The sequence below is a fragment of the Hydra viridissima genome, unplaced genomic scaffold (assembly GCF_058129835.1).
Source record: "Hydra viridissima isolate aposymbiotic clone 2 unplaced genomic scaffold, HvirCarnegie_v1 scaffold_1, whole genome shotgun sequence".
Taxonomy (NCBI): Eukaryota; Metazoa; Cnidaria; class Hydrozoa; order Anthoathecata; family Hydridae; genus Hydra; species Hydra viridissima.
Window position 1 is genome coordinate 9,009,467 of NW_028324300.1, and position 144,179 is coordinate 9,153,645.

Below are 144,179 nucleotides of genomic sequence, written 5' to 3' on the forward strand. Positions count from 1 at the left end.
AAGCTAAAAGATGAATCAGCAACAGTGAAAGACTATGCACATGCTCAAAACGTTTATAGCGAATTTGGATGTATAAAGTTTAAAGACTATCACGAGCTGTACAACATCTCAGACGTGCTCATTTTAGCTGATGTCTTTGAAAATTTCAGAAACACATGTCTCAGTCATTACGGTCTTGATCCTGCTTGGTATTACACCTCTCCTGGTTTGGCTTGGGATGCTATGCTAAAGATAACTAAAATTAAATTGGAATTGTTAACCGATATTGATATGCTCAATATGATAAAAAAAGGTGTACGTGGTGGAATCAGCATGATCTCCAATAGATATGGAGCTGCTAATAACAAATACATTGGTAAAGAGTATAATCCTTCAGAACCATCTAAATTTCTTCAGTATTTAGACGCTAATAATCTTTATGGATGGGCTATGTGCAAACCTCTTCCTGTTAGAGGATTCAAATGGATGACTGAAGAGGAACTTTTAAATTGGAAATCTATACCTTGCATCCTCGAAGTAGATTTGGATTATCCTAAAAACCTACACGATACACATAACGATTACCCTTTAGCTCCTGAAAGACTAACCATTGGAAAAGTGGATAAGCTGGTACCCAATTTAAACAACAAAGAAAAATACGTCGTTCATCATGAAAACTTGAAACTCTATGAACGGGTTAGGGTTGGTTATTACTAAAATTCATCGTGGTGTCACCTTTGAAGAAGAACCCTTCATGAAAAAATACATTGGTCTCAACACCCAATTAAGAGCAGAAGCTAAAAACGAATTTGAAAAAGAATTTTTCAAGCTTATGAACAACTCCGTCTTTGGAAAAACAATGGAGAATATTCTAAAACGCGTTGATGTTAAACTCATTACCACGAGAAAAGAAGTTCTAAAATTATCCAAAAGTCCTCGATATAAACGACACACCATTTTTGATGAAAAACTCACCGCAATTCATATGGAGAAAACACAATGCTTTTACGACAAACCCGTTTACTTGGGAATGTGCATCCTCGACATCAGCAAAACTCTCATGTATGCACATCACTACGACTACATGAAACCTAAATACGGGGATAAGCTGAAATTACTCATGACTGATACTGACTCGCTCTTTTACGAAATTGAAACGGAAGATTTTTATCAGGACATTGCTGACGATGTAGAAAGCAAGTTTGACACGAGCGACTTTCCTAAAGATCACCCTGCCATTCAAAACTTTGCATTTGACGTTGGGTTTAAAAATAAAAAGGTTATCGGTAAGTTCAAGGACGAGACTGCTGGTAAGCAAATTAAAGAGTTTGTTGGGCTGAGACCGAAACTCTACTCCTATGAGGTCTTTAATGAAATAAAAGAACACAAAAAATGCAAAGGAATTCAGAAATGCGTAGTTGAAAAGAAAATCACTCATCAAGACTATAAAGAATGCTTAATGAACAAGACAGAAAAGCTCACATCCATGAACGTTATCCGATCCCATCTTCACGATATTAACACCGAAGAAATCAACAAAGTCGCACTCAGCGCTAACGATGACAAAAGAATTATATCAGATGACGGTATTCACACACTTGCCATCGGACACTACAAACTAAAACCTTGTTTTAAATTTATGGATTATGATTAAGTCTTTAGCCTAGAAAAGCTTACGACTAAATATATCAATGTCCTGGAATTATAGAAACGCGAAGAAACCTTTTTTTAATAATTACAACATATTATTAAAAACACACAACGCCATCTTGATTTCATTAAGTATAGAAAAGTATCAATGCGTCAGAATCCTTAAGTATAGGAAAAGTATCAATGCGTCAGAATCCTTAAGTATAGGAAAAGTATCAATGCGTCAGAACCGGCAATGTATAGTAGTAATATATATATATATATATATATATATATATATATATATATATATATATATATATATATATATATATATATATATATATATATATATACAGTAGCGTGCGAAAGCTTATAAATAGCTAAATTTTTTCAAGTTTTTTTGTAATAACTTTTTGACACTAAAAATCAATGAAATTTTCAATAATTGTTTTCAATAATTTTATCAAAAAAATGATACCTTGTAACAGAAAGAAGAAATTCAAAATTTATTGCAAACATAATCGTGCAAAAATTTATAAACAAATAAAAAATTTCAAAAAAGAGATTTGATTTCTAAATCTTCCACAATTTTTCATCACAGGACATATGTATTTTGTTGGATAGCCTTTAGATTTTAACATTGCTTAACAACAACCAGGTATGGATTCAACTAAGTTGATAAGAACATCTATAGGGATATTTGCCAAACAATCCGAAAACACCTGGAATAAATCATTTTTATTGGTCGGTTTTTCGTCTTTCAATTGACAATCAAAATGCTTCCATTGTTCCCAGATGTTCTATTGGATTTAAATCTGGGTTTTGAGAAAGCCAGTCCGAAAAAGGAACTTTTTTCAAATTAAAAAGATTTAATAAAATTTGCACGGTGCTTTAGATTGTTGTCTTGCTGGAAAATCCAATCACGGGGCATAATGTCTTTTCCATGAGGCAGCATAACGTACTTAATTATATCTAAATACACATTCTGATCTACAATGCCTTCAATGTGATGAAGTTGACCAATAGAATCACGGCTGAAAGATCCCTAAACCATTATATTGCCACCACCATGTTTAACTGTTGGCATTTGATACTTAGGAGCAAGTCTTTCATCTATCGGACATCTCTTGTACTTGATACCATTGCTACCATACATAGAAAACTTTGATTCGTCAATGAATAGACTTTTGACCATTGTTTTGAAATCCAATCCAAATGATCTATTGTAAATTTCATTTAGGCTATCCGCTTATTTGATAATATTAATGGTTTCTTAGCAGGACAATGATCAAGCCTATTATGCTGACGCAGGCGACGATTTGTAGTATCTTCACTTGACAACATAGTTATTGCTCAAAATGCTGTTAAATTCGACTGTACTTCTGCGAGGATCTTGTTTTGATTTTCTTATCAATGCTCTGTCTTGATGTTTTGTAGTTATCTTTGGCCTGCCTGAACGATACTTGTTTTCAAGTGTCTTTTGATCTCCATATCTCTTAACGAGTACGCTAACCTTCCCATTATTTTTTAAATTCAATTTAAGTTAAATATTATCTCCAGTAAATTAATTTTAACATAAATACATTTTTCTTAATGAAATTTTGATTTTCTTAATGGGGCATGGAATTGTTTATAAACTTTTGCACGGTTATATTTTCAATAAAATTTGAATTTTTTCCTTCCATTATAAGTTGTCAATTTTTTGAATGAATCATACTATATAATCATATTGTAGGAACAATTGTTAAAGACTTCATTAATTTTCATTGAAAAGTCAAAAAGTTAGAACAAAAAAAACTTGAAAAATTCGTTTGTTTATAAACATACATACATACATACATACATACATACATACATACATACATACATACATACATACATACATACATACATACATACATACATACATACATACATACATACATACATACATACATACATACATACATACATACATACATACATACATACATACATACATACATACATACATACATACATACATACATACATACATACATACATACATACATACATACATACATACATACATACATACATACATACATACATACATACATACATACATACATACATACATACATACATACATACATACATACATACATACATACATACATACATACATACATACATACATACATACATACATACATACATACATACATACATACATACATACATACATACATACATACATACATACATACATACATACATTAACGGTGATACTAATGGTTCGAATTTCAGAGCATAAACTGCTCTGAGACTACAGTGGCAGATGAATCTTTCTAGAAGTTTTTTTGCTTTTTTTATTTTAATATTAACACTTATTGCAACACAAAGTGAGTTAGGTATTCACTGCTATATTATAGGGTTTTCATCAAAGTCAAATTTGTTTATTTTCAGTCCTTTTTCAATGCAGTTTAATTCACTTTTGAGTTGAAAAGTTTTGCTTAATGTTACATCATTAAATTAAATTTACAATTTTGTTTTCCTAGTTTTTTCGCGCATATATTTAAATGCGATAAGTGAAAATTTCTTATGGTACATAAAAATTTCCAGTTGCAAAAAACTTTGACATCTTTACATTAAATTTCTTTAAAAAATATATATATGTTTTTTTTTTCAATCTTCACTTGCATGTTTAAAAATGCCGAATAGAGAAGAAAGAACAATAAAAAAAAGATTAAATATGATGCATTGTTAATTTTTTCTTTTTTAGCACAGGCTCACTCCAAATAACTTTTAGCGCTATTTTATAACTTAGTTGGCAATTTGTGAGAATTACGTAAACCTCCTTCATACAATTTTTTTAGTAGTTATAAAATTTTTAGTAATTGTTCGTACAATTCACATGGTTTTTTTTGCTTAAAGCTCGCTGAAAAGTATGAGCAAAAACCCATTGCGTCCAAAAATCAAACAACGTCAAGATCTTGGAGGTTTCTATAGTATCAAATGGCTTAAACCTCGAGACTGTATCCCATGATGCATCATGAGATATAGGCTTGAACTCTCAAGCATGTATCCCGTTCATGATGCATCATGAACAGCTCAGAAACTTTAAGAAGCTGTTGCAGCTGCTGCAGAAACTTTAAGAAGCTGTTGCAGCTGCTGCAGAAACTTTAAGAAGCTGTTGCAGTTGCTGCAGAAACTTTAAGAAGCTGTTGAAGCTGCTGCAGAAAAAAAAGCGGCGCAAAAAAACTGATAAGTATCACCAATAATTTATCTATTTACAAAATCGCAGGAAAAAAATCAGAAAGATTTGGCAAAAGAGATTGTACAGGAACTTAACATGGCTGTTAAAATTTATGTAACAAGACAGACTGTAGGTAAAGGTATATAACCGAAAGCTACGCTACTCATTTCTATTAGAAAAACCTGCAGGCTTGATTCATACGATAGCCGAATAGATCACCTAGATATATAAAAACGCTTAAAAACTATTGAATTCCGACTAAACATTTTTTCACCAAGATATATGCAACAAAGTAAAAACGACAAGCGGTTGGTTTAAAGAAAATAAAATTCGGATACTAATGTACTCAACTCAATCGCCTAATTTGACCCAAACCGAATATGCATGGACCAAAAACTGACCAAGTCTCCTGTAACCTCAGCCGCATCTCTCAATCTTTAATAAAAAAATAAACTCAAAAATATTTAAATTCTATGTGGGGTTCAGCTTCCTATCAAGAACAACGGCGGCCATATTTCTTATTGACTCGGACTTAAAATGAAATAAATTTTGCTAAATTTTGAGCAACCTTTTAAATTTTTTTTTTCTAATTACTTAGTTAAAAATTTTGGTGGTAGTGTAACCCTGCTAAATCGGTCACATTCTAAAATTTATATATATATATATATATATATATATATATATATATATATATATATATATATATATATATATATATATATATATATATATATATATATATATATATATGTATATATATATATATATATATACATATATATATATATATATATATGTATATATATATATATATATATATATATATATATATATATATATATATATATATATATATATATATATATATAATGAAGAAACTTTAAAACTGTACAATAGTATGAATTCTTTTTGATGATTTTGAGTAAAAAAAAACAATGGTGACAGAAAGTTAAATTGTGTCATTACTTATATGAAAAATAACAATGAAACCAATTTTGAAATTACAATTTATGTTTTTGTGCAGAAAAAGATTAATTGTCGATGACATATTTTTTGGAAGATATTTTTTTGGAAGACATATTTTTTTGCAGAGCTAGTGACCACACACAACGTTTTCACATTCTAACATATCTTCATGAAACGTTTTTTTTGCATTTCTTTCCATCTTGGGAGCCCAAAACAGGCTTCAAAAAATTTCCCGTATAAGGGAAATTTTTTGAAGCCTGTTTTGGGCTCCTAAGATGGCGGCGAAAGTAACGAACGGTCGCATAAAAATTAAGAAACTGATGATAATCAAGTTTTATATCTTATAAATATATAAGTTTCAAATAAAAAATCTATTTTTTTGTTTAGCATTTGATTGTTTTCATAAAAATAACGGAATATTACATATTTACATAAATTTCAAATGTACATATTTTTTTATTTAACGAAACATATTCTTACAAAACTTGTCGTATATGAATTTTCTGTTTTTCGTTTTTTAAAATAAATATAATAAAATACAAATTCTCAGTAAAACTAAGTACAAATTGTAACTTTAGTTTGTTTAAATTAAGTTTGCTTAATAGTAGTGAAGAAAAAGTATTTTTTTGGTTGTCCAGAAATCTAAAATTTCAAATAATTAGCATTTGTTAATTAATTTATGTACCTTTTAGTTCTTAACTACCCAATTCTGTGTACTAGAAGGTTAATAACACAACTGCATGGTAGGCAGTTGAGTTTCTTTTTAAGATTAATATTCTTTATACTTTAGTTTTTCAGATAGGTACTACAAAGTTATAAATGCTGTATGAACTAATAGGTGAGCGCTGTGAGTACACACAACTCAGAGGTTCTTTCTAGAGTTATTTGATTGTATAGAGTTTTTATGTATAAAAACTTGTTTTATATATATATATATATATATATATATATATATATATATATATATATATATATATATATATATATATATATATATATATCATATCATATCATATCATATTAACATTTTTCATTGGTTTTTGAATAGGATAAGTTTTGTTAATTGCTTCCTAAACTTTTTCAGTTAGCTTGGCAGTTTCTTCTTTTCCCAGGTAATAAAGACGTATTTTTGCATAGTTTTCTGAAATAAGTTTTGTCAGTGAAATTAATAGGTTATCAGCTGAGTCAAACATATGAGAAGTTTGTTCATTAAATATTTCTATATTTAAAAATTTATTAAAAGGTTATGAATTTTTTTTTAAGGTGTTTTTACATGCATTTTTTGTCTTAAACTAGGAGTGATTATCCCTAAACTTTAAGGGATAAATAACATTTAAAGATGTAAGTTTATATGTATTATACATTTTTTGATTAACATACATAATGTTGATAATGTTTGATAACATACATTATGTATGTTATCAAAAAATTCCCTTAATAATTTTTAAAGTTGTCTTGAATAGCAATAAAAAAAAAATTGACTCAATAATTGAGAGCTGGAATATTACAAAGAGTAATATATAAGTAAAATAATATTTAAAAAGTTACATTTTGTATTTAATATTCTTGTTAAATATCATATCCATTATTACATTCATGTATCAAACAATCCTAGAAGGAACCACTGAGTTGTGTGTACTCACAGCACTCAGCTAATAGTTCATGCAGCAATCTATATATCTGGTATCTTGCTACAAAAATTGAAAATATAAAACTTATCAAATTTGTAAGTAGACACTACTGCTGCTTACCATGCATTTATGCTATCAACCTTCTAGCACACTGCATTGGGGTAACTAAGAACTAAAAATTACATAAATTATACATAAATGTTAATTTAATTGTGAATTGCACTTTAAAAGTATATCGAATATTTTGAACTTTAATATTTAAATTAAAAGTTTCTTTAATTGTCTAATTTTTTTAAAAATCATTTAATATCTTTAAACTTTTTAAAAATTTATTTAATAGTCTAGTTTTTCTTTTAAAATTCTGTTTAACTATTTTCTTTCATATTTCTGTGAAAGCCTTATAAATGTACATTGGTCATCACTAAGAGTAAAAACCAGACTGGCAATATCTTTCTTTGAAAATCAAAATCAACCATGGAATTAGCTTATTCAAAATGTGTTATAAGCAATTTGTTGTATATTTTTCTACTTTCAACTTCAGCTTTACCCTAATTTAGTAAGAGCACTTTACCTAATTTTGAAACCAATGTTTTGTACAAGATTTTTTATCAGCATAAAATTCTCCTCCATAATCAAACACAAAAAAAAAGGGAAGGAGGGGGGGGGGGGAGAGAGAATTTAAGCATCGCCATATTGGTTACCGGGTTGTCATGATTTTCATAAATCGTCTTTCTGTTTACAGAATTTCTATGCATTTCAAAACTGATAGTGGTTATTTTAATCAAAATATGCTTTTAATTAAAGCGTATGTATTGAAATAAGCTATAATACTGGTCTCATATCATTTACAAGGACTTGTTGAAATATAATATTACTTTGCAACTTCTAAGGTACTTAAAATTAGGATGCTTATTCTAGCTAATAACAAGTTTGCAAAAAGGTTGCATAGTTACTGTGTATAGCAAGTTATTTATTTAAAATAAATAAACATTGAGAAGTATGTTTTTTGATAGCTTGGTTCAGTTAAAGAAGACTTTTAATAAGATAGATGTAAATTAAATATGGTGAGGTGATTAGCTGAGATGCAGAACAGTTAAATTAAACAAATCTACTAAAGTAATTAGAAATATGTTTTATACTGCCATTATATAAAAGTAGATTGCCACATTATTTACACACGCTATAATAAGTATCCATATATGTATTGTAAAGAATGTAGAATTTTATTACAGTAATAGACTATGTGTGTAATAAATTTTGACATTTAAACTGTTAAAAATTCTGTCAATGTGGCACTACAAAACTGGTGATGAAAGTTAGCCATTCATAATGGATGACTTAAGGGGTATTGAAAAAAATGATTCAGAAGCTTTGACAATTGATCAGCAAGCAAAATTAAACTCTTTCAAGGTAGATGTTTTTTTTATTGGTTTTGTATTACAAAAATGCTCAAAATTAAAACCTATGCTCATTCTAAATAATTTATTTTTCAAACTCATTGCTTTTTTTTTGCAGCTATCAAAAAATAAAACTTATTTTTTCCCCTATATTTAAAAAAAGTTTTTTTAAAATTTGTTTTATTCAAAGTTATACACAAGGCCATATAATTTATACAATAGTACATGTCTAAATCTTAAATTGGTAATTTGTAGCAACTATTTGCTGCCCCTAATAGGTGACTTGCAGTTCAGAAATAGAAATTATACCAATTTTTATGGTTAGTTAAACTGGAATGAGAAATAATGTTTTAGATTATTACTTATTGAAAACCCTTGAAGAAATTGTACAGCTGTTGCATCTAAAATATATAAGAAACGAACATAGTTATGAATTTCTTTTTATCTTGTTTTAGATATTTATATACTATCAAAATGTATTGACAATAATAGTTATTTAAAGAATGCTAAACTTCAACTAGTGTTGTGATTTTTGCAAAATCTGAGAAAAATGTTTTTGTAATGTATTTCTTAGTTGTCTATTTTTAAAAAAGTTTGCTATTATTTTCATTTGCATTCAGATTAAAACAAGGATATCAAATGAAAATTATTTGCGGAAACATCCAGAAATTGATCGCCTACTTCAAAGTTTTGTAAGGTATGATGATAGTGATGATGATGATGATGATGATGATCATGATCATGATCATGATGATCATGATCATGATGATCATGATGATCATGATGATGATCATGATGATCATGATGATCATGATCATGATGATGATCATGATGATCATGATGATCATGATCATGATGATGATGATCATGATGATGATGATCATGATGATGATGATGATCATGATGATGGTCATGATGATGATCATGATTATGATGATCATGATGATGATCATGATGATCTAAAAGTATTTTATACTGTAGTGATGTGTGCAAAGAAAAGCCTGATAATGTGAGAGAGTATGCTGCAGGTTTGTGCTATTACCTTAAGAGTTCTTATTCTTAAAAAATTACAAATGTATTTGAGGATGTTGGAGGTTTTTTTTATCCTCCATTACATTAAATCAGTAATAATCCTCATACTTTTATGTTTGCAATCAGAATACTTTGCGAATCCTGATTTACCTCTGAAGATTAATGTTGTCTTGCAAAAGAAATGAAGTCTTAGAAATTGATCGCTGTTTTTAGAAGTTTTAAGCATTTCCCTGATCATTTGGAGTTTCCTTTAGACGTTTTCAGTTTTATTCTTCCCGTTAAAATTTTAGGTCAATCTGGTTTTGGAAAAAATTTCGAAATTTTATTTTTTATTTTTTTGTTTTTATATTATATTAAGATAAATTTTTGTGAAACAAATTTTCGCTATCAATAAAAACACGCTGAACTTTTGATGTAGAGTAATTTTCAAAACTACTAAATTACTAAACGGATTAAGTTTACTGGTTTTTTCTTTTTAGAAATGAAGTACCACTTTATTTGTTTTTAAAAACGTTTAAATGCTGTGGTGTTTTTGCAAATAAAATTTTTAAAATGTAATTTTATTGAAAATTAAACTGCGAAATGTTTTTTCTTTTACAATAAAAATCTTCATCCTGCGTTATAAATTTATCTGCAAAATTTTCTTGTTTTGGTTGTGTGACCAAGAAATCTTAAAACGTTTTCTAAATGTTAGGATTGGGCTGTAGAATGGCTGGAATGTGCAGATTGTTTTAGCAGTTTTTTTTATGACTATGTTTACATAATCAAGGTATTCTTATATTCAATAAAATTAAATCATCCTGATTTGTTGCCATCGACTGGTTAAAAATTATCTCAATTCTTGGATTTTCAGCCTTAATATGACTTGCAACTGTCATGTTTAATCAACGTCGTCTTTTTATCCTTACTAATTCAATTACTTTGATTTCAAATATTTAAAGCGTGCTCAAAGTTCAACTGCGCTCAAAAAAAATAAAATGAAAACTTTTAGATGTAAAAAAAATTTTTTGTAATTGTAAAGTTCTTTAAGACCACCATCGCACGCTTGAAATGAATAAATAGATTAGTACCATTTTTCTTGGCCATTTCCTTCAAAATTTTAAAGTTTTCTTAAATTTACAGATTGTCTCACATTTCTGATTCCACTCTTTGTACTTTAATTGCTCAAAATCCAGAAAACTTCAGTATTAACTTTACCGATGCCATTTTATTACTGTTACTTGTTACCTGAGATAGATTAACTGAACAGAAAGTTTCATTGTCCATAATAGAGAACTTTTCGCCATAAAATGCAACAGAAGGTCAGTACAATCTTCTAAATGATCTTTCACATATTTTAGACCAGGGATTTTCTTCATAGATTTAATTCTCCGTTTTTTCTTCACCTCACTAGTAGTAAAATCACCTCACTAGTAGTTAAAGTTTTGAGTTTATAGGTGGTTAAACGTTCTTATGAGTGTTTGGCTTACAAATGTTTTTTAATTTTTTATTATCTTCAGCTCTCTACCAGTTAGGATCCAAATTCTTTGAGTTCACAACTTTACCAGTATCAGTATAATGCATCAATACTTGATGAATTTTTTTTTTTCACAACCATCTTCAAAGTGTTTGATTTGTGAGCTTCGATTTTGATTGTAATTCAAGAAGAAATGATTCTGGACTTCATTTTGGACTTCATTTTGATTGAAATTGCAAAATCAGTTATCATGCAACAAATTGAAGTTGAACTTGGTAATTTCAAAGATTCAAAGTTAAAATAATTTAGTGGTTTAAAATCAAGAACAATTTGAAAATTGCACAAATAAACCTTCAATCATTACGTATATACACAAAGCATAAAGGTTGTCTTATTATAACCGTGATCGTCAAGTTTAAAGTCTTTTTGCATATGTAAAGTTTTACAAAATTACTAAAGAGAAAACACAAAAAAGGATAAATTCCCTCATAATAATTTGTAAATTAACTTGATAAACTTCAAAATGTAAGAAAATTCAGAATTTAACTGGCACATTACTTTAACGGCCATATACAATTTTTTTTTTAAAAAGAATTAAAAATTTTTCAAAAAGGAAAATTCTTGAGTTAACATTTAGTTATCCCTCCTTTTCGTTGAAATACTTGGAAAACGCTGCTGAGCATGTTGTTTACTTAATTTATTAGAGATTTGCCATATTATTATCAATGGGTTTTAGTTCAGTTCTTTTGTTTGGCTACAAAAAAATATCTATATTTTTTTTATTTAAACCTTTCCATTGTTTAATTGGTTTTATGAATAATGGCTTGGCTTCATTTAACAGTTTTTCTAAATGCACCAACATTCAATTCAGATTATATTTGTTTCAATAATATTTTGAAATTAGACTCAGTGTGGAAGATTCTCTGCTATCTTCGACTCTTCCATTACTGTAATGTCATTTATTTTAACGATATTGGCTCAATATTACCCAATTGACGCAATTTTGGTATTATAATTTTAGTGGTTGCATTGGGATTACATTTTTGTAATGACAACATTTTAATGATATTTGCCGATATTACAAATGGTTATTGAGGTAATATTGGATTTGTAGTACAATTATCTACATTTTAAAATTAGCGCAAAATTACTTATAATGATATATTAACATTCAGGGTAGATCCTTTAAAAAACTACACCTTTTTTCATTTTACTACAGCAGGGGCGGATCCAGAGGGGTTCAAAGGGTGCTCCAGCACCCGTCAACTTTCAACAAGCAAAGTTTACTATTTTGTTGCATTTTTTTATATATAAAAATTAAATTGTTAAAATATTTTATTTAACTCAAAATTTGCGATTTCATTTTTTTGTGAAGGATGTCGAAAATAACTATCTTTGTTGTTGTGTTAGCGCTAGCGTATTTTATATATATTTATGTTTCGACTAGGAAACTCCAGTATAGTCGCTTTCTGATTGGCCTGCTCCCCTCAGAATTATTTCTGATTGGCCTGCACCCCTCAGAAGCTATTTTTGATTGGCTTGGTTTCTTAAGCTAATCAAAACTGGTTCTGAGGGGTGCTGACCCAATCAGAAAGATCTCTGAAGGGTGCAAGCCAATCACGCATAAATCAGAAAAAAGGGTTTTCACTAAGCTTTTGGTTAACTCGTAGGTTAAGTGTTCTAAACATGGCGGATTCAATGCTTCAAATTATTTTAAAATGTATTTTAGATGAAAATAGGATTCAATCAAAAAAGGTATCGTTTTTATCTAATGTTATTGTCAAAGCTCATAATACTATTAGAGAAAAATTTTTGTTTAATGGAAAATCTAAACAAAGTGTAATGCATAAAATATGCAAAGTTTCAAATATACAGTTTCCCATCTCAATGATTTAGAGCAGAAAGCGATTTTCAACCAGTGAGGTAATAATTTGTTTCTTAAATAATTATATTAATTTAAAAATAAAAAAACAAACGAAATATTTATGTGTGTGTGTGTGTATGTGTGTGTGTGTGTGTGTGTGTGTGTGTGTGTGTGTGTGTGTGTGTGTGTGTGTGTGTGTGTGTGTGTGTGTGTGTGTGTGTGTGTGTGTTGATTAATAGTTAAAATAATAGCAAATAAAGAAATCATATATAACTTGTTTTGCTTAAACATTTTACTACAAACTTATTTTTATTTTAAGCTGAAAGATGTGTAAAATTTTGTCCTAGGTGCTTAAAATTTAAAAATATATTTTTCTAGTAAAATTTTGTTCATGCTTAAGTATAATATATTTATATCATATTTCAAGGAGAAAATAATCAATTATGTTATAACTTATTTTATGTTTGAATAATACCAAAATTACATTTAGTAAATGATTTACCAGTAAGTTATTTTATGACTTAAAATTGTGTAATAATTATTTTGTAGCATAACATTATTAAATTATGTTACCTCGCTCATGTTAATTTTTTGTTTTTTTATTAGAACTTCTCCAAACGGAAACTGTTTATTTAATGCTTGTTCTATATCATTAATTGGAAACGAATCTTTGTCAGAATACTTTAGATATTTGACCAGTATCGAATTATATACAAATGCAGATTTTTATTCAAACCATCCAATTATTTTTTCTCAAACTGATGTTACCAAATTTCGAAGAACTGATGAAAACACAAATATATTATATCATAGTATTAATAATTATTTTTAATAGTGAGTTGTAATACAATTGTGTTATTTTGCATACAAAATACTATTATGGAAATAAAATAGATATGTTTATAAGAATTGTAACCTTTCTTATCTGATTATTTAATCAAAATACGGGCAGTTTAAAGGGTATAAAAAGATGGGCAGACAGGTAAAAGACCCAGAGGGATATAGCCTTTTCTTTTGTTAAAAAAGAGGTTGAAAATTTAAAAAGTTGATGAAAAATATAGTCAAACTACGTACGTATTCGTTGCCTTGAACACCTCTTAAACAAACTTGTACACTTTTGGGTGACTCTCTCCCCCGTACTTTACAAAAACCTTTTTTTATGACCCCCCCCCCCCCCCTTCGCAAAGCGTGCGGGGGGGGGAGTAATGAACATATCTTCGCAGTACATACTTGCTCAGCACCCCTCAAAAAAAAAGCTAGATCCGCCCCTGTACAGAGTATATACACTTAAACTTATACATTAAGTATTTATTTTATAAGAACGACGTTGATATTAAAAACAAATACAAAAGTATTTACGCGAACTTTCTCGAACTTTATGAAAAAATCAAAATCTTTACTGAAAATATTAAACAATTTTTTCGTTTAAAAATTAATGTGCAAAATTAGGAATTAGTGATTTTTTTTTTTTGTGATCACGATGTTTCGTAATATGAAAATTTTTTTCGTTTTCAAGAAATTCGTATTGCAATACGTTTTATAATTGCCGTAATATAATTGTTACTATAAATAGATACGATTAAAAATTAAATTTTCAAAAAACCGTAAAAATACTGGATTTAGGCAAGATTGTGAAAGATTACACAGTTTTGATCTGTTTCATCTATTTGACGAAGCTTCTTTGTAAGTGTATAAAAAACAGCGAAGGGCTTTTTCACTATTTTCTATACACTTACAAAGCAAACAAATTGGTTTTAGTTATTCTAAATATAGAAAAAACAGATTTTGAATATAAACCACAAAAATAAACCAAATAACAGATTTTGAATGTAAACCACATTCAATTCAAACACTTAATTCATCCCTATTACTTAAAACTTATTTTCATCTCAATAACGCTAAACCACAATGCGACTCGATCTTGAAATTCAAAATATAACCTGTTTTCCACATCGGATTTTAAGAAATGAAAATCGAAGGTTGGGTCTTGTACTATTTTCGCTGCAGTTTTTTACGTACTCAAAGAAAATATAAAACGAAATGTGAAAAAAAAGGGTGAAAATCGTATAAATTTATTTTATTATCAAGAATATGTATAGAAACACAAAGAAAAATAATTGTATTAATAATAAAAAATAATTGTAGTTAATAGTCTCAGATTTAGCACACCGTGGTGTGACCTTACAAAGTCCTATGCCTTAAAAAAATCCTAATTTGTGACGCATCTGACCAAAACCAGTCGGATGTCGCGTTATGTTATATTGAGAAAACCATCAAAACATCTCAAAAATTCAATTTTTATCATTATTTATTTTTTTGCATAATTGTTTACATAATTAACTTTTCTTTGCTATTCAAGCTTAACTTTTAATAAAAAATAATTTTTTGATGGTTAATTTGGTGATTTTTGTGAGTTTTACGTTTTTTTCCGTTTTAAAATTTTAATATAGATGATACATTTTTGCTCATAACTTTGGCTAAGGTCAAGCTAGAGCAATAATTTTTGCATCATTTTAAAGCAGAATATTATACCTTTTCAAATATGTATCACACTCAAAACTTAAAATTTTATACATGTGACTGGTTTTGGTCAGATGGGTCACATTTATGAAATGACAAATTTCGTATATATAAAATAAACGTTTAGAGGAAAAAAATTTAATTATTTTATATAACTAGATATCTTGTTAATATAACTTTATATTAACAAGATATCTAGTTATATAAAATAATTAAATAATTAATTAAGTTATATTCCCCCAATGCAAGAGCTTCCTCTACACTCATACATAAAGGAAAACCATCTCTAAAAAATTAGAATTTTTTAAAAAAAACTTAAGCTTTATTTTTTTCATCAGCAGCATTTGTTCTTCTTGCAGAGGCTAAAGATAGAGCTTTTTAGTGTTCATCAGCTAGTTTTTTATTTTTTCTCTTTTCCTTCGCTCTCTAAGGACCCCCCAACGTTTACTGGGCTTTCCAGAACCAAAATGGCTATTTTTATTGGTCATAAGATTTCCATGAAGCCATTGATATTCTTTTTCTGTAAATGCATTATAATTTCTACCACATTGTTTTAATTTTTTCTTTACCTTTGAAATAAATATAGCTCAAGTAAAATTTCTTTGCGAAATTCGTTAATTTTTTTCACTTCGTTAAGAAAACCCTTATTTAATCATAATTTATACATTCCTAACTCACGTAAATTCAGGATAAGATTCTTTAACACTTTACATAATTTTTTAATTTACACTGTTTAACATTTTATGTGATTATTGCTTTGAGAATTATAACATTAGGTCTCATATAATGCTATATAAGCATTTAAGTAAATAATGTTATAAGTATATTACAGAAAATACTGAAGTTGTTAAGTAAAGAGATTTCAAATATGTTGTTGTACATATCGAGTAATAAATCCTTATCCAAAACTTTTGAAAAATTTTTGGATAACGATTTAAAAATTGACAATAAATATTTTAACATCTAAGTAGTATATGTCGAAACTGTGTTTCCTAAAACTATATTTGATATGTTAAAACAAGTTATACAAGTAAAAAACTCAAACTCATGTTTCTGCCATTTTCATTTGTTTTGTTTTGCGGAAAACAAGGTTTTTATGGATCCATTGACATTTGTACTTCTTTAACACCTCTCTATACCGCAGGTGACCGTAGAAATCCCTTTAAAAAAGACCGTATTATCCCTTGAAAAAATATTTCCTTGGAACTCAGTGGAATATTTTTTGAAATATTTATTGATATTTTAAGCAAAAAATATCTATATGTTCTATTGAACAAAAAAAACAGATTTTTTTTTTGATATATTTGAAATAGAGTCAAAAAATTTTGGTAGTGGTAAAAACAGACTTAAAGTCTCCACTTTTTAAAACTTTTTTTAAAACAGAATTAAAGTCTCCACTTTCATTTAACAAAAATCTCTCATTTTAACTATGAAATATAAAAAATAAGTTTTCGGAAAAAAATAAGTATTACTTTTTAAGTAAATAATCATTGTAATTTAATATCATTAAAAAAAAAAACATTTTATTTAAAAAAAAAAACATTTTATTTAAAAAAAAAAACATTTTATTTAAAAAAAAAATGCGAGGGTTTTTTTTTTTGTTGTTGTTTTGAGTCATTGTGCAACGCTTCATTTAATCTAAGTTATATTCAGCGCTCAAGAAATGTGTTTACAGATGATAATTTTAAATGTCCAGAGGTAACAAATCATAACCTTAACCAAATGTCTACTTTGTGTACTTCTCTTAGATTTGAACAAACAAATTAAGATTTAAGTAAACGAACTTATGACAGCGACCAATGTTCAAATATCAATTATCAGTCTTCAAAAAAGACTTTTAAAATTACTGTTTGGAACAAAGAGTCACTTGTTTTAACTAACAACTACAACGAAGTATCGCAAAGTTTAACTGAAAGTTTACTTGACGTGTGTGTTCTTTACAATGGCGTGTGTGTTCTTCTGAAAAGAAAAGTTGGTAGAAAGTTCATGTGGTTAGTTTGTCGTCACTATATAATAGAACTGACTTTGGCTAAAATATTCACCTTGTACTACAGACCATCAAACTCTTCATACATTTTAACCTTCAAAATATTTAAAGCTACTTGATAAGTTATAACTGGTGAAAAAACTCACACTCAAGAGTCATAGATTACAACTCATCGAGTTGACAATGGTTGTTATTGGCAGTCTACCATCAAAAACTCACTGAAGGACTACTGGGCTAATCAATTATGCACACTGAATGGCCAAACCACTGTATACCATCAAGGTATACCTCTTTTATCATCAGCATAATGCGTTTAATCTCACAAAGAGGGAAGAAATTTAGACTCATCGGTATGTGCAGTTTGGTACTCTTCTTTATTGTGAGGCTTAGGCAAAAGTTCCATTTGTAACTGAGCCTCCAGTACAAGACCAGTTGTTGTCAAAAACCGACTCATTACAAAAAAAGAAGTAGAAAAACAGTTCTTCAAGTGTTTGAAGCAAATCAATAAGCTGTCCCCATTCAAAATGCAAAAAAGAATGTTACAAAAAAGCAAGAAACAAGCTGAACACTGGTCAAACTGGTCACGGGATATGTTTGCTTAGATGTTAAAAAAAGCGAAATCTTAGTGCAGTCTCACTTAATTCCAGCCTTTTCTGTTTTAGTGTATCAGTCAATTTGTCTAGTTGATCACAGTTCTCTGCAGAATTAATCGTGATATTGTCCGAAAAAAGCTCAAAAAAAAAAAAAGATCTCCTTGAAATCCAACCAAACAGATAACATAACCTATGTTTGGTAGATATCGGCCTTCGAAGTAATTTGAGCTGGTTCATCTTTCTTACTCCATGATCTCTTGCGCTTAACATTTTTGTAAACAACCCATTTCTTGTCGCCAGTAATCATTCGACTCAAAAATGGATCATTTTCTTAACGTTAGAGAAGCAAACTACAGTAGTTAATGCGACTAAGTAAATTTCAGTCTAAACTTTTCATATGTCAAGTTTTGAAAGTAAGCTAAGACATTTCACGTGGTCATGAACGGTCGAATTCGACAAATTTAACGTCTCAACAATCTTGCGACTTCCTATTAGATGGTTTGCATTTATCAATCCCTTTATTTTGTTTTCTTCAGTTTCAGTTGACTTTCCAGAACGTGGCACATCTTTAACATCAAAATAGCCGGAACAAACTTTTGCGAAAAAATTTGGCATTGTTGTTCGGTCAATACATCATAACTATACACATCACATAACTTTCGCCTTGCTTTAACTGTATTTTTACCTTCTGAATAATAAGAGAGTAAAATATGTCAATGCTGCTTTCGATTTTCAGTCTTTTGCTAGGACACCAAACAAAAACTATTGCAAAGAAACAAATTTTTTAACAAACAAATCTGCTGTCATTTTTTTTCTATATGTAAGTCAGGTGCCTTGAAAAGTAGTCAGATTGGTGAAGAACAAAACGTGTCAAAAAGACACAAAAAGGGCAAAAAGTGGCCGGACCATGATTCGCATCCCTTAACTATCAGACTGACTATTTATTAAATATAGTTTTAAAAAACGTTATTTATAACACATAACTATTAAATATTTAAATATGTTAAAAATTACTATCTTTATTCAACATAATAAGTAGCTGGAAAAAATGATATTTAAAAAAAAAGATCAGTGTGTTCTTTTTTTAGTAAAAAGAGACAGATTTTCTTTGGATCCAGGGTTACATTCGGCCATTTCTCGCATGACCGAATACAACCCTGGATCTAAATGACAGTTTGTCAATTACAGACCAATTCAAACATTAACTCGTTCAATTACATTTACCTTTTTGCTACTTAGTTATGTCATTTAAAATATTTTTTATTAGATATGGTAGATAAAAACAATATATATTTTTGTGCTTATATTTAAAGAAAAAACTAATGTTTTCTTATTAATAATACGAATTCTCATAATACAAATGATAATTTATTACAAGAAATTTCGCTGGTCTATGGTCACCAGCATCATCAGGTCCTAAAACTTATTTGGTTGTTAAAAGCAATTTAAAATGTTGAATGGCTTCTTTCTTTTTTTTTACTTAAAAATGTGAAAAATGGAGTCCAAAATTTAGTTTTAACAAACTTCCTACTATCAAGCTTAATTCTATCATTTTAAGGGGAATATTGGTACCTCTGTGTTTCAAGAGCTTTATGGACCTTTAGATCAAATTTTTTTGTCTCTACTTTAAGAGTTTTAGTCCTCTTCCAATTATACTCTTCGATGCAAAACTTACTATAGGAGGCTATTGCAACTGATAATTTTTGCCCGCGTTTAAACTTTTTAGATGTTACTAAGTTCGAGTTCTATTTGTAACTTCGTTTCGCCTACGTTTCTCTTTTTGCAGTTGCATTCAATTAAATAAGTTCTAGGTTGGCTATTGCGTGGCAATTTCGATTTTTTTCTACATATTAGCAATGATTTTAAATTAGAATTTGATTTGAAAACCACTCTATAAATCCAACTTCTCTAAATAATTTTCTTAATTTTGGGGATAGTGATAATATCCACGGTAATGGCACTATATGGAGGGCAACATACTCGGATTGAATTTTATTGTTCTTTATGGACCGTTTTTTCTAATTTCGCTTTGCAATACTTACCAGTTGGCTTTCGTCGTAACCATCTTCATTGAATACTTGAATTAGAGAACTTCATTTTATAAACACGAATCACTGCATATGGAGTGAAACAATAGGTGATAATTGCGAAACCGGGGAGTATTTTTATTTTTTTCGACGTCGGAAAAACATGGTCTTGACTATCCAATAAAAATATTTTGAAAAGTATTTTTTTGAGCAGCGACACATAAAATGAGTATGACAGAAAACTTTGCTATTAATCAAGAAGATTATTCTTTTTTGCTTGAAAATATTGATAACGATATTGAAATAGTTGTGGATGATTTTATTGAGATAGATCTTGAAGAGTAAACGGACTTGTTATCAGAGGATTTTGAATTAGAGCTCATACCACCAGCGATTCCTACAGAGAAGCTGATTGCAGAAGAAGAAACCAAAATGCTGAAAAAAACAGAAAAACGCTTAATAGCTAAATTTCCCTGTCCGAAATGTCACAATAAATATCTTAGAGAATTGAATTTTAAAAAGCATGAAATGTTATATTGGCACTAAAAGGGTGCTTATACTCACATGTTGTGGAACTTAACGTCTAAACGGGTGTTAATTTATATTTGCAAATACTCCCAGATTATGAAAATATTGTAATAATTCTTAATTTTGATTTTAGAAACTATTCAAAACTGTAAATTTTTGTAATGCATTTGTTGTATTGAACTTCATATAGAAGAATGCAAGTTGCCTTTATTACATTTATTACATATACTGGTGTAAGAATATCTGCACAGTTAAAAAATGGCTATTTAAGGGTAATAGATGATTAACTTTTGTTACTCTTTAACCTGGATTCTATTACAGGCAAGTTAGTATGGTAGATGGTACTAAAATCACAACAGACAATCTAAACATTAATAAACAATCTTTATGTCTAATAACTTTAAAGTTTTCAACTGTATTGCCTTCTTTTGTTTCAATTATTTTAACATCCTCATTTGATGTGCTTCGGAAATTTTTAAAATCAGAAAATTTATTTCAGATTAAAAAAAAGATGAAGTCATTGTTACATTTACAGATGTTTATGCATGAAATGTAGGAGAATATGGTATTAGCAGATTGAAGATTTATTAGATCTGGAAGAGATTTATTATTAACATTATTGGATAATGGTACTTCACAATTTAAAACAATTAGTCCCCACATGCCATTTGATTGGCGATAACTATTGATTTTAACTATTACAAAATAATTTTTGTTATTTTCATTGTAACAGTCAAAATCATGTTTTAATGCAAATGCTTTTAACTCTTAATGAATACTTATCACATGTACTTTTTTACTTCTTCCAACTTGTGAGTGTGTCACATACATAATAGGTTTCTGTGTGTTCAGAAAAAGTGAAAAATTTATCATTCCTCTCAGCTTCAAAGCCTTTTTTTGATTTTAAATCTAACCTGCATAAGACCATGTAACATGATTTGCATAAATATTCAGGATGAACTTTTTGATTGTCTGAGGTTATATTAGTAACAGTAATAATAAAAATAATAAGATCATTATAAGTTAAAGTAGCTTTACATGACTGACTGTTTAAAAATGCTTCATCAAAAATGTTCATTTAAAATACATAATTAATATTTTTTTCCAACTTCTGAAAACAATAGTTTTTTATGAACTTTAAGATACTTTTAGTTATAATACCTTTAGATAAAATGCGATTTAGGTATCGAAAATAAGAAAATTTATAACTAGGACGTTCGCGAAAAAAAAAAACTAAACAAATTCAAGAGAAAAAAAAGCGAGGCAAATAAGTTCGACATTTCCGACAAATATAAGAAATACTCAAGGTGGGAAGCATAATCTGAGAGTGGGGTGAAAAGAACACTAAAAATATCTTATTCGACCTTTAAACTATATCATAGCAGCTTCAATTTAATAAGGAAAATTTGTTTCACTTTACTCTATCCATTCTAGTAAACCAAACATAGCCTTTTTGCAAAAGCCTAGTTTTAGACGTCAAAGTTTAAACACAGTTAAATTTTTAATAAGCAAAGTTCATCACTCAAATCAATCTTTTTCAGATTTGTGAGCTATTCTTAATTAATTTTTTTGTCTTTTATAACCATAAGCATTAGTAAATGCACAATTATAAATTGACGGGTGGAAGTTGGAATATCTGCTTCATGAATTTTGAAAATTGACGGTGACACGCATAGTTTTGGGCTAATTGGCGGCACCTTTGATCTATAACAATCCGTTGAATGTCCATCTATTAATACGTCCTTGGTGTACGTAAACTTTAAAAATTGCACTTGAAACTTTTTGATCGTGATTTGAGTGAGGGTTAATTTGAATACTTGTAATGGTTCTTTTCAGTAAACCTTAAACTCTTATTTACCTTTGGTGTTATTTATTATCTTAATATCGAGGAAGTTTATTTTACTTTCGATTTCGATTGAAAATAAGTTAAAGATAAGTTTAATGTGTAATTTGAAGATTTCTTGTAACTTTGAGAGCTCCAATATTACTGAAGCTCTGATTGCAAACACATACAGCTAAACCTGTTTTAGGCAGATGAATGATTATATTACTGAGTATCTGAACTAAATTGGTTGTACACAAAGTAGCATAAAATAATTGTAACACTATCTGGAAAAAATAAAGTTATGATCTTAATGAAACCTGATATCAAAATCCTATAAATGCAAATATGTGGGTTTTTTGACAAATTGACAGTCTTTGATATGACTGTATTTATTAATTTTATAAAATAAATTCTTTGCAGGATGGGTTCTGTCAAGCAAGACATAGAATGGTGGAAAAGTGATCGACTATGTGAAGCAATAGAAAAATTTCATAAAGAATATGCCTCAGTTCCAAAGAATATGAGGAATGCCACTGAAGATTTGAAAGAAATAATAAATTTACTTCAAATTTATCTAAAATATAACTATAATTTATGTGATGAAATAGCCTACACAGGTTTTTATTATGCTTCATGCTGTGTTTTACATTATATGATTTCTTCAACTTGATTTAAGAATATTTAATGTAGGATGTGTATAATGAGTTGTGTTGAAATAATTTGTTTGCTGATTCAATTATTGTAAAAAGCAAACATTAATTCATCTTATTTTTAAGAGCATATATTAAGAAGAGCAAATGCTATTTTTAATTTCAGGAAGTTCATTTGAAGAGCTCAATATTTGCGGAGAAAATATTCTTGAATTCGATGTTATGTTGATAGCAGATCGAAAAGAGGTTCTAGAAATTGAAAATGATGGTTCACAAGGTCTTTGTAAACTCAAATGCACTACTGCTATGGTAGTTTATCCATGTGATGATGATCAATTTATAAGTGCCAAAAATTACCGTGAATTCTTTTTTGGACTTATTCAAAAATGGGCAAACGTAGTGAATAAAAAGATAAAGTTGATTTTTCATGGAGTTGCCACTCAAATTAATGTTCTCCATAGCAATGGTACTATTTGGTATCAAGTTGACTTAGTACCTTGTTTCAAAATCTATGATAGAACTTGTTCGAGGAATGTTTGTAAGTCTTATATGAAAATTCAATAGTATTAGAACTTTATTAAATTTTATAAAATATCACTAAATTTTATAGAATTTTATAAAAGAGTAAATCAATTAATGAATCCAAAACAAATATTTTTGTATTTGTTGATTATATGTGTACAAACATTAATAACAATTACATAAAATAGATTTTAGTTTACCAAGTTTGTTAGTTAAAAGGATATCTCTAATTCTTAAAGAAGGTATGTTATTGATTTTTTTTTAAGCCAATCGTTCTGCTTACCTATCTCTGAAAAGTAGAATTGCAGAATTTAAGTTATCTTAAGATTTTTAAAGAATTTAAGTTTTAATAGGCTTGTAAGTTTATTCTTTACTTTAGCATACAACAGACATTTAGTTTTCACCAGAAGTATTATAAATTCAGCAGTACTTTCCTGTAAAACAGTAGATTAAAGAAAAGATAGGCAGTTATCACCTTGGCTATGTACTGTCAAATGTAAAGATCAATCTTTTCTGAGCAACTATAATTTTGAATCAATGGTCCTTTACATCTTAGTTTTACATAATAGACTGGACACTGCTGGATCAAGTTATTTAGAGCTTTAGTTCTAATGTTTTCTTTCCTGGAAACAATTTTTTTTTCACATCTCGAAAAAATAGCTATAATGTTTATTTGTCTATATATGTGTTTTGTGCAACTTAGATTCAATTAACTAATTAATAGATACACATTATTCAGTCTAAACTATTGAGACGTACTGTATTTTCCTCATAAGTAGTATACAATAAAAGTATTCCATTTTAAATGGTTAATATACATATTATGTATACATATTCATTTCAACTCTTTTTTTTTTTTTTTTTTTGATTCAGAAAATGGTATTAGATTTGCAAAAGCACATGTTCTATATAGGTGAAAAGTTATGTCTTTGTGTCCCTAAACCGGTTGAAGGAAAACTTGATGTTTGGAGGTTGTCATATTCTCTCAAAGAAGTTGAGGCAACAAATAAGCTAAATTCTATAGCAAAAAAGTGTATTCGATTTGTTAAAGCTGCGTTTAAGCTACGCACAGTGGAGTATTTGTATGACAAAACCGCTCAAAAATATTTTATGAATTTTTTTTCGCTTTATTAGTTTAAAACACAGAGTTTTATTAAAATTAAATGTTTAATTAAAAAAATAAAATTTTTTAAAGAGTAATTTATTATTAACAAAAAGACATATTCGCTTATCAAAGCTTCATGCTGAGATCATCATATTGACTGCTTCTTTGGAAAAAGGCAACGTTTTTTTATGCCGTTTTGATCTAGAACTACTTATGTATGGGTCTGAACTCAATAGCAGCCTATTTAATACGTCTGTATTGCAGTCGATACGAGAAAACTTTCGACTAAAATTTTGTCTGTACTGCCGAAAGTGTTTGTTTCGGGCTTCAGCTGCCTCCTCGGATAACTGGCCGATAGGGAGGATTGCATGAGTTATTACTTCGGCACCATGCATCAAAACTTTATGCATGGTTGGAGACATGGGATACCAACCATACAGATTGATATACAGTTTAGCAGTTTCATGAGCAAAAGCGTCGAATTTAACAGCATCAATTTTATATCCACTTGAAATGACTTCAAGAATAACGTGTAAGCCTTTTATCAAATCCAAGTTAACACCAGTTATTTGTGAAGATAATTCCGGGTTTGAAAAAAATCTTCTTGACGTATTGCCGTCATTCGTATTTCCAAACCCTGCTTTAGGTATATCTACTTGAAGCCCTAATTCTTCTTTGAAGGATGTTTGTATTTTCTTCTTTGCTTCTTTGACAATTTTTTTTTCCTCGTCTGATCGAGCTTGCCACTTTTGTAAAGGTATTTTATAAGCTAAATGAAGAAGCAATTCAAAAAAGCGGATCCTTGCATGAAGAATCGAGAGTCCAAATGAGATGGTTTCCGTATTGATTGGCTCTTTTTTAATCAATTTATTAAAATCTTTCGATGTTTGTCCACAAATGTAGCACCTCATAGTTGATGTAGTATCAGTTGCAGCGTTGCACACTTTACCATCTACCATTGTAAAAAGCAAGGTATGCTTTATTTTTCCAATTTCATTGGGCAACCTTGTTTCCCTGAGATTCCTTATTTGGTTTTTTACGTGCTCTATCTCGTCCATTGTTATGTCTTTAGATTCACTAATGAAACGTATTCGCATGGGCCTGCAGAACCTTGGAGATGAGGTGACTGAGTTTTGCCATATAATTTTTTCCTGTTGGCCATCAATTTTAACAATCATTCTCAGAGGTACTAAAGAACTTTGAAAAATATTTGCATCACTGTCGGTGTTGTTTTGAAATTTTTGCTTAAATTTTGCTTGTTGCGATCCATCACAGTCCCATTTTGATATTAAAACCATATTTTTCTTTTCTTCAATTGAACACTTTTCTACAACCTCTGAGACATATTTATATAAGCGTAATGTAGTGTGGTCAAGTAATGCTTGTAGTTGAATTTCAGCTGTTGTTTCGGTTACTTGTATCGATTCCTTATTAGGGTAACATTCTTTTTTGGCTTGTTGTATTATTGAGTAGCAGGGGTAGACACTTTTGTTTCTACTTTGAATAAGTTCCCACTGTTTTCTGGTAAAATCGCCTTCTACAAACAGTGCCAGTGCCTCTTGAGGTGTTAATTTATTGACAGTTACTTTTTTAAAAGCAGAGTTAAATGCTTTTCGGTATTTCTTTGCTCTGGTAGGCGTGGCCGTAATTTCTTTAATAAATTTTGAAACATCAGTATTTCCTGAAGTGTGCTGGCTCATTCTGGCTGCATACGTCAACTCATCAACAGAGACCTGTTTGCGCAAATCCATAGTTTTTCGACGCTTGCTGCAATCACTTAGTTCTATAAATGATTTTGATGGTCGTCCAGGTTTCTGTCGAATGTTTATTGACCAATAAGGTAGCTCGATGTTTGATTTGAGCCATTGTTTATTGTTTTTTATAAAACTTTCTTGTTTATAACTTGCAGCTATCCATCTTTTCTTGAAATCACTCTTAAAGAATTTTAAAATTCTTGTTATGGTACTTTTTTGATCTATTGGATATTTCATGACTGTTATAAGGTGTTCTTCTAACAACGAAAACTTTTCATCAAATTTTTTACCTTTACAATCTTTCATTATTTCATACAACTCTCTTCTAGTGAACAACTTTTTGACTTCTGTCGAATCTACATGATAAATAATAAAATCAGTAAATACATAGTGGTGTGACCTTAATGAAAGACAAATAAGATATATATATATTTTTTGAGATTTTATAGTTTGATAGTCTAATATATTAGATACAATTTAAGATTTACGTAGTTTGGTTAAGTTTGTACAAAAATATTCAAAAATTAGACAACAAGAATTTATTTTATAGCTATTTCAAGACGTTTTACGAGATTGTGTATATTACGAAATGGTCTACACACTATTTTTGAAGCGTTAATATAAAAAGTGGCGGACGTTGGCGGATAATTTTACAAAAGTATCTGATTGTTTACAGCCTATAGTTATTGCTCGTAAAAAAATTATAACTCGACAAGACCATACTTGTTAACAAAAACATTATTACATTATAATTTTATATGAAAATTAAAACTCAAATAGTCCATCATAAAAACGCTTTATATTATGCACAATAACTACAGAAATTTAATGTAATTTTATTTTAAAATATAGGTCATACCTTCCTCTGCCATAATTAGCCGTTTATTTTTTCAAAACTGAACAATATTATAATAATAGCTGCAATAGCAAATGTCACAAATTTTTGAATTTTTTTTTCCCACGAAATTTCAAATAACAACGCCACGTTCTGAACAAAAATACGACAAAAGGAAAAATCGAGAAGAATTTTCTGTTACATAATCTAATGAAGCAATTATCTAGCTTGAAAATAATAAAGTTAATAAGACTTTTATGCGAACTTGATTTTTTGACTTTTGAGCGGTTTTGTCATACAAATACTCCACTGTGCTACGCTTAGATGGCGTATTCAAAGATAAGTTTACATCATATCACATTAAAACTGCAGCTCTTCATTTGGCAGATACTGGATGGCCAGACAATTGCAAGGAAAATATTGGCGCAAGTGTTTACACATTCTTGATTTTTATAAAACAGTGTTTGGAAAAACGCGAACTTAGGCATCGATTTAATTCTAATGTTAACTTGTTGGAGTTTAAATATAGTTATTGTATAGATCAAATGATAAGTAATATCGCACATTGGCTCACAAATGAGAAAAATTTTATAAAGCGCTTGGGGCAAAAGTAAGGACACAATTTGAATTAAGTCTTCTTAAGCCGTATTTTCTATTTTTTCATTAAATCTTTATTACGAAATCAAAAACCGGGGGTATACTATTGCATTACTTACGCTTTTAGCTTAAACTTTTTTTGTCTAAAATTCAGTTTTAAGATTTTTTTCAGAGTGTTTTTGAAAGTGTAAACTTTATGAAGACATGCATAAAACACATGAGTATTTTTTACTTTTTAACTTTCAAAACTGTATTTTGTAGATTTTTTTTTTTAAAGAGTTATATCGGTTTCAAATTTTTATAAATGAAATCTAGTCTATAAAGTATCGACAAATATCGGCTAGTAATTTGCCTTGGTCCTTACACTGAGTGGAAACTCATCAGTTTAAGTGATAAAAAGTTCTTTTTGAAGCTTTTTTTACTGTATTTTTATAAATTAATAAATTTGCATAATATTTTTTTAAACTGAACAACTTTTTTAACCTTTTTCTTAGCCATTCAAAAACCAAAAGAAAGAAAAAATCTCTGAGGAGTGGTGACCCGAAAGCTACCCCACTCCATTTGCAGCAGTCCCTAGGCTCCGGGGGCCCATCAGAGTAAGAAGGCCCGGGCCACTATATATTGTATAAAAAGCATGTGAAATTTTATTAATTCGACAATTGTGCGTAAAAACTGCTTTTTGAGATATTTTACAAATTACTAAAATCAACGAGGAATGTGTCATTAAAAAAGTACTGAAATGTAATCAGCTAAAGTTTATTTATATTAGAAGTAGTAAGGACCCAAAATAGACATTAACAAAACTACTTTAGATGCCATGTGTTCATATAATTGACATATAATGTTGCTTATCAAGACAAAGTAATTGACATTCACAGCTACATGGAGTAAGAATAAGAAAATGAAAACCAAAATTGATCTTAGAAAAAGAAAAACATCAAATTTATTTTAAAAGGCGTAAATCGTTTGGGATGTTCATAGTATATCCACACCCAGCTAGCACACATACATTGGGCCAACGTTGGCACAACGTCGGAAGCGTTGCTTTATTTTATCACTTAAGTGATAAAACGTCGAACCAAAGTCGGGCCAACGTCAGAATATGACTGAATTTTTGCTTTTTTGAATTCGTTCAGTGTGTTACAGGTTTTAGTGTTAAATAAGTTTTCCGCCATTCTTAAAAAAATCCCGTTTTTAGTAAGCTGTTGGTGAGTAGGTACAATCGGCGGGGTGGAGCGGATCAGCGGGGCGGATCATTTAAACGGTACAAACGGCGGGGCGGATCATTTAAACGTTACTAAAGCGAGTTATATTTCATTAAAAAAAAACGATTCAGATATAGTTTAAATTCACTAACGATAAAATATTTCGAAGGAACTTGCATATTACAATTTTATTAAACGACAAAAAAAAGTATATAAGTTTATAATATTTTATAAATTTTATGAACTCAAAAAACAACGTGATCCGCCAATTTGTATCAAGTGATCCGCCAACTTATATCAAGTGATCCGCCTAATATTTTGATTATTTGAATCAAACTCCTTTAATTTTAATGATTGTTTAACAAAAAAACAAGGTGATCCGCCAATTTATATCAAGTGATCCGCCTAATATTATAATTGTTTGAATCGAACTCCTTTAATTTTAATGATAGTTTTACAAAAAAACAAGGCGATCCGCCAACTTATATCAAGTGATCCGCCTAATATTATGATTGTTTGAATCGAACTCCTTCAATTTTAACGATTGTTTTACAAAAAAACAAGGTGATCCGCCAACTTATATCAAGTGATCCGCCAAATATTTTGATTATTTGAATCGAACTCCTTTAATTTTAACGATTGTTTTACAAAAAAACAAGGTGATCCGCCAACTTATATCAAGTGATCCGCCTAATATTATGATTGTTTGAATCGAACTCCTTCAATTTTAATGATTGTTTTACAAAAAAACAAGGTGATCCGCCAACTTATATCAAGTGATCCGCCTAATATTTTGATTATTTGAATCAAACTCCTTTAATTTTAATGATTGTTTAACAAAAAAACAAGGTGATCCGCCAATTTATATCAAGTGATCCGCCTAATATTATAATTGTTTGAATCGAACTCCTTTAATTTTAATGATAGTTTTACAAAAAAACAAGGTGATCCGCCAACTTATATCAAGTGATCCGCCTAATATTATGATTGTTTGAATCGAACTCCTTCAATTTTAACGATTGTTTTACAAAAAAACAAGGTGATCCGCCAACTTATATCAAGTGATCCGCCAAATATTTTGATTATTTGAATCGAACTCCTTTAATTTTAACGATTGTTTTACAAAAAAACAAGGTGATCCGCCAACTTATATCAAGTGATCCGCCTAATATTATGATTGTTTGAATCGAACTCCTTCAATTTTAATGATTGTTTTACAAAAAAACAAGGTGATCCGCCAACTTATATCAAGTGATCCGCCTAATATTTTGATTATTTGAATCGAACTCCTTCAATTTTAATGATTGTTTTACAAAAAAACAAGGTGATCCGCCAACTTATATCAAGTGATCCGCCTAATATTTTGATTATTTGAATCAAACTCCTTTAATTTTAATGGTAGTTCTACCAAAAAACGAAGTGATCCGCCAATTTATATTAAGTGATTCGCCTAATATTTTTATTGTTTAAATGAAATTCTGTAAAGTTAAATGATTGTTCTACAAAAAAAAAACGTGATCCGCCGATTTATATCAGGTGATCCGCCTACTGTTGTCATCGGCCAGAGTGAATGTTTATTGCTTAAAAACAAAATCTTACTTGAAATTCTTTTATTCAACTGCTTATTAAACTGCTTATTCATCAAAATACTCTTCTTATCACAAAATTCTTTTTTTCTTTTTAAAAATCCTCTTTAAATCTCTTAAAAATTCTTTTCTCTTAAAATCCTCTTTAAATCTCTTCTTCTAACAAAAACTCCAACTTCCTAGATTCTTTCTTTTTTTTGAGCTTTTATAGTTTTTGCTTGTTTTCCTGTTGCGATATCTTTTCATTTATTTATATGGCAGGTTGATGAGTCTTCATGTTTACGTCTTTTCTCGGTTGTTGTTTTTAACTTAATTCTTTTTGCTTTATCATTTATTGATGTGAAGAGTGGACGAGTCATCTTGTGGGTATCTTTTCTGATCGTTGTTTTTAACTTTTCTTATTATCGCTTTATCATTTACGAGTCTTCGCGTTTACATCTTTTCTCAGTTGTATTTAACTTTTCTTCTAACGCTTTATCACTTATTTATGTGAAGAGTTGGTGAAACTCTGTAAAGTTTAATGATTGTTCTACAAAAAAAAAACGTGATCCGCCGATTTATATCAGGTAATCCGTCTACTGTTGTCATCGGCCAGAGTGAATGTTTATTGCTTAAAAACAAAATGTTACTTGACAGTGTAAAAAAAACTCAAAGCAATGTTTGGAATGAAAAAGAGAGGGGGCTACACAACATGAATTTTAATTAAATATATTATTAAAAGATTTTATTTAAAGTAGGTTTTATTTAGTAGTAAACTTACGTAAAACTTTTAAAAGAAAAACAAAAACCATTATCAAAATGCAAGATATATTTACCATGAGGAACTAAAACTGCAAGGTTGTGGTTACTGATGTAATGGATAACAACAAGATCTGTCCGACTCAGGTCACAGTACACAAACTTCTGGAAATCATTTGAAATTCCTGTTGGTATAACTGTGGCAAAATGGATCTTTGTGTAAAGTGGCAAAGCCCGAGGAATTTTACTGGAACCATTTTGCTTCCACCTATACCCATCTGCCCGCCAATCGTCTAAAAAAAAAAAAATAATAATAATAATATATATTTATATATACACACACATATACATTGCATATACAATAAACAACCACAATATTTACATGCAACATCACTTGGTAACAAATAAGGAGAATTTAAACTTTTTTGTGAACTAAAAAGAGCATGATTTAACAACTCATCAATTGTATAGTTAGTAGGTTCCACAGTATAAAATAAAAATAGATATGGCAGGCAAAAAGGTGGAAATTGCTGGAATTATTGAAATTGCTTTATACATGGAGAACAACTTCACATCATATAAATTAAGTGACAGTAATCAGGACAACCAAAATTGTTGAGTAAAAAGAGCAAAAATATAAGCAAACAAACAAAGTTCAAAATATGCAGAGGTAATAATAAAAAATACAGCTGAGAACAAACCAAGTTTATACCAAGGTACAAATTCCTTACAAACAAAACAGAAAATTTATGGAACATATTCAGGGTGTTAGCTAGCTTAATCATTAGCCAAATGGCACCGAGTATACTGTAGAATTCCCAATGGGTTTAAAGTTTCCAAAATTCAATACCTCTTTTTTTTTTTTAGTAGTAGTAGTGGTAGTGGTAGTGGTAGTGGTAGTGGTAGTAGTAGTAGTAGTATAGTAGTAGTAGAAATCTTAGTTGGCCTCATTTTACGATTTGCCTAGCTCTGGCGCTACAAATTTTGCCCTCATGTTACAATATTTTGCCTGCGTAACAATATTAAGTTACACAGAATGTTCTCATCTTACGAATCTGCCCTTATGTCACAAAATGTGCATAGCATGAGGGCAAAAACTGCACTCATGTTAAGCTACATAGTAACATCAGGGGATTTGTCATAAAAGTTATTTATTTTAAGATAAACGATTAAGCAAGCAAATAGTCAATTTAAACATGGCAAAATTTGATGCTTTAGTGGAATGATTAAGATTGATATAGTAATAAATTTAGATTGATAATATAGTTAGAACGATAACATATTAATAAATAATATTTATGTTGAACATATATGTAATAATATCTAAAATAAATTGAATAATGATATTGACAATATATTAATTAAGATTGATAATAAAGTTAACTAATACCTTAATCTAACTTTATTATCAGCAATAAACATAAATTTATTGCTACCTAGGTAGTAATTAATCTGCGTTTATTGATAAACCAACAATGTTATTGAACTTTTTGTTGACTACTCATACTAATTAATAATACCTTTGAGGTCCTCATTGATGTAAGTTCTATGTTTTTTTGGTACTATAACTAATAGAGATTTACAGAGATAAAGAATAGAATCAGGAGTAATAAAGTAGCAAGCATGGTAAAGAGATACAACCTTAGCAGATGGTTAAGATCAGAAGTAAGATTTGATCCTAGAAGTCAAAGGGTAGATGACTCATTCAGTACATTACTGTTCATAAATATAGGAAGATCTAGATTTTTGCGATAAGGATTCCCCGAAAAAAATTTAGTCTTATCTGAGTTAAAGATAATTCTCTATCAAAAAAAGAAAAAATATTATAATTTCATTTTCATTGCAAAATTATAAGTTTAATTTTATAAAAAAGTTTTGAAAAGTTATAACTTTGAAAATATGTCTCACCCATTTTAGGGCTAGAAGTTTGGGTTACATGAGGGCTTCGAACTGGGACTATAGATATATTTCTGTTTATCATAAAATATATTCCTGGCTAACACCCCAACATTGCCAACAAATGTAAACAGTTTCAAGAACAAATTAGACAAATATTTAGCATTAAAAAAATTAACTTAATGAGTTTTAATAGTAATAAAATTTTTTAATACTAATAAAAAGTATAAAAAATTTAAACAAAAATTACTTTTGGTCTTAAGTCTTCTAAGTAGTTTTTGTTTAAATTTTTTATTCTTTTTATTAATATATACCTATATTATCAAAAGTGAGTTGTCAAAGTGAGTTTCTAATTCACTCGCTGTTAACACATAGCTATGTGTTAACAGCGAGTGAATTAGAAACTCACTTTATATACTACTACTAAATCATATTTTATATACTACTACTAAATTATATATACTACTAATAAATTATAATTATAATAATAATACACATTTTATATACTACTACTAAATTATAATAATATTTTTAATAATATAGCAGCTACTATATTGTTTTAATTTTTGATTGTTTTTAGGCAAGTACAATCAAAGCACATTGGTGCTCACATTTTAAAATCATAACACAGATACTTTTAAACAGCATGTATAAAAAAGGTCATTTAAAAACCTGCAGATTATTTTCTATAGCATGTCTTACACTGACATAATATAAAATAGACACAAGCATGTAAGTTTGTTATGGAGCCATTTTACAATAATAAATAAATCTTCAAATAAATTATAATAGGAAAGACAATTTTAGCTTCAAAAATATGTTGCATATTAAATGACATCTTGAAAATATTCAATATAATATTAAATGACATTTAGAAGTCCTTACATATTTATTAATAAGATATCTTGCTTTACTATAGCATAGCCTTAAGTAAAGGATAAACTATGCCTAAGTAATGTTAGATTTTACTTTAAACATATTAAAAGAAACAAAGCTATATACAGTCTTGTAGACTACATGTAGGCTACAGTCTACATTGTAGATTACAGGTATAACTTCTTTAAAGTCTAACTTTACTTTAGGCATCGTAATTGATTTTTACTAGTATAATCCAAAAACTATGCTATTTACTACATTATACTATTTTAGTATACAAATATATTTTAAAAATACAAATACTATACAAGTGCACTGAAATATTGCTGCCTAACCTTTTTCATGATTCACTTGTATGACATAAACTTCGCCTGCCTTAGGATTGTTGAGTGTAGTTGTTCTATCTTCATTATTGCTCTTGGCGATAAGATTTGCAATAACCTCTATTTTAAGGTGCTTTATGCTACCTATCAAAACAGGCACAGCCATTTACTAAAAAGTCATCATAAAAAAATTTAGCAATATGTTTGTTCAGGTTGAATTCGTTAGCAGAAATTTAACTATTAAAAGTGCCGTGTCACTTGAATGATCCGCTCCGCTGATCCGCCCCGCCCCGCCATTTGTACCTACTCCTGTTGGTTATGCAAAGAAGTTGTAAAGAAATTATTCTAAAACAAAGAGATTGAATCACGAGAAGAAGTGGTCGTTATAGAACTCGGAAAGGTTGAATCATGAGAAAATGTAGTCGTTAAAGAACTCAGAAAGGTTGAACCACGAGAAGAAGTGGTATTAAAAGAATCAAAAAAGATTGAATCACGCGAAGAAGTGGTTGTGAAAAGAAATCCCCTTTGTTAGAATCCAGTTTGTTAGAGAGATACAGGTACTTTATTTCCATTTTTGTGTTTATTTAACTTTAAACTAGTAGTTTACTAATTATGTAGCTACATAATTTGTAAATAAACTTTTCTATATTACATTAGAGATAGTAGAATTTTTTAATTTTGTATCAAGAACTTGAGTACCCTGTTTATTATCATGGCCTGAAGCAAGTTTGTGCTGCTTCACCAAATTCTCCTCAGAGCAGCACTGATTGCAGGAGAATCTACAAAATTGTGCTACAAAGCTTCTATTAGGCTACCATATCATGCATTAAGACTACATTTTATGCTCTTATACTTGTATTTTATTCAAAAGATATATGTTTCTTAATAAAAATTGAATTGACGAATCAATATTTGGACTAATCAATATTGATAGTAAATTTCTTAATGTTCTAAAAAAACTTTAAGTAATTTACTGTTTATATATTTATGATAGGATGTAAAATTTGTAAAAGATATAAAATGCTAGAATGTAATAATAGTAATAATAATAAATTTTTTGCTCTACACATACAATGTGGTGAGTCTAACATCTGTAGATGTTAAACTTTGACAGCTTTGGAAAAGTGTTCATTTTATTTTTCATTTTTTCATTATTTTTATTTTCTTTTGTTTGTTTTTGAAACAACCAAACTTGTTTTTGAAGACATTCACATTATCAGAGTTGATTATCTCTCCTGTTTAATTATTCCAATTGTTAACTGTTAGGTTTGTGAAGAAATTAAATCTTGTGGTAGAATGTGTGAACTGCTTTTGCATTTTCTGAATATGACCTCTTTTTATTGCATATTTAATTATTTTAGGAGGATGATTCCATTTAACTTTATCCATATTTTTAGTTATTTTATAAAATAAAATTGAATTAAATCACCTCTTGCTCTTCTTATTTTTAAAGTAGTCAAGTTAAATCTTTTTAAAATTTTGTTTTTTTGTATTAATAATGGTTTATAATATTAGGCTACTAATATTATACAATATAATTTAACTGATACTAATAGTTTAGATGGCTGCTTCATATGCAACAAACAGAAGAAGAGTGAGAGAGCAAGTTGATAAGATATGGAAGAAATTTATGGTGAAAGTTATCAGAAAAGTAATGTGTCTACCTGCAGTATTTCTAATGATTGTGAAAATGTTTGTTATGATGACAATTCATATGAGATTGATATTGACAATGATGAAGATAATTTTCCTTTTCAAATTCTTAATAATCACTATGACGATGATCAGGATGAACGCTATTTCACATCAGACTCAGAAAATTAAAGTGATCTGGATAGCAATCCTGGTGAAAAAGGTATTATCGCATCTTTAGCTGAGTGGTGTGTTAATTTAAAATTTCTTTGTTTGATTATTTACTGAATGAAACTTTTGTTAAAAATTTTTTTTTCAGTTATGTCTAGTGAAGCATTTGTTTTGTAATTTGTCATTTGTTACCATATCCCTCTTTAACAGCTGTTAAAGAGGGATACGGTAATGTATTTTATATGCATTTGCAGCATTTTAATGGTGATTGGAATTCATATATTATTTGTATAAGAGAATTTTGAAGCATTTTACTTCTAGTTTTTGCAGTAAAATACTGATACTATTTTTCAATAATTTTCTGTTTAGATGTGGCATTAAAAAATGAAAGTGAAATATCAACAAATGTACTAATTATTTTAAAAAAAATATTTTGTCGCCATGTTTATGCAGGTAACATATCAAAAAAATTTTATGTTTTTATTTATAGAAATTTTATTTGTATACAGTGCTTATATCTTACATATGTTTGTTATTAGCTATTTTATTATTTAAATATAGATTTTGTATTTGATGTGTGTGTGTGTGTATGTGTGTATATATATATATGTTTATATATATATATATATATATATATACATACATACATACATACATACATACATACATACATACATACATACATACATACATACATACATACATACATATATATATGCAGTGGCATAGGAAGATCATAAAAGTTGTGGGGGGGGGGGGGACTAAAACAAAAGTTAAGGGGGGAAAATCAAAATTTAAACGAAAAAAAAAAAGGATATTTTAATAATTTGAAGAGGTTACACCCCCTCTATTATTACAAAAACAAAGCAATAATAAATTATTAGAAATCACTTTTAAAGACTTTTCAAAAATCCAATTAGCGATTAGTCCTCCCCTCTCCCTCCAGATTTCTGAAAAGTCTTTATTGACGAAACTTTGTGTAAAAAAATTGAAACTGATAAGTGTTTGCTAATAATATATATAAACACAAAAATATATGAACACCTATAATTTTAGCAGTAGCTATGGCAATGCCTAAAGCTCATAAAACGAATGATGCAAGTTCAAAGATTTCTATCAAATTGTATAACGAGGAACATTCGAACGTTGTTGGTCTCAAGTGAAGTAAAGATGCAAGATTCGTAAAGAAGAAGAACGTTATTTTGTTTGAACATTTGTGCAAATATTTTAACATAATTAAAATGTTTATTACAACAAATATTGATTTTCTCTTAGTAATTGTTTAATTTAAGTTGGTTCATTAATCAATGTTTTATTTTCGTTCATCAGCGTCAAATTTTATTCAAACTTATTTGGACATTACATTTTATTCAACATTACAAAGAAGTAGTTACGCTTTACCTAAAGAAACAGTTACCCTTTAGTTGAAAAAAGTTACCCTTTAGTCAAATAAATAGTTTTAATTTGATTGCAAAAACTTTGTTTTTGATTGAAAAGATAAGCACACCTTTTGAATCAAAATCAAAGTTTTTGCAAACAAGTAAAACTAATAATATTTGAATTATACGTTGGACCAACGTCAGAATGCGACGCTCGCCCAACGTCGATATCCGACGTTGGGCCAACGTTAACCCAACGGTTGGTTGCGACGTCGCGCCGACTATCAAATCCACGTTGGCTCGATGTCGGTTGCCGACCATCGGCCAACGAATTTTTCGACGTTGATCCAACGTTGGGCCAACGTTTATGTGCTATCTGGGCATGTGCTCAAGTGTGTATGTAAATAATCAATATTTAATATCTTTTTATTTTTATATTTTTATGAGTATTTTTTTAAAAGTGTGTTTTCACACCACTTCTAGTAATCTTGTAGATTTATTTATTTTTGTGTTTAAAAGATAAAAAAAAAAAAAAAAAAAAAGGATTTCGTTTCAGACTAGTAAAATTGCTGTTAAGTTTCAGAAAATCCTCAGTTACGGTGCCGAAAACCAAAGTGTACCAGGGAACAAGGTTGGATGCATGCATGCATGCATACATACATACATACATACATACATACATACATACATACATACATACATACATACATACATACATTCATACATACATACATACATACATACATACATACATACATACATACATACATACATACATACATACATACATACATACATACATATATATATATATATATATATATATATATATATATATATATATATATAAAATATTTACGCTTTTTAAATGGCTTGAAGTAAACTTTATAAAAGAAAAGAATTTTTTTTACACAAACATTTTTTGAAGTTTTTTTAAAATGTGACATTTTTTTCAAAATAAATTAAGCAAATCCGTTAACAAGTTGTCTGCGTCTTTGCATTACCTAATGCCAAACCATTTTCAAAGGCCACTGTATACTGCCTCAATATCTTTAAAAAGTATTTACTAGTATTTCATAATATTTTTTCCCCAGATGCTCTAAAACAAATAAAAGAGCTTCATTATTCTCACTCGTTCTTAATTTCACTCTTTTGTTCAAATCTATTGTGGATTTCAGGAAAATTAACTCTAAAATAAAAGTTGGAAGTTTATTGACTTGATAATTTGTTAAAATTTCCTAAGCTTGCAGGATACAGTAACATTTGGAATATGCAGCAACAGGATGCATCTTAAGCTTAACTGATAGTAAAACAACCCATTATAGCTTGACAGTTGTCTCTTACCGTGTAAGTTTAATATCAGCAGCTCATAATTCAGCAATCAAAGTAGATATGTATTATGAATTGTGTATATGCTAACTGCTCACTTCATAGTAAAACGTAGACAAGTGATTTCTTTATTTTTGAAAGTTTTAAAATTACGTGAAATAGATTTTCCTGATTAATGTAAAATTATTTACACACAGACAGATTTATATACATACATACATACATACATACATACATACATACATACATACATGCATGCATGCATGCATGCATGCATACATACATACATACATACATGCATGCATGCATGCATGCATGCATGCATGCATACTTACATACATACATACATACATACATACATACATACATACATACATACATACATACATACATACATACATACATACATACATACATACATACATACATACATACATACATACATACATACATACATACATACATACATACATACATACATACATACATACATACATACATACATACATACATACATACATACATACATACATACATACATACATACATACATACATACATACATACATACATACATACATACATACATACATACATACATACATACATACATACATACATACATACATACATACATATATATATATATATATATATATATATATATATATATATAAAATATTTACGCTTTTTAAATGGCTTGAAGTAAACTTTATAAAAGAAAAGAATTTTTTTTACACAAACACTTTTTGAAGTTTTTTTAAAATGTGACATTTTTTTCAAAATAAATTAAGCAAATCCGTTAACAAAGTAAGTTATTAATTAAAAAAATTAATTGCGTACGTGTAAATTTAAAAAAGGGGGGAAAAACAGTATTGTGGAGCAGCTAGTAGTAATCAGTCTCGGTTGGTCATTAGGCATTGTGATTTACACTTAGAGTTGATTTTACTTCTATTTTCAAGTGAACCATTTTCTTAAAATACAAAAGTAAATTTTTAGCAAAAACATTATTTTGCTTTGGAAAAATTCTTTCAAATTGTCGTTAAAATTACTTGCGGACCTTTTCATACAAAAGCAACGGCCATTATTATTATTTTTTGTTTCGTGTTCGCGAAGGTTATTACCTTCATTTGTACCTTGATAATTTCTTTGAGTTACCCAATCGACAGTTCTATTAGCGATGACTTTATTTCAAAATAGAAAATTGTCGATTAAAAAGTAATTATAAAAAATTAAACTTTTCAAAGAAAGTTTAACAGTAAATAAACAGAAAATTGCTATAATAGTTACATAGATAAATTCTTTACTTTTAACTTTCGTTTATAAAACTGAAAGTGTTGCCTGTGATGTATGTATCTTTTTCGGCAGTTTCATCATTTAAGGAGTTATTGGCAAGTACTTACATCGTGTAGTTTAAATAATATTTTAAACTCTAAACTGTGAAAATAGACTTTGAGCAAGTCTTCTAGAGTGACATCTGGAAGAAATTGCCAACAACTAGAAGTAAAACAAAGGCTTTTAATCGTTCTTTTGTTGAGTTGAAAAAGGTTCCAATCAGAAAGCGCTTTTTAAAACATAATTTCCCTGGTTAACTCTAGGGGGTAGTACCTTTCAAAAAAGATGGCGGTTTAAAAGTCGAAAAGTGAGCTTTATATTTTTCTTTACTCATTTAAAAAGAAATTGTTCTATAAAATACGTTTTCCTTATTGCTTGCTATTTTTATGTCAGCAAGAAACGAGTTTAAGTTTGCTTATATAACGATTTTTTCTTTTTCATTCTCACAGTCAGTAAAAGACGTGTGCTAACCCCCTCGAGAGCTTAAAGTTTTCTTGAAGCCGTTTTATATGAAATTTAGGAAGCAGGTTGTGCAGTGCCGAAAGATTTTTACTATTTCCTTTATTAGCCGATGTATCGTAATTTACAGATATCATAGCCTTTTATTGAAATATTTAAGGGATCTTTTAAACTTACGTGAACATAAAAATTCTCTATCTACTATCTCAGAGCTAATATGGCTCAAGATCTTTAGTAAATTTTTAGTTTAAAATGTAATACTGAAGAAGAGTAAACATAGTCGTGTTTATGTTAGAAATAAACACATAAGAGTTTATGTCATGCTGAAGTGGAAATATGATCCAATGTGTGATTGATTGGCGATCCAAACGGTGATAGATCATATTTTGTTAGCAAGAAAGAATCCATAAAGATACATTGAAAATACATACATATACATACATGTATATGTTCATACATACATACATACATACATACATACATACATACATACATACATACATACATACATACATACATACATACATACATACATACATACATACATACATACATACATACATACATACATACATACATACATACATAGAAATATAAAAATTATTTCTGAGATACCTCAATAAATAGACAATAAAAAAAGTAAATAAAACTTATACTTTAGTTTTAAGAAGATGGAAATTATGCAATTTTCTATAGATGCATATAATTTGTACAGAAGGTAAAATCTAATGTTTGTGTATGGGTATAAATCCATATATAATTATGAATGAATGTAGTATGTATGTATGTATGTATGTATGTATGTATGTATGTATGTATGTATGTATGTATGTATGTATGTATGTATGTATGTATGTATGCATGCATGCATGCATGCATGCATACATTCATACATACATATATACACAGATATATATATATATATATATATATATATATATATATATATATATATATATATATATATATATATATATATATATATATATACACACACACATCTATGCAATAAATGATAATGTTATGTTAAGTATATTAATACTAATTTTTATTTAAGTGTGCTCCTTATAAATAAATTTAATCAATGTTTGTCCTAAATGGGCTGTGCACCTAGCATCCACGTCTCACAGAGTACTGGAATTGCTAATGGTGACTCCATTTCAACTAGTTCAGCAGAAGGGCAGCCATTTTCTCACTCTGATGCAAAAACTTCATCATTACTTCCACGCATACCCAAATATAAAAAAGTTCACCAAAAGTCACTTACTGCTGAAGCAGCTCTTTTCCGATCAGATAATTTGAGTGGAATACAAGATACAATAGTTGCTTCAAAATTAGAGACTCTCTCAGCTCCTAGCATTGAAGCTAAACATACCCAAACTGTAATCATGCCACAGATTATAGAAAAGGTACAATTTGCTTTTAATGTTTTAATGATGTTCTGTGTTTTATATATATGAATAAGAAGCACTTAACCATACTTATTGTACTCTCAAGTAAAATAATTGCCCTAAAGCAGCACATGATGTCACAAACTGTTTATAAAATGGACTTCTTTTAATAATAGCTGCTTGATTATTGTTAAATTGCCAGGAGTATGGTAACCACTGATTGGTATGGTTTAAATGTTCTTATTCATAAAATTTCAGCTAAAAGTTTATTAAATTCTTCTCTTGTGAAAAAAAGATAGTATTTAGAAAAGGATTTCACCACTCAGACATAAACCACATTTCAAACCATATTTCTGTTAAAGAAATTTTTGTGTTATTTGTTGTTTCTGTTAAAGAAAATATTTGTTGTTGTTTTATTCTTCTGATCATACTCAAATAATAGACATCGTGTTAATAATAAAACTTCCACTAGCACAAGATTATATATTTATATTATTGTTCTAAAAATTTTGAATCTATGAAATAAATTTAGTTGTTTTCAGCCTGATTAGTTCAGAAGAACTATATATGTTCTTTTATTATTATTATTTAGACAGTATTATTTTAAATTTACTTATTTACATTGAATTTTCCTACACAAATCATAGTTTTTTCGTTATTTTCATGTATGACTATATACAAGGACACATGCACAGATATACGATCATGGCAATTTATGAATTAAGTAAAATCTGCATTTTTAAGTAGTTAAAATCTATATTTAAGAATAAGTATATAGTTTCAATTTATGAAAAATCATCTTTTTTGTGTGAGTTGTATATGGAGCTACCCAAACACCTAAAATAAAATAAAGTTGCCATATTTTTATTATCTATCACTAAATGTTTAACATTTTTTAATACATTAATTTACTATTCAGTTTCTAGAAATTATTTTTGTGAGACCTTTGGTTTTTTAACAGTATTGGCAAAAATAAATTATCAAGTTTTTGTCACTAATGCAAAAGGAGAGACTTTCTTCTCAAAATAATTCCTTTAAATATTTTTCAAAGATATTTTAGAATTCTTCAAGTGTTGGTATATCAAGAATATTGTTTTTATTAGAGATCTCTTTAAAGCTAGAGAAATGAAAAATATTAGTTTCCTATAAAGAACTTGTTTATTTTTAGTTTCTTTTTTAAGACTCTTTTCAAGTTTATAAAAATGTGTTTTATTACCTCTCAAAAAATTATTTTTGTCTAAAATGATAACAAACCTTTATGATTTTGAATTTTATACTGCATTTGACATTTAGGTCGTTTAGTGTTTAGAGTGTTTGAAACACTTATTTTATAAAGAAACATTAACTTGCTGAATTTATTGTTAGGAAAGTGTTTTTAACATAAATTTAAGTTGTTTGTGTTTTTATTATAATTTATTATCAATTATAATTTCATTTTTGATCAAATCCTAAAAACATATTTTTTTAAAACTTCAATTTAATATCATAGCAATTGTCACTTGCTTTTGTTATTGTTGATTATATTAACTGTTCAAGCATCACAACATGGCCAGAAGATAATTTAAAATATTTTTAATTTATGTATAATTGGAGGTTAACCTTTTTATTAAAATGTTTTTTGTTTTTTTTTTAAAAAAAAAGTTTGAAGATTTTTATTGCAATATAGGAATAAAATAAATTAAATAATATAGGAATGAAATAAGCAAAGAATGTTTTTTAGCAATTATTTGTCTATGAATATTTAAGTTTATGAATGAATTTATGTAATATAAAAATATGTAAAACTATGTATTTGTATGTAATTCGTGTTTAGAAATTTCTTTTCAAAAATTGATCTTATTTGCAACTAATAGAAAAAACTATTACAATGTCAATATAAAAACTGACAACTATTACATTCAATAGGTATTATTAGTTGCCACTAATGTAATAATAAGTTAGCTCTTTCGGCTTTCTTCATTTTATAAGAAACACAGTTGTAATGAAAAGACTTTTATTTCTTTTGAAATTCTGATGGAATCAAAAGTATAATTCTGTAAAAAAATCAGTTTATTAATAGAGCATTGCTTTTGTAAAGAGATTTATTGAGTTTTAACAAAGGGTGCCATATATGGGTGAGAGTTGTGGGTGCTAAATAAACATTTTTTAATCCTTACTAAACTACAATTTTAGATAAGAAACTAATTTATTTAACCATTAATTAACATTGTTAAGTCATTTTTACCTACTTACATATGTAAAAATAACTTAATATGTTCTTAAGGGTTACTATCTTAGAAAAGATCTGAGTTATGTAGAAAGAATTATGGCTTATAAAATGTTAAACTCATAATATTTGATAATGCTCTTCTGTCAAGAAAAACTGATTACATGAAAATCCTGTTAAGGTTAATTCCACTAATAGAATTTCTATTACAACAAATGTTTAACCTTCAAGAATTTTAGGATTTAATGTTTGTTGATGTTCTAAAAAAAAAAAAAAAAAAAAAAAAGTATTTTTAATTGTAATAAAATATGTTTTAGTTATCTAAATGTATGTGTAATGTTTTAGTTGTAATTATTTATCTAGGAGTAGATGGAAACATGTTCTGTTTATCTATTTTGTATATTATTATTGTTTCTATGGATAAACTGTGAAATGAAAAGGTATTTTAAAGAGCAATGTAAACTCTAACATTTATATTGCAAACAGTTGCTATGCTACTTTGTTTGTTGGGATCTACTTAATGATTTAATTACATTATTACGGAATAAGTTTTGAATAATAGAGACACTATTATGAGTAAATAAACAGCAAGTCATTATATTGAGTTATTCTAATTAATATTTTTGAAATTTATTCTTTTTTATTTTTTATTTTTTTTATTTTTTTATTTTTTTCATGTTTTAAAATAAAGTTTAGTATTTGATTGTATTATTACTTGCTTTCTTTTGTAGAATATCAGTGCTATTTTAAACTTTAAATGTTGATTTTAATGTTTAAATTTATATTATTTTTTACCTTTCTGTCATTTTTTACCATAAAAAAATATAAGCATATTATTCTATCAAAAATCTTGAGTTAAATTTTTTTTAAAAAAAAAAAAAGCAAAACTTTACAATTCACAGAGATTCAAATGCTAACTTTTTTCCCCAAAACTCAAGTCATTTAAAATTGGCCTCAAAAACATCCATGTCTAATCTTATCAAATGTCTAATATATTTTTATTCCTATTGTCTTTTTTTGTTAGTTTGTTTTTGAAGCTATCATTTCAATCTTTAATTGTTTATGCCTAGATGGGGTTGTCATGTTTTTTTCATTGCCACTGTTTATGAATTTTTTTAAAAAAGATTTATTCCTTGCTATAATCAAAAATAGCAGCAATTCCAAAGGAATTGCTGCTGTTTTTTGACTTATTTTTTTAAGGTTTTATATTTTTGCTTTTGCTCAGTGAAAAGTTTCTAAATTTTCAGTTTTCCTAAAGATTTATACACATTTATACATTTCACAAATACTTATGCTTGTTACCTTAAGTACTTGTGAAATGTTATGTTTTTCTTTGCTTTTCGATAAGAGATTTCTAACAGAACATTATTTACTGATAAAAGTACATGTTTTACTATTACTTTGCATAAGAAAATTAGTTCTGATTTTAATCTTTACATAGCAATACTTTTTTTTAAACATTGATGTTAGTACAGCAACAATTGTGATTGGACATATGAAATTTGTTTTGAATTTATGACCAATTAAAAAGTGGACATTTAGATTTAAATGTATAGGAGAAAGTTTTTGTAAATTAAGTGCATAGGAGAAAATGTTTTGAATTTTATGTTCATAATAAGTATTTAAAAAAATGAGTACAGTGTTTAAATATCAGAAATGTTATTTTTGTTTCTCTTCGACATTTTGTCACAAGTTTCGAAGAAAAGGGATTTATGATGAGAATCAACTACTGATCAATAATTTACACTCTGTATTTGTCTTTGATAAGATGGTAATTATGAGTTTTTGCTAAATGTCATATATTTGCAGCTTTTTAGCTTTTCATAAAAGTACAAAAAATGAATTGTTTAATTGATCAATTTAATTCATAAGGACTGTTTTCAAAATTTTTAAATTTTTCTTCTTTTACTCAATTAAGTTTTGTTATTATTCTTTCAACTTAAGAAATTCAAAAGTTTTGTTCTATGTTTTTTTTTTTTATTTAAATTCTCTAATGTGTACTTTTTTGTGTGTGTAAATAAATATAGATAACCTATTTAATTTTTATTTTACCTTATTGTGTCAATCAAAAATGATGCATTTTTAAAAAATTATTAATTTAGAGTGCAAAATGTGAGCTTCAGTTAGGACCGATGAAAGTCTACAAGCAACCGATGGAGGCAAGTGATGGGTCATTAGTTTTTGCAGAACTGACCTAATAATGTTTTGAAGTTGAAAATGTTTGTATTACACAATTTTTACTTAGTGTTTTTAAACTCTAGGTTTTAATTGTGTTTGGTGCAGATGATGCTCAGTCTGATGCTTTTGTAGCTGGGGCTAAGCGAGGCTGTTATAAGTATAAGCTGCAATATACCTCAGAGAGTGCAATGGAATATTACCTTACAATAATGCCAGAGGTAATACTGTTTTACAGAGTTGGTGACTTATGCATAAATATAGTTAAAATTTTTTCTTTTATTTTCTTTATCTTCAATCAGCTTGTTGTTATTGATACTCGTTCAAGTTCAAGTTCTTTTGATGGGGAAGCCTTATGTCGGTAAGTTTAAAAAAAAAAAAAATTTTTTAATGCTTTAAGTATTGAAAAAATTAGGCATTGTGACTTTTTTGTGTTTGAAATTTTAATTATTTTGAAAATTTTATTTTATCACCAACGTTGGTTAAAAAAGTCAAATAAAGTAAATAGAAGTTAGCACTTTTATAGGTGAAACAACCTTTTAGAGTTCATTACATTAATGCTTTGAAAAAAAAGGTTATTTAAAATGGGGGGCAACACTGATGTGCAGAATGACATCAGAAAATGGTTGACTAAATACTGGTGTATATATTTGTACATAAAGAAACAAATTGCAAAATTCTGCTATGTAATGACACAGAAGTGAGTCATTATATAGCAGAATTTTGATAGATATGAATTAGAAAGATAGTGATATTTTATGTTATAACAAGAGTTGATAAAGAATTTTGTTGTTTTAAATAATAATTTAATTTGTTAAAAACAAATATTATAAATTACTTTTTACTTTTAAACTTGTTTAAATTCATTTTATTTAGCTTATATTTAGTATTTAGAATTATTAATAAGAAAGCATTTTTAAAGTAGTTAAAATAACAAAAAGAACACAATTTGGTTTGTATGAATATTTTGTTGTTCCCTAAAATTTCTAAAAGAGCAGTCTAATTTTTAAAATGAATGATGTGTTTGTGTAAATATTTATCATATACTAGAATGTTTCAAAATACATGTCTACTTACTTGCATCATTAAAATTGAGAAAATGTTACTCTTTCTCTGCATTAGTATAATATGGTTTAATGACTGATTGTTTTTCTCTTTACTAATTACTTAAATATTTTTTTTTTAAAACAAAGTTTAAGTTATGTTTAAAGCATATTTTCTGCACATAAATCTCATCTTTGACTGATTGGTCAACTTAAATTTTATCTAGTTATAGCTTTTTACTAATCTTAGACTCATTTCCCTTCTCGTTTGATATCAGATGGTTCAGAGTGATCTATAAGATTGACAGCTTTCTCAAAATTAACAAAATCATATGTAAATCATAAAGGTTTTTTTGTTCCTTTATGAATATGTAAACAGGCATGGTTCATTAAAAAAAAATTTTTTGATGCTATAAACAATGTTCAGTTCTAGAAGAATCATGTGTTAGCACAAAACATGAAGTCTGCAAAAATATCGCGTTTAATACCACTTTAAAAAATATAGTGTTAAAAATATAGTAATACCACTTTAAGATAACAACTTGTAATGTTGGTTGTATCACAAATATTGCTACATCTTAAATAATTGCAGTTGGTTTTCCACTTCCAAAAAAAAATATTTCATGAAGTGAACTTGGTAGTTTGTTCTCTGAACTTTTTTCTTTACATAAATCACAAATCACTGACACAAATCACTGACACAAATCACTGACACTCAGTTTCAGTTGTAAGTTAAAGAGCTACATGTGCACAGTGACTGTTATTAAAGAGATTTATTTTGTTTCTGTATTTAAACTAGCTTTTCATCATAACTTGTGGACAGGAATGTGGTCTCTTCAATCTTTTATTCTTCTTGTAAGATAGACAAGTTTTCATCATATATTGTAAGTTATCAGCATAAGTTTAACAAATTGTCAACATTCTCAAACTAATGAATATTGCAAGTTTGCATTCAAACACATTCCCTCTTAATTTGTTGCATAAAATGAACTAATTGAACAAGATGTACTGTTAAATTGAGTATTATATACAATATTACACAGAACAACATTACACAGAACAATCTTGCACATGCTAAGCAATGTTAAAAAAGTTTAACATTGTTTAGCATGAGCAAGATTGTTGTCTCAATCAGGTAATTAAATTTTCAATTACCTCTTTTAAAGAGTTTCATATTTTTCAGGTTTCATCTTATTAAATTGTGGATATCTTATTAAAAAGGAGAATGTATAGCCCCTATTTCATTCCAGAAGCACATGCTATTTTTTTCTCACCATCTTGTTTTATATTTACATAAAAAACCTTTTTAACATTTTACGAAAATTAAGTAAGCATCCAGAGTTTTAGTGATTGTTTGAATGTTTATTTCTCATTTTTCTGTGTGACAGCAAGCATACTTAAGTTTATCAAATTATTTCTTATGAAAAGTTTAAAGGGTTGTTAAAGCTTATTTCTGCTATAGAAATAATTTCTTCTAGATACATTACAAAGTTATTAAACTTTTTCTACTTTCTACTTTATAAATTAAGCTTTTTTTAAATGTTTTGATTAAAAGTTTTTGCTGGCATCAAAAGGATGTTAGATAACATATACTTTTTTTTTTCTACAGCAACATGCGTGCTACCAGACCCAATTTTAATACAGTTATAATTGCTGTTACAAAAAAGTAGGTGATATTTTTATGAGTTTTTGTGATTTTCTGACTTTTGCATCATTATGAAGTTCTAACTATTTTACAACTAATCATGATATCTGCTTTTGTGGCAGTAATTTTCTTCATTAAATCACATTTAACGCATTATGATTTCCAGTACAAACTTTAGTTCATATGCATATTTAATTAATAACTTTATTGTTATAAAGTGTGAAAATTTTAAAAGTAAGTAAATTGGTATTCCTATTAGATTATATAGTGGCCATTAAATGAAATTTAATTTTGATATTTAAATTTTGATATTGTTCAATATTGTTATAAAATTTTTGTTATATTTTACTACCATAATCTAATCAAGTTTTTATATACTTTTCAAGATCAGAGCAAGATGATGTATCTGTAGCTCCACTTCTCAAGGCTGGCTTTAGTAAGGTAAATGCTAATATATTATTTTTGCAACTTTGTGTTTTTTAACATTTTTGTTTGTTTTGATTGTTTTTTTTTGTTTTTTTCTTGTGACATTATTTAGAGGTTTGTTGAAGATCACAGTAGTACAGCATGTTATAATGAACTCCTTTCACTTGACCATGGTGAAGTTTCCTTGCAATGCAAACTTAGGTGATTGTTTAATAACAGATAAGTCTTACATGCATTTTTTGTTTTTGTTTTTTAAAAAATGTTGCCCTTATTGAATAATTATTCTTATAATGACTTTTTTGTACTTAACATATTTATAATTTTAGGCATTTTATAATATATTTAAAGTTAATCTAACATCAAAATAACATTTTTTAATGAAATGTGTTTTGGATTTAGGGCTACATCATGTTTATTCAGTGCTGTAGAGCATGCATATGACTCTATTGAAATTCAATGCATAGATACTGACAAAGCAGAATTTCAGGTTAAAAGTAAAATTAAAATTTCAGCTTAAAGTACAATAAATTACAAAAAAGTATTTTTTCTTAATTTTAATTTTTTACTTTATAAATAATTTCTTTTAAAATACTTAAAATAATTTTGTTTAGGTATTACTGATTTTGCGATAATTAAATTTTTTGTTTTCAATAAATTTTTCTAGTTACGAATTTTTCAAACTTCTAAGAATAGTTTTTTGTTTTTTTTTATCTTAGTATGTAAATCCTGCTTATGAAAAAGTTACTGGCTATTGGAGGTCAGAAGTTGTGGGAAACATGAAAAATCATATTTTAATGAATTGTGATGTTCCAAAACCAGTAAAAACTTTTTTTTTTTTTTTTTGTAAATTTCATTAACAGGGTTGCCACACATTCTTAAATTCCCAAGAACTCATTGGAAAAATACACTCTTTAAAAAATTTTCCTCAGATTTCCTCAATTTCACTTTTAGCTATTGAAATTGACTGTTGAAACTGCTGGATTTTACTTTTAGCTATTGAAATTAACTGTTGAAACTGCTGAATTTTCTAGTAAAACCAAAGAGCTGTTGTCCCAAACACTTGTTCAAATTATTTTCAAAACAGTATTTGGAATAACTAAAAAAAGAAAAGCCAATACATATATCATCCAGTTCTCCAAATATCAGTTTTTTCTTCTTTTTTTTTTTTTTTTTGAAAATTACAAAAGTATTTTAAGTTTCAAATTTATCTTGGTAAATGTAGTCTTTGTATTGCTCACAATCAAAGACAATACAAAAACAACATTTACCTTTAAACTCAAGGAAACAGCAACTGGTTGGAAATTTAAAAAAAATGATGTCTTTGCATAAAATTTTTGGTGAACTAGGACTGACATAAAATTATAGAAATGTCAGATATTTTATGATGCAGTTTTTAAACAACAGATGGGCTGAAAATAAGTTGGTTGCAAAAAAAAAAAAAAGCCAGGAAATAAGGTTTCAAATTATCGTAATTGAAAAATTCTGGGAACTAAAAGTATATGATTTAAACAATAATAGTTGATTGATAATACCAGTCATGATCATGTTTACATGGCTTGTCAGTGTATACTAAAGAATGTTCTAAAACCTGCAAAGAGTTGTTTTATACAGATCTAATCAAGTTATTCAGCTATTACTTCTATTTTTTGTTGATTGTGGGCATTCCACTAATTTGTCACCACTGTTGTAAAAGAGAGAAATTCAGGTTTATCAATAAAAAAGTCTCAACTAATTTTTCATGTAGTTCTAAAATGGGTTGGGTACTAAAATGGGTTGGGTACTAAAAGGAAGAAAGTTTGACATGCAGGAAATTACACATTAACATGACTTACAAGGAAACTTAACCTTATACTTTTTCAATCACCAGCAAGCTTCATATCCATGTTAAGAAAGCTTGATCAAGTTATTTTAAAACCTAGAAAGACAAAAAGTTAAAAACAGCTAAAAGTAATACAATCGCAAGAAATGATAAGTTCAAAGAAAACACTTACTGTTAAGTATGGGTTTTAAGCTGAAGAAAAAGTAATACTGAGATAATGAAGTTAATTTCCAAGTAAAGTACATTAAAATGAGGTTCACTGAAGAAAAAAATCATTGATGGTTGCTCAAAAAAAAAAAATTTTTTTTATTGGCCTCTTTTTTTTCATAAAATGGATTTTTGTCATTTCATTTCTTATAAATTTAAAATACCTTATGCTAAATTTAATTCCTTTTAGTTCTTACTATTTTTAAGAGCCTAATGAGTAGTGGTCTGTTATTTATTGAACTAATATTCCAAAGTTTATCACCATCATGGCTTTTTGTTCCTAATACTTTTAAAAAACCAGTTTGAAAAATGTTTAAAAATTGAGTTTCTTTAAACTGTTTTGTGCTGCTTTTTTCCTAGTTTTATTATCTTGGCTTTGTATCTTAAAAAGATTTCAAGATATTGTCATTAATGGAACCTCTTTAAATTTGATTTGAAAAGTTGCTAAACTCTTCTCAAAAAAACTCTGAGCTCCTCAATTTCTTTTTAATTTTCATGTTTAAGTAAGAGTGGCGACCCTGAAAAAATTTACATGCAAATTTAGTTTTTTCTTATTCTTAAATCTTTTAACATTCTTTTAATGGTTTTTTCCTTTGTTTTAGAATTCTAACAAATCATGTTATAAACTTATTGGGTTGCTTTTTTTATTTGATTATAGGATTCCCATGAGAGTATATCAAAATTACTTAATAATGGGAAGGTATATTTGAACCACTTCTTGAAAATAATTTTCTGAGGAAATATATATAGTTTAGGTGACAATGTGAGATTAAATTTATTACTGTATATTTCCTATAGTATAGGAATATATGATATATAGTATAGGAAACATAATGATAAGTTAAATCTCAGATTGGTTAATCTTTTTTATAGTTAAAGTATCTATTAATTTTAGTCATGGGAAGGAGTTTGTATTGCACGAAAAAAAAGTGGAGAACAGTTTGTTCAGAGTCTCAAGATTGTTCCTATGATTGGACATGCAGGGTAAAAACTTGTGAAGTTAAGCAAGTGAAGAATATTCAACAACCTTTTAGGTGTTGATAAAAAAAACTGTGTTTAAATAAAAGTTAACAATGATGGATAATCATAAGAGAATTTTTATTTCAATATTTCAAGTTTATGAAAGAAGAATTAAAGAAATAATATTATTTTTAATTAAAGAGTTAATATTTTTCTACTACATGCTCTCACTCCTTTTTTTAATCCTCTCTCCTCTTTTCCCTCTCTCCTCTTTATCCTGTCTCTTTTCTCTCTTGTATGTGTGTTTTTTTTCTTTTTTCATGTAAATGTATATAATTTGTTGGAACCTTTTAATGACTGTTTTTTAGTTCCATTACTCACTATGTAATTGTTAAGCGAGACCTGACGGCAGTTCAGCATGACTCTCAAATTCAACAATTGCACCAAGAGCTCAGCAAAGTAATTTTAAAATAATCTTTACATTTAAAATTAGTGGTAAATTTTTTTCTCCAATCTGCAAATACTTTATTTCTTTGTGTCTAAGCCGATCAAATGTTAAAAATGCCAAACATTATGAACTTGTAATGTAAATATATACATAGGTTTTCTATTATATTTAAAAGGTCCATTATTCAAATGAAACTTTGTTTAGTCAGTATATTTATTTTTGGTTTTATTTAACCATTATATTATTTGTGTAGTATATTCTTAAGATCTAAAGTGTTGTAATGAAATTTTTTAGGAAAGAGCTTTTTGGAGTTAACATATTTTGATTGAATATTTTTTTTATTTCAAATTTTTTTGTTTATCAGTACAGATTTATTGAGTTGTTAGTATATGAAACATTTTCTGTTCAACAATTTACAAGCTTTTCCAATAAGCTTACAAACTTTTGCTTACAAACTTTTTACAATAGCTTAATTGATAATGATAACTTAATTTTTACATAGGTTAATAATGAAAGGATTCCTGAGAAAAGAGCCATCAGTCAGTATAATTCACTCCAAACACGTATCGATGTTATTTTTTTTTCTATTTGTCTCTATTTTGTTTGAATTTATTAATGCTTTATAAATAGTTGTAAATTGTACTTAATTGTTAAAAACTTCAGTTAAACTTTTTATTAAAAATATATTTGGAAAAAAAAATTTTTTAATAAAAAGTCAGAATGCTGTTATTATTACATGATGGTTGTGAGAATGATGATAGTGATGAAGAAGTTGATGATGGTGATGATCTATCTTTAATCAAAAGTGAATTAGCAAGCCTGTGGTAATTTTTTCACAACCAAATTTAATAGGTCTTAACAAATAACTTCACATTTTGCTAGAATAATGCAGTATGTTATTTGTTAAAATAACACAGTTAAAATTGAGAAATCCTGAAAAAATGCTGAAATAATCTTGAAAAATGAAAAAAAGTCTGAAAAAAAAGGCTCAATAAGTCTTTTTTTTTTACTACAAACCTGATGAAACTCTTGTTATGAATTGAGTAAATTCATTACCTTTTATTAAACTGCTATGTTTAATATGTTATTTATTGGAATAAGATGAATGAGAAAATATGAATGATTATTTAGTAATTTATTACATTTGCCAAAAAATCTGTAGATCTCTGTATTTACTACTTAGCTCAGAGGAATAATTTATTAAAAATTAAAATTAGCAAATGTTTTTTAAAAGTCTCAGTTGGTCAGTGACTGCAGCAGTCAACATGGTTTCTATAGTTATTGTTTATTTTCTTCTCTAGGAAAATTTTTCTCTTTAAACTTTTTTTGTCTCTGTAACTATTTATTATTATTCTTAGTAGCTTTACTTGTTCACAATCTACTTGTGGTCTCTATGGTGTTCTCTTAAATTTATTATCTTAACAATCTTTGTTATCTCTAAGTTTTTATCTGGAAACTTTTTCTTTTTAAACTTTATCTATTTAAACTTTCTATATACTTTCTGTTTTACTTCTATTAACATGGGCTGTTTTCACCATTGTTGGTCTACATTATAAAGATTTTTTAAAAAGTATTCTCATCATCAGTCATAGTTCTTACTATCTTGTCACTATTATTTGAAAATATTAGAGTTGTGTACCAACTTTACTTTATTAATCATAATTGTGACTTATGCTTTTGGTTTACGCTTGTGGCTCACAAATTTCAGTTTGACTACTGATTACTACTAATGATTGCACCCAAATTATATCTCTTCTTGATTTTGTCTTTGAAAATTCTTCACTTGATTGCACAAAGTTTCTTATGAGTTTTTGCTTGCAAACAAACCTTAATTGGTAAGGGACAGCTTTATAGCATTTTTCACTATAAAAACTGTGAGCCAGAATAGCTTTAAACTTCTTGTTTAGGTTTTATCATTTGTTTCAACAGAAAATTCCATGTTATCAACAAGATGTTGATTTTCCTGCCACTGGAATGATTTATTTGACATTTTTTCAAATTTACTAACATTAGAAGAACTCTTAAGAGATGTTTATGTCTGTGACCAATTCAAATATGCCAACCATATGTTGTTTGGGATTTAAAGAATGCATTTTGCCTTTTCCCACTGCAAAGAATTTTTGATCAAAAGTTCTTAAGATTATAAATTATTTAAAAGAACTTTGAATCAGAAAAATTGTACACAAAAAAAATGGTTTCATTTTTTCATTCATAAAATCTTTTTATAGGTTTAAGACTGATTGTGATAACTTAAAAAGTAACCAATATCTATATTTGCTTTAAAGCTACAATAGATCCTTTATTTGATCTACAAAGGCATCTTAACATCAAAAAGGTTATCTTCAGTACTAAATGATTAAAAATGGCAGAATGATGACTTAAAAAGTATGATGGTGTCATGATAAGTATTAAATGATGACAGTATTATGATTTTATATAAGGACATTTGATTGAACAATATAAGTAATATATAGTTATGTAAAGAGGAAACATTTAAGTTGTAATACATAATTGTTAGTTTCAATTTTTTTGACTAGCTCTTCAAACACCAATCATAAACTCTGTATCTGTAAAGGCAGAAGCTCCTATCACTAAGGTAACTGTTCTTTCTAAATTTATTTGGAAATTTTATTCCAAAATTTCAATCAAAATAAAACTGGTATTTCTAATAAAAGTAGAAATAAAATAATACTTGAGCAATAATTGAATAATACATCACAATGTTTTTTTTTATTGGAGTATTCATTCAAAGTAGTTTTATGCTTGATAGAATTCAAACAGCAGCTTCTTCTTTTTTTTATAGCTATAGAGAGATATAAAAAAAAGAAGAAGCTGCTGTTTGAATTCTATCAAAATAGAAAAATTTAGAAAAATTTAGAGCTATAGAAAAATTTACTGAGTTCTTAATTTTATTAGGTAATCAACATGCTAAATGCTGTTCAAGAAAGTAGTCCATCAAATGTTGTCCAAGTGTTAGAACGTGTTATTGTAAGTAATATTAAACCAATTAAGAAAGGGAGGATATAAAAAAAAAAGGAAATAATTAGCTCGAAATTTATGAACCATTTCTACAGAAATTACTTATGTTTTAGGAAATTTTAAGAACTACTGAACTTTATACACCAACAACAATAGACCAAGTAGAAGGCAAAACAGGATTTGGAACAGATTTAGTAGAAGGCCTTATGTGGAATGTATGTCTTTTTAAAAGTTTTATTGCTCAAATTCTTAAACACTATAATAAATTCAGCTGAGAATATTCTGATTTTTATGTAGTTTCGAGAAAGAAGGCATTCTGCAGAGAATCAAGTCAAAGGTATTGATTTGTATAAAATGATAAAGTCCTCTCTTTTTTTAGCTCTTTTTTTTAATAAGACAATCAAATTTTATTGAGCACTTTATTTTCATGAATGAGACATTGTCAGCACAGTGATAATTAAACCAAATATTATTTGTTAAAATCTTTTGCTGTTTTGTTTTAGAAATCAGTTAAAATTACTAGTGTTAATTTCTAATTTTAGGCAGTAATCTGATGCATAGCCATAAAGTTTTGCAGGTCATGCAAGCTTCACCAGATATACAAGCTGCTCTACTGGGTGAGGATCGGTGGGACTATGATGTAATAAAACTAGAAAGAGTCACCAATAATCGGTAGGAGCGTTTTCAAATGAAGTGTTTTATTTATTTTTCAATGTGTTTTTTGAAATACAAAATAAATTTTTTTCTTGTAACTCTTTTATTTTTTGTATAAAAAATTGGCATTTACTTTTAAAAAACTTGATTTTTTATGTTACATTTTTATCTTTTTTTTTTTTTTTTTTTTTTTTTGTTTAGGCCTCTATATTACTTAGGACAAGCTATTTTTTATGTTACATTTTTATCTTTTTTTTTTTTTTTTTTTGTTTAGGCCTCTATATTACTTAGGACAAGCTATTTTTAATCGTTTTGATGTTGGAGAATATCTGTCTGTTTCAGATTCAATAGTTAGAAATTGGCTTCAAGTAAATACGTTCTAAATAATATTGAAAATGTTTTTACATTAATAGGATTTGTTTGCAAATTTAGAAAAACCTGATTGATATACCTATGATTAATGCTTAAGTATGTTTATGTACATGAAATTTTTTTTATTTAGCTAGTAGAAGCTAACTATCATATTCATAATACTTACCATAATTCTACTCATGCTGCAGATGTCCTGCATGCGACATCAATATTCTTGTTAAAAGAAGAAGTTAAGGTTATTGTTCTTTTATTTGTTTAAAAAGTTTGTGTAAAATTTATTTAATGGAGAGTAAATTGCAATATACAATATAAGATTTACACAAAAATCCCCTTTAAGAAAATACAGGGATGACAATATTAGATTCTTTCTTAATTGTTTTATTAAAATTAAATCTAAAAAAAGTGAACCCAAGACTTTAGGTTTTTTCCCCAAACAACATTTAATATCTCCTGGACACTTTCATAACAGGAGCAGAACACAGAATCCTTAAAAAACTGTTTTTAAACACATTTTAAGATGTGGACTCTGATATAAATGGTAAAATACGGTGAAAATCCTATGGAAAAAAACTACTTTCTGTCATTTAAACTTTAAATTTGTTTATTTAAATTTGTTAGAAATCAATATTTAAATCTTTAAAGAATTCTACTAGTTAAATATGTGTAACTTTATGAAGCTGATTTTACTAAAATATGTGTAGTTACACGTTTTGTAGCTTAAACCTAAATGATTTTTTTTTTTTTATCAAAGCTAGATGTTTAGACATTGTATTTGTTATAATAATGGATAAAAAGAGTTTAATGTTTTCTCATGTAGAATACACTTGATCGATCTGACCAAGTTGCAGCTCTGATTGCTGCAGTTGTACATGATGTTGATCACCCTGGGTTCACAAATTCATTCTTGTGCAATGCTGGAAGTGAGCTTGCAATTCTCTACAATGATATGTAAGTCAAATACTTGTTATTTTGTAAAGTTTTCTTTGAAATATTCTTTGGACATGCATGAACAAGTTATCCTCAATATTTCCAAATAAGCCATTCCCTCAATAAATTGGAAAAAATCAGATATCAATTTTTTCTCAGTTTTAGGTTTTCATTTTAAAAAACTCTTTTAGTGCTGTTTTGGAAAGTCATCATGCAGCTATGGCTTTCAAACTTACTTCAAGAGATGCTAAATCAAATATTTTCCAAAATCTTAGTCAGTATGTAAACTTATATTACTTTTAAAAAAGGAGTTATATGAATTGGTTTCAATATATGTTACTGCATTTAGTTTTATCTTCTAATATAATCTGGTTTGTTATATCTGTGATATTGTTTATTGAATTTTCCTTTTACTGTAGAGATGAATTTAAACTTTTACGCCAGTCAATAATAGATATGGTTATGGCCACTGAGATGAAGCAACATTTTGAGCATCTTGCAAAGTTTGATAATAGTTTCAATAAACGTCATGCAACTCCTGTTTATGATCATGATAACTTGTCAACAGTATGCATTGCCTTATTTTTCTTAAGTACTTTTTACTTGTCAGTGATTGACTCTAGAAATTTTTATGTTCTTGCAAAAAATAAATGATTTTTTAAAAAATTTAGAATGGTAGAGGTACTCCAGAATCAGTATCATCAATAAATCTGCAATCCCCAGAAAATCGGGGAGTTGTTCGTAGGATGATAATCAAATGTGCAGATATTGCTAATCCAGCACGTCCTTTAGAACTATGTCGTGAGTGGGCATATAGGATAGCTGAAGAATATTTTAGACAGGTATTGTTTTTGCCTTTTTTCTGTGTAAATATATCATTTTTGTGTGCTCATGTGTGCATACACTCATATACAAACATGTATGCATCCATCCATACATACATACATACATACATACATACATACATACATACATACATACATACACACACACACACACACACACACACACACACACACACACACACACACACACACACACACACATACATACATACATACATACATACATACATACATACATACATACATACATACATCTGTACATGTTGTTTAGACTGAAGAAGAAAAAAAGCGCAATTTACCTATTGTGATGCCAGTTTTTGACAGAAATACTTGTAATGTTCCTAAATCACAGGTAATTTCTTGATATGTACGTTTTTATCTGTGTTTTTATTTAAACAGATACTCAATCATATGTTTCTTGTTATTTACCTTACGAATTACTTTTCAGGTTTTCTTTATTGATTACTTTGTTATGAACTTGTATGTAGCATGGGACAGTAAGTATTGAAGTTGTTGTTTTTCTTTTATATATATATATATATATATATATATATATATATATATATATATATATATGTGTGTGTGTGTGTGTGTGTGTGTGTGTGTGTGTGTGTGTGTGTGTGTGTGTGTGTGTGTGTGTGTGTGTGTGTGTGTGTGTGTGTGTGTGTGTGTGTGTATACACACACACACACACACACACACACATATATATATATATATATATATATATATATATATATATATATATATATATATATATATATATATATATATATATATATATATATATATATATGTATATAATTAATATATTTTATGTATAATTTTGAAATATATGTATAGTTATCATCCAATAAACATACATACATACATACATACACACACACACACACACACACACACAAACACACGTACATATATACATACATACATACAGCTATTAAAATAAATGCAGTTTTCTTATTAAATAATTAATTTGGTATATGATTTGTTTTAAATTTTATGTTGCTAAACCACTTGATAAATGTTTAAGGTTTTATTTATTGTCTTATTTTCATTTGTTCAATAGGTATGATATATAAAGTAATAATGCGATTATGATTCCTATCTGACTTTTTTTTTTAGAATTCGCTCAAGTTAGTGATGCTATGGATTTTCTTCGACAAAACCTTGCTTACTGGCATGATGAAGCTGAGAGACTTGTATGTTTTAACACAGTTTTGTGTGATAATAAAGCTTGTTCTATAATTCCTTGTTAAGCATAACTTAATGACTTGATGAAACAGTTGTGTCACTAGAAGTTACTCAATTGTTCAATTTTTTTGTTGATTTTGGAAATTGGTTTTTTTTTTTAACTAGGAATTAGAAAAAGAAAATGCGACCAAGATTTTACCTTAGCCCGTGTATTCTTTACAAGAACGCAGTTTGTTGAAACGCGGGTACATATTTGGCTGAGCATATTCTAGTGACTTAATTCGTCAAAGTCTTTGCAGCCATTAAAACGTGAGGTTTAACAGAACCAAAATTAATTATCAACCGTTCATCAGTAGTTTGTTGGTAAAAAATAAAAAAGGCAACATCAACCGTGACTGTTAGCCGTGTAGGTTTTGGAACCCATAATATAAATGTACGATGAGTTGTACGTGAATCATCTAATGCGTTATTTTTATGAAATTGTTTTAAAGAGACAACTATTTATGACTTACAATGGACAAGTGTTTCACCTTCTTTCTTTTCTTTTTTTTTTTTTTTTTTTTTTTTTTTCTTTTTTTTTTCTTTTTTTTTTCTTTTTTTTTTTCAACAAAATTGTCTGCGCACATTTCCTCGGGCATCTGCTTATGTAATGAAATCTGTTTTAATGAATTTCAATGATTTTTCCGGAGAATTTTTTTAATTTTTGTATTTTATTTTGATAACTATACATATTCAGTCTACCTGTTATTCCGAGAATTCCTATGTTTCTCTGCATGTATTCGTTTTCTAATTATGAACGCAAGAACTTAATGCTTTAAAATGCATGCTGTGATGGTAATAAAAAGTGGAGGGGCAATTGTTTTTGGTTTTTTTTCAAGTTATTGCAATATTTGAGTTTTTTTTAAGTTTCCAACTTAATACTTCTTTTAGTCGTTTTTTCCAAATTGAAATGTGACAGATTTTTTGAAATATTTTGTTGTCTATAATTTTTGTATAATTTCAAATTTCATTGCTTTTATTACGGCGAAATGTTATTTTTTTACATCTTGTAGTATGTATGTGTGTATGTATGTATGTATGTATGTATGTATGTATGTATGTATGTATGTATGTATGTATGTATGTATGTATGTGTGTATGTGTGTGTATGTATGAATTCATCTATCCATGATGCCTATATGAATTTGTGTGTACGTGTGTGGTTGTGTGTGTGTGTACATACGTATATATGCATATACCAACATGCATACATACATATATATCCATTTACATATACACTCATAAAAACACACACATACGTTTCAATATGTATGTATGCTAATGAAAAATTAATAACGCAGGTTTAAAAAAAAGATATAACTATGTGTACTCACACTTATTTGAATATTTTAATTTTCTAATGAACATAAAGCATACGCATTTGATGTGTTTTATTCATTTATATGCAAATGCTTATAGTTGTGTGTATCTGTAAGTATATATATATATATGCTTCGTCGAAATCCATTATATTTATGTATGTACATATCTTTTCACATCTGTATTTGAGTGTAAATTGAACGAGGCTTTACAATTAAGAGATTAGCCGCCATATTGTAAATTTTAAATTCACTTTCCGAATCTTAAAAATCTTCTAAATATTTATTTTTACGATATTTAAATTTGTTTGTCTGATTTCCTATCCTCACTGAAATGTTTTTTATACCTATGCTCACATTTTTTTAAACGATGTTAACTGCCAAACCTAGTTTTACCTATATGTCCCACTATCACAGTATTGATTTTACAAATTTTAAAAAACACTCTCGAAACACTTAAGTTTTATTAAGTTAGGGATTTAAGCTGAAGTGTTTATTTAAAAGAAACCACTCCAAAGAATTTTTTTTGGCTCTGATTAATCTGCTTTTGTAAATAGTGATTCTCAAATAATTACCAAAAGTGGAGGGGTGAAAAATCAATCCTAATTCTCCAATCGGTAAAATGTTGAGATTCTTGTGAGAGTTTTCTTGCAAATTTTATGAGAGTATTCTAAAATCCCACAACCAGATAAACAGCACAATGGTTTGCTGATATTTTATCAATACTTTTTTTGAATTTTTTTTTTTTTTTGTATACTTTTTTAAGTTAACTGTTACTTAAGATAAGAGAAGTGTAGCAAAGAAGGACTATTCTTCATAAACCGATCGATATTTCTGTTGTTTAATCTCTTAAATGACTTCAAAAGTTATGGGAAAATCTACAATTTTGAAATTATTGATATCATGCACGACGAAATCAGACAAAATAATTGTTTTAGATAAACACATAATGCTGTTTCTTATCTAACACACACTTTTTGATTGTAAAGTGTTTCTTTTTTCTTTTTCAAACAGACATTTATCACTTCGTTTTTTAAGTGGAATTGGATAAATGCTAAACAGTGCCAACCCATATGGCTGAACAAACCACACGTCAAAAAGTACTTTTTTGTCTTATACCTCTGAAAACTGATATCTTACTATTTATGTTCCGCTTTTTTATATTCCTCTTCAGTTATACTGAACTTCAGGTGTTTATCAATAAATAAATTTTAAAGGTACATTTAAAAACAATTTTGCCTTACAGCTTTCTTTTTTATAACCGTTTACTAGAAATCGACTGTGTCTTAGTGCAGTTAGTTACACGATACATAGTGTGAATTTTTTGTCAATTTGAATTTACTGCCACTGTTAATGGTAGCGTTAATAAAAGTCTGGAGGATGGATGAATTAAACGTAAGGGCTAACTTTTGACTTATTTCATAATCTTGTGTGTGCGTTAACGCTGTTTTTTGCATTCAAAGGTTGTAAAGGATTCAGTCTCTATAGAAAAAATCTAAGAAAGAACAAAACAATGCATAAATTTATAATCAAAATAGTGACGTTCAAATAAGGAGCGAAGTAACATCGCTAAGGAGTCTTGGGCTGAATCAAATAAAGCTTGTAAGCCGTATGAGTTGACTTAAGTATATCGCGTTTGTTTTATGATTTGGTTGTATTTGATATTGTGTGTAGAATAATACCAAACACTGTAGCCATCGATAAATTTTGTTCAGCAGACGTCACATAAATAGGAGATTAATGGAGGTAAGTGCATAATAATGATTGTAATAACTTAACCTGTCTTAAACTAAAGCAACTAATAGCATGTCATTATCATTGTATATTTAGTTAACAAGTTTTAAAATTTTTTATGCTCAATTCGTAATATGTGAGTTTATGGAACGAGTAATAAAGTTTTAAAGTTTTAACAGAACGTGTCCATTATCTTTAACCTAAAACTTTGTATCTGCTATAATTAGTATCTGCTGATAAAACTTGAGGAATAGTTTACCAGTTTTCTAATCAAATTTTTTTTTCTTTTTAAAAAAATTATGCAAAATGTAAACTGCATTACAATTTACCATTCATAATGGCAGCATGCAACTTTAAGATTTTATTTTTTTAGTAAGTTGTCTATTTCAACATAAAAAAGTGTAATTTGATCTGTTCTTATAATCCAAATTTATTTTCTCATAAAAAAAAAAAATAAATAAAAAAAATAAAATGAATGTAAAAAACAATAATCGATTTGCTATCTTAAGCAAATACTTTAAAAATGAGTCACAAAGAGTGGATTTGATTGGCTTAAATATCTGGAGTAACTTTACCGAGTATTTAGCTCTAAAATAAAATTACATCCGCTATAATGTTTTCATAAGATTAGAAGCTTTTTTGACTGTATGTATGTATGTATGTATGTATGTATGTATGTATGTATGTATGTATGTATGTATGTATGTATGTATGTATGTATGTATGTATGTATGTATGTATGTATGTATGTATGTATGTATGTATGTATGTATGTATGTATGTATGTATGTATGTATGTATGTATGTATGTATGTATGTATGTATGTATGTATGTATGTATGTATGTATGTATGTATGTATGTATGTATGTATGTATGTATGTATGTATGTATGTATGTATGTATGTATGTATGTGCAGGCGCGGATCTAAGGGGTGGCCATTGTGGCAATGGCCACATAGTTTAAATTTAACGGCAGCCATGTTAGTTTTGGGTTTTTTCTCTTAAGGAATATTCCTAAAAATTTAAATTTGTTTGCCGTAATTTACGGATTTTGGCTATAGAGATTCCTGCCATAGCCACAACGGTTCTTATTATACGTTACCGACGTTTTATTCAATCAATAAATGCCGTGAAAAAATATTAAAATATCGATTTTTTATCGTATCTTCAACCGTGAAAATAAAATTTGGCCACACAGTTACAAATTCTTGGATCCGCGCCTGAATGTGTATGTATGTATGTATGTATGTATGTATGTATTTCAAAATCAAAAAAGAACATATCTGCAAAGCTTTTGGTAGGAACTCAAATGAGATAAGTTCGGTAGACTAGTAACGAATTCATATTTTCAGAAATCACCTCTATATATATTCATATATAAGTCAAATACTTTGAAATGAAAAGTTTTAACATTAGAAAATTTATCGAGATCACGAAGATCACGAAGTTTTGAGGATATAAGATTGAAGCTTTAAATGATCACGAAATTGAGATCTATATTCCGTTTTTCTAAACAAAATATTTATGATGAAAAAAAACAACAACTAAAAAAGTCATTTTTCATGACATTTTAACATAAATAATTTTAAATGAGTTTCTAACTTTCATCCGTTATAAAGAATAAGAAAAATTTTTTATCAAAACCTTTCGGATTAAATAAAGTTCGTGAATTTGTTTTAACTTAATATTAGATGAGAAGTACTCAAGAAATTATTTGAAGTTCAGCTGAATTTCTGTTTTAAATTCAAACAAATGTTGTGGTTTTAAAGTGGTTGATTTATATCTTGGTTTATTTCTTTCTTAATAGAGTTATCAAAAATATTTCTGTTATATTCAAGGCATTTTCCAAATTTTATTTTAAAAGTATTTGTCTAAAAATAATTTGCGTAGTTTAAAGTTCAAGCAATTGGTATCTCTCTAATATTAACAATAAAAATAAAAAATGATAATAACTTATTACTTCATAAACAACGATGGAATTTATTAAAATAAGAAGAGAAAGAAAATTCCGTTCATACATTCGCAGTCTATTGTTTTTTTTGACTGTCATTATTTAGTTATTTTCGTCACGTTTCAGATAACTGGAAATCTGTAGTTCAAAAGTAAACTTAGCTACTTATTGCAAAACGCACCGCTCCACCTCGCCTATTCTTATTGAAAAAAGCACCGCTCCTCCTCGCCTATTCTTATTCTCTTTCTCGCCCGCTCTAATTCTTTTCAAAATCACAAAAAATTGTGATGTTGCAAGTTTATATAACTTGCGTAGCAACATTGTTTCTATGCAAAAATGTAATCTTAAATCAGTTTGAGTCAAATTTCGAAAAAAGTTGGAATGAATTTGGGATGGAGTTTGTTCCCAGACAAGATGTCTCACAACGTTTCTTCTCCAGCCCGGCTTTCAATTTAGGGTAAATATGTCGCTACAATTTTTGTTGCCACATTTAAGTGGCAAACAAACCAATCAATATTTTTTTTTTTTTATTTACTTTGATCAATGTCCAATGGATTTTTCAATTTTGAAACAATATATTATTCAGCCCAAACAAATGTCAAGGAGGTTATGAATGCTGTCCAGGTTGGTCATTGAATCCTTCAACGCGATTATGTACAGTGCCAACTTGCAGAAATCCATGTGGGTTTGGTATTTGTCGAAGCCCGAATTTATGTCAGTGTTTAACAGGTGGTTTTGGAAGTGTTTGCAATAATGTAGGTAAGTGCAAATTTATTGTATAAATAGTTACTAAAAAAAGGCAAAAAGGAATAACTATAGTTAATTATAATGGACACTTCTTTAAAGAGTGCAGGAGGAAAAAGAAAAAAGATTTTAGTTTTTTGGTTTACGAAACAAAAACACAACCTACTTATTTATTCCTCTAATTATTTATAGGCTTAAAAGCTGTTGAGTTTATAACCCAAGTTTGGAGAATTTAAGGGGATAAATATGCGAGTGACATGCGCGTTCTTCTGTTTAGTTTGTACTTTTTAGTGCGCATCCGCGTGCTTTTAGAATATTTTGTTAGTGTAAGTTCAGTTTTCTTTGAGTTCTTGTCATTGTTTTTAGAAACTTTACGTTTGATTCTGGTTTAAATGAATTAGGGTCCGTTTCCGTTTAGTTCATATTCTGCATCTGTCAGGTTGAAATGTGATTTTTATGAGTTTCTTGATCTTGATCGTTTTTCTTTTCAACAAAGACCCACCAGATCCTTTTTTCTTAGAGTATTTGTGGCTGGTATCGCGAAGATAACTCAAGTCAAATACTATGCTAGGCTAGGGTAATAATAGGCAAGGATGATCTTAGTAATACCAGATTTCAGGAGGTCTTTCAATTTTCTTACCAATATTCACATCAACCTTATGGCTTGTTGTTTAATGCCTCGAAATTTATCATTGGTGTGATATAGTGTCATTTAATCACCCGTAAAGCTTTCTTTTCCAATATTCTTATTGTTATCAGAACCAAAACTCTATTAAATACAAGTATGTATGTTGTATATGTAGATATGTGTGTGTATACATATATATATACATATAACTTGCATGTATAACTTTCTGTTGGCATAATAGAATACATATTAGTTTTTATGCCAACAGAAAGTTTTTTCCAATTATTGCTAATATGTAAATAATATTATGTTGTATAATAAATAAAATTAACTTTTCCCCACCCCGTTCTCAATTACGAAAGATTCAGGTGCTTTTACTTTGGTAATCCTGATGTGTTCTGCAAAAACCTTTTTTTAAATAAGACCTTTGTGAATTATGTAATCTATAGCGTAGACTGCATCGTACATTTTGAAAACCTCACTTCATCAAATGATTTTTCAAAGCTCGTTTCATGAAATGATTTTACTTACCTCACTTCATTAGATGATTTTTAATATATTGGAAATTAAAGAAAAACACGCTTTTAAATGTTATTTTTGTTTTTAGCAGCTAAAAGTTAATCTTCATAGCAAACTATTGCGAGATTCTCAATCTAAAGAAAAAAATTTTTTATACAAAAAAATTAATTACTAGCAAGCACAGACTATAAAAAATAATCACAGTTAATTTAATCAGTGGATTTTTAAAAAACAATTTTTAATCTTTCTTTTTTTTATCTCGATAGTCTTAAAAACAAAAATTTCGTGTTGTTTTCTCGAAAGACCAAACAAAGACACGTGCTTTAACTTTTAAAATGACGCTTTAAGCTTGCATATTTTCGACGCTTTAAGCTAGTACTATTCTCTTACTGATGGGAAAAAAGATTCATTGACTTGTGTGTATGTAAATATATTTTCTGTATGTATTAAAGTTGTATTAGTAATAGTTTAAAAACATTTGGTAGTACATGTTTTAAATAGGAAACGACCAGAGTGAATGTCAAGGCAGATGTATGAATGGAGGAAAGTGCGAAAATGAACAATGCGTTTGTAAGCCTGGATATGTAGGACTCAATTGCGAGCAGCGTAAGCTTTACTTTATGTTATTATGTTAATGGTTTTCTGTTTCTTGCATACACAGACCTATATAAGGAACCACATAAAGATGTAGAGGTAGTAATACATATACAAATACTAAATTTTATGTATACAACTTTTTAGCAATTTGTGAGCAACCATGTTTAAATAATGGTCGATGTATTGGTCCTAGTCGCTGTGCATGTCCATATGGTTATGCAGGTTTTAGATGTGAGGAAGACTATCGTGTAGGTCCATGTTTTACACGTGTTGAAGATAATATGTGCAAGGGACAATTGGTTGCAGTAAAATGCACACAAGAATCATGTTGTGCAACTGTGGGAGCTGCATGGGGAGTCCCATGTTCAAAGTGTCCTGAAAAAAGAGATTGTAGTAAAGGATTTTTTAAAGATCCACGCACTGGAAAATGCGCTGATATTAACGAATGTCGAGGTATTCCTAACATTTGCGCTATGGGAACATGCATAAATACAGATGGTAGTTATCATTGTGAATGTGGAACTGGAAGAAAATATAACTCTCAGAATTTTGAATGTTCTGGTATGTATTTCAATAATAAAATGATATTAAACTGCATTAAAGTATTATTTTACCAGAGTATATTGATTAAAGAAGTTAAAAAAAAGTCACATGTATTTATGCATGAATATTCCATATTTTTAGTTCAAATGTTTTAAGTTTAATTGTTGTGCTTAGATATTGATGAATGTAGTTTAAGCAGTGGTTTGTGTGAATTTGGAAAATGTGTCAATATTGATGGAAGTTTTAAATGCATATGTAATCCTGGTTACAAAGCTGTCTTGGATGGAAAACGTTGTGTCTGTAGGAATTCTTTATTTTTATTTGGATAATTTTAAAATTGTAAAAGTGTTTCAGATTTACTTTTTTTTATTGTAAAAATTAATCCAATATTTCTATAATTATTTCTATAATTGAGTATTCAAGAAAAAAAAAAAAAATTATTTTTGGCTTTTGACAATATATCTTTCATATATACCATACCAGAATTAAAGGATTTTATTAAAAAGATAAAATCCTTTAATTCTGGTATGGTATATATGAAAGATATATTGTCTTTTATTTTATTAAAAAGATAAAATCCTTTAATTCTGGTATGGTAAAACTTCATTATGCCAACCTATGGAAATTGAACCCAATATGCCTTCAGAGCTAAGTTTTATCATAAGATATATATTGGACGTAATAAAACTATTCAAGTGTAATTGCAGTGTTAGATTTTTGTTTTTGTCAACAGTGATATGTTTACTACTTACTTTATTATAAAGATTTATTCTAAAAATTTATTAACATATAAATACCATATAAATTCTTCTAAATTTATTAACATAACATAACAATAAATACATATTGTATATATATATATATATATATATATATATATATATATATATATATATATATATATATATATATATATATATATATATATATATATATATATTATAAAGACATTATATATGTTTATTTATAGTTGTTATAAATATCTATTATATATACATTTACTATATATATTATTATATAGCTGATGAAACAGCAGTTTCTAACCAATGTTTTTCAAAATTCAACAATGGCCAATGCTCATTATTACTATTTAATCAAACATCTAAAAAAGAATGTTGTTGTGGAAATCCTCAAAGAGCATTTGGATTATGCAATGTATGTCCTTCAAAAGGGCAAGGTATTGTATATTTTTAGATAATAGCAAAATTTCTTTAGATAAAATAATTATTCTCTTTTTTTTTCCTCATCTATTTGGCCAATCTGAATAGTTCTATGGTAAAAATTTTATTCAAATAACAACTGCTTTTATTTTGTTTTTGTTTTTTTTTTTATAAAAAAAAACTAAAGAAAATAAGGATTTTTTTAATTTTGTAGAAGCTTATCGTGCACTTGGATGTGCAGATGATGAAGGCATCATTGGATCAATAGGTGATGGGAGAGATGAAATTGCTGATGGTGAAGGTTTGTCAGTGATTTATTTATATGTGATTAGGATTTAGTTAATTTACAAAAAAAGTAAATTTTTTTCATTTTACATAGAGATAGATATATGTGAGTCTAATAAAAGATTATGTGAATTTGGGCGCTGTGAGAAACATCAAAATAGTTTTAAATGCATTTGCAATATTGGCTATATTGCAGTTAACAATGGGAAAAGATGCCAAGGTATACTTTACATTTTCTGGTCAGTTGTAGTGCCTGACCATAGTTCATACTTGACCTTGAAAGGAAAGGTCTAGCTGGTTGATCACTAAGCAGTGGTTGCTTTAAAGATTTTGCTGATAGACTAAAATTTTAGCATTTTTTTAAACTTCTCTCATGTCAATGAATTTTTATTTCAGTTATTGATGCATTTGATACTTGTTATATGGAGTTTAATGATGGAAAGTGTGTGACTCCATCACCTAATCAAAGTTCAAAAAGAGAATGTTGTTGCTCTAATCGCAAGCAAGCATTTGGATTTTGTAATCAATGCCCTGAGAAAGGAACAGGTTTAGATTATTAAATTTTTGAGGTTTCTTGTATTTTTCTTTTATTCCAAGAATATTTATTAAAATGAGACCAAAAGATGTGAATTTATTGATATTGACTTTGCTTTATTTCTTTTTTTCCTTCTTACTATTAAGCTGAGTACCGTTCACTGGTTTGTGAAGATGATGGAGGAATTATTGGTCAAGGAGATGAGCAAACTGAAATTACTGAAAATGGTAAAAAAAAATTTTAAGATTGTGTATTCAGAGAATATTTTTTTTTTGTTTAATCTCACATTAGCTGTCATTTTAACTCTATTAGTTAATTAATTTTATTGTTCTTAGGCATCTATTGAAATTTTTTTACAGAAAACATTTGTAAGGTAAAGAAAGACTTGTGTAAGTTTGGAAAATGTGAAAAAGTGGGTTTGAGTTTCCAATGTAAATGCAATGATGGATATAGATCATCCGACAATGGGAAAAAATGTGTTGGTAAGATTCCATTCTCTTATAGCTCTTGCTTAGTTAAAATTATTTATTTTTCATTTTTGCTTGATAAAGAATGGTTTTTAAATTATATAGCAGTTGAAAAGTATGCAGTTTGTTATCAAAACTTTGATAATGGAAAATGTACTGTGGCTTCAAAGAGAGAAGTTTCACAAAGACAATGCTGCTGTGGAAATCCAGGGAGGGCTTTTGAATTTTGCAAGCAGTGTCCTGCAAAGGGAGATGGTAATTCTTTTAAAATGAGATTTATCAATTTTCAATTTAGTTGAAAAGCTCTTTATTGACAAGGGTGTTTTGTATTGTTTTTTTTAATTTTTAGATGCTTATAAGGAACTTGGTTGCTCTGATGACAACATATTTGAAGATAAGGATGAAGACAAGCTACCTGGAGATAAAAATAATGGGAATACTAACAGTGTAGACATTAACATTGGATTTGATAGCAGCAATAATAGCAGCTCCACAACAAATATTAATAATGGTTTTGAAGTTAATAATGAAACTTATCTTGTTGGCAATGGTGAAGATGGTGATACACAATGTGAAGATATATTTTTATCTAATTGTGACAATGGGAAATGTGAAACAATGAATGGCAAGTATAAATGTTTTTGCAAGTATGGTTATGAAAAAAATAAAAATAATTACTGTGCTGACTTAAATGAGTGCAAGAAGTATGATGGGTTGTGTCATGGTGGAACTTGTGAAAATACTCCAGGAAGCTTTAAATGCAAATGTCCTGAAGGTCATGTTCAAAGTCCTGATGGTTTTGCTTGTATGGATGTGAATGAGTGTGAGAATTCTAGTACTTGTATTAACGGAGTCTGCAAAAACTTTCTTGGTACTTTCCAGTGTCGTTGCAATGAAGGATATGAATCAGGATCAACAGTCAATATATGTGTTGATAGAAATGAATGCTTAACACCTGGTGTTTGCCCAGGTGAAAGTAAATGTATAAACACCAATGGAAGCTATATTTGCCAATGTAAGGAGGGCTACTATGCTCAAAGTGATACTACTTGTGTAGGTAAAAAATATAATTTTGTTTCTCAGAAATTTATACTTATCATACCTTTTTTTTTTTTTTCCCAAATAATGTACTTATACTGAAAATATATTTTTTTTTATTACTGCTTTTTGGCTACAACTGTTTGCTCCAGCTGTTTTGCTTTTTGCAAATATTATTTAGCCATAATACAGTTATAGAGTAAATTTTTATAGATATTGATGAGTGTCGAATTATTGAAAACTTATGTTCTGGTGGTCACTGTATAAATATAGGCGGTTCTTTTAAATGTATTTGTCCTGCTGGCTATGAATTATCTGCTGATGGAAAATCATGCAAAGGTATCACTTCAAAAAATCTATTAACTAAATAACAGTTTATCAATTAAAATCAGATTTTTATGTCACCATTTAAATATCTGAATTTTTTACATAGCAAGTCCCAACAGAAACGAGTTTATTAATAGTTTTTAAACGAGTTTATTAATAGTTTTTTTCAACTATTAAAGAAAACAAAAAAATATTTAACAATATTTAACCAAAAGAAAAAAAATTTGATACTTTACCATATTTAGAATTTAGTTGCAATTCATTTGATACTTTACCATATATTAGACTCTAACAACAATGTTTATGGTTGCTGAAAAGTATGTGTTTTGTTTAGTATATTGAAGTATGTCTCATAAACTAGTATGCAGAAGTCATACAGTTTAAAATTTATGTATATCTAAGTGCATTTGATGTGAGTTGAAAAAATCTGTTTTTGTTAAGATATCTAAGTACATTTGCTGTGAGTTGAAGAAATCTGTTCTTGTTAAGATATTTTTTTTAAATTGTTTTAATTTCTCTTCTTTTAACAAAAAAAAAAACAAAAAAAAAAACAAGTTTATTAAAATGCTAATGTTAACTAAAGAAGTTAGAAGGTATGAATTTATGTTAGAAGAAATTTCCTGGATATTAGAATCCTAATGCTTAAAATTAATACTTTATTTCTTAAATGTTAAAAACTTAACATACTTATTTTGTGTTACACATTTCTCTAAAGCCGTATATCATAATCATTTTTTTTTAGCATTAAAAAAAAAAGTTACTCAATAAAATTTTACTTTCAAACAATAATTTTGTTGTAACTTTCTTTATAAAACTTTAAATATTTCTTTATAAAACTTTAAGTATTTCTTTATAAAACTTTAAGTATTTCTTTATAAAACCATTAAATTCAAAAATTGAAAGCATACAAGTAACCATTCTCTGAATTAATAAAATATTTTATTTTTTTTATTCTCAAATTTTAGGAAACTAAGGACTGATAACTCTGTTTAATGGGCAATAAAATGTGTGTTGAACCAAATTGTTTGTTGTTTTTTTTTCTTAAGGAGCTTGAACATCCTACATGCAACTGAAATTAATTGCTTCTACATTAAAGTTGCAATAATTTTTTCTCTTATAAACATTTTCTTTAGTTATTCTTGTTCATGACTTGATATGATACAATTAATAGTTTTTATTGTGTTCAAGTGATCATGGTACTTTATAGAAAAGTAGGGTTTTATTTCAAGATTTTATACAAGCCTTACATGTTGAGCCATCATGAAATTGAAATAATGCATGTTACTTTAAAATTAGTTTGTTGATGAATTTTACAAACTGTGTGATACAGACTTGGTTTAAAGTTTACAAAGCACTGAGTGCTGCAACTGGTAAAGTATATGATAAAAAAAATTTAATATTTGAAAATGGTAACCTTTGTTTAATTGAACAGTTTGTTAAAATTTACTTATTAAGTACTTCCTTACTTTTGTTAATAGCTAATTGAGTATTTCAATCATTTCAATCATATGGCTTAATATAAAAATGTTCACACTACCCTTTATTATTCTTAAATATACACAAAATTTTGATAGTTTATTTTGGTGTTTGCTACAATGAAGACATATGACATAAATTCTTGACTGGCTGTAATAAGAGCAATATGCTATTAAAAGCTGAATTTAAAACTTTATAGAAAGTTGCTTTATTATTTTGTCTTGTTCAAAAACATTATTCTTTTTAGCATTATTAAAGTCCTGTATAAGTAAAATAAATGTAAATAAAAAACTTTCACATGCTTGTTACAAAAATATCTTCCTTAAGCATAACTTTATGTAGTATTATATTTTTATATTGTATTATGCTTTTTTAAACTTTATAGTACAAATGTTTGCTTGATATTAATATACTTTTGCCATTATACTTACATCATATATATTTTGAAGCTATTATGGTTTTGATTGAGCAATCATTATAAAGTATTATAAAAAGTTTAAATCTTAAGTTTAAAATAATTCTGTAAATTAATTTTTTTTTTTAAATGCAATTTTCAATAGTAAGCATTAATTCACAAAAATATATTCACTGTTTTAATTTGTATTTTTTAAATTTCATAATATAAATAAATATAGCTCTGATATCCACAACTGGTTAAAAGTTAATCTTTGTTACTATTGATACTATTGAAATTTATTGTTACTATTAGATCGTGATGAGTGCAGCTATTTGCCAGATGTTTGTTCTGGTGGTCAGTGTGTTAATGGGCCAGGAAGTTATCGCTGTAGTTGTAATTTTGGTTTCAGAGTTTCAGAATCAGGAACATCTTGTATTGGTACAGTACTTACTTTTCATATCACTTTTTTTTTTAACTTATTTTTAATTAATTTTAAGAATTTGCAGTGTATAGTTCCTAATTGGTAGGGTATGGCTCTCTGCTTAAAAATTAATTTTTGTTTTCTATAATGGCAGAGACTCGCATTGACAAGTGTTTTGCAAGCTATAATGGACTTCAATGTTCAAAACCACTTTTAAATGAACTCACAAAAGTGAAATGTTGCTGTGGTATGGAAAATACAGGAATTCGAGCTTGGGGAGCTAATTGTGAATCATGTCCTAAAAAAGGTGATAACAAACTTCTTTTAAAATACTTGGTAGCATGAACTAAAAGCAATTTTATTTTACAAATAAATTTTTGATAAAATTTTTTGTTCTTAGTGATTAGTTCAGTGTAGGAAGTTTAACATAAGAGTATACTTTGTAGACTTAAAATAAAGAGTGTGCTTTGCAGAACTTTAGAGAGTTTGTATCTAATGTTACTTATTGATCTTTTTGCTTCTTTTGCTTGAAAAAACCAAAAAGTATACTAAAATATTTATCAGTTGGTTCCTTTTCTTTTTTTAATTTATATCAAAATTACAAAAACAATTTGTTTATTTTAAGATAAAGCTGATGATAAGATATTGTCTAGATCTTTATCTTTATTTCTTTAATTTTCAACAAACTATTTATACTTTATACTTATTATGTTTGGTTTTATACTATAGTAATTGGATTTTTTCTCAGGGTCTGCTTATTATGAAAAACTCTGTTTACATGGATCGGGATTGGATGATGATGGGAAAGATATAGATGAATGTAAAAATAATGCTGGGCTTTCTATCGGAATTTGTGACCATGGAAACTGCAGTAATTTGATGAGAGATTACAAATGCATTTGTCAAAATGGATTCACCAACAGTATTGACTCAAATAAAGTTTGTGAAGGTTTTACTTTATTTTTATTTTTCTATTTCATTACATTATACAATGGTTTTTAGTTGAGTTATAAAACTAAAAGTAATGCATTAAGTATTCACCTTACATAAATGTTATAGTTAATATTTAAAGCATTGATTTAACTTTGGTTATTGTTTTTTTCTATAGATATTGATGAATGCTTAGAATCAAATATATGTAAAGGTGGAAAATGTACAAACACATTGGGTAGCTTTAAGTGTGTATGCCCTACAGGCTATCAATTTATGAAAGAAACCAAAGTATGTGAAGATGAAGATGAATGTTTGGCAAACCCATGTCTTGGTGGTAAATGTATCAATCTAGGAGGATCCTTTCGTTGTGAATGCCCTCCAGGTAGTTACTATGACGAGAAAAGAAGATTGTGTAAAGGTATGTTTTCACATTAACAGTTTTTAAAAAATATTTTAAAAAGTTCTGAATGTTTCTAAGAATTCTTTATGGTAGAATAGATTAATAAATTAATAGATTGCTGGTTTTTTTCAGGTTGTAGTTGTTAAAAGCTTTTAGGTTTACATATTAATTATTTCTAAGATTTCAAATGATCAAGTTTTGTTTTAATGATTTAATTTTACTTAATTGTGATTAAATTTTATTAAACTTTTCTTTTTTACCATCAAAATAGTTCTCTTTTCAATTCTGAAACTAAAGTATCCATTAAAAATCATTTTCTAGACATACCAAAATAATAACTCAATAAGATAAAAATGAATTACCTCTACTGATATGTTCTTAACCATAACAAAATTAAACAAAAAATAATTAGAGATTCAGATTTATTAATGGATTGTTTTATTTGATGTTAAGATAATCGTGAAGGAAATTGCTATGTTTATAATGATGTGGAAAGTAAATGTGAAAAAATAATTGGGTCATTTCTTTCAAAGTCTGAGTGTTGCAATGGACTAGGTTCTGCATGGGGTAATGATTGTGAAAAATGTGACTCAGGTATTGATGGTTTTTGTTTATTTGTAATATTCTTGTGCATTAACACAAAATACTAAAGTTCTAAATTATATAACTGATTTCATCTATTAGACTCAAGCTATGGTTGCAAGAAAGGTTACAAACGTGTTGGTGCTCAATGCATTGGTTAAGTTCTTAAAAATATGTAATTTACATTTGAATTTACTTGTATATCAGAAAAATAAAAAATGTGGAAAAAACTTAACATTTAGATATTGATGAGTGTAAATTTTCAAGTGCTTGTTATAATGGACGCTGTGTTAATTATGAAGGCAGTTATCGTTGCATATGTCCGACAGGTTACAAACTTGAAGGAAATCTATGTAAAGGTATCTACTGTTTATTATGTAAAATCAATATACTTATAACTATAATGAGTATTATAACAAGTTTAAACATATAAATGTTTGCAATCAGTATCTAAACTTTGACAAATTGTAAAGTTTTATTTTTGTGTATATCCAATCATGAAGTGCATATATATATATATATATATATATATATATATATATATATATATATATATATATATATATATATATATGCACTTCATGATTGGATATACACAAAAATAAATTCTTTTGTGTATTATATTTTTATGTATATATGCCATATGCCATTATAAAATATTTTTATGATGATACATCTATCCATAAAAACAACTTTATTACAGAAATCTTATCAATACCTTTTTTGATTAAATATTTAGATATGAGAACTGGTGTTTGTTATCGTAGCATAGCAGAGGGTCAGTGTAGCATGGCATTAGCAGATGCAGTATTTAAGAAATCCAACTGTTGTTGCTCTGCTTTTTCACGTGCTTGGGGAAGTCCTTGTGAAATTTGTCCATTGAAGAATACATGTATAAAAACATACTTTCTAAGTTACTTTTTTAAATTTTTCTAATCGTTTTTATTCAAAAAATAAAAACAAAAAAATAACAGCATCATAAAAGTCCATCAATTTAAATTTTTTAGGGGAGCATAAAGAACTCTGTCCAAAAGGTGAGGGTTTTGATGAAAATGGAGAAGACTTGAATGAATGCAACATGGCTGATATCTGTCAAAATGGTCAATGCATTAATACCCAAGGGTCATATCGCTGTGTATGTAACTCAGGTTTTGATGTTGATGCTACTGGGTCCATCTGTGTTGATGTAAATGAATGTGTAATCTCAAAAGGAATTTGTGGACCTGGAGAATGTGTTAATACAATTGGTTCATTTCGATGCAGTTGTCATGAAGGCTTTCGGAATGACTTCATGTTAGAAAAGTGCATAGGTGTGTTTTTTAAACTAAAATCTTCAAAAAATAAGTTGTTTTTTTAATGAAATATTTGCTGGTATTCTAAGAGGACTTTCTTAATAGGAATATTAAAAAAAAAGACCCATTGGAAAAATTTTACTTTTTTATCAAATTTAAATTTTAAGATATCAATGAGTGCCTAGAAGGAAATCCATCCCCTTGTCAAAGTGGAAAATGTATTAACACACCAGGATCTTTTCAATGTGATTGTCCCTCTGGCTTGAAAACAACTGGTGCATCTAGTGCTTGTGAAGGTAATCTTTTACAAAACATTTTTCAAATTTTAATTCAAAAATTAAAATGAAATTTGTTTAGAAAAAAAAAGATAAAGAGAGAATATTTGAAATTAATTGAAATTTTAAAATAAACAAGAAAAAATGAGGGCTTACTATTTTATTTATTAGATATTAATGAATGCGAAGAAGTTGGTATTTGCCAAAATGGCGTTTGCCAAAATTTTATTGGTGGTTATCAGTGCAGTTGTTTAACAGGGTTTAATTCAAGTGCTGACATGCTGCAATGTCATGGTTTGATCTCTTTGTAGTTTTTAAATCATAGGTTATTTGATTACAGTGAAAAGTCATATTTAACAATAGACATTTCCTTGATGATGACTTTATCTACATGAAGGTTCATTTTTTTTTTTAACTGAAAGACGTGGATGAATGCAGTAAAAACAATGGTGGCTGCGAGTTCTTATGTTCAAATACTCCTGGTAGTTTCCAGTGTGGTTGCCAACCTGGGTTTGAATTACTTGATAACAAAAGAACTTGTGCTGGTAAAGATTTAAAAACTTTGAAATAAAATTGATTAATTTAAATATATTTCTAGAGGTTACCTTATTACTTTTTTAAATTCTTTTTATTTGATGATAAATAAACATTGATTAGTGTTTTAGAATAAAAGTATTGAATAAAAGAATGCTTTTTTTCGTTTTTTTTACTTTTTATGTCAGATTAATTAAAAGTTTTTTTACAATATTTCAGATATTGATGAATGTGAAAGAGGTACACCTTGCGGAGAAGTAAATACTTGTACAAATATTGTTGGTGGTCATGTTTGCACTTGCAGTACGGGTTATCGAGCATCTTTAGATACAAAAAGTTGCATTGATATTGATGAGTGTACAGAAGGTGAAAACATTTGTCAAAATGGAAATTGTATTAATACCTTGGGTTCATTCTTGTGTAGTTGTCAACTTGGATACAAGTTAGAATTGAATGCTATGAGTTGTATTGGTAAGTTGTTTTTTAAATTAAGTAATTAAGATGTTTAATGAGTTCCAAAAATAAAAATGCATAATGGTCATTTTTTTAAAAAGTTTGTTGCCATACTCAAGCTGTAAGCTCCTAACTTTTAAAAGATTTTGTGGATAAAATCTCTTTTAAAAGATTTTGTGGATAAAGTCTTACTTTTAAAAACCACAATATCGAAATGCACTAATGTAAATATTAAAAGGTGTTCTATTATTTATAACTTTACAACTGATTTTTTGACAAACAAAAAATCAAGAAAAGACAATATTTATTTAATTCAAATCATTTTACAAGAAATAAATGGTAGTCTGATGGTGCCCAGATCTTTTGAACTTATTGGATTATGGTAATAAGTTCTATTCAATAATTTTTAGCAAGTAATCAAACTTAAAGTTGGTTTTGGATTATCATGGTGAAAAATTACTGTTTCACAATTGACCACTTCTTTTAATTCATTAAGTTGGAGACTATAAACTTTTGTTTCTTGAGAGAAGTTCAAAGTATAAAATGTGTTTGACAGCATTATCTTTCTTTGGTGAATATCTGGATTTAAAGTGGTTTGATTAGGTTTGTCAAGTATTCTCCACTTTTTCATTCTATATTGCTCTAGACTATGAATTACTCATCATTTCATGCATTTATATTTTTAAACAATTAAATGGTTCTCAGTACTTAATTTTGAGCTATTATTCTTCTCAGTAGTCTTTTGTGTTGTCAGACATTGATGAGATTCCATTTAGTTTCCTGTTATCAACCTTAACTAGCCATCCTGAGCCTTCAGCAACTTTAAGTTCAAAATCACCAGACTGAATCTTTATGAACCAACTTTGAAAGCAGCTTTCTTGCCATAACATATAAAAAAAGAAAAATCTTTTTTACCTCAAATGTTTTTCCATGAGAGCAGCATTCTTTTTGAAAATAGTAAAAATATCAAAATAGCTTTAATTTTTCGTTTTAAATCTATATAAAAACATATTTGGAATTAATGCTGAGTAAATAGCTCTCAAGTTTTACAATCATTTTGTGATTACAAATGATGTTATTAAAGTTGATTTTATCTTTCATTTACATGAAGAAAAAATCCAACAACTTTTTCTCTCAATAGAAAAATACTAAGTTAACTTTAGTTTGATAATGAGTAAAGTATCTATTATGTACTTTTGACAACTTACATTCTTACATCTTTTTCAAAGCTAAATTGATGGTATCAAAATAACTAGATAAAACTTGTAAAAATTCTCTTAATATTTATTTAGGACAAGAGATTTTACTTAATATTTAAATAAAAGAAAATGTAAATTTGAAATATTTTTGCAGATATTGATGAATGTTCATTGCAAGAGAATGGTGGCTGTCATTTTGATGCTCAATGTGTTAATAACGTTGGTTCCTACAGTTGTCAATGTAAAACAGGGTATGTACATAATTTTAAAACTAAATAAGTTTCTTTGAATATATACATATATATACAAATATATATACATGCATACATATAAAAATATGTAAATAAAATAGAAAATATATAAAAACATGTAAGTTATAGATAAACAATTTTCTTTTTTAAAAATTAATTTACATAAAGAGTTAAGTAGAAATTTTACAAAGTAAGTGTAATATTTTTAAAAAAATAGTTACGATGGTGATGGATACACATGTACAGACATAAATGAATGTGCTTTGAACCTTGCTACTTGCGCTCAAGATGCAATGTGTGTTAACACTATAGGGAGCTTTTCATGTCAATGTAAAGAAGGTTTTATAGGAGATGGTGAAGTGTGTCTTGGTAGGTTTTTTGACTTTAAAGAAAAAAATTGTCATAAGAATCTGTTTGATAAATTAATAATGCAGTTAATTTCTTTGATTGTTCTGTTAATTGAATAAACAGTGCAATTAGCAATTCATTCTGTTATTTACATACAAACAATAATTTTTGAAATTTTTTAAATACTTGAAAACATCTTCCTAAAAAAGAAGTATAAAAATTTGGCACCAAGAATTATGGAAATTGATATAAGTAAATAAAAATGTTAAAATATGGAAATGTCACCATTAGACATTTTAAGTGTTGTTATTATGATTTAAATTCCATTTTATCTTCATTTTTTTAAAATTCTTTTTTCTTTAAGATATTAATGAGTGTGAAAGAAACCAATCTCTATGCACTCCGGGTACCTGTGTTAATATAGTAGGAGCTTATAAATGCGAGTGTAGAGATGGTTTCCAAGCAACTAAAGATGCAAAACAATGTCAAGGTATACATGTTATATTAATCATGTTACATATATATATGTGTGTGTGTGTGTGTGTGTGTGTGTGTGTGTGTGTGTGTGTGTGTGTGTGTGTGTGTGTGTGTGTGTGTGTGTGTGTGTGTGTGTGTGTGTATGTATGTATGTATGAATGTATGTATGTATGTATGTATGTATCTGTGTAAAAAATAATGTGAAAGTTGCACGATTAACTTAAGCTTTTAAATGACTAAATTTCAGATTGATTAAAGAAAAGAGTAATAATTTTTATTTTTATATGTAGATAAAAATGAATGTTTGGAAAATGAAAATTTGTGTGAACATGGCAGTTGTGTCAATACAGTTGGGTCTTACTTGTGTAATTGTGCTTCAGGGTTCCAGTCTGAGGAAACAAAAACTAAGTGTATTGGTATGGTAAAGTTTATGCCAACTTTACTTTTAAATGTTTTTGAAACTTGTATATGATGAATACACTCTGACAAAGTGTCAATTGTGTCTCTGTTATACACTTGAAAAATTATTATTTTATAAAATTTTAAAAAGTTTACAAAAATTTTTTTTTATATTACAAGGTTTCATATGTTCTATTGATTATCTAATATATTTATAATTTTGGCTTTTGATTTTATTTTTTACTGCTTGCAGAAAGTTGAAACATTACTTTATAATTAAGAATCATTATTTTTGTAGTAGGTGTAAAATTACTATAAAATAATTAAAACAATTTATTCTTTTACTGTTTAGACATTAATGAATGCGAGTTGAAAAAGGTTTGTTCAAATGGTATTTGTAAAAACATGCTGGGGATGTATAAATGCATTTGTGAAGAAGCCAAAGGTTTTATGCCAAACAAAAATGAGACTGCTTGCTTAGGTAAACAAATACACCTTTTTTGTTGCTTCTTCTTCTTAATTGACTCTTCAATATGTAGAAAAGATTCTTCTTTGAATGTGTTTACTATCAAACCAGACATATTTCTGTACATATATGATGATGTGTTGGCTAAATATGCAATTTAATTACATGAATTTTTTTTTGTTTTACTTAGATCTACTATTTTTATTACGCTTTTATCACATGCATTATTCTCTATAACCAAAAGATTTTTATTACGTTTTTATTATATAGATTTATTTTTTATTATATAGATTTTATCACGTGCATTATTCTCTATAACCTAAAGTTTCTGAATTATTTCTCTGTTTAGCAAATTTTGTTGAACTACAAAAGATATTGTATATAATTGTTGATAAAATAAACAAAACGCAATGTTAAAAAATAATTTTGTCAAGAGTAATTATCTCTCCTATCAGGTGTGTGTTGGTTTTATAAAGTTTTAAATTAAAACCACCAAAAATAATTATAAGGTGTGATTTTATAAAATTTGGGAAGCTGCTTGTTTCATCTTTTAGTTCTAAGGTTTAATTTAATGTTAGTTGCATAGATTTTAGTTTGATACCATCTTGTTGAGTTTTTAGAATCTTTGCAACATTATTTTCACTATTAATAATTGAAATTTTTAAAGCATTTTTTTTTAAAGAAAATTTCTTAAAAGATTATGCTTTGCTTAAACTTTCCCTTATAGTATACAGTTGACTATCATAGGTTTACAAAACTAGGTATTAGAGTTTTCTAAAAAGAATAAAATACGTTTCATCTGTCAAAGATGGTTCTATACCAAAATTTTTTGTCTTGACTTGGAGAAAAGTTTTTAATAATTTGTAAGAATGTTTTTATGATCTTAGAAGTTCGTGGAAGTTCTTTGAGATTCTTAGAAACAAAGGAAAGGTCCAAATCATGGGAGGAAAAATTATCAGAGGCCAGATTTTAATAACATTCACAACAATTAAAGAATTTTATTTCTTCTTTAAGACAGTTGTTAAAAAATAATCATAAAGTTTTTATCAGTATTTATCCAAATTAACAATCTTATTGCATGTCAGGCCAATTAAAAATCTAAGAAATAATTTTTTTTTGGAATTTGCTGGGAGCATAAAATTTATCAGGCTTCAATGATCAGAGAGTTCAAGATTTTGGAAAGTTATCTTTCTTTTGAAGGTCCTTAATTAGTAAGATTTATGATATATGTTGAAATACATATTCTGATTTTAGAAAGTAAATGTATAATCTTCTAAACATTTTTGGTAGATTTTATTACTATTAAATTGTTGAATTTTGTTTCAAAATTTCAATAATAAATTTGATTTTATTTGACCAATTTTCAAAATTGTGTATTGGTTGACATCTTTTCAGTTTTCAACTAAATTAGTTTTAAAGTTGTGAATTAAACTGCATGCTTTAATGAAAATGTTACTTAAAAATATTTTTGCTCTTAACAGTATATATTTTGGGAGGTTTTTAAATTAGGTGTTGAATGTATTTTTTTCCCTTTGAATGAAAAAATACAAATCATGTCAAAAGTAATTATTTTAATAAAACCCATAAATTTAAAAAAGAGTAAAGAATTATTGTGTTGATTCTTATTATTTGGTCTAATAAAAATGAATATAATAATGATAGTGGTTTTATTATGTTATTATCTTCCTAAGATATGCGCTTGGGGTATTGTTATACTAAACACACTACTTCATGTGGTGATAGCCAACTTTCTCCAAATAGAATGGCAAAGCAATACTGTTGTTGTTCTGCCCCCGATGGTTCAGCATGGCAAGATGATAGTAATGAATCATGTGAGGATTGTCCACTCATGAATAGCGGTCAGTTTTTAAATTAGAAATTTCTTAATTTTCTAGAATAAAAATCTAATGATAACATTTTAAACAATAATTATAAAAAAGTAATTTTTTTTATTTAAAAAAGTAATTTTATGTTAAATTTGATATCTATAATTACTATAATACAATAATATGATATCTATAATTAATATAATACAATTAAAATATATGATTGTAATACAATTGAAATTTGTAATTATAATACATTTATTATAATTGTTGTTGTTATTGTTGTTGTTGTTGTTATTACTTCATTTATGTTTAATAGAGTGTATTATTTTTTAGATCTTTAGTTTATATAGTTTTTTTAAAAATGTTTTAGTCTTACATTATGAGCAGTTTTTCAGTTTTTTGTCTTTGATATTAAAAATATTTTCTATTTACATTCTTTAAGATGAATACAAGCTTTTATGCCCTGGAGGTCCATCAACTCATGTAAATGAAACGTCTGGTTTGATAGAAAGTAAGTGCTTGATAGAAAAGTTTTTTCTTTTGTATTGCTACAAGATTGTTTGATAACAAAATGTGGAACTTTAGCATTATAAAAAAAAGTTTATTATTAATCAAATATTTTTTTTTTTTTTTTTTTTAACAATTTTGATTTTCATAGATCATGATGGTTGCACATTTTTAACCAACTACTGTAAGGGAGGAAGCTGTAATAATGACATAGATGAAGGAATTTCATGCCAATGTCCAGAGTTTACACAGTTCAATCAAAAAGATCTCTTGTGTGAAGGTCTAATTTTTTTTGTTTTTATTATTGGTTTTTTGAATTTAAACTAGGCATTAAAGCAATTTCATATAATCCATGACTTTGTTAATAATTCTTTATCTTTATTGTATTTTTAACATTCACGGTGTTATATTTACAATCATTTTATTTATTAAATATTCTGTTCCATATATTTTTTGCTTTTTATACCCCCCCCCCCCCCTCTTTTTCTTTTTTTTTTTTTTTACACACATATTTAAATAAATAGAAAATGTCTAATGTATATATATATATTTAAAAATTCAATTTTCTTTCTTTTTTTTATTTTTTTCTGTTCAAATGTTGACTTAACTAATAGCATGCTATATAACAGTTAAAATTTCCATACAGATATAAATGAGTGTTTAACACCTGGAATATGTGGTTTTAATGCTAAATGTGTTAATCTTGAAAGAGGTTATCAATGTGAATGCCAAAAAGGAACTGTCTTTGATAAAGAACAAAATTTTTGTCATGGTAAAACATATTTTAAAATTGTTTAAAAATGTAAATTTTCCTATATCTTTTTAATTTTAACACAAGTGTTATAAAAAGATAGCATCTTATGTAAATTCTTTTTTTTCTTTCAGATATCTCTGTGTGTGTTTTTTTAGCTTTTCTAGTTTACATAAATTGCATAGTTAATAAAATTTAAATATTTGTAGAATCTAGGCTTTTTTGTAACAAAGTGTATCTACTTTGTATACTTTAGATATATTTTGTATACCTTAGATATTTTTTTAGACTTTAGAAACACAAGTTGTTTCCTTCCAAATGTAAATTTTAACAATCAATGTACAAATCCACTTCCTGTGGAGGTATCAATTGGCCAATGTTGTTGTAGTACATCTGGTAATCGATATGGCTCTGACTGCAATGCATGTCCTAAGGAAGGAACAGGTAAAAATAATAAATTACTATTAATTGTATTTAAAACAAAGATAGTATTTAGATTAAGTTTTACATATCTTTTTTTTGTGTCTTAGGAGAAAGAGAAGCTTTATGTGTACAGAAACCATCCATTGGACCAGTTATCACTGGTCAACCCCCAATAGGCTCTATAAAACCTACAACATCTTTAACTACAATGAAAACTTATCCTGGGACTGAGTTTGTAAACACAGGTGCCCCTGCTGGTGGGATTGGAGACACTGTTACAGTTGTGAGTGGAACTAATAAACCAAATGTAACTATCAACCCAAAATATGGTGATTATACTAATTTTACATCTTTTTTTTTTTAAGTTGCGTTCCTACTTTGCTCAAAGTTTTTTTTCACTTTTAAATAGTACACAAGTCCTTCTATTTCCAGATATTGATGAATGTAAATTTTACCCTGATATTTGTGGTCAAGGAACTTGTGTGAATTCAATTGGTGCTTTCCAATGTAACTGTAATGAAGGTTTCAAAGAAGAAAAAGTTAACTACATAAACAAATGTGTTGGTAATAAATATTAATGTTCTTTAAACTGTAGTATTGGTTTAAAAATATTTGAATTATTCAAAAAAGTACATACTTTTGATCTTCTCTTTTAAAAGTGTTTTCTAACTAAGTATTTTGAACTTTTAGATGTTAATGAATGCCTCACTAATCCATGCATTGATGGTATTTGTAACAACATTGATGGGGCTTTTTTCTGCTCGTGTAAAGAAGGCATGACTCTTGATGAAACCAACTTAAAGTGCATCGACTTAGATGAATGCAAAACTGCTGGGTATTGTGAAAATGGAAAATGTGTCAATTTGCCAAGAGGAGAAGGATTTTTATGTGAATGTGTTAAAGGATTCACAAAAACCTCAGATAATAAAACTTGCAAAGGTATGAATTGAGAAATCAATTTTGTACTAGGTGTGGCAATTGTTTCAGTTTGTAAACTGGAAAAAAGTTTTTTGCAGATTTAAGTTTTGCTTTTTGATTTTTTTTTTTCAAAAAGTTGTTTCATCAAAACTTTTTGATAAAAACTTTGATAAAAACTACTCTGGTTTAAATTATTTAAACCAGAGTAGTTTTTATCAAAAAAAAAGAAAGTTATGAGTAAAAAACAATACTTAGAACATAAAAATTAATTGGAGTTATTAACATGTTGCTTAATTGATTCGTAAATACATAATATTAAGAGGTGCAAAGTAATATTGAATCCAAAAGTTTTCACAGACAGTTTTCATTACTTGAAGTAAATTCTTCTGCTAATCTAGTTAAGTTTAGTCAATCAAACTTTTTCTTTTATGTGTAATAAATCTAAGAGTTAAGTTTTTCTTGAAGTATTTTTTAGCAATGTTTTTGGTTTCTTGCTGTTCAATTGCTTTTATGGATATTTATAGATGTAGATGAATGCTCATTGCCAGGAATTTGCATACATGGAAAATGTAATAACAAGCCAGGTTCTTATGTCTGTGAATGTGACCAGGGTTTTAGAACAAATATAACAAAAGAATGTGCTGGTATATTTGATTTTTCACTTATTTATCACTAAAATAAAAATTTTAAAAATGTTCAGTAGTAGTACGTTTATAATAAAGCTCTGAAATATAAAGTTTAATAATTCTCAAAAACTTTTTAATTTAAAGTATTTCCTTCTAAGCGTTTTGATAATTTATTTTAAAGCTATTTCTTTCTTAATTATAGATATAAATGAGTGTCTTGAATATCCTGATTTATGTAGTCATGGTCACTGCATAAATTTATTTGGTAGCTTTATGTGTGAATGCAATAAAGGTTTTCAACAAGACTTAACAAAACAATCTTGTCCCGGTATGTGGAGTAAAAATTTATCTGTGATATATGCTTGAACTTTAGTACTAAGTTATATACATCAAGTAAATTAAGATTACTTTAGTTTTAATTTTAAAGTAAAATAATGTTTGTTTGAAAAATGAATCGTTGAAATATTTCTGCATTTTTACTTTTTAACTTTTAACAGTTTTATTTCAAAGTGTTTATCAGTATTGTAATTTTTTATAAGACATCAATGAGTGTCAATTATCTGGTTACTGTGAAAATGGGTATTGCAAAAACACCATCGGTTCAGCAAGTTGTGATTGTAATCCCGGCTTTGAAAAAAACATTAATTTAACAACATGCGAAGGTTTTTTGCTTTTATTTTTTTATTTTATTTTTTTATGATTGTAAAATTATTTATTTTTCTCCTGGTTTTATCTCCAACAACTGTTTATTACAAAATGTTTATAATATTTAAGTTATTTAAACATAAATTTTAAAACATTAAAACTTTTTGTTCGGTGTAAATCAAGACATGAACGAATGTGAAGATCCTGATAACCCATGTCAAGTTGGAGGAACTTGTGTCAATATAGTTGGTGCATTCAGATGCCTGTGCAATACAGGTTTTGTGTCTGATGTTGATAATAGACAATGTATAGGTAAGCAACTGTTGTTTGTTGCTGCAACTCTTCTTGTTTATCAATTTAATAATTCTCCCTTTCTTTACGTGTGTTGTTTGAAATTGATTTATAGAAAGTGAGTTATGAAAAATGTTAAATTAATAAAATTGATAAAGTGACTGAAGTTAATGTTAAGAATTAACCTCAAATTATGGTCTTAATAAGTAATAGACTTTGTATATACATGTGGCTATTTTCTAAAAATCCAAACTTTATATGCATAATGTTAACGCTTTTAAATTATGACATCAGATATGCGCAAAGGGTTTTGCTTTTCGTCTCTCAAGAACAATCAATGCATCTTTTCTAATGAATTAAATATTACAAAATCCACATGTTGTTGTGCTATGGGTGCTGGTTGGGGAGAAACTTGTGAACCGTGCCCTGATAAGGGATCAAAAGAATTTGAATATTACTGCCCTAATGGTGTTGGGTTGGAGCGTAATAGCACAGGTTTAGTTTATTTTTTCATAATTATTATTGTTCAGAATAAAATGAGAATTATTTTTACTGTTTAAATTTACTACTTGAACTTAAGATGAGCAAGAGAGAGAGTTTTCCACAAAAATTTTGAAATTTGTTTCCAGTAGCAATTCAGTTTGGTAATTGGGTGCAGGTGACAATCTTTAAAGGTCACATCCTTTATTTAATCTTATTTATTTAGACATAAATGAGTGTGAGGCAAACCTTGGTAAATGTACCAATGGAAGATGTGTGAATACTGATGGAAGTTTTAGATGTGATTGTGATAAAGGTTTTGTTCTAAGTACTTCTGATCCAACCAAGTGTGAAGGTTAGTGTGGCAATTTTTAAAGAATAGATTTAAGTTATGTTTGTTTTTTTTTTCTTCTTCCAATTAGATTATTTATAGTAATAAATGTCTTTGAAAACTATTTTGTATTAATACTGAAAACCACACATTTCTTTTAAGATCAAAATGAATGTACTGATGGATCCACTCCTTGTGGTGATGGAATATGCCTTAATTTAGTGGGCTCGTATTCATGCGAATGTCAAAAAGGCTTTAGATCTCAAAGTTTAGACAACCCATCTTGTGTTGGTATGAATATACTTTTGATATTTTGCATATACTTTTATATTTTATATATGATGATGATGATGGGGGGGGACTCAATAAATGAACTGTTCAAACTGATTCATAAAAAAAATTTACTGATTACTGTTATGGAATTTTTTAAAAATATATGAAAAATAAAAGCATGAAATTGAGTTTAATTATGGTCTACATAAAAACAGTTACATTCTCTGATTAAAAATAGAATTTTTTTACTATTCATTACAATAACTAAAAGCAGAATCAAAGGATCTAAAATATGAACACTTTAAATCTTCATTCAACTCCTTTTTACTTGCATATCTCTACTTGCTTCAGCCTTTGCAATTATTTTTTATTTTGGATACCTTGCCATGGATAGTTTTAATTTCTCTTCTTTTAAAAATGTTCATACTAAAGTGTTTTTTTGTAAATAGACTTAGATTTTTTACGTATTTTTTATTTTGTTTATGATTTTCTTTTAGCTTAGTTTATTTATTTAGAAATTTCTCTTCCTTTAGTTATTTACATTGTTTGGGTGTTTCTATTGCAGATATTAATGAATGTGAAGAAACCAATGATACATGCTCGTTTCGTTGTGTTAATGTACCTGGTTCATATCAGTGTGTGTGTCCACGTGGATTTACATTAGCAGATGATAAAAAGCATTGTGAAGACATCAATGAATGCCTGAATCCTAATATTTGTCCATACAGGTGTAAGAATATTGTTGGTGGATATCGGTGTATGTGTTTGGAAGGTTATGAGACTGACAGATTGGAAAGATGTATCGGTAACAAATTATATAAAAAAACACTTAGTATCAAACACCCAATTACAGCCATTAGTAAATTATGATATTCATTTTTATTTTTAGATTTTAGATTTTTTTTTTAGATTTAAGATCTTCAAAAATTTCAAAATTTTACTTAAATGTCAAACATAAACCTTTTAAAGATTTTAAAGCAAAATTACAAAATTACATTAAATAAAAATTAAATAAAAAAACAGGGAAAAAAATAATCTGATTTTTGGTAGTCTTATTTTTCCCATATTTAACTTTTCTTCTTTTTTTTTATAATTAGAAATTGATGAATGTCAGCTAGATAAGACACTTTGTCAACCAGGAGGTATCTGTCAGAATATTGAAGGAAGTTACCGTTGTGATTGTATACCACCTTTCAAGAGAAGTTTTGATGGAAAACACTGTGAAGGTAAATGTTTATTTGGTTCATGCCTTTTTTTCTTACGCCTTTCAAACAAATACTTTTTTGTATTCAATAAGTTTTATTACAAATTTATAGATAAAAGTATGGGCTTATGCTTTTCAAATGTTGCTGATGAGATGTGTCAAGGATCAACTAAAATGACAAAAGTTTCACAACGTGATTGCTGCTGCACTGGTGGTGGATTTGCTTGGGGTTCAGATTGTAGAAAATGCCCTAGTTATAACTCAGGTTTTCATCTCATTTTTTTATTTTGTTTTTTTATCTTGTTAGATATGTTTTTATTTGCCTTTCAGGTTTTAAAAGTACTTATTGAATGTCTATCAGTTTTGTTAGGTTCTTATTAATTGTTTTTGTAATTTATAATATTAGTAGCAATGGTAGCATCTTTTTTCCTTTAGCTGCTGGAAAAAGTCTGTGTAATGGAAATAAGAACAGTAAGAATTGATGTTTAGTTTGATTTTATTTACTTTTTATCCATTTATTTTTAGTTGTTCAGCTTCAGAAATTTTACATTTTTAAAATTATCTCTACCATATATTTGTTGAACATTTTCAATTTATGATTAAATTTGGTTTTTACAAATAGTTTGATAAAAGTTTTTGTGTTAAAAAGACAAGGTATAGAATTTAATTTTGTAAGACTTTTTACTAAACTTTTAGGAACAATCAATGAATGTGAGTTTATTGTGGGCGTTTGTACTAATGGTAAATGTATGGATATGCCTGATGGATTCCGCTGCATGTGTAACTCTGGCTTTAGACTTACTAGTGATGGCAAAATGTGTGAAGGTTTATGCAAAAATTATTTGTTAAAATTTGGATTTAAAAGTTTTTTAAAATCTTTCTAACTAAATTTTATTGATTTACCTTTTATAGCTTTAGGGATAATATAATAAGTTTTTGTTCTATTTTTATGTTTATTTAATCATTTTTTTGGGGGGTTTCTTCATTTTTTTAGATATTGATGAATGTGCTGAGGGTAGTAACAAATGTAAAGGAGTTTGTGAGAACACAGAAGGTGGATATAAATGTATTTGTCCAAATGGTTTTAAAGTGGATTCTGACAAATTTACTTGTGTTGGTAAGTTTATCATCTTTTAGAGTAATTTTTTCGAACTTGTTTTTGCAACAAAATCTTTTGACTTGAATGCCTAGAGTTCGGTAGGAAAAAATGTTTTATGAGAAATAACTTTAATCAAAACTCTGGAGTGAAGTTTATCAAAGGAATGTTATTTTAAATTAAATTATTTTAAAGATGTTGATGCCTGTATCTATTTAGATGAAGATGAATGTGCTCTTGGCAAACATAATTGTCAACATAAATGTGAAAATACTGAAGGAGGATATAAATGCGTTTGCAATGCAGGATATTTAATGGAAGGCAACAATTGTGTTGGTAAAATATAGTTAGTTTACAATGTGTCTCTCATGCACTAGTATGTACCTAACTCTCATGCATCGACACACATACACACATTTTGTGTTATGTGATAACAGGCATGTGTTTTAAAATTATAAGAACATTATGACTTTTATTTAGATATTGATGAGTGTAAGGAGACTGGAGTATGTGGCTTTGCAACGTGTAAGAATACTGTTGGTAGTTTTGATTGTGGTTGCACTAGAGGGCTTAAATATGACAAAGAAAAGAAGTTGTGTGTTTGTATGTTGATATTTTTTTTAGATTTAAATTAGATAAATGGAACATATAACTTTAAAACAAATTTGCTAAAAGAATCATTTCTTAAACTATTGCTAAAGAAACTTTGCACTTTATAGATATAACTGATGTAGCTCCCGATGTTTTAAATACACCTGGCTGTGGTCAACCTATGTGTGGCTGCCCATTTGGATATTACCCTTACTACAACGCTAATGGAGGATATCAATGTGTTGGCAAGTGTTGCAACATAAGCATTTTATTTCTAATGCCTTTTAAATTTTTTTTAATTTTTTTTTTATGCAATATAGGAAAAAATATATATTTCTTATTTATCATCATCATCATCGTCGTCGTCGTCATCATCATCATCATCATCATCATCATCATCATCATCATCATCATCATCATCATCATCATCATCATCATCATCATCATCATCATCATATTATTATTGTTATTGTTATTATTATTATTATTTTTATTATTATTATTTTTATTATTATTATTATTATTATTATTATTACTATTATAATTATTATTATTATTATTATTATTATTATTATTATTATTATTATTATTATTATTATTATTATTATTATTATTACTACTACTACTACTACTACTACTACTATTATTATTATTATTATTATTATTGTTATTATTATTATTATTATTATTATTATTATTATTATTATTATTATTATTATTACTACTACTACTACTACTACTACTACTACTACTATTATTATTATTATTATTATTATTATTATTATTATTATTATTATTATTATTATTATTATTATTATTATTATTATTATTATTATCATTATTATTATTATTATTATTATTATTATTATCATTATTATCATTATTATTATTATTATTATTATTATTATTATTATTATTATTATTATTATTATTATTATTATTATTATTATTATTATTATTATTACTACTACTACTACTACTACTACTACTACTATTATTATTATTATTATTATTATTATTATTATTATTATTATTATTATTATTATTATTATTATTATTATTATTATTATTATTATTACTACTACTACTACTACTACTACTACTACTACTATTATTATTATTATTATTATTATTATTATTATTATTATTATTATTATTATTATTATTATTATTATTATTATTATTATTATTATTATTATTATTATTATTATTATTATTATTATTATTATTATTATTATTATTATTATTATTATTATTATTATTGTTGTTATTATTATTATTATCATTATCATTATTATTGTTATTATTATTATTATTACTTTTATTATTACTATTATTATTATTATTTTTATTATTATTATTATTATTATTTTTATTATTATTATTATTATTATTATTATTATTATTATTATTATTATTATTATTATTATTATTATTATTATTATTATTATTATTATTATTATTATTATTATTATTATTATTATAATATTATGATATTAAATTATTAATTATAATAATAATTAATAATATAATAATAATAATTATTATTAATTATTATTAATTATTATTGATGATCATGATCATGATGATACTCTTAAAGATATTATTCATTGATATTTTCAAGAGTAAAATAATAATAATAATACTCTTGATAATATGGGTTATTTTATTCTTAAAGATATAAATGAATGCAAGCAAAACATGTGTGGGTCTTCAAGCTGTCAGAATAAGTTGGGAAGTTACTCATGTTCTTGTCCAGCTGGATCAACTTTCCAAGGAGGTCGCTGTCAAGGTAAAAAGTAGTATCTGCATCTAAATAAACTTATTTTGGACTTTGGTTGTTGTTATATAGGTTTTATTGCTGGAATGTTATAAAATTTAAAGTCTGTTTTTAAAGTTTTTTTTTAAAAAGTTTTGTCATTAGACCTCAAAACCTCGTTTAGATGAGAATGAATGTTCTGGTCAGTCTCCTTGTTCATTTGGATGCTCCAACAACAGAGGAGGATTTTCTTGTCAGTGTCCTCCAGGATATTCCCCTGTTGCAGGAGGGTTAGTTTCTCAAAAGAACTTATTCTTGTTTACTAAATTTACTCTCTTGTTCCATTTCTTGGTTTTATTTTTTTTTTTTTGTTTCCTTATTTTTTATAAAATAAATTTGTACTTGACTTTTATATTATTACACTAGACACTGTGTTGCTACTCATGGAACAGTGTGCTTCACATGCGATACTTCTGACATTCCACCAGAAGGGGTGCCACTGGGTGGGCTTCCTGAACAAGATTCTTCTGTTGGATACCAGCCAGCTGTTGGCTTGGGGCAAGTTCCACTAGTAGGAGGTAGTTCTTCTAAGTTTGCATCATTAGACAGAGGTTATTCTCCAGTAGGTGAAGCACTAGCTGAATCACAATATTTTCCTCGATACAAGCAACCGAAATATATGCCTTCCTATGCAAAAACCATCGATTCAAGCTATCAAATGAATTCCAAACCTTCACAGCAAAATACTAGAATACAAGCTTCGCGACTGAACCCATATCAACAGGCATATCAAACAGCAAATCGTCAACTGTCCAAATCGCAAGAACAGAGTAATTTTGGAGCGCCTCAGAACAAATTTCAGAACTACGGCAGATCATACCGCAGCAGGCGTTCAACCCACGAGCTTTCAAAACCTATCGATATAACAGTCAGTCGCAAAATACCACCAAAGTCGCCTATTTTAAACATCGTCAGTATGCTAAAAGCTATGAACGGACACATGAATTATGAAATAAAATCAGGAAACTCGTCATTGTTTATTCTTGCACTTGATTCAAATGGTGGAGTGTTTTTAAACACGACAAAAATTTTAAGTCCTGGTGTTTATAGGCTTGCAATAAGTACGGAGTCTAAAGATTCCAATGAACACCAAGAAGAGTTTCCTCAATCCTTAATGCGAGTCAGGGTCAAAGTTCTCTAAAGAGTCAATTTGACTTTCTCAAATTTCTGTGATTTTGAAAATTCATGATGTTGTCAGGTTGTTGAACTCTGAACGATTTAAATATATTTAATTGTATTTATGAAAGCGGAGTAAATTCGATAAGGACTGGAACCAAAATTAAAAACTTTGCTTTAATCTTTTAAAAAATTTTTATACAAACAAACAAAAATGTATTCTTTTTTAATTCATGCCTTTTCCGTTATAATTTTATTATAAATGAATTTTCCATTTTACTTCCTTAGCTTTGGTTTTCCTTCTATAGAATACGCCTTTCTTAGAGTTATAACCGCTCTTTTTCGCCCACATGTTACGTACTTGTGGAAAGAAAATGGCAACCATCAACATACAGAATACTACCCCTTAATGCATGGGTTATTCTAAGTGTTTATAACTGGTAAAACTTTATAACCAGTCAAAACTTGGGATTTTTTTATTTAACAGGTTATTCAACTTTGTTTTTTGATTAGTTCCTTAGTTTAAGTTGAGTTAGTTTGTTACAGACTTGATTCCTTATCATGTGTCCTTGATATTTGATATTTTTACTAGAGCTTAAAACTCAAGCTCAAGCTGAAAGATTTTATTTTTGATTTCAGCGTCCCTCAATTGTTTGAAAATTTAAGTTTTTTTTACGCAAGGCAAATAGTATGTTTTTTAAATATTATAAACTTTTACTTACAGCATAATTTTTAATGTACATTATACCTTCTTTTTCAATTATATAAAAAAAAGTATAGTAAACGCGGCCATATTTAGCACAAAAGTGAATAGCTAAATAATTAAACTCAGTCATTTTGAGCATATCTCTTCATAAATGTGATAATTGTCATCAAAATCTGTTATATCATTTTCTTTATAAACATTTGAAGTTATTTTATGTCTTCTTTCGTTATCATGTGATTTTTCTAATGTCCAATAAAAAGGTTCATCGAAATTACTTTGTTGTCCGCATCTTGTCTCTTTTTTTTTACAAAGTCGTCTTATTGCTAAAGATAGGTCTTCGTTCATATTTTTTTTATTTAGGTTATCAGTACCTAATTCTGTCGCATTGAGTTGTGCATATGATTCTATCGATGTCCGCTTTTTGATGCCTCGAACTCTACAAGCTCCTTTTCTTAGAAGTCTACGAGCATCGTCATCTTGTAACGGCGTCACAACTTTTAGATCTTTTTGAATTACAGCATTGGTCTTAACAATTTTAGCATAAAACTCTTCTGTAATGACATCTTTCCTAACACATTTAGCCATAGAACTTTTTTTATTTCTTCTCTATATTTGGTTTCTTCGGAAAAAAAAATTTATGTTAAAGTTTAAGCTTTCGTTACGCTACTATTTCAAAACATTTCAAACTTTGAGTTGCTACAAATTCTTTTTGTAGTTGCATTCAAATTTCAAACTTTGAGTTGCAGCTAAAATTTCCAAAACAAAAAATAACATGTAAAAAAACATTTTTTACGTAACAAAAAAGATTTCTACAATCAAGGTGCGCTAAAACTCCGTTACGTCATTCTATTATTATCAATATTAGAATCTATGTATATTGATGATTGTTCTTGGTTAAAGGAAATTTTTGCGTTTTGCATTAGCAAACGCCACGGACGTATAAGAGATGGACATGCAGCGTTATTGTTTTTATTGCGAACCATGCTTGTTGCGCATTGTTACAAATCTTTTGTTTTAAACAACAGAAATTTAATTCTCTGAAAGTCTGTCGTATTCGTCGAAACTTTTTGGTCTCGTCTAACCAGCCACATCAACTTCCTTTCACTTATAAAAGATATCAGCAAGAGAACCAAGTTTTAAGCTTAATTTTATATAGCTAGACATTCATAATATATTAAGAAATAACGCGGATGATGATATAGAAATTGAGATCATTTGCTTAACTACTTCAGTACATGTATAACTAGAGATATAATAAATAATACAAAATATCAACTAGTTTTGTAGCTACCTTTAACATGATGCTGATGTTTAACAACAGAAATGTATACAGTTAAGGATAAATAACTTATAAAATAAATGGGTAAATAATAAAGAAAAAAGTAATTTGTCATAGTTTAAAAGAATATACCAAAGCCAATTTATGGCAAACCGCAAGAATAGCTAAGTATTTAATATTAACATAATATGATTTACCAGCTATATATAAACTAAATTTTATTTGACAAAAACAAATGGGTTATTACTGTGGTGTGACGTAACAAAGTCCTATGCTTTAAGAAAGTCCTAATTTAAGAAATGACAAATTTCGTATACATAAAATAAACATTTAGAGAAAAAAATTTAGTTATTTTATCTAACTAGATATCTAGTTAAAACAACAAAGTTATTTTCCGCAAATGTTTCTTTTATGTATACGAAATTTGTCATTTCTTAAATTTCTTAAATTTCTTAAAGCATAGGACTTTGTTAGGTCACACCACGGTATGTGCTTTTTATGACAAATGAAATAATATATGAAATATGAAAACGAAAAAATGAAATATCTGGCCGCATTTTGCAAGATAATTATAAATTTGAATAACTTTTTAAAAGGTTTTGCATTATCAAATAAATTATGAATGAGCCCATTATAAAATGCACCTACAAAAAAATAATGCATAGTAGAATATATATTATAGAGCTTATAGAGTAGTCGAGCCAAAAAATGGAGACATACCGGAAAAAATACTAAAAAAATACACAAATTTAAGGCTGGTAAATGAAGGACCAAGGAATTGAATGAAATCTTGACAAAAAAAAATTTTTTAAGCTTTTTTATATTTCGCTATACTTTTTTTAGTCATTAAATTTTACAAATGTTCATCTTGAAAAAATGATGAAAATCTGTTTGTGCCGACAACTAATTCCCTTTACCTTGGTGTAATTTGTTTAGTAATTTGTCAACACATAAAGTATTTATTTTATTCTGAACAGTCTTATTAAACAAAAGCTATAAAAGTTTAAACTAATAGCACGTGAAAAGAGTTTCTGATTTAAATCTGTCTGCAGCCATTTTAATAGATTTTTTGTTGACGGGTTAAAATTAAGAGTTACTAACTCGCATTTGCACGCTGATTTCTGCGGCCTCTATGATGTAGAACAATAAGTTGCACGTCCATTCTATACGTCCATCTCTATACGTCCGTGCGAACATGCCTTAGTGAAGCAATGATATATTATATATACTAGATGTCTAACTTGCGGGATTTTATTGGACAAAAAGTGAAGCCGCTTTTTTTGTTTACAAATTGAATCCGCCATTTGTAATAAGGGCAAAAACTATATCCGCCATTTGTAATAAGGGCAAAAACTATATCCGCCATTTGTAATAAGGGCAAAAACTATATCCGACGTGCGAAATAAAAGTTAAAAATGCACGTTTTTGCCCGAATTAGAAATGGCTCCCGGGTAATTCCATGTCAAAACAACAAGTCGAGATAAACCACCATCTCAGAAATACTTGATTTTTGGCACAAATGTATTTAATACCGTCGTTAGGAATAATCAAAAATAATTTGGAGCCAATTTCATTATTTTGAGAGTTATGGGTCTTTGAAGTTTGAGATTTTTTACATTTTTTTTATTCTCCGCGCTCTTAGCAACGTCTATAGCAACACTTAAATGTTAAAGTATGCACAGTTACATTAACTATATGTTTACAAAATTTAATAGGCATAGAAACTTTTGAAGAAAGAAGTCAAAAATCATTACTTAAAGTTATTAGATCTTATATTTGAATAAAAACTTTAAGATGAAAACCGGGTTTTTATCAATAATTTTTCAGTAAACATGTATAGTTTAAGATTAATTGCAGAAAAGGTATTGATCTATTCATTTTAAATCTTTACAATAATAGTTTATATATAAATACCTGTAAGAGTCAAAAATTATTTCACTGTTTTTTAATGCACATATCTATTTTATTATTGTTTTATTTTTGCAATTTTATTTTTGCATTTTTATTTACCGTTTTGGTTATAATCTCCATAGAGAGATTATAACTAAAACAAATTCTCACAAAAAAATTATAATTTCTCACATAAGTATTATTATATATAATACTCAAATGTTAGAACCATTTGCTCCATTTAATTAGTTAGACAAGAAACCAGAAATTCATTTTTATTTTGAAAATAAATAAGTGTAACAGCTATGATTACACTTATTTATTTTAAAATAAAGTTTTGATTATAATACTCATGTTAGAAATTATTATTTATTTAATGTTGGTTTTAGAAAAATAAAATATTGAAATTAAATATTTTGATAATGGCTGGAACATCACAATGCTCTCTTGGATTGATTTTAAAATCAAATTGTCACAAGTTAACATATACAAACCACATTGGAATAATATTTTTTAAAGATTTAGCTCCAGATGAGCAAAATTTAGTTGCGCTGAGGTCTGGTGTTTCTCCTGATTTGATTATTGACTTATGTTTTCATCATCAAAAGTTCTATCTTGAGAAGTTCCCTGTGTTTCAGAATAAATGCTGTGATCCACTGTTAGTTCACAAAAGACCGTGCAAAGGTTAGTAAAGCTTGTCATAAAGTTTTTTATAAATGTTACTTTGTCATAATTTTAAGGTCTTTATGTTTGTTAATACTAGGCATATTTTATTTTATGAAGTTATATTTTTTAATTTAGCATCTCTCAGAGTAGTCGCGTTAAGAACCATAGCTTTAAACAACAGGTTCAATATTGTACCTGGTCAAAAAATTTGTACAAATTGCTTAGTCAAATTAAAAGCTTCCACTGAAATTAATACTGATAACATTGATATTTCTGATGATTACACAAATGAAAGTATAAATAAAGAAAATGTATTTCACGTTCAACAAGAAGCTGATATAAATGAAAATAGACAAGAACTTTCGGATTGTCTCAGTATAATTGGCGTGTCACCAGTCAAGCTTCATGGACAGCCATTTGCGAATCGTATGAGTATTGGGAAAAAAAAAATTAAAACTATTACAACAGTTTTCAAAGAAAAGTTATCAAGTTCTTTAAAAATTCCATTGACAGAAGTTGAAGTTTTTGATAATGAATATATTCTTGATTTAAAAAAAAAAGTTGTTCAGTTCGAAAATATGTTAGTTTTGATAAAAGATAAACTTGAAAAATGCTGTTCATTTAGGGACAAAATTCAAATATTGACTTTGTGCCCACAAGAATGGTCAATTGAAGCAGCTAGTGAGTATTTTGGTGTTTCAAAGTATCTAATAATAAAATCTAGATCTTTAGCAAAGAAGGAAGGAATTCTTGCAGTTCCACAAACTAAGCGAGGTAAAATGCTCCCTGATCAAATAAATACTTTAGTAAAAAATTTTTATGAAGATGATGAAAACTCTCGCCAGATGCCTGGTCAAAAGGATTTTGTAAGTGTTAGTTGGAAACTCCATATGCAAAAGCGACTACTTTTATCAAGCTTAAAAGAGTTATTTGTTTCATTTAAAGTTCGATATCCACATGTAAAGTTAGGTTTTTCCAAGTTTTGTGTTTTAAGACCTAAATGGTGTGTTTTGCCAAACTCATCAGGAACCCATTCTGTGTGCATTTGTATCTACCATCAAAACATGAAGTTAATTCTCCTACCCGTTAAAATTGATTACCATGAACTATATAAATTTATTGTTTGTGATATGCAAAACAAAGAATGCATGTTACATCGATGTACACAATGTCCAAAAAATACATCTAAATTAGAAGAAAAGCTATTCGAACTAATAGGACAGTTTGAGGAAGAAGATACTATCGAATTTAACCAATGGGTTACTACTGATAGATCAGATTTAGTTATACAGCTTGTAAGCATACCAGATTTTGTAAATATGGTGATGGAAAAACTAGTCAAGCTAACAGCACATTCATATATTTCTAAATGCCAATCTAAATATTTAAAAAATCTTAAAGAAGAACTGCCATCAAATAGTGCAATAGTTCTAGGAGATTTTGCAGAAAACTATAGTTTTGTTGTGCAGGATGAAGTACAAGGTTTTCATTGGAATAATCTTCAGTGCACACTTCATCCAGTAGTTGTGTACTATAAAGAAAATCAAGTGTTGCAATCCACTTCATATTGCATTATATCAGATGATAACAATCATGATGTACCAATGGTTTACGAGATACAAAAATCAATTATCAATAATCTAAAGCAAAAGATACCCAGCATTGTAAATGTGATCTACTTTTCTGATGGCTGTTCATCTCAATATAAAAACTGCAAAAATATTTTTAATCTATGTCAGCATAAATCAGACTTTGGAATAGATGCAAAATGGGTTTTCTTTGCAACCAGCCATGGAAAGCAACCTTGTGATGGTATAGGAGGAACAGTTAAACGGCTTGTAGCTAATGCTAGTTTGCAGAGAGTTTCTACAAATCAAATATTAAACTCACGTGATATGTTTACATATTGCACTAACAACATCAAAGGTATAAACTTTATTTATATTTCAAGTGAAAGTTTGATAGAAACAAGATTATTACAATCTGAACGATTTAAAAATGTAAAAACAATACCAGGAACAAGAGACTTTCATGAATTTATTCCTGTATGTCAAAATGAAGTTAAGATGAAATACTGCAGTGATGACACTATCCCTATCTTGACTTACAAGTTTAAAAATTGTGAGATGCAAAGTGATGTGCAAAGTTGATGTGGGATTTAAATTTATGCACCAACATGGCCCTTGAATCTTAAAAAACATTTGCTTGCTTCCTTTTATCAATTATTTCTTAGAATTGACAGTTTGCATATGTCTATGATATGTATATGACAATATTTTTTCATTTGTTAACAAATATTACCTAATTTTGTTTTATTTTACAGTCCAAAGAAAAACAAAGGAATATGTGAAGAAGTTCACTGATTTGAATATAAATTTGTCAATTCATAAAAACATGGAATTCAAAGAATTAATGTGTTTTGATATTTAAAATTGAGTTTATTTACGGACATGAATACTATTCATAGACATGTATGTCATGAATATTGCATTTTTATACCTAAGTGAAAATACCTCTTATTTTTGACTAGCTCTGAGTGAAAATGCCTGTTTTTAATATTTAAGTATTTTTAATTGAGTTTATTACATATGCATATTGTAGTTTTACACATAAGTAAGAACTCTTACTTTCTGGTTGTGCCTAAACATAAATACCTATCAATTTTCTGTCTCATTCTCAATATTCTTTCAATCAAAAATAAAAATTAAATTTTTTAGATTAGTGAGTCGAAAAACAACTCAATTTTTTTTTTTTTTTTTAGGTATTTATATATACTTTAAGAATATGAAGTTTGGAAATATATAGATCATAACCTTTTCTGTAATTCCTCTTATAGTAAGCCTGTTTACTTTTAAATTTTATTAAAAATGCCAGTTTACTCTTTTTGATTTATTAATAAATATAAAAAATTATTATTTCTTAGTATAATTTTATGGTTTAGCATCTAATAATATGTGGAAAATTTCAAATTATGAAATAATATAGTTAAGGTAACAACGTATGTATTGACATTTTCTTGTTACTAAGGACGTTGCTAGGGGCGCATGATAAGTAAAAATGTTACAAAGTTTTGAATTTTAAACGAGCATAACTTTTAAAATATTCCGATTTGTTTAAAACAACTTTGTGGAATTCTTTTTAGCCTAGTTAAGTATCTTTGTTGAAAGAATTAAGTCATTTAGAGATAGTGGGTTATTTTTTTGAAATTTTGTTGTTGTTTTGACACGGAATTACCCTCCCACGGCTTCACATTTCGGATCGAAGTTAGACATCTCGATGGCTCCGCGCAAAATCGGACTATCTGCAATCTCCGCGGAAAACAAATTTGGCATATCTGCAATCTCCGCCAAAAACAAAATTGGCATATCTGCAATCTCCGCGTAAAACAAAATTGGACTATCTGCATTTTTGCCAGATACATTTTTGGACTATCTGCGTTTTTCGGGTGCATAAATTTTTGGTGGTGTTTCTTTAAATATTTGAAGTTTTTTATAAAATTCTACAATTTTTTAAATAATAGCGATTATTTAAACATTTATTAATAGCGATTATTTAAACACAAAACCTTGATCATAACTTGATTAAGTTTGTGAGTAATCAAGTAGTTTTAGTTAAGATAAATATGTTAAAAATAACTTATGTTATTGTTAATAATAATATAGCATATGTAACAAAACATTGTTATGTTACATACTAATTGCTAAATTCATCATACATACTTTGTCAATTTTATTTAGCCTTGTTGTTGTGACTAATAAGTTTAGATCAAATTAAATTCTTGTTATGTTATGTTGCAATGTTGCTAAGTGGTCTTTATACACAAGATCTGCATATAAATATATACAGGATGTCTGCGAAATCAGGGAAATGCCAGGGAATTCGGATATCTTCAAAATAATCAGGGGATTATCAGAGAAATTAGGTTAAATTTTAGAAAAATCAGGAAAGATGAGTCTTTATCAAACTTATATAACTTAAATAAGTTGTATATAGTTCACGTAATCTAAAAGTTTATTTGGCAGATAGTTTTATGAACTTCTCTTGATATATTTAATGTGGGTTGTATTATTGTTTATATTTTTGCAGTTGAAGAGCATTTTTCTAAACGAGAAATAGGTAAATATCAGGGAAAAGCTAGGGAAATCCAACTTATAATATTGACAGACACCCTGTGTGTGTATATATATATATATATATATAAACTATGTTAGTGTATTCTATAAATAGAGTGCTCAATGGTCTTAAAGAGCAGAGCAGTAATAAATTAGTAAAAACACTTATCTAATTTTTTCTTCCACAACTTGTTTCACCATCAATAAGTAATCAGGAAGGTTAACAAATTAATCATTAGTTAACATGTTATATATTAACCTTATATATTTATAAACTTATCTTTCACCATCACTAGGTTCATCAGACTTCCTGATGAACCTACTGATGGTAAAACAAGCTGTCAAAGAAAAAATTAGATAAGTATTTTTGCTAATTTATATATATATATATATATATATATATATATATATATATATATATATATATATATATATATATACACATATCACAATAATTTTGTGTATATATAAATATATGTATGTATATATATATACTATACGTGTATATATAAATATATGTATGTATATATATAAATATGTATATATATATATATATATATATATACATACATATGTTTATATATACACATATATATACACACACGCATTTATAAATATATATATATATATATATATATATATATATATATATATATATATATATATATATATATATATATATATATATTGTAACCTAGATCGTAACTAACAAAATTTTTGTTATTAACCTATTTTTGTTCATTAAGCAATCAAACTATGTGGAGTTTTCTTTGTTGTCTACTTAAAACCATTCTTTTTTGGAGATGCCACTTAACTGAACACAAACTAGTTAAAAACTCATGCATGAGTATTAAACATTATGGTTTCCAACTTTTCTTAAACTTGGTTTATCAATAATTAGGATCAAAATCAAACTGAACCTAAGGTTCAGTTGGATTTGAGCTCTAAACCATTAAACATTGGTTTAATCAGATGTCACCTCAACTGCAGTGATGATCAAACAATTTTGGTCCAATTATATTTGATAATTTTTTTATATCCAAGACTTTGGGATGTAATGATATATAAAAAAGGGTTGTAATTTTTTTACTATGATAGTAATAACTATGATACAATCAAAAATAGCTGTATTTTTTCTATAAAAGAATAATTACAAAATAACAAAAAACTGCTGTTTTAAATAAACATATCCTTAACTTGCACATTGATCTGAATATCAGGCTTTTATTACTTTTACAGTATACCCAATATAATAAATTATCACATTTGTAATAGACAATATTAATTACTTGAATTTAAATTATAGTCACATTTAGGTAACTTTTAACTTTAGAAATTATAATTTAACATACAAACACAACTTATCTAAAAACATCTATAATTTTGTAGTCCTAACATATTTTTAAGATCTAACATATTTTATTTGACGATAGCAATTATACACTTGAATTAATTAATTTTGTAAGCTAAACAAACCAACTTGTTATTTTCACATTTAACCAAAACATGACTGACTGCTATATGCTATATAGTATACCTATATAGTATAGATAACACAGTAACACTACTTTTTTTTTTTCTGTTGAAAATAGACAAACTTGAAAAACACCAAACAATGTTTCGAATAAGCCTCGTAAAACTGTAAAACGTTTTCTTAATCCAGCAGCATTTTAATTTCAAATTAAATTTGAATACATAAAATTGGTTTTGCGATCAGCTACACTTTGATCAATTCATGATGTGTATACGCTTACTAAGTTCAGACTTGAGATTAAAGTAGATGCAGACTGTTCTTATTTTAGCCGCTAAAATGATGTTCTAAAAATATTGTAAATTTTTCATTTGCATTAACATACCCAGGGGCGTGTCTAGGGGATGTCTGCTACGTCGCTGGACATACCCAAAATATGTATATATACATATTTTTTCACAACTTCAATATTTCGTTAAGTAAATATGATGCGTCGGTAGATAAAAGCAAACAGAGCGAATAATTATAATAAACTAAAGCAATAATTAAGCAAACTATACAAGGTTAACTGTTCGAACGGATGGTAAGAAGTTATTAATCCGGGATAACAGTTAGATTTACGCTTTAGTATTTTATTATACGCCAAGTTAGAATTATTTTGTTCTATCTCCAAGTTTAAATGTTGGGAGAAAGTTTTTGATTTTTTTCTTAAAGTAATAATTATTTAAAAACTTAGTCTTAATTTTTAAAGAAATAATAACTTATGCTTTAAATAATTTATTTTTAAACAAATTAGAAAAAAACTTGTAAAATAGAGCGCATTTTAGAAGTAATCATTACTTACTAAAATTAATAACTCATTTTCTCCCAACTTTTAAAATAGGAGATAGAATTAAATAATTCTAACCTCGCGCATAGTGCTTGTCAAATCGAGAACGGTCTAAAGTTTATTAAAAAAAAAAAAAAACGATTTATATATTTAAACGGAGGTTGTTTTAATTTTTGACTTAAACAAATTAATAAGAAACTTGAATGGACATACCTTTTTTTATTAAGTTATAAGGTACTTCATTTTTTAAATATTTTCTTTTGTTAATTTAAAAAAAATAAAAGTAATTATTTCTTAGAGAACAAATTCCGGACTTCCTTTTTCAATTACACCCTGAGTAAAGTTTTAGTCAAATTCTATTGATATTTATCATCAGGAGGAGAAGACTGTAATTAACAACAACCATATATTAAAATATATCAATGGACATCCCCAACTATTTTATACAAAGCTGTGTATCTTTTTAATTACTTGCATTTTAAAAAATATAAAAAGAAAGAAAGGGTTTTAAACATTAAAAATAAAATTTGGACTTCCCTTAGTACATACACCCTGTTTAGTGAGTATTTATTAAACATTTCTTAAACATAAAGTTTAGACAGTTTTTCAACAATTTTTTTTTGCTTCATATAAGAATAGGTCGTGTGTAATTGTTAAGCGTTGGTGCTGACTATGGTTATCATCATTTTCTTCTAAAAATAGATAGCGTGCGAAGCGATGATGTTTGATAATGGTTAGCATCATGTGCGATAAAATATCGGGCGATTGCTAAGCCGTCTTACCTCATATATGCGTTTGTGAATGAGGAAGGGGGGGAGGGGGATGCTAAAATTTAACTTTTTTTTTTTTTTTTTTTGGGGGGGGGGGGGGGTTAAAACTGCGACTTACCCAAAAAAATTCCTGTACACGCCCCTGATACCATATGTCATATAACTATTTAAAATAATTACTTCTAAACAAAATTAAATGTGGCAAGTGAAACTTTGTGTTAAAACTTAAACAGATTTATATCTCAGGAATAGATGGAAAATAATGCAATTACTGTCTTCTTATTAACAACTTATTTCATGAGATCTGCCATTTGTAGTGAAATCACATTTTGACAAGGCGCATAATTTCATGCAATAAAAACTTTGAACGCCCGGAGAATGCAGATAGTTCAAAAATAAAGCTGGCGGAAAATGCAGATAGTCCAATTTTGTTTTACGCGGAGATTGCAGATATGCCAATTTTGTTTTTGGCGGAGATTGCAGATAGTCCGATTTTGCGCGGAGCCATCGATCTAGTATATATAATATATCATTGTAGTGAAGAGTTTCAAGAATTTCTCCGCGCAGTCACGCGCACTGCCGCAAAACTACAATAGCATTGCCAAGTAACTGGCCGCAAGAAAATTTAAATTTAAAAAATGAGCGATGAGTTTATCAACGAGGCACACGTTGAGAAAAACTTTGTGTTATGCTGTTTTTTTATTTATCATTTTTGCTAAAAAGTAAATTTTCTTTCCAACTTTTAAAACCAACTCTCGTTTAGAACTTGTATGTTAAAGTTTTAAAAGACGCCAATCTGAAAGTTTCCCAAATTTTTGGTTAAGTTGATTTTTATATAAAAATTTAAATGAGAAAATGCAATTTTAAGAATAAAAATTTTCTAATTTTAAGAGCTCTGCTTTTTTAACTGATTTTTCTATTTTAAACATATAATAAATTCTTATTCCTTTTAAAATCCTTTAAATTTTTTTAAATTTATTTATGTCTTTATTCAGTTTATTCAAGTCAAGTGAAAAAACCCCGGGAAAAAATCGTACTATGCGTTATGATTTTTCATGCAAATCAAAGCATGACTTATAGAATCGAATGCATTCAGCCATAAAGTACTGTTATCTTTTAAAACTGTGAAACGATAGGTCTAGGCTATTGTCTATAGACTATTGTAAAATATAATTTTTAATGTAATACATAAAATAATCTAAAATAAAGTTTATTTTTGAAAATACGTCTCAGAGCTTTAAGAATGCGTCAGTTTTAAAAAAAAAAAATGAAAGGAATAGATTTCGTCTGGATTACGAGACAGGTTAACAGATTACAAAAAATCTTTCTTTAATTCCTGTTTGTCACAAACAAATTGCTGTTCTTTTTTAAATTCGCGGATCGTAACAATAATTTAACTTCAGAGAAATGAGGAAAAAGAAATATTTAACATTTGCTCAGATAATATCTACAAAAAATTCAGAACATCAATTGAATCAGCGCTACAGGTTTTAAAACGACGCAAAAAACTTACTAAAAAATTTTTTTAATAGATTATTTCACCGCAATTATAGATTCACAGAATATTGCGTTACCATTGCGAAATTTGAAATAGGGCATGGAAACCGGTAATTTTTAGGATTAAAAAAACCGTTAATAAGGATTAAAATTTACCGTTACCGTTTTAGGTAACGGTAAATAAAATATATTAAAAAACGGTAAACGGTAAGACGAAATCTATTAAGGATTAAAAATTTTTACTGCATCTATTACCACGGTTTTAAAAAAGACGTTTTAATAATTAAAGCATGTTACCTACATTTGGTATTTCAAATTTTAAATCATGGTATTTACTTTTATTTTAATTTGCCAACTCCTAAAGGACGCAACACAGACTGTGAGACACAGTAGAATTGTTTTATGAAAATGTAAAAACAAGAAGAAAATGACCTTCGTTGCACGATAAAATAACTCCGGAGAATGGATGCAATTTTTACTGAAAAGATCTGGAGCTGGCGAAGTACAAAACCTTTACCAAAGAAATCAAGTGCAAGCAAGATCTTCTAATTGAATGAGCAGTTGAAGATGCACTATCAATTGTAGCTGCCACAATATCAGAGTCCAGGCAAATTCCAAATTCTTTTAGCTTTTCTCTTTCAATAGCTATTTTTAGAGAAGAGCCAAAAAAATTGATAATGCATCGGTAATGAAAAAATTTGGAAAAGCCATTTTACCAACTCATTAATTGTGCTTGGGACATTATATCCAGTTAGCAGTCTGTGATGTCTTATTCAAAACCATTCTGCTCTGTGAACGTATTCCTGATCTCAATTAAGAGAATTCTGCACTTGATGATATTGCTATCTGTGCTGACAGCGACACAAAGATGAAGAAGGTTGTGGTATACAGGTGTTAAACAAATGTTCAGAAGTAAAAGTACAAGTGGGAAGACGAGATGCAACATTGATTTCAAATCCTGAGGTTCATTTGCCTAAAATTGAGCAGAATTTAACTTTCAGAAAAAAGTTATAAGAAATGTTGATGAAAAGAAATAAAGAAAGAAGAAATCCTGAAATAACTAGTCTATTGATTTATTTAAACGATCAAGAGGCTTTGGACAAGCAAAGTACTGATGTCTTTGACACTCTACGAATGAAAAGAAATGCCATTGCTGCTAACTTTTTTTGTCGTCTGTTTTTCATCAGCAATGAAAATGATGAAAATAAATTAGAAGAAGAATGTCAAGAACGAATATTGATGAAGGACAAACTTCAGTAGCAGACCAATTGGAATAGTCAATCAAGGAGGCTATGAGTTGTCCTTCCAGTTCAAAGAGGAAGTGGGTATCATATATAAGGAAAAGGCGGTTCTGGCGCATGAGCATAAAATGCATGAGCAACGCATCAATTTTTTTTTAATGAAAGTAGTGTCTAAAATGCATATTTTTCAGTATTCAAGGATGATATTGATGAATTTTCAGTTTTAAAAAGCGTGCATCCTTTTAAAAATGGTTTCTTCAAATTTAAAGCCTTGTTCTCCTGTGTCTTTTATCATCTTTTGAGCTGAGTGTTATCACAAGCTTGTTTTGTAGTGACCGATGGCAAGTGTGTGAATTCCGTCATCTAAGATAATTCTTTTGTCATCGTTAGCGCTGAGTGCGACCTTGTTGATTTCTTCGGTGTATACGTCATGATGCCGAGATCGGAAAACGTTCATGGTTGCAAGCTTTTCTTCCTTATTTATTAGGCAGTCATAGTAGTCTTGATGAGTAATCTTATTTTTGACCACGTTCTTTTTAACCCCTTGGCATTTTTTGTGTTCTTGATCTTCTTTTTCTTCAGGGATGTAGTAGGAGTAGAGCTTGGGTCGAAGCCCAACAAATTGCGTGATTTGTTTACCACCGGTCTCATCTTTAAACATGCCAATAACCTTTTTATTTTTGCCTACTTTGAAGCCAACGTTTTGAATCGCAGGATGGTCTTTAGGAAAGTCGCTCGTGTCAAATTTGGCTTCAACATCATCAGCAATGTCTTCATAGAAATCAGGAGTTTCAATTTCATAAATGAGCGAGTCCGTATCGGTCATGAGTAATTTTGCGCGATCACCGTATTTAGGTTTCATGTAGTCATAGTGGTGTTCAAACATGAGAGTCTTGCTCAGGTCGAGGATGCTCATTCCTAAGTAAACGGGTTTATCGTAAGTGACTTGTGTTTTCTTCATGTGAATGGCAGTGAGGTTTTCATCAAAAATGGTGCAACGACTAAACCTTTCCTTTTTGGATAGTTTCAAGACTTCTTTTCTTGTGGTAACCAGTTTAATATCAACGTGCTTTAGAATGTTTTCCATGGTTTTACCAAAGACGGAGTTGTTCATGAGTTTGAAAAAATCCTTCTCAAATTCGTTTTTAGCTCTTGTTCTTTTATCGGTGTTGCCATCAATGTATTTTTTCATGAAAGGTTCTTCTTCAAAGCTGATTCCTCGATGAATTTTGATGATGACTAAACCCAATCGTTCATAGAGTTTTAGGTTTTCGTGATGAATGACGTATTTTTCTTTATTGTTTAAATTTGGAACGAGCTTGGCTACTTTTCCAATGGTTAATCTTTCAGGAGCCAAAGGGTAATCGTTGTGTAAATCGTGAAGCTCATCAGGATAGCTCAAATCGACTTCAAGAATGCACGGCATGCTGCGCCAATTGTTGAGTTCATCTTCAGTCATCCATCTGAACTTTCTAACGGGAAGAGGTTTGCTCATGGCCCATCCGTAAAGATTGTTGGCGTCTAAATACTGGATGAATGTGGATGGTTTTGAAGGATCATAGTTGTCCATGTATTTGTTGTTGGCATTTCCAAGTCGATTCGAGATCATGCATATTCCACCGCGTATTCCTCTTTGGATCATGTGGAGCATATCGATATCGGTGATCAAGTCCAGCTCAATTTTAGTTTCTTTTAACATAGCGTCCCAAGCCAAACCAGGAGAGGTGTAATACCAAAGAGGGTCGAGACTGTAATATTCCATGCAAGTGTCTCTAAAATTTTCAAAGACATCGGCAAGATTAAGAACGTCAGACTTGTTGTACAGCTCGTGATAATCTTTAAAGGTTTCACATCCAAATACTTTCCAAACGTTTTGCGCATGCACATAGTCTTCCTCTTTTGCTGGTTCATCTTCCAGTTTGGAATAAAAGGCTTCTTTGGGTGGCAATTGCGTTTCGGAAAACTTTTCAATCGAGTCCACCCATTCGTAAGGATAAACGCCTTTTCTTAGCAGCAAATTTCTTTGTTCTCCGCTGTAGAATGAATTGAGATGTTTGCACATGATGTCTCCTTTTTTAAATCTTCTATGAGCGCAATCTTTGCAATTGGCTTTGCACTTGCATTTTTTACCTTTCTTATCAAGACAGTCCTTTTTGCATGTCTTAGGGTCTAATTTAGAGCACTCCTCACACAAATCTTTAACAAGGTTGTCAGTTAAATCTTCTAAAGGGCTTTGCATGAACCTGCAGCTGTCAATGAACCTCAAATCTCTATACACTTTTTTTGGCTTTCCTTTCTTATTAATCGAATCTTTTACTTTGATGCTTTTCGAGAAGCTAATGTACTTTTCTTCGCTGTTGGGTATGCAAGTTAGCTTTGCCTTTTTCCCACCTAATTTCTTGATAAACAAATGACTGTCGTAGCCAGTCAAGTTATGAAAGGCAACGGGTATGAATTTTGGAATTTGATAATCAATGTTGCATTTTTTATGAGCAGCACCGCGGTACTTTCCAGTCAAATGGCAGTGATCCCATACTTTATCACCGTTAAGATCCTTTTTGCAAATGTGACATTTGGTTTCAGCTTCATACTTCTTCTTATCCTCATCAGTCTCTATTCTATTTTCCTTCCACTGTTCTAGTCGTGAATCGATAATTTTCCAAATCTTTTTATGGTCTTCTTCAATCATAGTAACAAACTTTTCACCTACGTCATCGTCTTCGCTTTCGGCTGTGTACTTGGCAAGTTTACTTTTAAAGCCATCAGGTCCTACGATGTAATAGCAGAACGAGCTTGAAACATGCTTTTGATATTTTTTGGTGTATGACTGTTTTGAGTCAGGGGTGCGAGTGTTGATGGGCTTGATGAAACTTTCAAAGTCGGCATAGACACAGTACGGAACTCTCATGGTGTTGTTGTAGTTTTTAAACTCAAGGGTTGACCCTTCTTTTGGAAGATCGATTCTCATTGGAGCGTTATCGTAGCAGTATTTTCGATGGATTTGAAGCTTTTCTTCAAGGTCGTAACCATGCATGCAATTTCTGCAAAAATATCTTTTATGTTGATGTTTTGATGCTGAAGAACGAGCAAACCGACTGAAATTGTTAATGAGGAAGTAATGGCTGTTTTTTTCGTTTGAGATAAGAAGCAAATCGATATTATGCTTTCGATCATGAAATTTCGATATTTGCAAAGGTTGCGGTTTATTCTTTTCATACTCAAAGACGTTCACGCTAATGTCAGTATTATTTTTCTCAAACTTTTCAACATCAGTCACCTTTACAGGAAATTCCATTCCTTCCCAATGAAGCTCTTTCGATTGTTTAATCAACTCATTATCAATTCTTTCGTTGTCTCTATTTTTCATGTTAAGAGCTCTGGTGACACACCACTTGAAACATTCATTGTCGTTGTTTTCCATGTTGATGATAGCTTTTTTGTTTTTCAACTTGACAGGTAGCTCCATGTAAGAAGATCCATTAAAAGGCTCATAATCAGTAAAGCTAATGTCCATTCTTAAAATCTTAGACAAGACGCAATTGGATCCCATCTTGTTGTAATTGGCACTGCTTTCCAAGATTTTTTCTTCCATTTCGGTCATGAGCGTTCTCACATCTGTACCCTTGAGTAATCTTTCCATGAAGGATGAAAAGTTTGCCGGCTGAGTAGTCTCTTCGCCTGTTAAGATGCTTACGCGAGTCATTTCACAGACAAGAGTCATTCTCACCTTTGTGTTGATTTCTCCTTGCATGGTCTGAATAGCAGACTCTCTCACCAAGTTGAAGAAAGAAACAATGTCTTGTTGCCGAGAAGACGGCTCGTAAGAAAATACTCTGGTTGAACGCTCTGCTGAATGCTTAGTCATATTAAACTTTATGGTGTAAGGAGCACCTGTAGACACTGAAGTAGGAACCGGACTTGTAGACACTGAAGCTGGAACAGGAGCATCAAATACGATGTCTTTGAGAGACTTTATTCTTTTTTCAACTCCGCTTTTTACGCTGCTTACTATTTTCTTCACCGTAGTTGGAACGTATGGGTCAATAGCTGTAAGCACTTGGTTAAAACCGTTGGAGACAGTCGTTGCAATTCTTGAAAGCCAACCAGGTCTTGGAGCAGGAACAGGTTTTGGAGCAATGACGTTTGTTGAATCGACAACAGGTGTGTCAAGGATGGATGGTTCAGTTCTTGTCATTCGATTTTGCAAATGAGTAGATTTCGGAGCAATGACAGGCTTCACAACAACAGGTCTTGGTGGAATGATCGCTGGTTTTGGAGCAATAGGAGGTTTTATCACTGCAGAAGGTTTGACAACAAACTGCACTTTTGCCGACTTTATTGAAACTTTTGTCGGCTTTACAGAAACTTTTACAGGTGGCTGAACAAACCTAATCACGGTAGCATTAACAGGCAAAGGTCTTGCCTCAGTTGTCCGTCTACGAGGAGAACCATGCCCAATGACAGGTCTTACAACCTCAATGAGTTCGGCTTTTTTCATTCTTGAGACACCTTTGATATCATCACGACCTTTAGCCATCTCTCTTAATTCTTTTACAGTCATTTTGGAATAGTTTCGATCTTTTCGATCATTAACAGACTTTTGACCAATGACAGGTTTTGTTGTTCTTATTGCTTCAACGAGCTGTTCCCTTGTCATTTTGGTATAGCCTTTAATAGCTCTTTCGTTAGCATCTCTTCGTAATGATGCCATTGAGACTTTTGATTTATCTTCCATTTTTATTAATGGAAGAAAAAAATTTTCGGTGTTTTTATTTTTCGCGATAAATTTTTCTGAAGATTGGCGGCTCATTTTATTTCCGCCGTTACTTTCCTTAAGTCAATTCAATTTTTTAAAAAATCTCGGCAAACTGTCGGCTTCTTCGAAAAGTTTTTACCGTTTTTTTAATTCCCGCGAAAAGAATTTTAAAAATATATGATGGTAACCATGGCAACTATTAGTCCCTCAAATTCTGTTGATCGTATTCCCATTCTTCAAAACCAGAATCAAAATCAACCAAAAGAATATTTCCATCTTTATCAAAGCCGAGTGTATAAGAAGCTCCATATTCATCAATCACATCATAATGGTCAACAAACACATATCGATTTCCAAGAACGTCAATGAGATAACCTGATTCATCAATACTAAGCATCTTTTTAAATACCAAGAAATTTCTTAACCTGAATTCAATTTTTTTCAATCTCGGCAAACTTTTTCAATTCTTCAAAAAGAATTAAAAATTTTTCAAGTTTTCAGCAAACTTTCAAGCAGCAGGAGCGCAAAATCGACCCACTCTCCAAGAAGACGAAGAGAATTTTTCCCATTCTTCTGCAATAATATCATTTTCCGACTTATCTTCTGCTTCTAACTCTTTTTCAGCTGCTTCATTGGAAATCCTGTTCATCAAATCAATGTCTTCGGCTGTGAAACTGGCAAGATAGTGATTGCCATCTCTGTACTCAATACTAATTTCTTCTTCGCCGAACATTGTATCTCCAGTTAAACTGTGAACATTAATAACAATTTGATCCCCTGATTCGTTCAAGACGATTGCATATGGAATGTCATCTCTGTATTCAATGACAAGTCTTATTGTTCCATCAAATGGTTGATAGCGATGACCATATTTGTCCATTATATATTCAATACGTCCATCGTCGAAGCAGACGTACCTTTCACCATTTTCGTCAAACTCAACATCATCTTCATACCCTTCAAAATCAGTGATGGTGTTGACATAACCATGGAGCATTTCCACATACTGATGACCCAAGTCGTCAACGCGAACGACATATTGATGTCCAGCCTCATCCGTTTGAATCAAAACCCTTTTTCCGAAAGAGTCAAGCTCATAAGGGAGGCTGAATCCATATCGACTCTCCCAAAGTTGCTCACCAGAGGGACCTGTCACGTATTGCCCATTTATTGCATCCATTTTTTCTTGCTGCGTAAATGTCATTATTCAAATTCAATTTTTTTTTTCAGCAAACTTTCAAGCAGCAGGAGCGCAATCAGATTCTTCCCACTCTTATGCAGTCAACTCGATTTCCAACTTTCCAACATTCTTCCCATTTCTTCAGCCTCATCGTCTGACAAATCATCATATGACATCTTTTAATCGCTTCAAATCTTGAGCTCATTTTTCAACTCTTTTTTGAAGAATTGAAAAAATCAACGAGGGTAAAGAATTTCAAACTTGATTCCATTATCCACCTTTCCATCTCGATTAGCAAAATATTCACATTTATGTCCAGTTCCTTTCACTGCTTTGTAAATAGACTTGTACTCAGTCACCTCACCCGTTTCAACGTTGGTCAATCTCACAGTGATTGGATTTTTTCTTGCTGAACGAAGCCATTCCCATTTTTGACTACCAACTGGTCTGCACTCTTTCACACTTTCCAAAAGATCATCTTTACTGATCAAGTTATTTTCAACTGCAAGCATCATCAAAGTCAACAAATTGTTTGAGGTTTTGGTGACTCCGTTTTCTCTCAGCAAATTTTTCAAATACGACGTTGCATATCTCATTTTATTTACGGAAGAAAAAAAATTTTTTTAAATCCTTTCTGAAGGGTGTAAATATTCAAACTTGATTCCATTTTCAACCTTTCCATCTCGAAGCTTAAAATATCTCCATCCATGACAAGTTTCTTTCTCCGCTTTGTACATAGACTTGTACTCAGTCACCTCACCTGTTTCAACATTGGTCAATCTCACAGTGATTTTCTTAACAGGATCAGAAAGCTTCTTTTCTTTCGGTTCACGACGTTTTCTCTTTTCTGTGGCTCTCTCCAAAATATCTTCTTTACTGATCAAGTTATTTTCAATCGCAAGCATCAACAACGTTGGCATATTTTTAGATGTTTTAGTAACACCGTTTTTATTCAGCAACTCTTTTAATAACTTTTTTGTGTAATACATTTTATTTACGCCGTGATTTTTTTTAAGTCAATTCAATTTTTTTTAACACGGTAAAAGTTTCCATGGATCTTGCTCAATAAACAGCAGTCATGTGAGTTCCATTTAAAACAAAATTAAGCATTTTATCAGAGATCACCACAGCAAAGATAACGGTATTTGCAACAGTTGAAGTTCGAAATTTAAGGTTGATCACCAATTCAGCTGTTTCTGAAGCCACTCTTTCTTTTTGCTTGCTGATATCAACAAAGAACAAGGGATACAATTTTAAATAATGAAACAGGGTTAACCCAGATTGACAAACAAGTTCGTTTGTGCCGTAATATTTTTCATCAAAAGAAAACGTATCTGCATAAGCCATGGTCACTTTCTTTTCTCCAAAATTCAAGTCGTAATTAAAATTTGGATACTTTACTCCATTGACGGTCACGTAAAAATTGCTAATATCGCAATGGTCAAATAGTGACGGATTAACAGTTTGACTGGATGGTCTGTTCGTCTGAAGTCCAAACAAAACAAACATCGGAACGCTTTTGTCGGTGATTCTTCCAAGCGACCAGGTAAATTCTGTTTGACCGGCAGGAATAAGCTGTCTTTCACATTTGTTTGATTTATAAGCTACTTCGATAGGTATCTTTTGAGCTATTAAACTCATGAATTCAGCATTTTTAGAAACACTCAATTCAACGCGTGGCATATAAAGCCTGAATTTTTTAAGATCGATCATCCCTATACTTGCGCTTTCCGCTCTGTAAATCGCATCATCACATTCTTTCTTTGTAAAGGTGATCGTGTGTCTAAACCCATAAACAACTTTATCATAGGTTTCACAAAAACCAAAAATGTGTCTTAAAGGTATCCTGAACGAAAAAGCGCCAACGGATGTAGTGTCTGCAAACAAATGGTCTCGTCTAACTTTAAATCCTTCATTTTCAACAAGATTTGATGTGTCCATAAACCACATTTGCTTCATACCATCTGTCATCTGAAATCCGTGAGGGTATTTCACTATTCCAAGAATGGTGGTGGCATGACCTGGATAAATAACTCTTTCCACTTGCTCTCCAGACAAGTCATAAGTCACGTCGTTGAACAAATACATCAAAGCATTATTCACCAAGGCGATCTTGTCTGTGGCTTCATAAAAGGTTCCATCACTCTTTTTTAACACTCCTTCAATAAGAATGTAAGCCTCTGATGGTAATGTTTTAATAGATTGACAGTCAATCTCAAAAGTAATCGTGCCTGAAGAATTTAAATCAAGATTGGTTGGAAGGTACTCAAAAAAATCCACTTTTTCAATGCCACTGTCATTCTCTGGTTTATCACTCACTCTTAATCGATCAGTAGTTATCATTTTATAGAAAGAAAAATTTTTTTTATATCATTTCACACTCATCCTTCAAGCGATCTTCATACCTCTTCCCATCTTCACTAAGTCTTGGATTCGAATCGCATTCTGTTTCGACATTTTACTGATGGATGAACCAGTCTTTAATTTCTCAATGGTCTTTTTACCTTTATCAACAGCCGCATCTTTAGCAGCAGAAATGGCAGAAAGGGCTAACTCAGTACCAGCAGATTTTGCAGCTGTAATCGCTTCTTGACCAATTTTGCTTGATGCAGCATTTTTAAGCAAATTCACTGCTGTCTTTGACATACTTGAAGAAGCTGCTCTTTTGATGAAATTTTTAATCAAGTCTACAATGCCACCTCCTCCAACAACGTTCTTTTTCACATATCTTCTTTTGTTCACAATGAGCATTTTTCGTTAAGATCCTTTCATGTTAAATCCCTTGATGCTTTGGATCCGTGGTGTGTATTAAATTTTATCAATCGTCTTCATTATCGCTTTGTATTCCCCTTTATTAATCTCCTTTTGTCTCAACAACTCATCGCAAATGCTCACAGCTACATTTCTCGATCCTGTATTTCCAGCATGCCATGCAGCAATACTCAATTCAAGCTTTTCAACCAACGCATTCGGATCGCTAGGAAGAATAATCACTCCACGACCTTTTTTCCCTTTTTCAATACGCACCATTTTTTCCCAAATAGGAGCAATAAGTTTCTGATACTTTGATCTTCTTGAAGCTTTCGGTTTGTGAGGTTGTGTATCAGATCGTATAGCATCACTGTCCATTAAAATTTTTTCATAATTCTCCAAATCTTCATCCGTATACTCGCTTGGTATTTCAAACTTTGTCATGAGCTCCCAAAGACCTTTTGTCCTTTCATACCTTTCATCACCAACAATAATGTCATCTCCATCCATTTCAACCTCCATTTTACCAATAAACATTTTATCTCCAACCTTATTCACTTCAAAAGGCATTTTTGACACAAATTTTTTAGATTTATGGAAAATCTTCTCGTTGCTTTCAATGAGAGGTCTAAACAGCTTGCTCGCATAAGCTTGAAAATCAGCATCTAAAATGTTGTCGTTGATGCTGTTTTGATAAATCCCCTTTCTTCTCTCATTCACTTCCTTCACAATCTCATCTCTCTTGTATCGGGTCTTGTATTTTAAAGAAAAACATCTTTTAAAATACATGAGAAAAAAATCATAAGTTGGTTTTTACGACTACGTTGATCCTTTCTTGAACAAATTGTTGAACGTTTGAATGGCGTCTTCTCGACCTTTTTGGATCAAGTTTTCTTTCATCACTTCATCAATACCCTTTTTGGTTTTGGTTCGTATTTCCTCTATCATTTCTTTAAACTTTTGAAGCTCATCCAGAATCAACTGAAACTCTGAATCGCTTATTCTTCCATCTACCAACGCCTTGTAAATGTGCTCGCTGATCGTGTTCAATTTTGACTCTGCCAGCACTTTTATCTTTTCATGCTTTTCCGCTTTCAATGCTATCTTTTTATTCACTTGACCTCCGACAATCGATAAAAAACCCATTCCAATAGCCACCCCTTCAAACGCAATCGCTACAGGACTTGCAATAATCGTTGACAAAAGACCAATTCCAGTCGCACCCAATGCTATGCATAAACCTTGCATCGTATTGTCCACATTCGAAATGATCCTGAAAACGCGATGGTACTTTTTGCTCAAAGCCATTCTTTTCACTTTTTCAGTTTCTATTTCTTTCTGAATCTCGCCGATCTTCTGAAGACGATGTCCTTCATCTACAGGAGCTGATGGAAGAACTGGATAAATTTTTTCATTCAATATCTCCATTTTTCACTAAGAAAAATTATTTTAAATCAATGTATGTAATCGTACAGAACTTTTCACCTTTTTTAACAATCACGTCCTCTTTGCTGTTGCTGTTCACGTCCATAATGACTTCATCTAAAGACTCTGAAATAATGACTTCGTTCTTTCTATAATTCAACTGCTCAGTAATCTTATTCATTAATGTTATCACTGCAATACCTTTCTCAAACTTCAACCCAATGAATAAAGCTATCGTTGTATGTGAGAGAGCAGCAAATTTAATGTCTTTCTGAGCAAAAATCTCATAATGTCCTTTGTCGTTATAATAGGGTGGATGATCCATCGTTTTCGTATAAAAAATAATGTTACTCGGTCTTCTCTCTTCCAACTCTCTAATCCTCTCTTCTAAAAATTTTAGTTGCAATTCCAAACTGTGAACTTCAGCTGAGGCAACATTTCTAAAAAACTTGTGAGGAGCATGCATTTTCAAGATGAAGAAAATAGTTTTAGATCCTTTTCGGATCTTGTAGACTAACCAATTCATCGTTGTTCACCCACGAATTAAACGAGTCTGGATATCCCAACCATTTGACTAACGATCTGGTCTTTGTTTTACGAACGATTTTTTCAATCCTGAATATGTCTTGATGCGTCTTTTGCATCTCCTGCTCGTAAAAAGTACCTTGAATTTCTTCACCGTTAGCATCAGCGATTTTATACGTGGGTGGATTCGTATGCTGAACATTTGATACTGTAAAAACCTCCTCAGTCCATCTCGGTGTATACCCTTTTTCAAAATGAGACTTCTTTTTTACAATCCTCACTTGATCACCCATTAAAAATTTCGGTTTTGCTGGTAATGTTTGATCCTTTCCATACAGATTCCACCATACCCTACCTTTTTTCTTTTCATCGCTGGCTTCCACTGGAGTCATTTTGATGGAAGAGTGCTTTGTGTTGTTGTAATTTTTTACCATCTCATCCAAAACGTCAACGTATTTATTGGTATTGTTGGCTGAAAAATATTTAAACATCCTCTCTTTCATCGTCCTGTTCCATCGCTCAACGACACAGCTTTTTTCCTCGTTTTCAGTGGAATACAATTGAACACCTAACGCTCTCACATGCTTGTTGTAAAATTCTTTTCCTTTATCTACCCACAATTTGATGCACTTTCTTTCTTGGAATATCTTTTTCAACGCTTCAGCCACTTCAAGACCTGTTTTGCTTTTTAACGGAACAATCCATCCATACTTTGAAAACACGTCGATCACCATGAGCAAATATTTCACGCCGTTATTGAATTTTGAAAAAGACTGCATGTCCACCAAATCTGCAGCCCATATCTCATCCATGCCGTTCACAATCACCCTTCTTCTTTTAAAATGATGAATGACAGGTTTATGAAGCTCCTCTGCAAGCTGGTCTGTCCATTTCAAATCACTTACACCCAATCCAAATTTAGCTTTGGCTTTGATGATGGGAGCAATAAGCTTTCTCTCATTCATCTCTCTTTGAGTGGGATTGGGAATGGAGTTCATTTCTTCAAGCATCATTTGATCAGCCACATTCCTGTTTTGTCGGTCGTTAAAATATTTATAAGCTAAATCATGGTGATATGCCGCATTGTCCACTCTGTCTACCGGCTTGCTCCAATCTTGATACATTTCCGTAGAAGTCAATCTCTTATCCAAATTGGTTCCAGGCCCTGCAAAGTTCATCCCAGGAATATGCATTTCTCCTGGAAATTTTGCCCATGGAAGCTTCACTTTGCTCGACAGCTTATTGATCGATTCGACCAAGTCACCTCCTTTTGTAGCAGATGATCCATCGAGCGCATGCGAAGAAATAAATTGGCATTTGGTCGCTCCGCAAGAGTCGCAAGTCCCTTTCAACATAGGTCTATTGTTTTTTGTCATCTCCTTTTTCAAGTGAATGGTTTCAGTTTCTCTTTTGCATTTAACGCAGTACATTTTAACATATATAAATAAGTTTTTTTAACATAAAAATGGACATTGTTGATTTGTCATATGATAAAGAAAGCACAAGAAATCATAACAACTTTTTTCCAAGAGACATTCGAGGACTCATCGTCGGAAAGTCTGGTTGTGGAAAAACAACATTGATGTTAAACCTGTTATTAAGACCTGGATGGTTGGATTATAACCACTTGCAAGTCTTTGGCAAATCCCTTTTCCAACCCGAATATCAAATACTCAAAAAAGCCTTTGAAAATACCCTTCCGAAAGAAATCGTTCTCCAATTGCTCAATAAAAACAAAATGAAAAAATTGAATTTAAACCCTAAAGATGTGATTGATGAACTTTCAAAAAATTATTCTGAAAACGAGTGTATAGAGTGTCATTTTTTCGAAAGTGAAGAAGACGTTCCTAACCCTTCCGAACTTGATCGAACAAAAAACAATCTGATGATCCTCGACGATTTAAGAGGAGAAAAACAAAGCATGTGTGAAAAATACTACACGCATGGAAGGCACTCTAACGCAGACTGCTTTTATCTCGCTCAAAATTTTTTCGATCTTGACGGACATGCCATTAGAACCAATGCCAACTTTATTTGTCTATTCCCTCAAGACGATGGAACTGTTGGTGAAATTTATAAAAGACACGCCTCATGTGATATGGACATAAAAGAATTTAGAAAGTTTTGTAGAGATTGCTGGTCTAAACCTCGTGGATTTGTCGTCATTGATCTATCCTCTGAAAAAGATAATGGAAAATACAGAAGAGGTCTGGATGAATTTGCCTTTTTCTAACTTAAAAATTCGAAGAATTTCCACGGATCCAAAAAGATCTAAAAAAATTTCGTCCATTTTTAAAAAATGTCAGGTACTATAATCGATGTAGATGATAAATCAAGTGTTATCACGACTAATTTTTTAGACAAAATCGTCTTTGAGGAAAAAGGAAAAAGCTACGAAATGGCTTTTCTCGGACTTGAGACCTATAACAGTATTCCAAACATAAACAGCAAAAATAATACAATCAAATACAGCATGAACAATGGTGCTCATTGGGAAACCGTTATCATCCCTGACGGAAGCTACGAAATTAAAGACATCAATGAGTTTATGCAAAGGTCAATTTCATCCACCATACAAAAGGCTCAACGTGGAAGTTATATTATTGCGAATAAAATTAGCTACTCATCAAGCAACCTTCAAATTGCAGTGAATGTCAACACCTTAAAATCAACCATTAAACTTGGAGCGAATTATATAATCGACTTTAACGTGGATAACAGCATTGCTTCAGTTTTAGGGTTTACTAAAAGAAAATTAAACTCCAATTCAGAACACGAGTCAGATCATATCGCTAAAATTTTAAGCATCAATACCATTAGAATTGTTAATAACGTCATCGGATCATCCTACGTTAATGGTAAGCAATTAAACTGCATCTACTCCTTTTACCCGCAAGTTGACCCTGGTTACAAAATCATCGAAAGGCCTATGCATTTAATTTATCTTCCTGTTCAAGTTCCTGAAATTTCAACAATGGTTACTCGCATCATTGATAACAATGGAGATTTGGTTGATTTTCGTGGAGAGGATGTTACAATCCGTTATCACATTCGAGAAGTGAAATAAATAAATTTCTTTCCTCTATAAAATGTATCAAAACATTAAACTCAACATCTCGCAAGGGCAAGCTGACAAAATTAAAAAAGCGATGCATGATAAAACTGCAACCAGCATAAAACTCACTCATCAAGACTTGAACGGTGAACATGTTCTTGCTGTCACTAACGCGCAACTCAACCAAATTAGAAAGGCCTACGAAGCTGGAAAAGGTCTCACGCTCAAACTCAGCAAAACTCAACTCATGCACAACGCAAAAGTAGAAGGTGGATTCATCGGTGCCCTTTTACCTTTACTCGGTACGCTTGCATCCCGTGCAGCTCCAGTACTTGCAAAAGGTTTATTAGGTGGACTTGCTTCATCTGCCGGTTCAGCTATGATTGATTCTATCGCTGGACGAGGTGTCAATCATAAAAAACCCAAAACATTTTACTTGAGCAAAGATGGAAAAGGAATAAAAATAACCAAATTTGGTTCAGGCTTATTCTTAAAACCTTGGAATGGAAATACTCAAGGCGATGGGCTCTTTGTTAAAACTGGAAAAGGACTCTTTGCAAAAACTGGAAAAGGACATGAAATAACAGGAGGTTTCATCGGTGCTTTACTCCCCTTACTCGGTACGCTTGCAACCACTCTTATTTCCGGTTCTGGCTTACTGCTCGGTCCCAATTCACCATTCAATAGCATACCCATTTTAGGATCTATTCTCTAAAAATTCGAAGAATTTCCATGAATCATTTAATTTAAACTTTTTAAGAAATTAAAAAAAATGATCGACTTTCAATGGATTGACGTAGAATGAATTGTTTTGCCCAACGAAGCCTTAACCAACTTTCAACTGATAAAGGCTGCGAAACAGCTAAAATTGAAAAACTTTCAAGGCGTGTTTGTCAGGGATGAGTTACCAAAAAAGCCAAGAAGAAAAGAATGCGGCATTACAAACACAGGTGAATCAAGCACTGTTGGGTTTCATTGGGTGTACTGGTATAAAGATGGCGATAAGAAGTACAGCTTTGATTCTTATGCTCAACCTCCTCTCGTCGAACTGGTTGACTACTTAAAAAGCCCCGTTTATTACAACAGCGAGAGAGTTCAGTTTGGTGATACCTCTTATTGCGGTCACTTGTGTCTTTACGTCTTGAAAAAATTGAATGAAGGAAACGACTTTCAAAGCATTATTAACACCTTGTGGTGATTTCCACTGTTTTTAAGACCACCTGCGCTCAGGAAAAAATGGATAAACATGAAAGCAGGCAGGCAGGCATCTTAGCCCATTAGACACTACAAAATCACTAAATATGAACACAAAAAATGCAAAGGGATGAAAAAGAACGTGGTCAAAAATAAAATAAGGCATCAACATTTTAAAGACTGCTTAATGAACGGAAATGAACAACTTGCAACCATGAACGTTTTCCGATCTCGGCATCATGACGTATACACCGAAGAAATCAACAAGGTCGCACTCAGCGCTAACGATGACAAAAGAATTATCTTAGATGACGGAATTCACACACTTGCCATCGGTCACTACAAAACAAGCTTGTGATAACACTCAGCTCAAAAGATGATAAAAGACACAGGAGAACAAGGCTTTAAATTTGAAGAAACCATTTTTAAAAGGATGCACGCTTTTTAAAACTGAAAATTCATCAATATCATCCTTGAATACTGAAAAATATGCATTTTAGACACTACTTTCATTAAAAAAAATTGATGCGTTGCTCATGCATTTTATGCTCATGCGCCAGAACCGCCTTTTCCTTATATATGGTATCAGTTCCAAATCACTGTTGAAATAAATATCCGTTTTTCAGCTGAAAAAAAACTTCCACAAACAACTTAGGAATGTTGTATAATGAATTGATGGGTATACCAGTAGCTAGTGTTGAAGCTGAATGTTCTTTCTCAGCAAGTGGTCTTTTTATCACAAAGCTCAGATCAAGTTTGAATGATACTTGATGCTTTATGCATTTTACGTGACTATTTTTCTGTTGAAAAAGTCTCAGCAGTAAATTCTGCATGAAATGATTAAGATTTAGCAACAGTGTCAAATGCGATGTAAAGTCAATCTTCAGAAAAATTAATTTAAACTTTTAAATTTTGTGCTCTTTTTTGTCATATTTAACTGTGATGTCTAAAAGTAGATTTATTTCAAGTGTCGTTTTGCTCTAAATATAAGATTAACGTTTTGTGATAGAGATCTTAGTTAAATGTAAGTCAGTGTAATATGTTTCAAGTATATCTTTACTCCTTTTAAAATTAATTTACTGATTTTACAGGTAATAAAAATGTTAAAGACCGAGGTTTTACTGTTAACGGTAATTACAAAAACGGTAATAACTCCAGGACCAACTGTGAAATGACATTCCGAGTTGCTTTAACTCTAGTCAGTTGAAAGTTGTTAGGCGCATTAATGTAAATTTTCATTTATTCTAATTTGCGTTTTGGCGATTTTCTCCATCACGAACACATGCTTGTTTGCAGTAATTACACATCTAGCCTCATTAAAAAGTATTAACAAGTAACAATAATTGCAACTGGCTTTTATTTATTTTTTTTAAAAAAAAAAAGCTCAACAAAATTACAACAGCAAAAATCTTTCTTTAGAATCAACCAAACAATTAATTAATTAAAAATCAGTCAATTAACTAATTAATCACGTCTTTTTGAAGTGTATACGTTTAAAGTCAAATCCATTTAATTTGTAGGGATTAAGAATGGTTCGACCAAGGACGTATTAATAGATGGATGTTCAACGTCTTTGGTTCGACTTAAAAAATGTTTCACTTTACCGAACGTGATCCAACCGAAGGCTTTGTTGGATTTTGTATATTTTAGTTAAAATGATCAAGCAGATCATCTTACTTCGGTTCAGCATAAAAAATTCAATCTTCAAGTTATGCGGATTTAATTTTTGTCATTTTTTTTTCTTGAACTACGAACAGGATGAGCAGTTAGTAAACTAAGAAACTCATTTTATTGAGAAATTCAGTTTATTAATTCTTCATACTATTCGTAATTTTACTTCATTGATAATTTAAAATAAAGAACCATTTGCAGAAGCAGAAAGCTTGATTCATCAAAAATAAGTAGAAAGGTTTTAAAACTTGCATTAAATTGTTTTAAATTTAATGAAATACTGGACAGATCATTGTAAATTTCAAAAATGCCATGAGCTGTAATGCCTTAAATCTAACTATTATATAGTTAGATTTAAGGCATTACAACTTATATTCAATATTCAAGAGTTGCTAAGTAAAATATGTTTACTTAGCAACGCTTGAATACGTTGAAGAGTAAATATGAAATTTTATTAAAGTTGTCGTTTATATAATACGTATTGAAATTTACATCATTACTGACGCCATAAACTGACAAATAAAAAACGACAAAATATTTTTTCACTGTTTGTCATACCAATTACATCGATTGCTGTGATAAATAGAAATGCGTAAAAATAAAGAAAATATTGTAAGAGGGGAATATATTATAATAAAAATATTATGAGATAAATTACAAATTTATGTTAATAAAAAAGAAGATAAATTTCTTCAACAGAATTTTCTCCCTTACACTCATGAAATATTTTCAGGAGCGAAAAAGAGGAAAAATGAAAATGAGATATTGTTTTGTATTGAGAAAAGTGGTTTAATGGCGCTAAAGACTAACGTTATATAGGATAGCGAAAATTTAATTTTTTTAAAATTAGAGTAGAGGAGAATGTCGGAAAAGAGATGCAGGTGGTTATTTACAAATAAGTAAATATTCAAAGAGCGCTCTTAGCAAATTTCTTTTCTTTATATTTTGAAAATACCTTTTAAAATTAAGAAAATGCTGCCTCCTCTGAGTTTAGACCGTGTCCCATTTATTTAAAAAATAAAAAAAATTTATTTCATTCTTTGGTTATATAAAAATTCAGTACAACCCATTCCTCTAGCCACCCTCCCACCACCCTTATTGACCACCTTCCCTACCCTACTTTTGAATCGTAAACAATAAATAACTTTAAAAAAAAATTAGAAATTTAATTTTAAATATTTTGATAAGTAATAAATTTCAAATTGTAAAATAAAATACTTTTATAATTATACTATTTGTCTTTTATATCTCTTCATATATATGTAAATCCTCATTTAAGTTATTACAATCCATTATTGGTTCCATTATTTGACGAATATTTGAATCCTTATAGCTTCTACTTTCTTGGATTTCATTAGAGTTTTCTAGAGTCCAATAAACGTTTTCTTCCTCGCAGCCAACAAACTTTTCTAACGCACGATTCTTTGCAGCATCTTCGTATTTACTATTATGCAAACTGTTAATCTTCGTTGAATTAAAAGAATATTTATTTGAAACTAATTGCATTTTCTTCAGATTGCTCTCCAAATCAGTACCAAAATTGTTACACTTTAGAGCTAATTTTAAAGACCAGTCTTTGGTGCGTGCCCTGCAAGCTCCTTTCCTCGCCAACCGGTAAATGTTATCATTTTTAGATAACAGCAATAGGTCTTGATTTTGTCGTTTTTTTATCACTTTGGCGTATAATTCTTCCATATTAACATTCTCATCGCAACTAACCATGTTGTCTAATTCTTCGAGTAGTTCTTCTCTCTCTTTTTTTACAACCATTAAGTCCTTTTAAATAGAATTAGTAAACTCATGAAAGGTAATAATTTAAAATTTTGAGTCAATGCTTACGTAAGCAGATTATTGTAATTTAAACTTGTAGTGAGATTTGGCGTCATCTCATAGATACAAGGTGAAGAACAATACGTCAAGCAAGTATTTTAAAGGCGTAGTGCTTATTTTTTAAGCTCAAGTAGACGAATCCGGTATATTATCAATATCTGCAAAAAAGGCGTCGTGCGTAAGGTTTACAACAAGCCAAAATGAACAAATTGAAAAGGCGAATTAAGTATTGATTGATTAAGTATTTAAAAAATATATTCGTCTTTAATATTTAGTTTTTAAGATTTAGTCCGTTTAGTTTATTTATTTATCTGTTAATAGATTAATTTACTAATTTATTTATTTATCTAGGCAAAAAAGAGCCAGAAGAACATGGAAAACTCAAGGTTGTTTGGTCAAGAAAAAAGTGCTTTTTTCTCTTTCTCAATAAACAAAAAATTAACTTCAATAAATATAGAGATTTTTTTGAATTAAGAAAAACTCTCTATATTTATTGAAGTTAATTTTTTGCCCAATATTTATACTTTAATGGGAGGAAAAAATAATTCATTTTATTGTGAGGTATTTGATAGTCTAGAAGACGCTTTAATGAAAAAATTAACTTTAGTGGAAGGACCTCCCATCGTGCAAGCTGATAACAACCGTTTTAGTCACATGTTTTTAATCTCTTGATTTAAATGGCAACGATCTTGAAATTGTTTTTACAAATCAAACTTTCATAACTTAAGCATTGAGCTGATTTGTATCAGATTTTTTTTTTGGCTCTTTGGACAAAATTTTTTTATTTTTCCTTTTAATGGAAAAAAAATCAAGACTTTTGAGATTTTATCCTATTTCCACGGATTCCTATTTTATTAGATTCCTCTTTATACACATTCTTATGATGTGACACATGCACGCGAATGGTGCTGAAATCTGTAACACGACATTTTTTCAAGTTCGTAAAGCAACGTGCGATAACCTCAAGTGAGTAACATCTAAGAATAGCAATAAGATATTTTTATACCACTGCAAAATACAGTAAACTTCCGTTTACAAGTAACTTTTTTATATTTTGTTGTCATGACGACAATTATTATTATTTTTTTATTAACATGACTCATACGTTATTTATATGACTAAGAACACTTTTTATAACATTATAATAAACCACGTATACTATTGTTTTGTCATTACTTATTTACATAAACAAGTTTAATTAAAAACCGTGACAACATTTTTAACAAAGAAATCATGGCAACATTTTTAACAATAAAAGTCAAACACACATAAAAAGCACTTACTTAGAACTTTTCTAAAATAATAGTTTAGTATTGTCAATTAAATTTATGATGAACATATTTAGGTTATTTTCTGATAAATGTAAAAAATCTCTTAGTTATTGAATTATTGCATTTTGTAATGTATTCTTCAATTATTAAAGTTTCCGACGTAATCATTGAATCTTCTCATCTTCATTTAAACTGCAATTATATAAATTGCTTTTCATAAAATATTTTTATAGTTTACAATCTCTAAATATGAAAAGGATATATTTAATATAATTTAATATATATAAACTATTACTACTACAAAAAAAAAAAAAAAAAAAAAAAGGGAAATGTTATTTTTACAAATGCGTTAACAACTTGTTAAAAAGTTAATGCATGCACCTGAATGGCTAAATGTCATTATAAAAACAAACCATAAAACCAACGTGAAGTTCTCTTCATTTCTGTTCTACGCATTTTTTCTCCCAAGAAACTTTATCTGGCTCTCGCCAGACCTTAAGAAACTGATCGTAAAAATATACACGAACGCATCGGCTATCAATTGCAAACACGTCAGGACCGTACACTTGTTTATCGCCTGTTGTTAGATCTCTTGTCGACCTTACTCCTCCGTATGCACAACGATCTATGTTCAGATAGTAGCGTGCTCCTTAAGTTAAGAAAATAACAAGATTTATTAGCTCCTTAAGAAAATAACAAAATTTATTAGCTCCTTAAGAAAATAACAAAATTTATTAGCTCCTTAAGAAAATAACAAAATTTGTGTGCTCCTTAAGAAAATAACAAAATTTGTGTGCTCCTTAAGAAAATAACAAAAATCTCCTAATTAAAATTTTCTAAACCAACTTTTTTTTACTTTTTAAAAAAAATAAAAAATAATAATAAAAAAAAAATCAACCTGAATCGTTGACCGGTAAATAGTTATGTTTTCTTTTGTCCATTAACGTTTTGAAATCAAATTCAACTCCACTGACCAACGGATACTGAAAGGGAAAAAAATCAAAGACTTTATGGACCTGTTTTCATTTTCACATGTTTCACCCAAAACTTTAAGAGAATCTCAATAATAGACAAACTGACTCACGTTATAAACATACGGCCCAGGATTAAAACGAAACTGCACAAGCTGTTCAGTTATCGCATTTTTCTTGCAAAGGTAATAACGAAAGCTCGTTCCAGGAACAAAGGATTCCATAAACAAGATACCAGTTATGACGATGATAGTAAGAAATACAAGGCTACAGATAATCAATCCTATAATCAATAACTTTAAATTTATTTTAATTAACTTTTGATTAAAACAAAAATGTTAATTTGAAATTTTTGCCATTTGCTTTAGTTTTTTTATACTAAGCCTGTTTAAAGTCTGTTTTTATACTAAAATTAAACACAAAATAACAATAAGTTTATACTTCACAGACCATTAAAATTGTTAGCGCAAAGTTTAAAGAAATTAAACAGCATAAAAAATTTACGCTTGCGAGAACTTTTGTAATGAGATTTTAAGGTGTTCACTTCAGTTGACCAAAAATAGTTCATATTCCGGATATGCTTGTTAAGGTGGCTTTGACTCACAGTACTTAAAACCGACACAGCCGCTTGTACCAATCCGATCTAAAGTGTAAAGTTAAATAGTTTTTACAGATATCAAAATTTATTTCGGTGTTTTATGTGCCATTAAATTTTTTTTAACGAGTAAGATAAATATAAATAGAGGTCAAAAGTATACTAACGTCATCTTTTTGTAAACATTCTCTTGACTGGAAACTATAACCAATCACTGAAGCTTCTTTACGCTCCTGCTTACTCAACATCGATGCTGAGACTGCTACACCAGGTGTGTTTGAAGAAGCATACAAAGGTTCGTTCGCAACAACCGAACCTTGAGTTCTTACAGGAACCACGCCCAACATGCAAACAGTTTCGGTTACTGGAAAAAAAAAAAAAAAAAAAAAAAAAATTAAAAAAAATACTATGAAGAAAATTGCTTTTTTTATAAATTTCAAAAACATCGGGCATCTTTTTTAAAAACCATTAGTTAAAAAATGTGAATGAAAGTCATATCATTCTCATTACTCATTGGCTTATTAAACCTAATAATCATAAATTTCGATAGGCTGAATTGTCCAATCAAAGTTTTAGGAATTAGATCCACATAGTCATCCCCAGTTTTTCTAAGATACACAAAAAGACATTGATTAAAAGATTTTGCTTTGAAGTCAATCCAAGTAACAAATGTTGAGGCTGAAAATTTACTGCAAGTAATCTATGTCACAAAACTAAGATCAAGGTGATGAAACACTTAATGCTTTATATTTTTTACGTGCCTATCATTTCAAGAAAAGAAAAATTAGCCATTAAGATTTCTATTTGCTTGCTACTCAATTGAATTCCAATGTGTATAGCATTGTTGTTGTAAATATATGTTTTCGCTACTGTTTTCCCCCTGAAACATATATAATAAAAAAAATACTCTCGAAAACCGAAAACCGCAGTTTATCCGAAAAACCGGTTTTAGAAAAAAACTCAAATACTTCTTTCTCTTAATACATATCAATAGAAGGAGCATCTATCCTCCTGTGTCGTTGTATTATAGTTTTCTTGCATTACCTAAACTTCTACAAAAACCATGCTGGATTTCAGAAATCAAAATAGAAGAACAATTACAATATTTAACATATTACACTAATAAATTAAAATATACAAAATATAGTAAATGAATAAAAAATTTGATTGGAATTTAGGTATGGAATCTAAGTAGTTAACTGAGAGTCAAAGATATTTATATATCTTTGTTTTCACTATGGTTTAAAAACTATTTTTAAAGAAACTCTAAGGGTATGCACCAAAGTGCATTTATAAAATAAATTAGAGATAGCTAATCGCTTTATTTAACAATTTCAACTGCTCTTTTATATTACCATATATGACCTAATCTTCATATTGCCATGTATGACTTTATTTTTTTACTACCTTAATTTGACCTGTCAAATGGTTTTTTTTTTAGACAAACGCTACATGATTTAGAAGTTACATTTTGTTCCAAATAATTTATTTAATATCAAAAGAAAGAAGGACTTTTACCTTCATTTATATCAACAGGCTTATGAGCTGCAAGATAGTGAGATCGTGTAACCACACCTTTAAGCACATTAGCAACATTTCCTGCAGATAATTTCACAACTTTTGGTTTTCCACCAATATCATCTGCTACTAACCCAACAATTTCACCTTCACTAAAGGTTTGAGATGAGTCACTAACAACAAAATGGTAAGCAATATCACCATTAGATGTTTCAATGCTGTTTCCCACAAAAATACTATCAGTGTGGATCATTTTTGTCCTAATATGGTTGGACACAACTTTTTCAGCAAACAAAATTTCTAAATCACAGGTCAAACGCTCACAGGACAAATTTTAACAAATGTTTATAACAAACTAAGCAGAGAAAAATTGAAGTGAAAAACTTTGTTAAATTCATTTTGAGATAATTACAGCTAGTGCCCAAGTAAATTGATAATAATTAAATAGTAAATATAAGATAATTGTTACTTACCTTTATCTACTTCATTGTTATAATTATGACAAGATTTCATCTTCATGCATTTATCTATTGATTTAAACCAAGTTTTCATCATTTTAATCATACTTTAGTTTTGAGTAGTTTCAAATCAAACCATCCAGTCACGTCAAAAAAAAATTTCTCTTATTTTAAATGCTACAAATAATATGTTGAGGAGTAGGAGTGAAAAATACCAAGGTCTATTTATTTGTATTTTGCAGATACTATCTCAAACTTTTTCTTGCCAGGAGTTTAGATTATTAATAAAAGAAAATTCGAGATAATATCTGGAATACATAAATTTAATTTTTACAATAAAATTGCAATTAAGGACGTTCAAAATTTGCTTACGGAATGTATTGTTGTTCTTAGGAGAAATTTTGGCTCAAAGTTGTTACATAGTGGCATGGCCCATTTTTGAAGGCCACTGCATAGTAATCTTGAAGAACAAATTCAGCTGTTTTTTTTTCTGAACATTATTAGAATAATAAACACCAAGTAAACACCATATCTCTTGGTTTGTGAGTCTCTGCAGATTAAATAAAGGGGATATTTCCTCTGGTAATTGGTGAACTAAATTTGCAAAAGTATAAGTAATATATTCTATTAAGAGTGGATTTACACATTAGACAAAATGTGTTAAATTATTATAATACAACTTTAGACACATTTTTACTTGCCTCTTTATTCAAGATTTTTTAGAAGCAAATATCATAACCTTTATAATACCATGTATTTAAAAAGCTGTTTTTTATCAACAGCAACTCCAATTTAAAATAACATTTACAGAAATTTACTATTAATTGTACTTCATTTGAGTCTTTTGAAAACTAATAATGCTTTAAATTTAAATTACTTTTTCAAACTTTCTTTTTGCAATATTTTTTGCCTTTGACCAAATATGAATTTCAGAAAATATATTGAAAGGTCTTTGTTCTGCTTGTCTAAGAAAATGGCATTACACTAGGAATAGAGTTTTGTCTTTTTTAAATTTGAAGACTTCAGTTTGAGGTCATTCCACTACTATAGAACAAGTAACCCTTTTTAACCTTGGTTGAATTTTATTGATTGCATTAGGTGTATTATAATAAAAGTAATATTGCAAAGAATGTTAAACTTCTTCACCCACAAGGGCCATGGAAGAAATTTATGCAATAAAAATAGCTCTTAAGAAAAAATAAACTTGGAAGAAGCATTAGTTAGTGCATCCAGTGCGCTACATTTTAAGCTAAATTTACGTTAAGAGATTAAAATTATTTTGCTTTAACACAAGAACTACCAAGCCAGTCAAAATGACTGATTTTAATTTTCAAGCAAGAAAATTACCCATTATAAATAAATATTTTTTTGCAACAACTGCATGACTTTTCTAGATATTTGATAGCTATAAATTTTGTGAGTTGTTTTTTTTTAATATGTGTTCCTATTAAAATTATTTAGTGCTTTACCTATTTACACCGGCACCAGTCAAAATGACTGGTGCCTCAAAGTCTAGATTATATCAAAGATGGGTCTATATCAAAGTCATAATAGTGAACATATAGACAAAACAATTTTACAATTTTTTGTCTACCTACTCCTTTCCTTTACATAAACATTTCTCATTTTTGTGCAATTTTGTGAAAAACTTTTGTTTTTGAGTTTATACTACTGTTTTGTGGATCGAAACTTTATTTTATCTGTGAGATAAGAAAAAAATATAATTTTCTATCGGTTATTAGTTGATTCCTTAGAGTTCTCCCCATTTTCATGATTGATTTTTATTTTAGTATCAATTCCACCCAATCGGTATTCCAAATAATATTGCAAAATTATTAGAAAAATTAAGTGACATTTCTGAGGAATGTTCCGACATCGAAGACAATGAAATGTATGATAGTAAAGGTGAGCTTTTTGATGCCAAAAATGGGCCGTATGGTGAAGATGATATAATTGCCAAAGACATGAGCGATTACAAAGATTATGAAGATGAGTCTTCCGATGAAGAAGAAAACAACATGAACAAAGAAAAAGAAAAAGGAATACCCAACTTTCAGCGTTTAAAGATGAAAGCAAAGAAGAGGAAATTGAAAAAGAAATTGCATCCGATAGCACTGTTTGGGAGAAATTGAAAGGCTGTACACCCGGTAGAAAACCGATTTATAATATTTTCAAAGATGTAGCCGGTCCTACAGGAAATTCAAAAAAACATATCATGAAAGACCAGTATAGCAGTGCATTTTCTTTGATCACATATGATCCTATGATAGAGCACATTTGATCGTGTATGGAAGAGGAAGCCTCAAGAGTTTTAGGGCGACCTTGGACAATAACCAAATCAAAATTACTGGCCTTTATTGGCATTCTTTATGCTCGTGGTGCATATGAAGCCAAAAATTTGAAACTCTCTTATTTGTGGAGTAAAAATTGGATTTCTTTACTTCTGTCATGAGCAGGAATAATTTTACTGAAATTTTGCGGTTCATACGGTTTGACAATAAGAATAAAGGAACCCAGAGGTTGGCTATTGACATTTCGCCCTAATTTCTATGATACGGAATGCATTTATTGATAATAGCCAAAACTGTTATAAACCTGCCGAAAATATATTGATTGATGAACAGTTATTTCCAACAAGGTGTAGGTTTACACAATATATGCCAAACAAACCGGATAAGTTTAGGATAAAATTTTGGTTAGCAGCAAATATAAAAACCAAATATATAATAAATGGCTTTCCAAATCTCGTCTAAAAGACAAGGTCAGAAAAAAGTCAACCCCTCTTGGGGAATTCGCTGTTATGAAACTTATGGAGCCCTACATCATGAAAAGACGATGCATCACAACTGACAACTTTTTTACAAGTGTACCTCTGGCTTCTAAATTGTTGGCTAAAAAAACAGCAATAATTGGAACTATACACGCCAATAAAAAGGAGTTGCCAAGATTAGTCAAACAAAAAAAAGATAGTATGCCTCGTTTTTCAACAATTTTATTTAGATCTAAACATAATCTCCTCACCATTTACAAAAGCAAACCAACTTAAAAGGTCTTTGTATTGAGTACAAAACATAAATCGGCAATTATAAATCAACCTGGGAAACATTTACCTGAAATAGTTGCTTATTACGACAAAACAAAATTTGATGTGGATGCGTCTGACCAAATGGCCAGAAAATATTCAGTGAAATCTGGTTCGAGGAGATGGCCTCAGCAGGTTTTTTTCAACATCTTGGATGTAGCTTGTATAAATACATGGGTGTTGTATTAAGAAACCACTGGAGAAAAGGTCACAAGAAAAGAGCTTATGTTCCAATTGGCAAATGGCTTGCCAGTAATTACAAGAATCCAATAATAGATCATTCAGCCCAAAAAATGGAAGAAACATCTATCAGTGCACCCAAGATGAGAAAATGGTGTCAAGTTGGTCAATGCTGTAATAGTAAAACCACAAATATGTGGATTTTATATAAAAAATATGTATGTGGGAAATGTACTCGACAAAAAAAATATGTTTGCAAAAAATCTAAAAAGTAATTATTTTATGATGACTGATGAGAATTGTTTTCTAATGTTTACTTTTGTTTTTTTCTTAGTTTGATATTATTTTTTTTATCTTTATTGTGAATTAGAGTATAAAATCATTAGTATAATTTTCTGTGATATTTCATATTATAAAACTGTTGTTATTTGGATTTAATTATCAATATTATTTTTTATTTAGCTCTTTCAACACCCTATTTAGGTTTTATTATACATCAAAGGTTATATATTTAATAATTTTTATAGAGCCAATCCATAAAAAAAAAAATATTTAGCAATATCAATTACTTGGTATTTTTTAACCAGTCATTTTGACTGGTTTTGGTAAAAGTAGGTATAAATTTCTGCCGGTAGTTCTAGTGTTAAGTATAACTTTATATCACTGATCAGATGGAAAAATAAAACCTGGCAAGACTTAAATTGAAAAAAGTATAATTTACAAATTAGTTACAGCATATCTAGAAATGCACAAAGCCTAAATTCTAAAATACTTGACTGGATGACTTGACACAAGTTATTTATAAACTTTTAAATGAATGTGTGTGTGTACATATTTATGCATATTTATGTGTAAATTTAAAAAAGTATTTTTGCCTGGACTTGTCTTTTTTCCAACCAGAAGAAAATCCTTTGTCTTTTCTATTTGGCATGCAGCATTTTTGAAATAAATGTAAAATACCAAATGGAATGAGTTAAACTCCTCCACTGAGTTTTTCATGAGCTCATAAAACTTTCTGCCATTTACTTCATATACAGTATCCAAGTCAATAGCTATCAAAAACTAGAAAAAAAAAACACAGAAAATTTTTAAGGAGCATAACTTTTTAACCACAAATTATTTTGACTTTAAATTTTGAACTTTTTTTACTCCACATAATTTACAGCATAAGTAGATTTCTGGAGATCAGAATGGTTGTACCAAATTACTCTCAATGATATAAAAACTTTTTATGTACTTTTTAAAGGATCATTTGGTGTAAATCATAAAATCAGATTTTGTGAAAATTGAAACAAGGTTAAATTTTCAATATCTAAGATAATATCAAAATAAATATTTTAAATGCCTAAATATACATAGAAGAGTTTTTATTTAGTTAACTTTAATTTTTATCTTTATTAGTTTTTTATTTTATAAGTTTATTTATCTTTATTTGTAATTACCAATTAGTGTCGAATTAGGGATATAAAAAAACCACTAAATAAAATTATATTTGCAATAGTTATAGTTTTTTGAGAAAATGTAACACAGAAAAGCTGCTCTTGATGCTGTCTTAATGGATAATAAAAATAAATAAAAATATAAATTTCTAGTTAAATAAAAAATTATTGTAATACAAGCTAATTACCAGTAAAGAATGATTAAAAGAATCTATTTGAGGTTGCAAGTCAACCATGTTGCATTCTTTAGAAAGATTTTTAGTTCTCTTCACTGCAACTTTAATAGAGTCAACTTGATGAAAAACAGTTGCGTCATGAAATTCTAAAACCACTAACAATTCACCATCTTCAATTCTTTGCTCTGATCTTCCTTCTGGCCGCTTCTGCAAAACAGAAAGTTATTTTATGCTCTGGTAGAAAAGTTAATTTTTATGCAATGACGAGGTAATGTATAGAGCGATTGTTGCTTGAAATCCGCTATATAAAAGTTTTTAAATAAGTTAATACCATATAATGTCCCGAAATATTTTAAAAAAATTATAAGTTGATTACTGATAATATAGATATTCAGCAACAAATAGCACACCTGCTATATTCAACTTTTAAACATATTAATTCAAAAAGGATTGTAGGCAAATTTTAAGCTTTTTTATAGTGGATTAAATATATTTTTTCATTTGAGTGAGTCAAAAATACCATATATTACATATATTACTATATTACTAAATATATTACTATTTGAGTGGATCAAATGTATAGATAGGTTTTATGGAGTTTGGCAAAGATGAAACTACAAATTACAAAATTTAAAGAAATCTTTTAAGTCATTCTATTAACCAATAACATTTCCTAAATCAATAAAACAAGATTACCAAAAATCAAAGAGACTTTTAAGAGACTCAACTTAAGATAAAAACTATATAAAAATTTTGATTTGACTGTTGTAGGCAAGATATGGAGATATTAAGAAATAGTAAAAGATGTAAAAAAGCTTTGTCAAATTTGGAATTTGCTTTATATGCAAAAAGTGCTTTAGTAAAAATATTTTAGGAAGAAATTGTTATATATTAAAGCAAATAATTTATCTAAACCAACAAATTGGTAAAAAGAATCCTCAAAAGACCTCCTTCATCATTTCTTAAAATGGTTGTTAAATATTTTTCTCCTTATGTTCTTTAAGTTTAATTAATTGCTATAAATTGAATATTATTATATTTGTATTAAAATACAAAACATTCACTTACTTCTATTAAAAATACCTAATGGATTGGAAAAACTCAAAGCTTGCAAAAAAGCTTTTTTTAATTTAAAATTATTTTTCAAAAACAAATATTCAAAATAGATCTTCAATTATTCATATTGTATCCTCTCTCCTTAAACTTGTTGTACTTGTCATGTTTTTAATGTATAGAGCTTATAACAAATTTAGAACTAAAACTAAAAATTGTAAGGCTCAAAAATCAGTGATATATTCCTTTTGTACCTTAGGTGATTCCAAAAGCTAAAAGAAATCATTTTGAACTTAATTTTATTTTACCAAATTTTGAATGAAGAATATATATTACTTGCCTATTTATATTTAGAATTTATGTGTAAAGATTTTCAAAACATGGGTACATATGCACACATTAAAACTTAACATTTTTTGTTTTAATGAACCAGAATATTGCAAAGCACTACAGTTATATACACTTGTTAAGTAAATGATATATTAACACTCACTTGAATTTTATAAATCTTTTCAGGGTACTTAAGATATAAAATTTTTATTTTCGCCTTGAAGTCTTGATCAAATGTTTTTAGAATATTATTGAAATCATTCTCAATCCATATGTTATCGATGAATGTAGAGTTAAATAAGTCATCATCTAAAAAAAAAACTTAAATAAGTCATCATCTAAAAAAAAAACTCCATTTTATTTATATATTTTTCAATCATTTTCTTTATCATGATCAAAATAAGAACCCAATGTTTACAAATAATTAAAAAGTAGTTAACAATGAAATAAATAAAGTTAATGCTTTTTAAAGTTTTTTTGAATATTTTTTAGGTACTAAAACAACTATTGCTACACAAAAGTTTAAAAAACCAATTAATTACCTTGACTCATCATTTGTGGCATTTGTAATATACTCAAACATAACAGCTTTATCTTAATTCCTAAAATTATAAAATTACATCTTATAAGTTTTATTTAAAGCATATCTATCAAAAAATGTGTAAAAAAAAAAAAAATGCAGCTGAATTGTAATTTATCTTATAAAAACTATCTTCTAGCTTTTAAAGCTCTAGTGCAAATTTAGTTTTAAAACTTTTGTATTTTTAAAACTCTCTTAAATATTCTAGTAAGAAAAATGAAATACAAAACTCTAGTAAATGTAGTAAAAGTACAACTTTCTTTAAGATTATCACTTTGAAACATATCTACAGAATTGCATGGATTACAAACATTTACAATTTATATTTGTTGAATAAGTGACAAAAACTTATCTTTACTTTCTATCTATCTATCTATCTATCTATCTATCTATCTATCTATCTATCTATCTATATATATATATATATATATATATATATATATATATATATATATATATATACACTACCGTGCAAAAGTCTCTGCTCATGTGTAATATTTGCAAGGAACAGTAAATGCAATACATTTTAGGATGATTTTAAATATATAAAAAGAAAAAAATGTTAATATAAAAAGTTGATGAGGCCAAATCATAATTTTGCATACTTTTTCCTTTTCTTTTTGTTTCAAATAATTTTGTTTACCTTTGTTTTGTTGAGTTCTGCTGCTAAAAACATGGCAGAAATTTTTCTATATGAATAACCTTTTTCACGTAAAATACATATAAAGTTCTTCAGTATTCTTTATTAAATTTAAAACTGCACAAAAGTTTTAACCAAAATATTTTTTGTAAGCTTAGGTTTGACAGTAGCATGATACTTTCCGGCATGGTAAGGATGTTTTCAGTAATTTTAATTGGTTGCTTTTAATAGACTTATGTTTATATTTATACTTGAAAATGGCATTAGTGTGCGCATTTAATGTCTTGAATTTAATAAAGAATTTGAGAAATGGTGAAAGTAAAGAAAGAATATTGTGAAGAACTTCGTGGCAAAATATGTATTTTACGTGAAGAAGGTTATTCATATAGAAAAATTGCTTCCAGGTTAAAAATATCCGAATCAGGTGTGAGATATGCTCTACAACGATTGCATGATATTGGTTCCAACAGTGACAGATCACGTTCTGGAAGACCAAGAGTTACATCACGGCAAGAAGATACGTTTATTGTTGTGTCCAGCAAAAGAAATAGAAAAATTCCAGCCACAATTTTAACAGCAGAACTCAACAAAACAAGGGTAAAGCCAGTATCAACTGATACTGTAAAAAGAAGACTAAGATCAGTCAACTTAATTGGACGCATTGCTGCACGTAAACCTTTGTTGAGGGCAGTAAATAAGAAGAAAAGATTGGAATGGGCAAAAATGCATAAAAATTGGGGATTAGAAGATTGGAAGAAAGTTCTATGGACAGACGAGAGTAGGTTCGAACTTTTTGGTACCCGATGTCGCGTGCATGTTAGGCGTTTACCTAATGAAAGAGTGCTTCCTCAATGTATACAAAGTACTGTAAAACATGGAGGTGGTAATATTATGCTTTGGGGATGTTTTGGCAATGGGTTAACTGGAGATTTAGTTAAAATCACATCTACCATGGATAAACACATGTACCATAATATTTTGGTTAAGCACGCAATTCCATCTGGTATTCGTATAATTGGGAAAGGATTCATCATGCAGCAGGACAACAATCCAAAACATGCATCTGGATTATGCAAAAATTATTTGAAACTAAAAGAAAGGGGAAAAGTTTGCAAAATTATGACTTGGCCTCCTCAATCACCAGATCTATCACCCATCGAAAAGTTGTGGGATGAACTGGATCGGAAGATCAGAGAAGCAGGTGAAACATCTTTTATTAATCAGCAAATGCTATGGGAACGTTTGCAAAAAGCTTGGAATGAGATAACAGCGGAAACCATGAATAAATTATTAGCCCGAATGCCAAGATTATGTGCTGCTGTTATACGCTCCAAGGGGTCTCATATTGATGAAAATAAAATTTAACATTTACAACTTTGTATATTAACCCTTTAGCGCCCACCAGGGCTTAAAATTTTCAAAAAACTCCAAAAACTTCAAAAAGCAATTGTTTTAGGGCCTAGATTATGAATTAAAAAATAAAATTTTAAAATTTCACTAGCAAACCCAATTTTGTCATTGTAGCATATGTGATACATATAAATTCAGATAGCATTTTGTGATAGTTTCAAAAAGAGGAAACTCTCTTAAATACTTCTAAAACTTACATGTGTTATTAATTTAAAATAAAATAAACAAATAAGCTTTAATATTCGTAAAAAAACAGGAAAAAACTCTCTTTGAAAATACCTTGTCTGACAGCAATCATCCGATTTTTAAAAAGACAATTTTGATGTGTTTTTAAGTCTTGATTATCTAATTATATTAACCTAGCTAAATCAGATCAACAAAAATATGTTGTAAATATGCTACAAAAGGTGTTTTTGAGATCACTGTGTTGACAGGATGGCCATAAAAGGTTTCTGAAGTTATGTAGCAGATCTGCTACACGGGCGCTAAAGGGTTAACATTTTCTTGATTTTATATATTTAAAATCATCCTAAAATGTATTGTATTTACTGTCTAATTCATTGTTTAATAAACAATTAAAAATAAACGCAATTTTCTTGCAAACTTTTGTTACTTTATTGAAATATTACAAATGAGCGGAGACTTTTGTACGGTAGTGTATATATATATATATATATATATATATATATATATATATATATATATATATATATATATATATATATATATATATATATATATATATATATATATATATATATATATATATATATATATATATGATTGTTAATTATTATTTTCCTAAAATGATTTCTGCCAATAAATAACATAAACTAACAAAACCGACTTATTGCACTTTAATTATTATTTAAGTTTGCCGTCAAAAACAGGTCGGAGGTCCTACTGATGTTATTTGTTTTTTTTAGGAGTTTTTATCACTCAATTTCACTTTCAATTTCTAAGAAAAAAAAAACAACCTTCTCCGCAGATGTTAAAACTAATTACATGTCATTATATAACACCTTGAACAGCGTTCCATATTTTGATTTTAAAATGGTTTACATTTACAAAACCGTATTTAACCGTTTAAGACGTTTTAAATAAGAAAATTCTGATTCCGTTTACCAAAGTTAGAGTTTTGCTTAAAACTTCTAATAAGGATTTTCTCTTCTTCGCCCCTCTTGACAGCTATCGCCATTATAGCTTGACAATTATAAATAGTAGCTAAAACCTTTTCAAAGAAAACTCAAAGTGATAATGCATATCTTTGATAACTATTACAATCGTGTCAGGCCTAAAATTAATTGTTCAGGTCTTTAATTTATTTAAGTCATTATTGGTCTGCATCTTGTAATCCATTCATGCTCGTTACATGATCCGTAGTAGGGGAGAGGGGGGAGCATTGGTAGAGGGTGAGCATTGGTACACAGGCAAATATTCAGTCGTTTTAAATCAATTTCAACTTTTGAATGCAGATAACAAATATTGTTTATAAGCACTTCTTCCGCAGAAAATATTGTTCGGTTTTGTTACCTGTAAATTTACCTTTTGTTTATTTTGACGCTACGTTGATTTTTTTCAAAAAAAGTTAAAAAACTCAAAATTTTTTAGTACATAAAAAATTATTTCACTTTGAAGCACTCACTCAAAGGGTGATGATCGGTACATTGAAATCGGGAACCATTAATACAGAATTTTTAATATCTGTTCTGTAGATTACATATCTACTTGATCCAGTGTAGTAAATATATTTTTTACAATGTGGTTCTTATTCTCAAATGCTTTGCTAATGCTTTCATACACTATGCACTATGCCATTTAAATGTAATTGTTTAAATACTTGTTATTTAAATAAATTATCTATTTGTTTCTTGATATGTTATAAAATATTTTGTTGGTGTTAAAATTTATTGTTTTTTTTCATTCAAATTGCACTTTTTTTTTGATGAAATTTACTGTAATAGTGTAAACACGTTGTGTACCAATGCTCCCCAAGTAAGGGAGCATTGGTACAAAAAACTATGTTTAGAAAATTTAAAAGTATTATCTTAACCGTTAACATTTTTGAGCTTTATGTTCAAAAATGTTAACTAATACATTAATATATTGCTAATACATTTTAAAAATTTGCGAAAAATATTTACAATTTTTTCTGAAATTCTTTTTGTTTTTTATTTCTTATCAAAACGTACAAATGCTCCCCACCCCCACCCCACCCCCCACCCCTCTCCCCTAAAATAAAAAAAAAGATTATTTTTCTTCATATCTCATTATGAAAAGAACTATTAAGTTTGTTACACTTCTTTCTCCAACGTTTGAAGTCAAGAGCTGTCCTAAGATATTACGCATCCATGGGAAACTAACAATAGTTCGCCTCTCTTCATGACGAAATACACTGATGGAAGGGAGGCGGGATGACATCGATGAAGTTTTTCAAAAATTTCAGAACGTGAAAAAGTAAGTGTATTTTTTCACTTTATGTTCAATCATCAAACCCTGTACTTATTACATTACTCGCACAACCAAATAGCTTGAATGGGGTACTTTTTCTAATGAATTTGAGTATTAAAACCAAACTCGTATTTTATAGTTTTTTT

The 144,179-nt window shown here is 28.8% G+C and overlaps 8 protein-coding genes, 2 long non-coding RNA genes and 1 pseudogene across 20 annotated transcripts; 8 read left to right on the plus strand and 3 right to left on the minus strand.

The window, feature by feature from the left end:
- Positions 1 to 8,097: 8,097 nt before the first annotated feature.
- Positions 8,098 to 10,835, plus strand: LOC149893239 (RIIa domain-containing protein 1-like). Its single transcript, XM_090069076.1, has 4 exons — positions 8,098 to 8,838; positions 9,446 to 9,522; positions 9,807 to 9,853; positions 9,984 to 10,835. The coding sequence occupies exons 1-4, from the start codon at positions 8,758 to 8,760 to the stop codon at positions 10,040 to 10,042; spliced, it is 264 nt and encodes an 87-aa protein (XP_089925202.1). The 5' UTR covers positions 8,098 to 8,757; the 3' UTR covers positions 10,043 to 10,835.
- A 1,819-nt stretch (positions 10,836 to 12,654) lies between these two features.
- LOC149893240 (uncharacterized) lies at positions 12,655 to 14,266 on the plus strand. Its single transcript, XR_016445724.1, has 3 exons — positions 12,655 to 13,068; positions 13,210 to 13,236; positions 13,784 to 14,266. It is a non-coding gene; the product is annotated as an uncharacterized LOC149893240 (long non-coding RNA).
- Positions 14,267 to 22,545: 8,279 nt separating this feature from the next.
- LOC149893241 (cyclic GMP-AMP synthase-like receptor) lies at positions 22,546 to 28,792 on the plus strand. 4 transcript variants are annotated; one of them, XM_090080939.1, is made up of 5 exons: positions 22,546 to 23,274; positions 23,474 to 23,845; positions 24,743 to 24,890; positions 27,837 to 28,133; positions 28,615 to 28,792. In XM_090080939.1, the coding sequence occupies exons 1-5, from the start codon at positions 23,079 to 23,081 to the stop codon at positions 28,718 to 28,720; spliced, it is 1,119 nt and encodes a 372-aa protein (XP_089937065.1). In that variant the 5' UTR covers positions 22,546 to 23,078; the 3' UTR covers positions 28,721 to 28,792. The 4 variants fall into 4 exon arrangements, with proteins under 4 accessions (XP_089937065.1, XP_089937067.1, XP_089937080.1 ...); XM_090080944.1 differs by lacking the exon at positions 22,546 to 23,274 and having other exon boundaries at positions 23,584 to 23,845; positions 24,703 to 24,890; XM_090080941.1 differs by lacking the exons at positions 24,743 to 24,890; positions 27,837 to 28,133; positions 28,615 to 28,792 and adding an exon at positions 27,239 to 27,560 and having other exon boundaries at positions 22,551 to 23,274.
- LOC149893242 (uncharacterized) lies at positions 24,928 to 27,858 on the minus strand. 2 transcript variants are annotated; one of them, XM_090080926.1, is made up of 2 exons: positions 27,548 to 27,858; positions 24,928 to 27,044 (listed from the first exon to the last, which is right to left on the minus strand). In XM_090080926.1, exons 1-2 carry the CDS (start codon positions 27,558 to 27,560, stop codon positions 25,069 to 25,071), a joined length of 1,989 nt encoding a protein of 662 aa, XP_089937052.1. In that variant the 5' UTR covers positions 27,561 to 27,858; the 3' UTR covers positions 24,928 to 25,068. The 2 variants fall into 2 exon arrangements, with proteins under 2 accessions (XP_089937052.1, XP_089937057.1); XM_090080931.1 differs by lacking the exon at positions 27,548 to 27,858 and having other exon boundaries at positions 24,933 to 26,868; positions 26,979 to 27,321.
- Positions 28,793 to 30,923: 2,131 nt separating the features above from the next.
- On the minus strand, positions 30,924 to 35,044 carry LOC149893243 (uncharacterized). Of its 2 annotated transcripts, XM_090068370.1 has the most exons (3): positions 34,757 to 35,043; positions 31,727 to 31,942; positions 30,924 to 31,521 (listed from the first exon to the last, which is right to left on the minus strand). In XM_090068370.1, the coding sequence occupies exons 1-3, from the start codon at positions 34,908 to 34,910 to the stop codon at positions 31,496 to 31,498; spliced, it is 396 nt and encodes a 131-aa protein (XP_089924496.1). In that variant the 5' UTR covers positions 34,911 to 35,043; the 3' UTR covers positions 30,924 to 31,495. The 2 variants fall into 2 exon arrangements, with proteins under 2 accessions (XP_089924496.1, XP_089924490.1); XM_090068364.1 differs by having other exon boundaries at positions 30,924 to 31,942; positions 34,757 to 35,044.
- A 1,261-nt stretch (positions 35,045 to 36,305) lies between these two features.
- LOC149893244 (uncharacterized) lies at positions 36,306 to 38,397 on the plus strand (annotated as a pseudogene). The gene is made up of 3 exons (XR_016445488.1): positions 36,306 to 36,599; positions 36,917 to 37,000; positions 37,604 to 38,397. The product of XR_016445488.1 is annotated as an uncharacterized LOC149893244 (transcript).
- A 2,401-nt stretch (positions 38,398 to 40,798) lies between these two features.
- On the plus strand, positions 40,799 to 41,601 carry LOC149893245 (uncharacterized). Its single transcript, XR_016447620.1, has 2 exons — positions 40,799 to 40,897; positions 41,040 to 41,601. It is a non-coding gene; the product is annotated as an uncharacterized LOC149893245 (long non-coding RNA).
- Positions 41,602 to 42,073: 472 nt separating this feature from the next.
- Positions 42,074 to 60,854, plus strand: LOC145187244 (high affinity cAMP-specific and IBMX-insensitive 3',5'-cyclic phosphodiesterase 8B-like). Of its 3 annotated transcripts, none has more exons than XM_090092940.1 (28): positions 42,074 to 42,458; positions 46,749 to 46,805; positions 46,908 to 47,042; positions 47,124 to 47,182; positions 49,474 to 49,530; positions 49,896 to 49,950; positions 50,048 to 50,136; positions 50,335 to 50,422; positions 50,652 to 50,753; positions 52,620 to 52,661; positions 52,857 to 52,945; positions 53,290 to 53,380; positions 53,872 to 53,932; positions 55,907 to 55,965; positions 56,286 to 56,357; positions 56,462 to 56,563; positions 56,646 to 56,685; positions 56,891 to 57,020; positions 57,277 to 57,370; positions 57,505 to 57,609; positions 58,192 to 58,322; positions 58,493 to 58,579; positions 58,721 to 58,868; positions 58,973 to 59,143; positions 59,418 to 59,498; positions 59,595 to 59,643; positions 60,272 to 60,348; positions 60,506 to 60,854. In XM_090092940.1, exons 1-28 carry the CDS (start codon positions 42,147 to 42,149, stop codon positions 60,542 to 60,544), a joined length of 2,622 nt encoding a protein of 873 aa, XP_089949066.1. In that variant the 5' UTR covers positions 42,074 to 42,146; the 3' UTR covers positions 60,545 to 60,854. The 3 variants fall into 3 exon arrangements, with proteins under 3 accessions (XP_089949066.1, XP_089949074.1, XP_089949080.1); XM_090092948.1 differs by having other exon boundaries at positions 53,872 to 53,908; XM_090092954.1 differs by lacking the exon at positions 42,074 to 42,458 and adding an exon at positions 46,199 to 46,417.
- A 2,430-nt stretch (positions 60,855 to 63,284) lies between these two features.
- On the plus strand, positions 63,285 to 95,246 carry LOC145187537 (fibrillin-2-like). Of its 3 annotated transcripts, XM_090076922.1 has the most exons (60): positions 63,285 to 63,444; positions 65,512 to 65,842; positions 65,972 to 66,144; positions 67,778 to 67,882; positions 68,018 to 68,434; positions 68,591 to 68,716; positions 69,438 to 69,593; positions 69,791 to 69,877; positions 69,956 to 70,081; positions 70,258 to 70,407; positions 70,543 to 70,623; positions 70,756 to 70,878; positions 70,969 to 71,118; positions 71,213 to 71,920; positions 72,115 to 72,240; positions 74,414 to 74,539; positions 74,677 to 74,829; positions 75,271 to 75,471; positions 75,631 to 75,873; positions 76,309 to 76,449; positions 76,540 to 76,593; positions 76,680 to 76,796; positions 77,177 to 77,329; positions 77,445 to 77,747; positions 77,897 to 78,025; positions 78,176 to 78,298; positions 78,427 to 78,549; positions 78,758 to 79,009; positions 80,345 to 80,441; positions 80,659 to 80,810; positions 81,154 to 81,279; positions 81,557 to 81,682; positions 82,018 to 82,146; positions 83,823 to 83,990; positions 84,403 to 84,471; positions 84,619 to 84,747; positions 85,114 to 85,239; positions 85,507 to 85,662; positions 85,749 to 85,970; positions 86,074 to 86,205; positions 86,332 to 86,580; positions 87,084 to 87,203; positions 87,388 to 87,513; positions 87,725 to 87,847; positions 88,014 to 88,142; positions 88,416 to 88,616; positions 88,828 to 88,956; positions 89,095 to 89,223; positions 89,771 to 90,010; positions 90,303 to 90,431; positions 90,522 to 90,674; positions 90,845 to 90,880; positions 91,106 to 91,234; positions 91,404 to 91,526; positions 91,725 to 91,841; positions 91,986 to 92,108; positions 92,225 to 92,341; positions 93,775 to 93,888; positions 94,040 to 94,145; positions 94,282 to 95,246. In XM_090076922.1, the coding sequence occupies exons 2-60, from the start codon at positions 65,673 to 65,675 to the stop codon at positions 95,054 to 95,056; spliced, it is 9,816 nt and encodes a 3,271-aa protein (XP_089933048.1). In that variant the 5' UTR covers positions 63,285 to 63,444; positions 65,512 to 65,672; the 3' UTR covers positions 95,057 to 95,246. The 3 variants fall into 3 exon arrangements, with proteins under 3 accessions (XP_089933048.1, XP_089933050.1, XP_089933049.1); XM_090076924.1 differs by lacking the exons at positions 65,512 to 65,842; positions 65,972 to 66,144 and having other exon boundaries at positions 63,322 to 63,444; XM_090076923.1 differs by lacking the exons at positions 63,285 to 63,444; positions 65,512 to 65,842; positions 65,972 to 66,144 and adding an exon at positions 67,587 to 67,696.
- A 3,950-nt stretch (positions 95,247 to 99,196) lies between these two features.
- LOC149893246 (uncharacterized) lies at positions 99,197 to 101,978 on the plus strand. The gene is made up of 2 exons (XM_090081008.1): positions 99,197 to 99,590; positions 99,708 to 101,978. Exons 1-2 carry the CDS (start codon positions 99,329 to 99,331, stop codon positions 101,720 to 101,722), a joined length of 2,277 nt encoding a protein of 758 aa, XP_089937134.1. The 5' UTR covers positions 99,197 to 99,328; the 3' UTR covers positions 101,723 to 101,978.
- Positions 101,979 to 129,332: 27,354 nt separating this feature from the next.
- Positions 129,333 to 142,073, minus strand: LOC145187850 (uncharacterized). The gene is made up of 12 exons (XM_090081035.1): positions 141,862 to 142,073; positions 139,495 to 139,554; positions 139,116 to 139,261; positions 137,582 to 137,776; positions 136,830 to 137,016; positions 132,708 to 132,761; positions 132,235 to 132,534; positions 130,884 to 131,080; positions 130,626 to 130,764; positions 130,235 to 130,404; positions 130,049 to 130,133; positions 129,333 to 129,799 (listed from the first exon to the last, which is right to left on the minus strand). The coding sequence occupies exons 1-12, from the start codon at positions 141,878 to 141,880 to the stop codon at positions 129,588 to 129,590; spliced, it is 1,764 nt and encodes a 587-aa protein (XP_089937161.1). The 5' UTR covers positions 141,881 to 142,073; the 3' UTR covers positions 129,333 to 129,587.
- Positions 142,074 to 144,179: the final 2,106 nt, after the last annotated feature.

Excerpts from the sequence above, each read along its gene's own strand:
- LOC149893239 (XM_090069076.1), top strand. The coding sequence starts at position 8,758 with ATGGATGACTTAAGGGGTATTGAAAAAAATGATTCAGAAGCTTTGACA. Across the intron at positions 8,839-9,445 it reads CAAAATTAAACTCTTTCAAG|ATTAAAACAAGGATATCAAA; the intron begins GTAGATGTTTTT and ends ATTTGCATTCAG. Across the intron at positions 9,854-9,983 it reads TGTGAGAGAGTATGCTGCAG|AATACTTTGCGAATCCTGAT; the intron begins GTTTGTGCTATT and ends GTTTGCAATCAG.
- LOC145187850 (XM_090081035.1), bottom strand. Across the intron at positions 137,777-139,115 it reads AAAAGATTTATAAAATTCAA|AAGCGGCCAGAAGGAAGATC; the intron begins GTGAGTGTTAAT and ends TCTGTTTTGCAG. Across the intron at positions 130,405-130,625 it reads TTACAAAAGTTCTCGCAAGC|GATTGATTATCTGTAGCCTT; the intron begins GTAAATTTTTTA and ends TATTGATTATAG.
- LOC149893241 (XM_090080939.1), top strand. The coding sequence starts at position 23,079 with ATGGGTTCTGTCAAGCAAGACATAGAATGGTGGAAAAGTGATCGACTA. Across the intron at positions 23,275-23,473 it reads TGATGAAATAGCCTACACAG|GAAGTTCATTTGAAGAGCTC; the intron begins GTTTTTATTATG and ends TTTTAATTTCAG. Across the intron at positions 28,134-28,614 it reads ATAAAGCGCTTGGGGCAAAA|CCATTCAAAAACCAAAAGAA; the intron begins GTAAGGACACAA and ends CCTTTTTCTTAG.
- LOC149893243 (XM_090068364.1), bottom strand. The coding sequence starts at position 34,910 with ATGGCTGTGCCTGTTTTGATAGGTAGCATAAAGCACCTTAAAATAGAG. Across the intron at positions 31,943-34,756 it reads ACAAGTGAATCATGAAAAAG|ACGATTGGCGGGCAGATGGG; the intron begins GTTAGGCAGCAA and ends TTTTTTTTTTAG.
- LOC145187537 (XM_090076922.1), top strand. The coding sequence starts at position 65,673 with ATGTTGCAAGTTTATATAACTTGCGTAGCAACATTGTTTCTATGCAAA. Across the intron at positions 78,299-78,426 it reads TGACATGCTGCAATGTCATG|ACGTGGATGAATGCAGTAAA; the intron begins GTTTGATCTCTT and ends TTTAACTGAAAG. Across the intron at positions 93,889-94,039 it reads CCAAGGAGGTCGCTGTCAAG|ATGAGAATGAATGTTCTGGT; the intron begins GTAAAAAGTAGT and ends AACCTCGTTTAG.
- LOC149893246 (XM_090081008.1), top strand. The coding sequence starts at position 99,329 with ATGGCTGGAACATCACAATGCTCTCTTGGATTGATTTTAAAATCAAAT. Across the intron at positions 99,591-99,707 it reads TCACAAAAGACCGTGCAAAG|CATCTCTCAGAGTAGTCGCG; the intron begins GTTAGTAAAGCT and ends TTTTTAATTTAG.
- LOC145187244 (XM_090092940.1), top strand. The coding sequence starts at position 42,147 with ATGGGCTGTGCACCTAGCATCCACGTCTCACAGAGTACTGGAATTGCT. Across the intron at positions 49,951-50,047 it reads TCAAGGCTGGCTTTAGTAAG|AGGTTTGTTGAAGATCACAG; the intron begins GTAAATGCTAAT and ends GACATTATTTAG. Across the intron at positions 59,144-59,417 it reads CTGAAGAATATTTTAGACAG|ACTGAAGAAGAAAAAAAGCG; the intron begins GTATTGTTTTTG and ends CATGTTGTTTAG.